The sequence below is a fragment of the Oncorhynchus mykiss genome, chromosome 4 (genome assembly GCF_013265735.2).
Source record: "Oncorhynchus mykiss isolate Arlee chromosome 4, USDA_OmykA_1.1, whole genome shotgun sequence".
Classification (NCBI taxonomy): domain Eukaryota; kingdom Metazoa; phylum Chordata; class Actinopteri; order Salmoniformes; family Salmonidae; genus Oncorhynchus; species Oncorhynchus mykiss.
In genome coordinates this window covers 38,807,262-38,950,893 of record NC_048568.1, presented here as the reverse complement: position 1 = coordinate 38,950,893, position 143,632 = coordinate 38,807,262, and the positions used below count along the sequence as shown (strand labels likewise).

Genomic DNA, 143,632 nt, shown 5'->3' with positions numbered 1-143,632 from the left:
TCTGCTACACTAACATAACAGATATATACTGACACTGTAACACACCTTGTCCCAACACACACCACCCCAACCATAATGACAACCTACTGGCCGTCACTACCAACTAGAGCTCTGCTACCCGAGCCAACAGGCCTCGGCATTATACAGTGCCTTGCGAAAGTATTCGGCCCCCTTGAACTTTGCGACCTTTTGCCACATTTCAGGCTTCAAACATAAAGATATAAAACTGTATTTTTTTGAGAAGAATCAACAACAAGTGGGACACAATCATGAAGTGGAACGACATTTATTGGATATTTCAAACTTTTTTAACAAATCAAAAACTGAAAAATTGGGCATGCAAAATTATTCAGCCCCTTTACTTTCAGTGCAGCAAACTCTCTCCAGAAGTTCAGTGAGGATCTCTGAATGATCCAATGTTGACCTAAATGACTAATGATGATAAATACAATCCACCTGTGTGTAATCAAGTCTCCGTATAAATGCACCTGCACTGTGATAGTCTCAGAGGTCCGTCAAAAGCGCAGAGAGCATCATGAAGAACAAGGAACACACCAGGCAGGTCCGAGATACTGTTGTGAAGAAGTTTAAAGCCGGATTTGGATACAAAAAGATTTCCCAAGCTTTAAACATCCCAAGGAGCACTGTGCAAGCGATAATATTGAAATGGAAGGAGTATCAGACCACTGCAAATCTACCAAGACCTGGCCGTCCCTCTAAACTTTCAGCTCATACAAGGAGAAGACTGATCAGAGATGCAGCCGAGAGGCCCATGATCACTCTGGATGAACTGCAGAGATCTACTGCTGAGGTGGGAGACTCTGTCCATAGGACAACAATCAGTCGTATATTGCACAAATCTGGCCTTTATGGAAGAGTGGCAAGAAGAAAGCCATTTCTTAAAGATATTCATAAAAAGTGTTGTTTAAAGTTTGCCACAAGCCACCTGGGAGACACACCAAACATGTGGAAGAAGGTGCTCTGGTCAGATGAAACCAAAATTGAACTTTTTGGCAACAATGCAAAACGTTATGTTTGGCGTAAAAGCAACACAGCTGAACACACCATCCCCACTGTCAAACATGGTGGTGGCAGCATCATGGTTTGGGCCTGCTTTTCTTCAGCAGGGACAGGGAAGATGGTTAAAATTGATGGGAAGATGGATGGAGCCAAATACAGGACCATTCTGGAAGAAAACCTGATTCCAACAAGACAATGATCCAAAACATAAAGCAAAATCTACAATGGAATGGTTCAAAAATAAACATATCCAGGTGTTAGAATAGCCAAGTCAAAGTCCAGACCTGAATCCAATCGAATCTGTGGAAAGACCTGAAAACTGCTGTTCACAAATGCTCTCCATCCAACCTCACTGAGCTCGAGCTGTTTTGCAAGGAGGAATGGGAAAAAGTTTCAGTCTCTCGATGTGCAAAACTGATAGAGACATACCCCAAGCGACTTACAGCTGTAATCGCAGCAAAAGGTGGCGCTACAAAGTATTAACTTAAGGGGGCTGAATAATTTTGCACGCCCAATTTTTCAGTTTTTGATTTGTTAAAAAAGTTTGAAATATCCAATAAATGTCGTTCCACTTCATGATTGTGTCCCACTTGTTGTTGATTCTTCACAAAAAAATACAGTTTTATATCTTTATGTTTGAAGCCTGAAATGTGTCAAAAGGTCGCAAAGTTCAAGGGGGCCGAATACTTTCGCAAGGCACTGTACCACAACGAGGTACAGTCACTTTCTGTTACCACAACGAGGTACAGTCACTTCTGTTACCACATCGAGGTACAGTCACTTTCTGTTACCACATCGAGGTACAGTCACTTTCTGTTACCACAACGAGGTACAGTCACTTCTGTTACCACAATGTACACAGGTAGGATGTGACGCCAGAGACAGGCAGTGGGGGGAGGGGCGTCGGAGACGAGCAGTTGGGGGCGGAGCGTCGGAGACAGGCAGTGGGGGGCGGGGCGTCGGAGACGGGCAGTGGGGGGCGGGGCGTCGGAGACGGGCAGTGGGGGGCGGGTCGTCGGAGACGGGCAGTGGGGGGAGGGGCGTCGGAGACGGGCAGTGGGGGGCGGGGCGTCGAAGACGGGCAGTGGGGGGCGGGGCGTCAGAGACGGACAGTGGGGAGCGGGGCGTCGGAGACGGGCAGTTGGGGGGCGGGGCGTCGGAGACGGGCAGTGGGGGGCGGGGCGTCGGGGACGGGCAGTGGGGGGCGGGGCGTCGGAGACGGGCAGTGGGGTGCGGGGCGTCGGAGACGGGCAGTGGGGGGCGGGGCGTCGGAGACGGGCAGTGGGGGGCGGGGCGTCGTAGACGGGCAGTGGGGGGCTGGGCGTCGGAGACAATGTAAAAAAACAATGTAAAAAAAAATATATATATAAAATTAAAACGTCCAAAAAGTTCTCACACCTAAATTAAAACCCCAAAGGAAGCCAAGATAGGAAATGTTTCCGATTATAGTACCGCCTACTGAACTAATCAACATGACCCAGGTGTAGCAGCAGCAGGTGTGATGTTGTTTTGAATCCTCCCAGGGAGAAGCTGCTCTCCTTCCTGTTCTCTGTGAAGCAGACAGATGGGTCCTTTGTGATACACGGAGGAGGAGAGGTGGACATCAGGTGAGACAGCTGAGCAGCCTTCTTTCCATCGCCATGGTTTCACTGTGACTGGAGCACTGCTGACACGTGATAACAACCAAACTTCCTCTTCTCTGCTGTCCTCTGTGTCCATTTTCTCTCTCTCTCACCACTGCTGTCCTCTGTGTCTGTTTCTCCCTCTCTCACCACTGTTGTCCTCTGTGTCTGTTTCTCCCTCTCTCACCACTGCTGTCCTCTGTGTCCATTTTGTCTCTCTCTCACCACTGCTGTCCTCTGTGTCCGTTTCTCCCTCTCTCACCACTGCTGTCCTCTGTGTCCATTTTGTCTCTCTCTCACCACTGCTGTCCTCTGTGTCCGTTTCTCCCTCTCTCACCACTGCTGTCCTCTGTGTCCATTTCTCTCTCTCTCACCACGGCTGTATTCTGTGTCCATTTCTCTCTCTCTCACCCCTGCTGTCCTCTCTGTCTCCCTGTCCATTTCTCTCTCTCACCCCTGCTGTCCTCTCTGTCTATGTCTCACTGTTTAACTCATTTGCTTTCTCTATCTTGGTAGCAGACAGAAATGTGGCAGTTCAGGCCACTCTCTCACCTAACCAACAGTCTACAACAGCCTGTTTAAGTTAAATCTGTCTCTCCTCTTCCTCTTCTTGTCTCTCTCTCTCTCTGGTGTATTGTGTGTTAACTCCTACCTCTCTGGTGTTGTAGGAGTGCGTACTGTGCTGCGTCAGTGGCGCCTCTCACCAACATCATGACACCCACACTGTTCCAGGACACACCTACAGTGGGGAGAACAAGTAGTTGATACACTGCCGATTTTGCAGGTTTTCCTACTTACAAAGCACGTAGAGGTCTGTAATTGTTATCATAGGTACACTTCAACTGTGAGAGACGGAATCTAAAACAAAAATCCAGAAAATCACATGGTATGATGTATGATCACATGGTATGATGTATGATCACATGGTATGATGTATGATCACATGGTATGATGTATGATCACATGGTATGATGCAAAATCGGCAGTGTATCAAATACTTGTTCTCCCCCCTGTACACGGATCGTCAGGTACTGCAGTATAGAGCTCACACGTGTCCCACACAACGTGTCCCACACAACGTGTCCCACACAACGTGTCCCACACAACGTGTCCCACACAGATACACCATTTAGTTAATTTGTGGCTTATTTAACTGGCTAGCGTTCCTAACGTCATTTTTATATTAAACCTTTAAATCACATTTATTTTTTTTAATTGTGTAGTCGTACTATCAGTGTAATTCTTTGTTGAATAGAATAATATCAAGGATTTGGGATCCTATGCTGTGTAGTGAGCATGTGTTTCCGTACTTCTATAGGAAGACAGTAAATGCTTACTCACTGTCCTTTCTGTCTCCCTCCAGCTGTCAGAACTGGGAGGGGGGTCTAGGGGGCGTCCCGGGGCTAGAGGCCCATGGAGGGTACACCTTCTGTGGGACGGCTGCCGTGGTCATCCTGGGGAAGGAGCACATGCTGGATCTCAAGACCCTGCTGGTGAGTCCTCTACAACGTGAGTTAGTTGATGGTAATAGACTCGTCCAGAACTACTGTTGTGTGTGTGTGTGTGTGTGTGTTTGTTTTAACACAGTTAAAAGGGGTTATTTGTGGTGGTAAGCCTAAATGCCGACAGTAGCTTTGTCCTCTGTAGCAGCCAGTTTAGCTTTGTCCTCTGTAGCAGCCAGTTTAGCTTTGTCCTCTGTAGCAGCCAGTTTAACTGTCCTCTGTAGCAGCCAGTTTAACGTTGTCCTCTGTAGCAGCCAGTTTAACTTTGTCCTCTGTAGCAGCCAGTTTAACTTTGTCCTCTGTAGCAGCCAGTTTAACTTTGTCCTCTGTAGCAGCCAGTTTAGCTTTGTCCTCTGTAGCAGCCAATTTAACTTTGTCCTCTGTAGCAGCCAGTTTAGCTTTGTCCTCTGTAGCAGCCAGTTTAACTTTGTCCTCTGTAGCAGCCAGTTTAACTTTGTCCTCTGTAGCAGCCAGTTTAACTTTGTCCTCTGTAGCAGCCAGTTTAACTTTGTCCTCTGTAGCAGCCAGTTTAACTTTGTCCTCTGTAGCAGCCAGTTTAACTTTGTCCTCTGTAGCAGCCAGTTTAGCTTTGTCCTCTGTAGCAGCCAGTTTAGCTTTGTCCTCTGTAGCAGCCAGTTTAGCTTTGTCCTCTGTAGCAGCCAGTTTAGCTTTGTCCTCTGTAGCAGCCAGTTTAACTGTCCTCTGTAGCAGCCAGTTTAACTTTGTCCTCTGTAGCAGCCAGTTTAACTTTGTCCTCTGTAGCAGCCAGTTTAACTTTGTCCTCTGTAACAGCCAGTTTAGCTTTGTCCTCTGTAGCAGCCAGTTTAACTTTGTCCTCTGTAACAGCCAGTTTAACTTTGTCCTCTGTAACAGCCAGTTTAGCTTTGTCCTCTGTAGCAGCCAGTTTAGCTTTGTCCTCTGTAGCAGCCAGTTTAACTTTGTCTTCTGTGGCAGCCAGTTTAACTTTGTCCTCTGTAGCAGCCAGTTTAGCTTTGTCCTCTGTAGCAGCCAGTTTAACTTTGTCCTCTGTAGCAGCCAGTTCCCTGCAAATGTCCAATGTCACTTGGTGTCCTCTGCAGGGGTATCCCATGTCACTACTTCCTGTCCCCAGATAATTCAGATGACTTTATCAATGGTAACCAGAGTAACCCCAGAGACCGTAAAGCATTTAGGAGATACACAGAGGCCCCTGTAGGTCGGAGGCCCCCTACCCCCTAAATAGTCCCCTACTTTTAAGCAAGGCCCATGGGGATCTGGTCAAAAGTAGTGCACTATAGAGGGAACAGGGTGCCATTTTGGTCCAGACCTCTTCAGCTCACACTGATATCAACCCACACTAATACCACCCCACACTGATATCAACCCACACTAATACCACCCCACACTGATATCAACCCACACTGATATCCACCCCACACTGATATCCACCCCACACTGATATCAACCCACACTAATACCACCTCACACTGATACCACCCCACACTGATACCACCCCACACTGATATCAACCCACACTAATACCACCTCACACTGATACCACCCCACACTGATACCACCCCACACTGATATCAACCCACATTGATATCCACCCACACTAATACCACCCCACACTGATACCACCCCACACTGATATCAACCCACCCTGATACCACCCCACACCGATACCACCCCACACTGATATCAACCCACACTAATACCACCCCACACTGATACCACCCCACACTGAAATCAACCCACACTGATATCAACCCACACTGATACCACCCCACACTGAAATCAACCCACACTGATATCAACACACACTAATACCACCCCACACTGATACCACCCCACACTGATATCAACCCACACTGATATCAACACACACTGATACCACCCCACACTGATACCACCCCACACTGATATCAACCCACACTAATACCACCCCACACTGATACCACCCCACACTGATACCACCCCACACTGATACCACCCCACTCTGATACCACCCCACACTGATACCACCCCACACTGATACCACCCCACACTGATACCACCCCATACTGAAATCAACCCACACTGATACCACCCCACACTGATACCACCCCACACTGATACCACCCCACTCTGCATCAGTCCAGACCTCTCCACCACACACTGATACCACCCCACACTTCTGCACCCCACACTGATACCACCCCACACTGATACCACCCCACACTGATACCACCCCACTCTGCATCAGTCCACACCACAAAATAAATGTAAAGTCATTTTCACTAGGCTATCTTCTCACGCCCAGGTCCCTAGGACAACAGACAGGATTGAGGATTCCAGCTGGTATTTACACCAATTCAATAAGGATCCAGTCCTCGTGTTTTAGAAGGACTCCAATTAGTGGTTGCTATAGCAACCGGGTCCACATTTCTCTGTTTGCAAATATCAATTCATATTATTAGCCCTTCTCTGATAGGAACCTTGTGGATTTCATCATCTGGCTGCTTTCAAACAGTATAAAGGGCTGGATGAAACTCAAACATCCCCTCACTGTGGACATTGAACCATAATAGGCTGGTTATACAAACCAAGCTATATTTACACTGTAAGGCTGGATAGAAAATGGCCTTGCTGGGACTGTTCGTAAAATGTTGTCAGTTTCTTCCATTGTGATAAGTGACAATAGCAACCACATTACTCTCTCTTTCTCTCTTTTTCTCACTCTTACTGCCTCTCGCTTTCTCCTCCCTCTCTCCTCCTCCCTCTCTCCTCCTTCTCCCTCTCTCTCCTCCTCCTCCCTCTCCCCTCTTCCTCCCTCTCTCTCCTCCTCCCTCCCTCTCTCTCCTCTCCTCTCCTCTCCCTCCTACTCCCTCTCTCTCCTCTTCCTCTCCTCTCCTCTCCTCCTACTCCCTCTCTCCACCTACTCCCTCTCTCCTCTTCCTCCCTCTCTCCTCCTCCTCCCTCTCTCTCCTCCTCCCTCTCTCCTCCTCCTCCCTCCCCTCTCCTCTCCTCTTCCTCCTACTCCCTCTCTCCTCTTCCTCCCTCTCTCCTCCTCCTCCCTGTCTCCATAGCAGTGGGTGGCCAGCAGACACATGAGGTTTGAGGGATGGTTCCAGGGTCGTTGTAACAAACTGGTGGACGGCTGCTACTCCTTCTGGCAGGCCGGGCTGCTCCCCCTTGCTACCCTCTTCAAAGAAGGTAAATCTACAGAAACGATCACAGTGCTGCCCTAAGTCAGTGGTTCCCAAACTGCGGGGTGCGCCCCTTAGTGGTCGGCAAGGGGGGGCGCGTAAATTCCCACCCCCAAAAAAATATACAGTACCAGTCAAAGGTTAGGACACACCTTGTCATTCAAGGTTTTTTCTTTATTTTTACTATTTTCTACATTGTAGAATAATAGTGAAGACATCAAAACTATGAAATAACACATATGGAATCATGTAGTAACCATAAGGGTTATAAAATATTATATTTTTTATAGATTTGTTTATTTCAGATTCTACAAAGTAGCCACCCTTTGCCTTGACAGTTTTAAACACTCTTGGCATTCTCTCAACCAGCATCACGAGGAATGCTTTCCAACAGTCTTGAAGGAGTTCACACATACAGTTGAAGTCGGGAAGTTTACATGCACTTAGGTTGGAGTCATTAAAACTCGTTTTTCAACCACTCCACAAATGTCTTGTTAACAAACTATAGTTTTGGCAAGTTGGTCAGGACATCTACTTTGTGCATGACACAAGTAGTCTTTCCAACAATTGTTTACAGACAGATTATTTAACTTGTAATTCACTGTATCACAATGCCAGAGATGTTTCAAGTTTTGAGGGAGCATGCAATTGGCATGCTGACTGCAGGAATGTCCATCAGAGCTGTTGCCAAATAGAGAAAGGATTGTTCAGTTATCATAAACTGCCTCCAATGTAATTTTTGAGAATCTGTCAGTACATCCAACCGGCCTCACAACCTCCAGACCACGTGAAACCCAGGACAGCCCAGGACCTCCACATCCAACTTCTTCATCTACGGGATCATCTGACTAGACACCCAGACATCCGATGAAATGGAGGAGTATTTCTGTCTGTAATAAAGCCCTTTTGAGAGGACAAACTCATTCTGATTGGCTGGGCCTCGCTCCCTAGAGGGTGGGCCTATGCCCTCCCATGTCTACTTCTCTGTCCAGTCATGTGAAACCCAAACATTACAGCCTAATTCATTTATTTCAATTGATCGATTTCTGCTCAGTAAAATTGTTGCACGTTGCATTTATATTTTAGTTCAGTTTATATTACAGTGGGGCAAAAAAGTATTTAGTCAGCCACCAATTGTGCAAGTTCTCCCACTTAAAAGGATGAGAGAGGCCTGTAATGTTCATCATAGGTACACTTCAACTATGACACGCCATGACTGACTTGTGATCATTCCCAGCCTTTACAGTCGTCCGTTTTCTTAGATATTGAATCATTTAAAACTGAAACGGTGCATCCCGAATGGGTTGTGGAAGGACACAATGTACCAGGCCAGCTGTGATTTGCAATTTTGTTTGACTCCAAAGAAAAATAGGTATTGGTGAATGATATCAATTATGCATTAAACTGGATCCATCTTCTGCCAACAATGCAACAAGTCGTTAAAAACACACAACTAAATGTCATCACAAATTTAACAAAATGGTCTTCAGATAAACTCCATAAATGCTCGGGATATATTGTCCACTTCACTGAGGGGATGTAACAAAATACAGAATTAACCACCAAACACTTTTTAAAGGATAAAATAGTTTTATTTATAGTCTCATAGTAAAGGTAGGCCTCAACTTGCAAGACAATTCTTGGCAGTATGTACAACATACTTGTAATTTCCATGGAATGGAATCAAAGATCTATCTAGTATACGCTAATCATACCCTAAAAAGGGGGGTGGGGGGGGAAAATAAATGGATTGGGGGGGGGGGGGGATATACACACACATTTCCTAGATGCAAAATGCTTCTTTTTTTAGTTGAGTCAGCGACATTTAAGATTTTACTGTGTAATTCACAACATATTGACTTAATTTTCTCCTCATATTGAAAAAAAAAAAAAAAAAATGGACTACCTTTTGACAATCCATATCTATTCCATACTTTGAAGGAAAACTACAAGTGACAAATTGGTATTTTTCAATGATTTTGTGAGAATACAAAATGCATCACATTTTTTTTTTTTTTTTAGAGAACTTGAAAACATCCAATCAATAACCATTTTTATTTTTATTTTTTTATTATCAAGATTCCTAACTTTTGCTCTGCCACCTAAATTCATTCACTATAGTTCAAGCTAGAGGACGAAATACAATACAAGTTTTGGAATCTTTTTTCATAACATCAATTATTTTCCACAAAGGGGGATGATATTTAATTTCTAAAACGTGTCAAAATGGAAAAGATCTGCAATCCTGTTGGCCTGAGGTTTGTTTATCACATCAAAAGTACTTTTTTTTTTTGTGTGTGCGGGGGGAAAAAAATGTTTTGAAGGTATGCCACTCCAACCGACAGGACGACTCTTCTAAGCGTGTGTATAAATTCTAAAAACAGGTTCTTAACAAGATAAATTGATGAAATAAACAAAAGTATTAGGTGTTCTCAGTGCTTGGAGTACGCCTCCCTCTCTTCTCTCCGTAGTTTTCAGCCGAGAGGAGAGAGTACGTAGTAGAGGGTACCGAAGCATCGAGTCCTTTAGGTAGTGAAGCTGCCTCATGTTGGGGTTTTGGATAGTTGCTGAGAGATACCAAAGCTGTGAAGTCAGAAAGAGAGAGAGGACAGAAAAGGAAGAAAGGAACCGACAGGGGGAAGAAAAACAGAAGCTTTGCACGTCCTATTCTAAAATCAGTCTACTTTTCTTCCTCCCAGCTGGCTTCCCTCCCTCCCAGCTGGCTTCCCTCCCTCCCCAGGGGATGGCGTGATGAAAGAACGTTAGGATAGACAGATCGGCAGGGACGGATGTCGCCTCCACTCTCCAGCGAGAGCACATTCAGCGATATGCAGGGAGGGAGGGAGGGAAGGAGGTGGTAGTGAGAAATAGAGGAGCAGCACCGACTACTGGACCAGTAACTGTGCATGCAGTACCCCTCCACGCCAGGCGTGGCGCTGTGGTCTAGCCCGTCGCTCTAGCTGGCCTCCACTCGGAGCTTCTTCCTGGGGGCGGGGGGTTCCTCTGGCTCGGACTCGGAGCTGGAGTCAGAGCCTCCGTCGAAAGCGGACACAGCGCTGCCTTTAGGGTTGGTGTACAGGCTGCTGTCTGAAGAACTGTAGCTGGCCTGGAGCTGGGTCGAACCCTTCACCTTCTCCAGGGCACGCACTGCAAGGGAGAGACAATAGAAAGAGGATGGAGAAGAGAGAGCGAGGGGGGGAGGAGGAGAGAGAGCGAGGGGAGGAGGAGAGAGAGCGAGGGGAGGAGGAGAGAGAGCGAGGGGAGGAGGAATAGAGAAAGGGGTGGGGGAAATGAAGAGGTCAACATTTGGCCCATAAGCAGACAAACACACAAGCTACAGGTAGATGGTCCGTAGGTACGGTAGATTCTCCATCATACTACAGGGAGAGATGGTCCGTAGGTACGGTGGATTCTCCATCATACTACAGGAAGAGATGGTCCGTAGGTACGGCAGATTCTCCATCATACTACAGGTAGATGGTCCGTAGGTGCGGTAGATTCTCCATCATACTACAGGGAGAGATGGTCCATAGGTACAGTAGATTCTCCATCATACTACAGGAAGAGATGGTCCGTAGGTACGGTAGATTCTCCATCATACTACAGGAAGAGATGGTCCGTAGGTACGGCAGATTCTCCATCATACTACAGGAAGAGATGGTCCGTAGGTACGGCAGATTCTCCATCATACTACAGGGAGAGATGGTCCGTAGGTACGGCGGATTCTCCATCATACTACAGGAAGAGATGGTCCGTAGGTACGGCAGATTCTCCATCATACTACAGGAAGAGATGGTCCGTAGGTACGGTAGATTCTCCATCATACTACAGGGAGAGATGGTCCGTAGGTACGGTAGATTCTCCATCATACTACAGGGAGAGATGGTCCGTAGGTACGGTAGATTCTCCATCATACTACAGGAAGAGATGGTCCGTAGGTACGGCAGATTCTCCATCATACTACAGGAAGAGATGGTCCGTAGGTACGGCAGATTCTCCATCATACTACAGGAAGAGATGGTCCGTAGGTACGGTAGATTCTCCATCATACTACAGGGAGAGATGGTCCGTAGGTACGGTAGATTCTCCATCATACTACAGGGAGAGATGGTCCGTAGGTACGGTAGATTCTCCATCATACTACAGGAAGAGATGGTCCGTAGGTACGGCAGATTCTCCATCATACTACAGGAAGAGATGGTCCGTAGGTACGGCAGATTCTCCATCATACTACAGGAAGAGATGGTCCGTAGGTACGGCAGATTCTCCATCATACTACAGGAAGAGATGGTCCGTAGGTACGGTAGATTCTCCATCATACTACAGGGAGAGATGGTCCGTAGGTACGGTAGATTCTCCATCATACTACAGGGAGAGATGGTCCGTAGGTACGGTAGATTCTCCATCATACTACAGGAAGAGATGGTCCGTAGGTACGGTAGATTCTCCATCATACTACAGGAAGAGATGGTCCGTAGGTACGGTAGATTCTCCATCATACTACAGGGAGAGATGGTCCGTAGGTACGGTAGATTCTCCATCATACTACAGGAAGAGATGGTCCGTAGGTACGGCAGATTCTCCATCATACTACAGGAAGAGATGGTCCGTAGGTACGGTAGATTCTCCATCATACTACAGGTAGATGGTACAGTAGATTCTCCATCATACTCACCTTGCTGCTCCAGCAGTGCGTTCTGCCTCTTCAGGTCGTCGATGTCCTGCTGGTGGGTGTGGTTTTTCCTCCTCATGTACTGGATATAGTCCGTGGCTTTGTCTAGGATCTGAGCTCGGGACGCCTGTTTGATAGATTGCTGTTGGAAACAAAGGAAAAACTCATTTGACACGAGGCAAGGGTTGCAGTGACATCACCGACTAACCCCTCCCACCCAGCTACTGTAATACCCCGACTAACCCCTCCCACCCAGCTACTGTAATACCCTGCCTAACCCCTCCCACCCAGCTACTGTAATACCCCGACTAACCCCTCCCACCCAGCTACTGTAATACCCCGACTAACCCCTCCCACCCAGCTACTGTAATACCCCGACTAACCCCTCCCACCCAGCTACTGTAATACCAACTAACCCCTCCCACCCAGCTACTGTAATACCCCGACTAACCCCTCCCACCCAGCTACTGTAATACCCCGACTAACCCCTCCCACCCAGCTACTGTAATACCCCGACTAACCCCTCCCACCCAGCTACTGTAATACCCCGACTAACCCCTCCCACCCAGCTACTGTAATACCCCGACTAACCCCTCCCACCCAGCTACTGTAATACCCCGACCAACCCCTCCCACGCAGCTACTGTAATACCCCGACTAACCCCTCCCACGCAGCTACTGTAATACCCCGACTAACCCCTCCCACCCAGCTACTGTAATACCCCGACTAACCCCTCCCACCCAGCTACTGTAATACCCCGACTAACCCCTCCCACCCAGCTACTGTAATACCCCGACTAACCCCTCCCACCCAGCTACTGTAATACCCCGACCAACCCCTCCCACACAGCTACTGTAATACCCCGACTAACCCCTCCCACCCAGCTACTGTAATACCCCGACTAACCCCTCCCACCCAGCTACTGTAATACCCCGACTAACCCCTCCCACCCAGCTACTGTAATACCCCGACTAACCCCTCCCACCCAGCTACTGTAATACCCCGACTAACCCCTCCCACGCAGCTACTGTAATACCCGGACTAACCCCTCCCATGCAGCTACTGTAATACCCCGACTAACCCCTCCCACCCAGCTACTGTAATAACCCGACTAACCCCTCCCACCCAGCTACTGTAATACCGACTAACCCCTCCCACCCAGCTACTGTAATACCCCGACTAACCCCTCCCACCCAGCTACTGTAATACCCTGACTAACCCCTCCCACCCAGCTACTGTAATACTCCGACTAACACTAGCCTGGTTAAACCAGACTGAATACTGAGTTCAGACACCCTATATATAATTCTATGGCTTCTCTCTCACAATAATGGCACAGTGTCTGCTTCAACCAGGCCACACTACCAGACCAGACCAGTTCTTTGGTTTGAAAAGTTAACAGGGTGCTGTGCCTGATCATAGCCTGGGCAGTTGGGCACGCTCCGATGCCCTCAATGTCAAGAGATGTCAAAACAGGAAGCAGCAACAGATTTAGTCATAACTTCCTGCCGCTAGCCTGTGTCTCTGTGTGTCTGTTTAGAACACATCTCTTCTCCTTCCCATCACTCCTCGCGCTTCCATGTCATAACTAGCTATCTATTGGATACACTGAAGGAAGTAGCTATGTTTTCTGTGGCATTATTTACAAATATTAATTACAGCAACACAAACCTACATATCTCAACATACAAGATATCATAACACATTGCAATTACATTCACTTTGTTTATCCATATTGCATTTGAACAATCCTAAGAATGATAAGTCCGTGACACACAGAGAGCCATGCATTTAGAGAGTGGGGACATTGAGGATTCTGCATTATGGTGATTTACATGACACTAGAAAAATAAATGACAGCCATGTTGACACCCCATCAACATTCCACGGCAGTCTTACGTCAGACAGCGCGACGATTCCGCCTGCACCGGTCCCTGTTGAGGGACGAGCGTCGCGTAGGACTGACGCCACCTGATGTAAGACAATGCATTACATGAGGGATAGAATGTTCAGAAGGAGAATTATGATGCATTTTACATGACACTACAACATTCTATGGCAGCCATGTTAGAACCCCATTAACGTTTACATGAGGAATATTTCAACAATGCTACGTAACGGAATGTCTAGAATTACAACACTCCAAATTCTATTTAAAAAAAAAAAAAAAGGTGTCCCAACTCTAAATACATTGCTCTGAACGAACACAACAAAAACAATCCTTCCCTCCCCAAAAGGATCCCGTCTCCCTAAAAGCGTTGGGTTTTTACCTCTCTACCAACCTTTTCCCCTTGCAAGGCGGGCACCGAGTCCCGCAGGCTGTGAAAGCTGTCTTTGATGTGATCCCTGCGCTTGCGCTCCAGTGCATTGTGGTGTGCTCGTTTGTCTGCCTGCAATGAGAGAAAGTCACAGGGGGGGGGGGGGGGGGTCCAGGGAGGTTAGGACTAGAGGTCGACCGATTAATCAGAACGGCCGATTAATTAAAGCCGATTACAGGTTTTCATAACAAATCGGTAATCGACATTTTTGGACACCGATTATGGCCAACTACATTGCACTCCACGAGGAGACTGCGTGGCAGGCTGACTACCTGTTATGCGAGTGTAGCAAGGAGCCAAGGTAAGGTGCTAGCTAGCATTAAACTTATCTTAGAAAAAAACAAGCAATCTTAACATAATCACTAGTTAAACTAGTAATATCATCAACCATGTGTCGTTATCTAGCTTGTCCTGCGTTGCATATAATCGATGCGGTGCCTGTTGATTCAATGATAAATCAGCCTACTTCGCCAAACGGGTGATGATTTAACAAACGCATTCGCGGAAAAAAGCACTGTCGTTGCACCAACGTGTACCTAACGATAAACATCAACGCCTTTAAAATCAATACACAAGTATATATTTTTAAACCTGCATATTTAGTTAATATTGCCTGCTAACATTAATTTATTTTAAATAGGGAAATTGTGTCTCTTCTCTTGCGTTCTGTGCAAGCAGAGTCAGGGTATATGCAGCAGTTTGGGCCGCCTGGCTCGTTGCTAACTGTGCTAACTTCCTAACAAAAACCTTAATTAATTTGCCACAATTGTACGTAATTATGACATAACATTGAAGGTTGTGTAATGTAACAGGAATATTTAGACTGATGGATGCCACCCGTTAGATAAAATACCGAATGGTTCTGTATTTCACTGAAAGAATAAACGTTTTGTTTTTGAAATTATAGTTTCCGGATTTGACCATATTAATGCCCTAAGGCCCGTATTTCTGTGTTTTTATTATATTATAATTAAGTCTATGATTTGATATTTGATAGAGCAGTCTGACTGAGCGGTGGTAGGCAGCAGCAGGCTCGTAAGCATTCATTCAAACAGCACTTTCCTGCGTTTGCCAGCAGCTCTTTGCTGTGCTTCAAGCATTGTGCTGTTTATGACTTCAAGCCTATCAACTCCCAAGATTAGGCTGGCAATACTAAAGTGCCTATAAGAACATCCAATAGTCAAAGGTATATGAAATACAAATGGTATAGAGAGAAATAGTCCTATAATAAGTACAACCTAAAACTTCTTACCTGGGAATATTGAAGACTCATGTTAAAAGGAACCACCAGCTTTCATATGTTCTCATGTTCTGAGCAAGGAACTGAAACGTTAGCTTTCTTACATGGCACATATTGCACTTTTACTTTCTTCTCCAACACTTTGTTTTTGCATTATTTAAACCAAATTGAACATGTTTCATTATTCCTTTTAGACTAAATAGATTTTATTGATGTATTATATTAAGTTAAAATAAGTGTTAATTCAGTATTGTTGTAATTGTCATTATTACACATACATTAAAAAAATGTATTAATAAAAATACAAAAAATAAATAAATAATACATCAAATTCGGCCTATTAAATCAGTATCAGCTTTTTTTGGGTCCTCCAATAAAATCGCTATCAGTGTTGGAAAAAAAATAAAACATAAATCGGTCGACCTCTAGTTCAGCGACAAACCGTCCCCATGAATCCCTACCAGCACCAGTTCAGAGTCGTGTGTGTGTGTGGCCCGTCCAAAACTGGGCAGGCAGTGAGTTGGCGAGGCAGCTAAGGAGTTGTTCACGGAGGAAACTGACTGCCACCATAGATCTAGAATATTCATTTATGATTATATTCTACATTCATTTCTATGGTTTTGTTTATTTCTACAAATTGGTATAGTAACACTGGCACCACCCCACGAGTGACTAGAACTGACCCCAGCGCAGCTGTGTTCTTCAGGGTTGCCTAGAACTGACCCCAGCGCAGCTGTGTTCTTCAGGGTTGACTAGAACTGACCCCAGCGCAGCTTTGTTCTTCAGGGTTGACTAGAACTGACCCCAGCGCAGCCGTGTTCTTCAGGGTTTGACTAGAACTGACCCCAGCGCAGCCGTGTTCTTCAGGGTTGACTAGAACTGACCCCAGCGCAGCCGTGTTCTTCAGGGTTTGACTAGAACTGACCCCAGCGCAGCCGTGTTCTTCAGGGTTTGACTAGAACTGACCCCAGCGCAGCCGTGTTCTTCAGGGTTTGACTAGAACTGACCCCAGCGCAGCCGTGTTCTTCAGGGTTTGACTAGAACTGACCCCAGCGCAGCCGTGTTCTTCAGGGTTTGACTAGAACTGACACCAGGGTGGAGAAAGACACTAAACCCATTCAGATGAGGTGAAAGGGTGGCATCGTGTTTTAGTGTTACAGTTTCTAATTCGCCAACACCTGACAACTAGGACTAAATGACAAATTATTAGGAGTTCTGTTCTGGGTTAGGACTGGTATTTAACAACTTGAGGATGTGTTATTTGGCACAGTAACATGGGGGATGACTCTGTATAGATGAATTTACTGATGCTGGTGTGTTCTTATACAGTGAAATGTGTCTTCAGATTATCTTTTTTTGTTATGTATTGTAAAGGCCTATTGTATTTGTTACAGAACATTTCATAAGATGTTTGTTTACGGCCTAACAGTGGGCACATTTTGTGGTTTAGGCGTATGGCTATATATAGCCGGTTGTTCTGAACACAAACCTCAATTATCCCTGTGATCTGCCGTCTAGTGAGGATCACCTTTAGTCTCTATAGAATACACACAGAACAGACATCTTGTTGGGATCGTCTACCCAACACGGAGACAGCCCTTCCTCAGCCACACCATACTGCTGCCAGGGCCTCATTTACCTAACAGGGAGACAGCCCTCCCTCAGCCACACCATAGGGCTGCCAGGGCCTCATCTACCTAACACGGAGACAGCCCTTCCTCAGCCACACCATACTGCTGCCAGGGCCTCATCTACCTAACACACATAGCTAGTGTCCCAAATGCCTCTCTATTCCCCATGTAGTACACTACTTTTGACCAGGACCAACAGGGTATAGGGTGCCATCTGGGACAGAAGCCATAGTTAGTCCATGTCTCTCTACACACTAGACTGAACAATAGAGGTTTGACAGGCTTCAGCCACCAAATAGATATACTGCACTGAGTGACTATCAGGCCCGTCAAACCCGCTCCGTCAGGCCCGTCAAACCCGCTCCGCCAGGCCCGTCAAACCCGCTCCGCCAGGCCCGTCAAACCCGCTCCGCCAGGCCCGTCAAACCCGCTCCGTCAGGCCTCAAAGCTAAATTGTTTATTTTATGCACATTCTCATCCACTAAAAAACACTCGTAGCCTTTAGATATTTACAAGATGTTACGTGACTAGGGCTAGGCCCAGAGCAACAGTAGCTCCCAAAAGGTCCTAGACTCTGACTCATAACCAATTATGTACTGTATATAAACCCTGGATTGCTGATGCTGCGTATTGGCCAGAGAGAGGCTGGTCATATTGGCACTCCCCAGAAGGAGCAATCCATAGGAATGAATGGAATTCTACAGTGTGTCAATCAAGCAAGTCTCTTCTTCTTGGTGTCCTTTAGTAGTGGTTTCTTTGCAGCAATTAGACCATGAAGTTCTGATTCACACACTCTCCTCTGAACAGTTGATGTTGAGATGTGTCTTTTACTTGAACTCTGAAGCATTTACTTGGGCTGCAATTTCTGATGTGCAGTTCAATGAATTTATCCTCTGCAGCTGAGGTAACTCTGGGTCTTCCTTTCCTGTGGCGGTCCTCATGAGAGACAGTTTCATCATAGCGCTCGATGGTTTTTGCAACTGCACTTGATGAAACTTTAAAAAGTTGACATTTTTCAGATTAAGACATGAAAGTCAGTCAAAGTAATGGACTGTCGTTTCTCTTTGCTTATTTGAGCTGTTCTTGCCATAATATGGATTTGGTATTTTACCAAATAGGGCTATCTTCTGTATACCACCCCTACCACGTCACAACACAACTGATTGTCTCAAACGCATTAAGGAAAGAAATTCCACAAATCAACTTTTAACAAGGCAATCCTGTTAATTGAAATGCATTCCAGATAACTACTTCATGAAGCTGGTTGAGAGAATCCCAAGAGTGTGCAAAGCTGTCGTCAAGGCAAAGGCAAAACTTTGAAGAATCTAAAATATATTTTGATTCCATGTTTGTTATTTCATAGTTTTGATGTCTTCACTATTATTCTAGAATGCAGAAACTAGTACAAACAAAGAAAAACCCCTTGAGTGGGTGTCCAACTTTTGACTGGTACTATGTGTGCCAGTTGCACTGGCAGTTGATAAGTAAGTATCAACGAGGTCCACAGTATGTGAACTTGTCCAAATTTCAGCAACACCGAGTCCAGGAAGACCCCTCTGGTTGTGTGTGTTGTTGCCACGACGTCGAACACGGCAAAGTGTACACAACGATGAGCGATGAGGCGGACGAAATACCGCTACCGATTAAGGGCTGGTTAGCGTGTGACGACGAAAGCACCTCGGGTAAGAAGGTTGGATACGGCCGAAGCAATGCCTTAGATCCATCTTCGGCTAAACTGAGGCATGAAGGATGGAATGTAAATTCTTCAAAACAGACTTGGTATTGACAGAGCTCACATAGCTCAAGTGAAGACAGGGCCTCAAAAATGGTGGGCTTATCAGTGATCATAGAACAACATCTAACTCCCGTGAAGGTACGGAAGGAGTTTTAAGGGAGCCGTAGCCTGCTGGCACCTTTCATGAACTATGATACTGGAGGGGCGTGTCCCTGGTTATGCAGCCACAATCTGCCACATACTTTCAATGTAGCTTGAGGGATGAGACCATAACAGGGCATAGTGTACGGACACTGTGTGTGTATCCGAGACTTGACCGTGTAGAATCGCTATCGTCTCTGCCCAATTCCTGCTATTTTGACTTCCTCCAGGAGGTTATGGCTGCAGCCATAACAGGGATAACCTCCTGGAGGAAGTCAAAATAGCAGGAATTGGGCAGAGACGATAGCGATTCTACACGGTGGACACACAACTTCCTGAACACAATCCAACAAGAAATACAGGGTTTACGAAGAAGATACAATTCAGGTGGGTATCAATTTACCAAGGAGGGAAAGGGCTGTACTCGAAGACAACGGTAGCTGTTTGTTTCGGTGTGTCTCGGTGTATGCGTCGATTGCCCTTTGGTATCGGCTTCGGATGCGTCGAGAGAAAGTTACTCCAAACGTCGTGCTTCGGGGTCGAGACTCCCGCTTAAATATGTATCAAGATCCGGGCTCGAACTCCCGCCGACATGAAGTCATCTGAACGGCACAATCAAGCATGAGCTATCAAGTCTCGGCGTTGGTGGACTCGGTCAAGCGAGGACCCGGAAGCCTACAGCGTCGCTGAGCTCCGTGATCACAGCTGAACTACAAGCGAGGACCCGGAAGCCTACAGCGTTGCTGAGCTCCGTGATCACAGCTGAACTACAAGCGAGGACCCGGAAGCCTACAGCATCGCTGAGCTCCGTGATCACAGCTGAACTACAAGCGAGGACCCGGAAGCCTACAGCGTCGCTGAGCTCCGTGATCACAGCTGAACTACAAGCGAGAGAGCTGGATCAAAGGGCTGGTGTGGCCACGTGTCAACAAGCAACAAAAAAAAAGGTACAACAGACAAGGATGGAAATGCGCGACAAAAAAACTAACAAAAATAAAGTTAGCTAATATGGTCAGGCACAATAACGTGAGTGGATTAGATTTAACTACTTAACTACTTCATTAAACTACTAACAGCACCAAAAATCAACTACTAACAGCACCAAAAATCAACTACTAACAGCACCAATTTGAGTCGTTGAAGAATCGCAATTCCGTAAGAAAGTAATCCAAAAAGGGATTAATAGCAATCTCATAATCCCAAAAACAAAACGTGAGAGTGAAGAAAATACAACGCCACATCACCTTTTTATAGTGACAGGTCACATGGGTACAGTAAGGGTGTGGCGTGACTATAAACATCTTTGATATTAAGCATCTCAAATCACATGGCGTGAAAGGGGAAGGAGGTTCCCATAGGTCGTTTAGCGACCAATTACAAAAACAGAAGAAAACCTCCAATTGTTGCTGAGTGGAGTAAGTGCTTGAATCCCAAATTGCGCACACTTTCCTTTGTAGTGCACTACTTTTGACGAGGGCCCATAGGACTCCAGCCAAAAGTAGTGCACTATACAGGGAACAGGGTGCCATGCGGGACAAATGAATAGTGAAGTAGACTAGAGTACAGTAGTATAGCAGAGTAACTGTTCTCCCAACTAAACCAGTGGCACCCTGCATTGTGCTGAAAGTCTTCAGAACTGTGTTGCATTGAGAGACAGCAGGTCACTTACTGCACTTCCAACATGGTCATTCTGACACTCAGAATAACGTGTCACTAAACAGCTAGATACTTCTGGTGCTGATACACACACACAGTGTCCGTACACTATGTCCTGTTATCGAGAGGTCTCATCCCTTATCAGTGTGTGTTCCACTTTATAACAATGTTCCTCGGGGACTGACTAGGTGGGTCCCAGTGGAAGCTATTGTCTTACAGGAGCCAGTATGTCTGGGTTAACTATGTAAAAACTAAAAAGATATATCTCAGATATGGGTCACATCACATCCCACGTTTGAGACGCATTAAAAACAGATTTATATGAGGAAATCGATTGGAACCGTCGACAACAAAGATTATTTTGTAGGTTACATGAAAGTGAGATGTGCAAAAACAGTCTAATTGTTCTCATAGTCCAATCCTCATCCAAATGGTCAACCATGATACATAATTGTTTTTTTGAATGTCATATTGTAAGTTGTACTATTTGTGGAGTTTGAAAAATACGACATAAAAGCCCTGCCTAGATGATTAGTGTTCACTGTGTATCGAGAACATTCGGCAGCTAAATGTTAAGTCGATGCGAATCAGTTTGATAAAGACTGGCCTAGCTGACAGGGGGAAAAACACGATGTGCTGGTATGCAAAAGTACTGTATGTCCTGCCACCAGCATGCGCGTTTTCTTCGCCGGTAGGCAACGTGGCCGCGTCATTCATTCAGCCTGCCAGCAGCCCAGTAAGTACACTGTGACCTGTCCAGTAAATATGGCACTAATCACTAGCTAGCTGAAACAAGCAGACAAGAATATAGCTGCGAGCAGCAATGAATGGGGTTCAGAAGATGAAAGGACAAGATCAGTTGGATAACAAAACAAGCACTATCTTTCCTGTATGTTCAATCAGTGACAGCATTACCATGTTTCTCTCTCTCAATACCACAAGGATGACGCAAGTGAAGTTTAATGCTGGAAGTTGGTCATCTTTGAATGCAGCTGGTAATTATACTTGAAGTCTAAAGTCATTAACATAGAGTTTATATAGCATACCAATTCAGAGGTCAATTTGACTAATGAGTGAAATATTTTCAGTGTTACTTTGAACAAAGCAGCTAATCATTATATTTATTAGAGGCTATATAGCAAATCTGCAGTCAATTTCACATAAGATTTTTTTTAACATTATTTTTAGCGTTAGCATATGTGCTAACATGCATCTATAGGTACAGTGCGACCATTGAAGACTGATGTAAGGTGTTTAAATACAAAAATCTGGAGTGAATCCGGCATATGGTTCATGAGGAGAAGACTATCGCAGATCATCTTAGGGACGTCCATGATGACGATGACAAGCTTTAAATCGATTGGCCACCGTGGAGTGGATTTAGTGGTTTAAATAAACACGTAAAAAAAATCTATATATAGGGTGGTAAGTAGGGTGGTTTTTCTGGGAAGTAAAGCCTTGGAATTTTGCTTAAATTCATCCAAAATGTTAGCTTATAACAGTAAACCTTTTTTGTGGGATACACATAAGGCAATTCTAGGTCTTGTGGCATATTTTGGTTAAACTATCCCCAATTAAATGGAATTGCAACCCTATGCAAGCACAGTGCATTTCTTCCATCACATGGGGCAGTGCATTCTTCCATCACATGGGGCAGTGCATTCTTCCATCACATGGGGCAGTGCATTCTTCCATCACATGGGGCAGTGCATTTCTTCCATCACATGGGGCAGTGCATTTCTTCCATCACATGGGGCAGTGCATTCTTCCATCACATGGGGCAGTGCATTCTTCCATCACATGGGGCAGTGCATTCTTCCATCACATGGGGCAGTGCATTCTTCCTTCACATGGGGCAGTGCATTCTTCCATCACATGGGGCAGTGCATTCTTCCATCACATGGGGCAGTGCATTCTTCCATCACATGGGGCAGTGCATTCTTCCATCACATGGGGCAGTGCATTCTTCCATCACATGGGGCAGTGCATTCTTCAATCACATGGGGCAGTGCATTCTTCCATCACATGGGGCAGTGCATTTCTTCCATCACATGCGGCAGTGCATTCTTCCATCACATGGGGCAGTGCATTCTTCCATCACATGGGGCAGTGCATTTCTTCCATCACATGGGGCAGTGCATTCTTCCATCACATGGGGCAGTGCATTCTTCCATCACATGCGGCAGTGCATTCTTCCATCACATGGGGCAGTGCATTCTTCCATCACATGGGGCAGTGCATTCTTCCATCACATGGGGCAGTGCATTCTTCCATCACATGGGGCAGTGCATTCTTCAATCACATGGGGCAGTGCATTCTTCCATCACATGGGGCAGTGCATTTCTTCCATCACATGCGGCAGTGCATTCTTCCATCACATGGGGCAGTGCATTCTTCCATCACATGGGGCAGTGCATTTCTTCCATCACATGGGGCAGTGCATTCTTCCATCACATGGGGCAGTGCATTCTTCCATCACATGCGGCAGTGCATTCTTCCATCACATGGGGCAGTGCATTCTTCCATCACATGGGGCAGTGCATTTCTTCCATCACATGGGGCAGTGCATTCTTCCATCACATGGGGCAGTGCATTCTTCCATCACATGCTGCAGTGCATTCTTCCATCACATGCGGCAGTGCATTCTTCCATCACATGGGGCAGTGCATTCCTTCCATCACATGGGGCAGTGCATTCCTTCCATCACATGGGGCAGTGCATTTCTTCCATCACATGGGGCAGTGCATTCCTTCCATCACATGTACAGCTGATTCTCAAGATCTTACACACTAACGAGATGCCATTGAGTCCACACTACCATACAGTCTGAGCCAAGGACTACATGCTCTCTGGTAAGTTGATTACAATACTGGGTGAATATATTTTACGTGACATATGTACATTGTATAAAATGTAATATATTTTGTCATTTTTTGTGAACTAGTAAATAGTAGCCTTTCAGCAAAGTGCGTTTAAATTAGAGGTCGACCGATTAAATCGGAATGGCCGATTAATCAGGGCCGATTTCAAGTTTTCATAACAATCGGAAATCTGTATTTTTGGGCGTCGATTTTTTTTTACAACTGACTTTCCTAGTTAAATAAAGATAAGAACACGTTCTTATTTTCAATGACGGCCTAGGAACGGTGGATTAACTGCCTTGTTCAGGGGCAGAACAACAGATTTTCACCTTGTCAGCTTGGGGGATTCAATCTTGCAACCTTACAGTTAACTAGTCCAACGCAATAACGACCTGCCTCTCTCTCGTTGCACTCCACAAGGAGACTGCCTGTTACGCGAATGCAGTAAGCCACGGTAAGTTGCTAGCTAGCATTAAACTTACCCTATAAAAAACAATAAATCATAATCACTAGTTAACTACACATGGTTGATGATATTACTAGATATTATCTAGCGTGTCCTGCGTTGCATATAATCTGACTGCGCATACAAGTATCTAAGTATCTGACTGAGCGGTGGTAGGCAGAAGCAGGCGCGTAAACATTCATTCAAACAGCACTTTCGTGCGTTTTGCCAGCAGCTCTTCGTTGTGCGTCAAGCATTGCGCTGTTTATGACTTCAAGCCTATCAACTCCTGAGATGAGGCCGGTGTATCCAAAGTGAAATGGCTAGCTAGTTAGTGCACGCTAATAGCGTTACGAACGTCACTCGCTCTGAGCCTTCTAGTAGTTGTTCCCCTTGCTCTGCATGGGTAACGCTGCTTCGATGGTGGCTGTTGTCGTTGTGTTGCTGGTTCGAGCCCAGGGAGGAGCGAGGAGAGGGACGGAAGCTATACTGTTACACTGGCAATGCTAAAGTGCCTATAAGAACATCCAATAGTCAAAAGTTAATGAAATACAAATGGTATAGAGGGAAATAGTCCTATAATAAACTACAATCTAAAACTTCTTACCTGGGAATATTGAAGACTCATGTTAAAAGGAACCACCAGCTTTCATATGTTCTCATGTTCTGAGCAAGGAACTGAAACGAAAGCTTTCTTACATGGCACATATTGTACTTTTACTTTCTTCTCCAACACGTTTTTGCATTATTTAAACCAAATTGAACGTGTCATTATTTACTTGAGGCTAAATTGATTTTATTGATGTATTATATTAATTAATTAGTCATTATTAGAAAAAAATAAAAATAGGCCGATTAATCGGTATCGGCTTTTTTGGTCCTCCAATAATCGGTATCGGCATTGAAAAATCATAATCGGTCGACCTCTAATTTAAATAATTTCTAACTTGTTAATTTCTGCTAGTTACTTTTTGCTACCATGTGGGTTTTAGCTTGCTTGAGCCTGCTAACTGAGGAGTGTTAATTCACCTGTTTCCATACACGTTTCTTTTTAAAACATTTATCTTACAAAGGAGTTGTTTAATCTAACTGATTAACTATTTATGTGTACATTGTATTTGGGTATTAAATTATTTTTTTCTAATCTTTACAGGAAATTGCCACAGGAACTCTGATGTGTGGAGACATTTCACTGTAGCTAATGTAGAAGAAAAAGCGGTGTACATTTACAAATACTGTGCCAAATCATATGTGAAGAACGCAACATAGATGCAGAATCATCTGGCCAAGTGCATAAAGTTCCCTCAGCGCTCACAACAGCGCAACCTCTGACAATAGTCCCACTACTTCTATTCGAGGTGAAAATGATGAATCAGACACCTCATTGATAGCAACAGCTCATGGTCCTCCTGGAATCAGAAGTTTTGACTCAATGGAGGAACAGAGTCAGAAATGCTGAGGAATGTCTTGCTCGAGCTGTGTATGCAACTGGTTCACCTCTGATGCTCACAGGCAATGTGTGTTGGAAGAGATTTCTGAATGTTCTTCGCCCAGCATGCACCCCTCCAACCAGACATGCTTTATCTACTAATTTGCTGGATGCAGAGTTCAACAGAGTTCAAGTGAAGGTCGAGCAAATCAGAGAAAGCAGACTGTATTGCAATCATCTCTGATGGATGGTTGAATGTTCGTAGGCAAGGAATAATTAACTACATCATCTCCACCCCTCAACCAGTATTCTACAAGAGCACAGACGGGGGACAACAGACACACTGGTCTCTACATTGCAGATGAGCTGAAGGCAGTCAATGTCCTTGGACCACAGAAGGTATTCGCACTGGTGACAGACAATGCTGTGAACATGAAGGCTGCTTAGTCTAAAGTGGAGGAGTCCAACCCTCACATCACACCTATTGGCTGTGCTGCTCATGCATTGAATCTGGTCCTCAAGGACAACATAGCACTGAAACAATGGATACACTCTACAAGAGAGCCAAGGAAATGGTTAGGTATGTGAAGGGTCATCAAGTTAAGGCAGCAATCTGGACCTTAAGTATGCTGGCAAGGCCTCCCGGGTGGCGCAGTGGTTAAGGGCGCTGTACTGCAGCGCCAGCTGTGCCATCAGAGTCCCTGGGTTCGCGCCCAGGCTCTGTCGTAACCGGCCGCGACCGGGAGGTCCGTGGGGCGACGCATAATTGGCCTAGCATCGTCCTGGTTAGGGAGAGATTGGTCGGTAGGGATCTCCTTGTCTCATCGCGCACCAGCGACTCCTGTGGCGGGCCGGGCGCAGTGCGCGCTAGCCAAGGTTGCCAGGTGCACGGTGTAGCCTCCGACACATTGGTGCGGCTGGCTTCCGGGTTGGATGCGCGCTGTGTTAAGAAGCAGTACGGCTGGTTGGGTTGTGTATCGGAGGACGCATGACATTCAGCCTTAGTCTCTCCCGAGCCCGTAAGGGAGTTGTAGCAATGAGACAAGATAGTAGCTACGACAACAATTGGATACCACGAAATTGGGGAGAAAAAGGGGTAAGAGCAGAGATCAACAACCGTGTCTCACCACCTTGGCCTGGATGAGGGCAAGGTTCTTGGCAGTCTGGCGAAGTACACTTCCAAGCAAGGGATGGAGATGCAATATGCCAGTCGTGCCAACATATCTCATCAGCCACTTTGTGGATCTGAGGCTCTTTCCCCTGTTGCCTCCATCATCCTCCAAATCCACCAACATCAGCCATCTCAGAGCGCAACTGGTCCTTGTTTGGGAACATACACATCAAAGCACGCAACAGGCTGACCAATACAAGGGTTGAAAAATTGGTGGCCATTTTGACAAATTTGAGGCTTTTTGAGCCTTTTTGAGCCAGAACGAGTCATCCTCAACAAGGTTGGAAAGTGACAGTGAAGAGGAAGCCTCAGAGTATGATGTTCAAAAGGTGGACATGGACAAAGGTGGACAAAGAAGCCTGAGCTTTAGTTTCTAGACTATCATTTTACAGATGTATGTTGAATGATCTCCATTGGGGATCATTCAATATTCCCTTTCTTTTGTTGTTCAGTGAAATCATGTGAAGAGTCAACTCATTTAATTAAAAGTTAAATTCGTAACTATATATATATATATATATATATATATATATATATATATATATATATATATATATATATATATATATATTTCTATTGGAAGGATTCAATCATTTGAAATTATGTCTACTTATGAGGTTAAAGGTTTATGTTTCTGTCTCCATATGATATGGTAAATATATCTAAAGCAAAAATCCAATTACATTTAAAATTGTATTAATATTAATGTGCATATTCTCATTAATTCCCATATATTCTCATTAATACCCATATATTCTCATTAATTCCCATATATTCTCATATTTCCCCATATATTTCCCATATATTTCCATTAATTCCCATGGATAATTTCCATCTCTGAATATTCCCCAAAATGTGCAACCTTAGTAGTGAGTACGGCCCAGTACATCACTGGGACCGAGCTCCCTGCCATCCAGGTCCTCTATACCTGGTGGTGTCAGAGGAAGGCCCCAAAAAATGGTCAAAGACTCTAGCCACCCAAGCCAGACTGTGCTCTCTGCTACCGCACATCAAGCTGTACAAGTGCAATGTCTGGAACCAACAGGACCCTAAACAGCTTCTACCCCCAAGCCATAAGACTGCTAAACAAGATTGTGTAAACATTTGATTAACTATTTAGCGAAACTCTTGCACCGACACCAACACCCATACTGACGCCATACACACTCACCACATACTCTGCTGCTACTGTCTATTATCTATCCCGTTGCCTAATCACTTTAACCCTACTTATATGTACATAGCTACCTCAATTACATAGTACATTGACTTGGTACTGGTACTCCCTGTATATAGCCATGTTATTGTTACACACTCTTTAATCCTTGTGTCACTATTTATACTTCTTGTTTTATCTTTAACTCTGCATTGTTAGGACCGGCCCTGTAAGTAAGCATTTCACTGTTGTGCTTCTTAAAAGAAAGGTGTAGACCGTGACAAATAAATACAATTTGATATCATTTTCACTCTGAATCCTCTAAAAACAAAACAGTGGCTCCGTGACTTCTCCTTTCCTTACTTGACGATGCAGTCATTTATTAACTAAACGGACACCGTTGTCACTAGCCAGCTATATATAGTAAATTCCCATTTCAAAAGTATCACATTGGCGATTTAATTGCCACTTCATGATTAAACAGATGACCTAGAAGTGTAATTTGGCAAAAGCGCATCTGGTCGTGAACAGCCTAGGAGAAGCTGGTTAGTATTTTTTGTACATATGCTTCGGCTTGCTGCCTTGTTTTTCAGGAATTGGATTTATTCTAAATATAGCATAAATTCCGTGTCTCCCCTTTAGCCGCATGTGGGATGAACATACACTTCAATATATGGATAAGATGATATGTGTGAAAGCAAAAACATTGGCTTGATGGATATATCCCAGGCATTATGTAAAAGCAAAATCATAGTTGCCACAGGACAAATTGCCAACTCCTGTCCAAACCCCCCAGTTTTCAGCTACCTCCTTGCATTCTGGCTACTAGTTACATCCTCCGTGTGTGTGTAGTGTGTAATGGTATATTCGGGGGAGGGGGGGGGGTATGTGGCTAGGTTTGCATGCTAGTTAACATGGTTGGTTGATTTATTCTCACTCACTAAAAATGCAGGACACCCTTTTATTCCGACACAGTATCCATTCCCACCATCACTTGCTAAGTTTACCGGGAATGTGTATCATCTAACGTTAGCTAGCAGGAGGAACACATATATATTATATATTTTAAAATATTTTGATATGATCACGGCATCATTTCAATACATTTGATAGAATTCCAATACATTTGGATATATTTAACATTACGCACCACATTGTGATATCTCGGTGAGTCTTCCTGTAAAAAGAAACAGAACAGAAAAGTACGATTGTAGGCCACAATTCCATGTAGCTTGATCTAGCTAACTAGCTAACTTAGTTAGCAATCAATTATACCCCCCCCCCCCCCCCTCATATAATTGCAGCAAACCTAATGCAAAGAATATCTGTAGCTCGCTGGTAAGTGAACATAATCCATTTGTGAGTCAGCACTGCTAGTGCTTGCTACTAGCTGAGCTAGCTAACCTTTTATGAGCTGTTGATGTGTTTGTGGATTAACGTTAGCTCGCTACCAGTTACTGTACTAGCCGGGTAGTTAGCAACTAGCTAGCAGCCACGGGTTCATCAATACTAGGCTTTTTTAAATGGCTCGTTACCGAGTCAACAAGCTATAGCAAAGTAACGAAATATATACATTTACTCACGTCACTATCGACTTCGATATCATCGTTATCACTCATTCTTCGGTGAAATGGTGAATTTAAAATGAAAGGATAGCTCACAACATGAAGCAAACACCTGACGATGAGGAAAATGCAGACAAGACAAGACCTCTTCTCCCTACAGTCAAGAACGAAAGAAATAAGACTAAACGAACACTATTTTACACGTGACTGCCTCAACACAGACAGCTACCGTTCCGCAATATGCCTGTAGGTGTATGGGATTTGTAGTTTTTTTGTACTATTATTACCAAATCCTCAAAACCATGATGTGGCTTGTCTATTAACTACATTACCCACAACTGAAACGAATGCAGTGCGTCAGAATAACGTCAAAAGCGTTCTATTTTTCCTCGCGATGAAGGCTGGGATGTGTAGTTTAGACAGGAGCTGCTTCAGTGGGGCAACGATTGAGACACGTGGATCGCTACAATAGCGATATCGGCCTCTTTATACTGTCAATGTTGAATACTATCTTCTTTATTTCTTTATTTTTCTATTTAGTAAACAATTGCGATATACATGTGTAATAGGCATGAACATTTATTTTACCACATTTGTCACATTTTACCACTTTGCTGTGTAAATCCTGCAACTGTGCTTTACATTGCATCTACTGATTGTAAAGTGTTTCCTTATTTGAAATGAACGTATTTTTCATCAAGGTCAACTATTAAGCTCCCCTACTAGCTCCCCTAATAAAATTTGATTTGATTTGATTTACTCTGCATAAAGATTGTGGGGGCAGCCCTGAGCGTATAGGGAATAATCTAGGCTTTTTTTCTCCACAAAATTGTACTCTATATAAGGAGCTTACAGAGTGGATTATTTGAGCTGCTCCATCAGCGGATCGGCAAATGTGTAAAAACACGCATAGTGAGGGTAGCATCCATTCCCCAACAGGTCAGGAGGGCACTGGCAGCTGCCAACGACACCCCCACCAACCACGTACACACTCGCAGTGACCCCCATCCATCCTCTCTCTCTTTCCCTCCCTTCATCCCTCATTCTATCCGCAGACTAGCTCTCTCCCTGTCTCTGACCAGATCCCCCCACCCACACAGATTCAGACCTTTCCTGCCATCCCTCTTTTTCCACCCCCTGTCTTTCCCTCCCTCCCTCCCTCCCCCCCTCCCTCCCTCTTTTGCCCTGTCCCACAGCAGCAGCAGTGTACATAAAGCTGTAGGCTAAACAGGGTCACCCAGTTAGAGGGCCGTAGCAGCATAACAGTCCGTTTAAAGGGATGACAACACAAAAGGCCAGGCTTTAATAATGCATTCAGGCAGCGCTGCGGAACCACTATGTTTGTCTCCCAAATGGAACCCTACTTCCTATATAGTGGACTACTTTTAACTATACAGGTCCCATAGGGCTCTGGTCAAAAGTAGTGCACTATGTAGGGAATTGAGTGTCATTTAGGACACAGTCAATTTTTTTTATTTAACCTTTATTCAACTAGGCAAGTCAGTTAAAAACAAATTCTTATTTACAATGACGGCCTGCTCTGGCCAAACCCTAACCCTGGGCCAATTGTGCACCGCCCTATGAGACTTCCAATCACAACCGGTTGTGATACAGCCTGGAATCAAACCAGGGTCTAGTACTGCGATGCAGTGCCTTAGACTGCCGCGCAACTCGGGAGCACTCCATCTAGCTCCCTCTGTTCTGCAAGTACCACAGGAGGGCTAGGAAGACGTCTGGATGGACGTGTGATTCTAGACAGGAGGAGCAAACGTGTGGTTGTTCAGCTATCGTGAAGAAAAAATAATGATCAACTAAAATGTCAAGAAAAATCCATTTTAATTTTCCTGAGTGTTGTTTCACTTCAAAATATATAAATATTGCAGAAAAAAAGCTGGGTTAAGTGTACAGTCATGTTTGCCGTGTGACATGGTTTTTGTATTTAACAATCACACTGGACTGAAAAAGGTACAGCAGTCACGCAGAACAACATTACATGATAATCCCGAGGGCAACAGAGGGTCTATGAGTTTTTACCGCCTTTGATGCCTCCATCCCCCATCACGTCTTATCACTCTGTCTGTCAGAAGTAGGCTGCAGAGGTCTATGAAAAACCCTGTCAGTGGCAACCATTGATTGGCCTGTAGTCTGACAGAGAGAGAGAGAATGTTTATTTCACCCTTGTTTATTATCCATCTCACATATGTAAAAAAATAAATAAATAAATAAAAAATCCAATGCCATTGAAGCCCTTTGAATTGAATTGAGAGACAGAGAGGCAGAGTGAGAGAGAGGCAGAGAGAAAGAGGGGCAGAGAGAGAGAGAGAGAGGGGGAGAGATAGAGAGAGAGGGGCAGAGAGAGAGAGAGGCAGAGAGAAAGAGGGGCAGAGAGAGAGAGAGAGAGGGGGAGAGAGAGAGGCAAAGAGAGAGAGGTAGAGAGAGAGAGGCAGAGAGAGAGAAAGAGAGAGAGGTAGAGAGAGAGAGAGGTAGAGAGGCAGAGAGAGAGGTAGAGAGAGAGAGAGAGGGGCAGAGAGAGAGAGGGGCAGAGAGAGAGAGAGAGAGAGAGAGAGAGAGGGGCAGAGAGAGAGGCAAAGAGAGAGAGGTAGAGAGAGAGAGGCAGAGAGAGAGAAAGAGAGAGGTAGAGAGTTAGAGGTAGAGAGACAGAGAGACAGAGAGGCAGAGAGAGAGAGAGGCAGAGAGAGAGAAAGAGAGAGAGGGGCAGAGAGAGAGAGAGAGGCAAAGAGAGAGAGGTAGAGAGAGAGAGAGGCAGAGAAAGAGTGAGCTCTGGCACATTTCACAATATTTGGAACCAAGGACTGATCACCACAATCCACAAAAGTGGAGACAAATTTAACCCCAAAACTACCGCGGGATATGCTTCAACAGCAACCTTGGGAAAATCCTCTGCGTTATCATTAACAGCAGACTCGTACATTTCCTCTTTGAAAACAATGTACTGAGTAAATGTCAAATTGGCTTTTTACCAAATTACCGCACGACAGACCACGTTTTCACCCTGCACACCCTAATTGACAACCAAACAAAACAAAGGCAAAGTCTTCTCATGCTTTGTTGATTTAAAAAAAAAGTGTTCGGCATGAGGGCCTGCTATACAAATTGATGGAAAGTGGTGTTGGGGGAAAAACATACGACATTATAAAATCCATGTACACAAACAACAAGTGTGCGGTTAAAATTGGCAAAAGGCACACATTTCTTTCCACAGGGCTATGGGGTGAGACAGGGATGCAGCTTAAGCTCCACCCTCTTCAACACATATATATCAATGAATTGGCGAGGGCACTAGAACAGTCTGCAGCACCTGGCCTCACACTACTAAAATCTGAAGTCAAATGTCTACTGTTTGCTGATGATCTGGTGCTTCTGTCACAAACCAAGGAGGGCCTACAGCAGCACCTAGATCTTATGCACAGATTCTGTCAGACCTGGGCCCTGACAGTAAATCTCAGTAAGACAAAAATAATGGTGTTGCAAAAAAGGTCCAGTCCCTAGGACCACGAATACAAATTCCATCTAGACACTGTCGCCCTAGAGCACACAAAAAACTATACATACCTCGGCCTAAACATCAGCGCCACAGGTAACTTCCACAAAACTGTAAACAATCTGAGAGACAAGGCAAGAAGGAACAAAATGTTTGACATATATATTAGGATCTGGCTAAAAAATACTTGAATCAGTTATAGAGCCCATTGCCCTTTATGGTTGTGAGGTCTGGGGTCTGCTCACCAACCAAGAATTCACAAAATGGGACAAACACCAAATTGAGACTCTGCATGCAGAAATCTGAAAAAATATTCTCCTTGTACAACGTAAAACACCAAATAATGCATGCAGAGCAGAATTAGGCCGATACCCACTAATTATTAAAATCCAGAAAAGAGCCGTTAAATTCTATAACCACCTAAAAGGAAGTGATTCACAAACCTTCCATAACAAAGCCATCACCTACAGAGAGATGAACCTGGAGAAGAGTCCCCTAAGCAAGCTGGTCCTGGGGCTCTGTTCACAAACACAAACACACCCTACAGAGCCCCAGGACAGAAACACAATTAGACCCAAACAAATCATGAGAAAACAAAAAGATAATTACTTGACACATTGGAAAGAATTTCCAAAAAAACTGAGCAAATATAATGTTATTTGGCCCTAAACAGAGAGTACACAGTGGCAGAATACCTGACCACTGTGACTGACCAAACATTAAGGAAATCTTTGACTCTGTACAGACTCAGTGAGCATAGCCTTGCTATTGAGAAAGGCCGCCGTAGGCAGACATGGCTCTCAAGAGAAGACAGGCTATGTGCACACTGCCCACAAAATGAGGTGGAAACTGAGCTGCACTTCCTAACCTCCTGCACAATGCATGACCATATTATAGACACATGATTCCCTGAGATTACACAGATCCACAAAGAATTTGAAAAACAAAATACCACAGTGAAATACCACAGTGAAATACCACAGTGAAATACCACAGTGAAATACCACAGTGAAATATCACAGTGAAATACCACAGTGAAATATCACAGTGAAATACCACAGTGAAATACCACAGTGAAATACCACAGTGAAATATCACAGTGAAATACCACAGTGAAATACCACAGTGAAATATCACAGTGAAATACCACAGTGAAATATCACAGTGAAATACCACAGTGAAATACCACAGTGAAATACCACAGTGAAATACCACAGTGAAATACCACAGTGAAATACCACAGTGAAATATCACAGTGAAATACCACAGTGAAATACCACAGTGAAATACCACAGTGAAATACCACAGTGAAATATCACAGTGAAATACCACAGTAAAATACCACAGTGAAATACCACAGTGAAATACCACAATGAAATACCATAGTGAAATACCACAGTGAAATACCACAGTGAAATACCACAGTGAAATACCACAGTGAAATACCACAGTGAAATACCACAGTGAAATATCACAGTGAAATACCACAGTGAAATATCACAGTGAAATACCACAGTGAAATACCACAGTGAAATACCACAGTGAAATATCACAGTGAAATACCACAGTGAAATACCACAGTGAAATATCACAGTGAAATACCACAGTGAAATATCACAGTGAAATACCACAGTGAAATACCACAGTGAAATACCACAGTGAAATACCACAGTGAAATACCACAGTGAAATACCACAGTGAAATATCACAGTGAAATACCACAGTGAAATACCACAGTGAAATACCACAGTGAAATACCACAGTGAAATATCACAGTGAAATACCACAGTAAAATACCACAGTGAAATACCACAGTGAAATACCACAATGAAATACCATAGTGAAATACCACAGTGAAATACCACAGTGAAATACCACAGTGAAATACCACAGTGAAATATCACAGTGAAATACCACAGTGAAATACCACAGTGAAATACCACAGTGAAATATCACAGTGAAATACCACAGTGAAATACCACAGTGAAATACCACAGTGAAATACCACAGTAAAATACCACAGTGAAATATCACAGTGAAATACCACAGTGAAATACCACAGTGAAATACCACAGTGAAATATCACAGTGAAATACCACAGTGAAATACCACAGTGAAATACCACAGTGAAATACCACAGTAAAATACCACAGTGAAATACCACAGTGAAATACCACAGTGAAATACCACAGTGAAATATCACAGTGAAATACCACAGTGAAATACCACAGTGAAATATCACAGTGAAATACCACAGTGAAATATCACAGTGAAATACCACAGTGAAATATCACAGTGAAATACCACAGTGAAATGCCACAGTGAAATATCACAGTGAAATACCACAGTGAAATACCACAGTGAAATACCACAGTGAAATGCCACAGTGAAATATCACAGTGAAATACCACAGTGAAATACCACAGTGAAATATCACAGTGAAATACCACAGTGAAATACCACAGTGAAATACCACAGTGAAATACCACAGTAAAATACCACAGTGAAATATCACAGTGAAATACCACAGTGAAATACCACAGTGAAATACCACAGTGAAATACCACAGTGAAATATCACAGTGAAATACCACAGTGAAATATCACAGTGAAATACCACAGTGAAATACCACAGTGAAATACCACAGTGAAATACCACAGTGAAATATCACAGTGAAATACCACAGTGAAATACCACAGTGAAATATCACAGTGAAATACCACAGTGAAATATCACAGTGAAATACCACAGTGAAATACCACAGTGAAATATCACAGTGAAATACCACAGTGAAATATCACAGTGAAATACAGTGAAATATCACAGTGAAATACCACAGTGAAATATCACAGTGAAATACCACAGTGAAATACCACAGTGAAATATCACAGTGAAATACCACAGTGAAATATCACAGTGAAATACAGTGAAATATCACAGTGAAATACCACAGTGAAATATCACAGTGAAATACCACAGTGAAATACCACAGTGAAATATCACAGTGAAATACCACAGTGAAATATCACAGTGAAATACAGTGAAATATCACAGTGAAATACCACAGTGAAATACCACAGTGTGCCATCATCACAGCAATATTTGGACCCTGTCGCAACAAGAAAATCAAATCAAAGTTTATTTGGTGTGTGTGTGTGTGTGTGTGTGTGTCCTCTGTGTGTGTGTGTGTGTGTGTGTTCTCTGTGTGTGTGTGTGTGTGTGTGTGTGTTCTCTCTCTCTCTGTGTGTGTGTGTGTGTGTGTGTGTGTGTGTGTGTGTGTGTGTGTGTGTGTGTGTGTGTGTGTGTGTGTGTGTGTGTGTGTGTGTGTGTAGGTAAGCAAAGAAATAAAAACAACAAAATAACAGTAGCAAGGCTTTATGCAGACACCTGTTAGTCAGGCTTATTGAGGTAGTATGTACATGTAGATATGGTTAAAGTGACTATGCATAGATGATGAACAGAGAGTAGCAGCAGCGTAAAAGAGGGGTTGGGGGGCTACAGTGAAGAACAAACACCATTGTAAATACAACCCATATTAATTTATTTTCCCTTTTGTACTTTAACTATTTGCACATCATTACAACACTGTATATAGACGTAATATGACATTTTAAATGTCTTTATTCTTTTGGAACTTGTGTGAGTGTAATATTTACTGTTCACTTTTTATTGTTTATTTTACTTTTGTTTATCCATTTCACTTGCTTTGGCAATGTAAACATACATTTCCCATAACAATAAAGCCCCTTGAATTTAAAGAAATAGAGAGAGAGAAAGAAAGAATTAGAGAGAAAGAAATAAATAGAGAGAGAGAAAGAAAGAAATAGATTGAGAGAGAGAGAAAGAAAGAAAGAAATAGAGAGAGATAAAGGCAGAGGGAGAGAGAGAGAGGCAGGCAGAGGGAGGGAGAGAAAGAGAGAGATGGAGGTAGAGATACAGAGAGGGAGAAAGAGAGAACGAGAGAGAGAGAGACAGAGAGGAAGAGAGAAAGAGAGAGGCAGAGAGAGAGAAAGTGAGGGATCGAGAGAGAGAGAGAGAGATAGAGAGAGAGAGAGAGAGAGAGAGAGGCAGAAAGATAGTGGTGGAGAGAGAGGGAGAGGAGAGAGAAAAAGAGAGAAAGAGAGAGACAAAAGGAGAAGACGACCCCTCCAAGTTCTTAAAGCTGCGCCGTCTCTCCAAGACTCTCCTCCATGGCAGGAAGCTTAGCCCCCATGATGCACTGGGCCATACGCACTACCTTCTGTACAGCATTGCGGTCGGAGGCAGAGCAGTTGTGTTAGATGAACTTAGTTCTTATGTGTTCATTAACCAATTCAATTAAAACACTCTGTCCGTTTCTAAGAATTTGTAAGGTTCTTATTTGCATAAAATAGACAGAGACCAGTCAACCAAAATTAGCCAATAGTGTTTATTCTAGAGAGCTCTGGTCATAATACCATGTACATTGGTTTATATACCTCACATTTTGTCATAAATGTCCCTCCTCCTCTCAGATACAATGGCAATATAGTTCACAAGCCTTCTCACATTGTCTGCCACCTGTTAAACAATCTACCACAAGCTCAAGGTCTCTCCCCTCCCTGGGTAGGGACAGAATGTCCTGTAAGGAACACAAGCCTTCCCACATTGTCTGCCAGCTGTTAAACAATCTACTACTAGCCCAAGGTCTCTCCCCTCCCTGGGTAGGGACAGAATGTCCTGTAAGGAACACAGTATTCCAGCCTGTCTGACGATAGCTCCATTCGTTTCTAACAAGGAACAGAAAGTCCTTGTTCTAATTCTTGACTAAAACTACACGCATTATATTCAGTATTATGATTATAATAAGATTCATACATTCATACAGTAACAGAGTAGTATTCTGTTTAGTTATAGTTCTAAGCTAAATGTATACATAATTTAGTCATTATTCATAAAAATCCCATAACAAGTTGCCATACCAGGCAATGATGCAACAAGTCAGGTTGCTCTCGATGGTGCAGCTGTATAACCTTTTACGGATCTGAGGACCAATGCCAAATACTTTCGGTCTTATGAGGGGGAATAGACATTGTCGTGCCCTCTTCATGACTGTCTTGGTGGGTTTGGACTAGAGGTCGACTAATTCAAGTTTTCATAACAATCTACTGATCTGCCTTTTTGGATGCCGATTATGGGCGATTACATTGCAATACACGAGGAAACGGCGTGGCTGCGTGGCACAAGGTCACAAGGTCAAGGTCACATTGCAATACACGAGGAAACGGCGTGGCTGCGTGGCACAAGGTCCTTTTGATGGAGCCAAAGTAAAAAAAAATAATAATTACCCCCTTTTTATGGTTTCCAATTGGTAGTTACAGGCTTGTCTCATCGCTGCAACTCCCGTACGGACTCAGGAGAGGCGAAGATCGAGAGCCATGCGTCCTCCGAAACACAATTCAACCTAGCCGCACTGCTTCTTGACACAATGCGCATCCGACCCGGAAGCCAGCTGCACCAATGTGTCGGAGGAAACACCGTACACCTGGCAACCTGGTCAGCATGTAACCCTCCCTAAACCGGAAGACGCTGGGCCAATTGTGCATCGCCCCATGGGCCTCCCGGTCGTAGCCGGCTGTGACAGAGCCTGGGCTACTTGTCTCTGGTGGCACAGCTAGCACTGCGATGCAATGTACAATGTAACAGCAATATTTAGACTTAGGGATGCCATCCGTTTCATAAAATACGGAACAGTTCCGTATTTCACTGAAAGAATAAACAGGAATTCTTATAAGCGTCCGGGTTTGAGTCCCGCTCCTTGAAAGCGGCAGCTTTACCCTTTGTTGCCTTTAATCCAAAGCTTCTGGTTGAGATACGTACGTACTGTCACTGTGGGAACAACTTCATCGATGCACTTTTTGATGAAGCCTGTGACTGATGTGGAATACCCCTCAATGCCATCGGATGAGTCCCGGAACATATTCCAGTCTGTGCTAGCAAAACAGTCCTGTAGCTTAGCATCTGGCGTGGCGGAGGTCTTTGTGGGCTATACTCAGCCTTGTCTCAGGATGGTAAGTTGGTGGTTGAAGATATCCCTCTAGTGGTGTGGGGGCTGTGCTTTGGCAAAGTGGGTGGGGTTATATCCTTCCTGTTTGGCCCTGTCCGGGGGTGTCCTCGGAGTGGGCCACAGTGTCTCCTGACCCCTCCTGTCTCAGCCTCCAGTATTTATGCTGCAGTAGTTTATGTGTCGGGGGGCTAGGGTCAGTTTGTTATATCTGGAGTACTTCTCCTGTCCTATTCGGTGTCCTGTGTGAATCTAAGTGTGCGTTCTCTAATTCTCTCCTTCTCTCTTTCTCTCTCTCGGAGGACCTGAGCCCTAGGACCATGCCCCAGGACTACCTGACATGATGACTCCTTGCTGTCCCCAGTCCACCTGGCTGTGCTGCTGCTCCAGTTTCAACTGTTCTGCCTTATTATTATTCGACCATGCTGGTCATTTATGAACATTTGAACATCTTGGCCATGTTCTGTTATAATCTCCACCCGGCACAGCCAGAAGAGGACTGGCCATCCCACATAGGCTCTCTGTAATTCTCTCTTTCTTTCTCTCTCTCGGAGGACCTGAGCCCTAGGACCATGCCCCAGGAATACCTGACATGATGACTCCTTGCTGTCCCCAGTCCACCTGACTGTGCTGCTGCTCCAGTTTCAACTATTCTGCCTTATTATTATTCGACCATGCTGGTCATTTATGAACATTTGAACATCTTGACCATGTTTTGTTATAATCTCCACCCGGCACAGCCAGAAGAGGACTGGCCACCCCACATAGCCTGGTTCCTCTCTAGGTTTCTTCCTAGGTTTTGGCCTTTCTAGGGAGTTTTTCCTAGCCACCGTGCTTCTACACCTGCATTGCTTGCTGTTTGGGGTTTTAGGCTGGGTTTCTGTACAGCACTTTGAGATATCAGCTGATGTACGAAGGGCTATATAAATAAATACATTTGATTTGATTTGATCTGCGTCATCTGACCACTTCCATATTGAGCGAGTCACTGGTACTTCCTGCTTTAGTTTTATTTGTAAGCAAGAATCAGTAGGATATAATTATGGTCAGATTTGCCAAATGGAGGGCGAGAGAGTTTTGTACTCATCTCTGTGTGTGGAGTAAAGGTGGTCTAGAGTTTGTGCAATCTACTATCTACTTATTAGGGCTGTCAGAGTTCATTAGTGCAATCTACTATCTACTTATTAGGGCTGTCAGAGTTCATCAGTGCAATCTACTATCTACTTATTAGGGCTGTCAGAGTTCATTAGTGCAATCTACTATCTACTTACTAGGGCTGTCAGAGTTCATTAGCGCAATCTACTATCTACTTATTAGGGCTGTCAGAGTTCATCAGTGCAATCTACTATCTACTTATTAGGGCTGTCAGAGTTCATTAGTGCAATCTACTATCTACTTATTAGGGCTGTCAGAGTTCATCAGTGCAATCTACTATCTACTTATTAGGGCTGTCAGAGTTCATTAGTGCAATCTACTATCTACTTACTAGGGCTGTCAGAGTTCATTAGCGCAATCTACTATCTACTTACTAGGGCTGTCAGAGTTCATTAGTGCAATCTACTATCTACTTACTAGGGCTGTCAGAGTTCATCAGTGCAATCTACTATCTACTTATTAGGGCTGTCAGAGTTCATCAGTGCAATCTACTATCTACTTATTAGGGTTGTCAGAGTTCATCAGTGCAATCTACTATCTACTTACTAGGGCTGTCAGAGTTCATCAGTGCAATCTACTATCTACTTACTAGGGCTGTCAGAGTTCATCAGTGCAATCTACTATCTACTTATTAGGGTTGTCAGAGTTCATCAGTGCAATCTACTATCTACTTATTAGGGCTGTCAGAGTTCATCAGTGCAATCTACTATCTACTTATTAGGGTTGTCAGAGTTCATCAGTGCAATCTACTATCTACTTATTAGGGCTGTCAGAGTTCATCAGTGCAATCTACTATCTACTTATTAGGGCTGTCAGAGTTCATCAGTGCAATCTACTATCTACTTATTAGGGCTGTCAGAGTTCATCAGTGCAATCTACTATCTACTTATTAGGGCTGTCAGAGTTCATCAGTGCAATCTACTATCTACTTATTAGGGCTGTCAGAGTTCATCAGTGCAATCTACTATCTACTTACTAGGGCTGTCAGAGTTCATCAGTGCAATCTACTATCTACTTATTAGGGCTGTCAGAGTTCATCAGTGCAATCTACTATCTACTTATTAGGGCTGTCAGAGTTCATCAGTGCAATCTACTATCTACTTATTAGGGCTGTCAGAGTTCATCAGTACAATCTACTATCTACTTATTAGGGCTGTCAGAGTTCATCAGTGCAATCTACTATCTACTTATTAGGGCTGTCAGAGTTAGTTAACTGTTTGTAATTTTAGTGCACTTTTATTTTTATTTTAATTTTGATTAATCTCATTTTCTGAAAGCGTGTAAAATACAGTACACTGAAAACATCCCAAATACATCGGCTATACAGCCAGAAACAACAATGAGATGTCAAATACATCGGCTATACAGCCAGAAACAACAATGAGATGTCAAATACATCGGCTACACAGCCAGAAACAACAATGAGATGTCAAATACATCGGCTATACAGCCAGAAACAACAATGAGATGTCAAATACATCGGCTATACAGCCAGAAACAACAATGAGATGTCAAATACATCGGCCATACAGCCAGAAACAACAATGAGATGTCAAATACATCGGCTACACAGCCAGAAACAACAATGAGATGTCAAATACATCGGCTACACAGCCAGAAACAACAATGAGATGTCAAAACAAGTCGACATTGAGGTCAAAAGAAGGTTGGCTTTATCAATGTACAACATTTTTTTGCTTTTCATTACTTTGGACAAAATTAAGAGGTCAATATTCTCGTAAGGATTTTTGAATAAAAAATCATTTAAATCACATCAACTCCTGTGATTAACTCAATAAAAAAAAAACTTGTTTGAGAACCCTAGTTGTATATGTTTTAAAAGGTGTCATTGAATAAAAAATTGCGTTCCAGCGCTGAATTAATGACGTATTACTGTTTTCACCTCTTTTGTCGTCTTCAATCCGGGTACTTCAAGGAAACACTAGATGGCGCTAATGGACACTGCAGCTCAGAGGCATTAATGTCGTTTTTTCTGCTTCTGGTTTATTACCGTGCATAAGACAACACGTCCTAACACTGGACAGTAATTATACATGAATACAGAGTCAATGGTTACGTTGTCTACGGTGACCTAGTAGTACATACTGACATAACACAGCACTTCAGGGTTTTTGTATGGCAGATCTCATTGCTTTGTATACAGCTGCAATAAGGTCACACACACACACACACACACACACACATACACACACACACACACACACACACACACACACACACACACACACACACACACACACACACACACACACACACACACACACACACACACACACATACACACACACACACACACACACACACACACACACACACACACACACACACACACACACACACACACACACACAGACCACATCACACAAGGACTTCATTTGACAACACCGACCGAACGCAGGCAGTGTGAAGGGAAGAGGGACATACACCTAGAAGGTAAGAACCTAAATGTTGGTTCTGAGGGTGAAAAATGCTTTATTAGTTGACTCACACTCTCACTTCAGCTCGTAGTTTCACTCCATTTTCAGAGGAGAAAGCAGTCAGGGTTTAGTGTCATGTCTGACGCTGTTGGATGTTTCTGGATAATCCACTGGCAGAACTGTAAAGAGACTCATACAACGTGACAGGTGCCCTAGGCTGTATCCCAAATAGCAACCTGTTCTTTATTTAGTGCACTGATTTTTATTAGGGTAGTGCACTTTTTAGGAATAGGAGGCCATTTGGATCCTACATCTATTCTCAACTTTTGCACACTCTCAGTAAAAATGAGGGTTTGACATTTCTTTGACAATGTTTTATTTATTTATTTTTTTACCTTTATTGAACAAGGCAAGTCAGTTAAAGAACTAATCCTTATTTACAACGATGGTCTACTTTTAATTAAGGGATTACAATATGGTAGTTCCCACGCGTTCAAGAAGAAGACAGCTCCTACCGACTGCTCCCTTGTAAAGAAAGACCTTCTTCCTTTACCGGTTGAATAATGTTTGACACTTCAACACAAGATGTTGTGTGTGTGCATTCCTTTTTTTAATTTTATTATTTTATTTTTTTACAGTTTTCCATAGTATTCAAATACCAATTCTACATGAAGATTCTCGTGGACTACTAGTAGTAGAGGTAGGAGAGTTGTGGTATGTAGTTATTGTGTGTTTAAACAGTAGGTGAACACAGTCTACAGGCAGCATACTAAAAACAACATCCCTCACAGCAGTGGAAGGGAGGATGTGGCTATAGAGATATAGAGAGTAGGGAGGGATGAGGTGAGCAGCTTGGCATCAAAGCCGAAGGGGCGTAATGCTTTGAGGTGGGAAAGCAAAGGCAAAAGGCGGTACTGTCTCTGAATGTCACAGAGATTTAACCTGAAGACATGAAACTGACTGCATAACTCATGCAGATTCAACAAACAGCATTCAAAAACAGATCATTAACTAGGAGATAGTGAGATACAGAATGTGAGTATTACCTGCTGTAAATCTTTCATTTTATATTTACAAGACAGGCTAGACTAGTATGCTGCAAGCAATGGTTTAGGCAATAGTATTTTAAGGACAAATGACTGGAATTTGAAGGATTTTTGCCAAATAGAATGAACCCCCCCCTTCTCTCTCTGTCAAAGGCTCCAACCAGAAAAGAAGATACAAATGGAAGATACCATTGACACCGCCATGGGGGTGTTCTCTTATCAGTACCTGGCGTCCAATGACAGTTTACTTTTCAACATCACACCAACCCACTTCCCCCCCCTGCCACCCATAATAGACCAGACCATCAGCTTCACCATCATAGTGGTCCTCTTCATCACCATGGTTTCACTGGGCTGTACCATGGAGGTGTCCAAGATCAAGGTGATTCTCATGATGGTGTTCATATCTAGTTTCTGGTTGTTTCAGACTTTTTGTGGTTAATTTCATTTTCTTTCTTTTATGTTTTTTTTGTGATTAAAGCAGTTTTAAGGTTTATGAAATGTATACAAATTAAATATTATATTCATAACATTTAATATTGTTATTAATCTATTTCTATAGACCCACATCCTGAAACCTAAAGGAGTAGCCATCGCAGTGGTGGCACAGTTCGGAGTAATGCCCCTCACTGCCTTTTCATTGGCTAAGGTTAGTTTTTCTCATTGGATAAGGTTAGCATTTCTCATTGGCTACGGTTAGCATTTCTCATTGGCTCAGGCTAGTATTTCTCATTGGCTCAGGCTAGTATTTCTCATTGGCTCAGGTTAGTATTTCTCATTGGCTCAGGCTAGTATTTCTCATTGGCTCAGGCTAGTATTTCTCATTGGCTTAGGTTAGCATTTCTCATTGGCTACGGTTAGCATTTCTCATTGGCTCAGGCTAGTATTTCTCATTGGCTCAGGCTAGTATTTCTCATTGGCTCAGGTTAGTATTTCTCATTGGCTCAGGCTAGTATTTCTCATTGGCACAGGCTAGTATTTCTCATTGGCTCAGGCTAGTATTTCTCATTGGCTTAGGTTAGCATTTCTCATTGGCTACGGTTAGCATTTCTCATTGGCTCAGGCTAGTATTTCTCATTGGCTCAGGCTAGTATTTCTCATTGGCTTAGGTTAGCATTTCTCATTGGCTACGGTTAGCATTTCTCATTGGCTCAGGCTAGTATTTCTCATTGGCTCAGGCTAGTATTTCTCATTGGCTCAGGCTAGTATTTCTCATTGGCTCAGGTTAGTATTTCTCATTGGCTCAGGTTAGTATTTCTCATTGGCTCAGGCTAGTATTTCTCATTGGCTCAGGTTAGTATTTCTCATTGGCTCAGGTTAGTATTTCTCATTGGCTCAGGCTAGTATTACTCATTGGCTCAGGCTAGTATTTCTCATTGGCTCAGGCTAGTATTTCTCATTGGCTAAGGCTAGTATTTCTCATTGGCTCAGGCTAGTATTTCTCATTGGCTCAGGTTATTAGTTTCCATAGCTGTCTTGGCGTTTTACAGTCTGGCTCCCAGGCCTTCAGGAATGACAGGACAGGACTATGCCAAGCTGTTCAGTGTAGCCTCAGGTGTGCGTCCTGTCCTGTGTCTTCAGGTGTTACAGCTGGGGCCGATGGAGGCTGTAGCGTTGCTGATCTGTGGATGCTGTCCAGGGGGAAACATCTCCAATATACTGGCCCTGGCACTGAAGGGAGACGTGAACCTCAGGTAGACAACATTCTTAACTATTCACATGGAACCTCTATGAATTTTGATTTATTCTCTCCCAAATGTTCCCGTTATCACAGTGTGGCATTAACGTTCAGGTGAAAATCATCTTGTTTCTGACTGGGTCTCCACCCTAAAGACTGGTCTCATTAGTCACTGACTGTTCCCCAAATTTGACATATTCCTGGTAACTACATCTCATTTTACTACCATTCAAACGTTTGGGGTCACTTAGAAATGTCCTTGTTTTTGAAAGAAAAGCAACATTTTTTGTCCATTAAAATAACATCAAATTGATCAGAAATACAGTGTAGACATTGTTAATGTTGTAAATGACTATTGTAGCTGGAAACAGCAGATTTGTTATGGAATATCTACATAGGCGTACAGAGGCCCATTATCAGCAACCATCACTCCTGTGTTCCAATGGCACGTTGTGTTAGCTAATCCAAGTTTATCATTTTAAAAGGATAATTGATCATCAGAAAACCCTTGGTAATCACCCTGTTTTCAGACCTACATTCATGCCTTGGTAATTAGCCTGTTCTCAGACCTACATTCATGCCTTGGTAATCACCCTGTTCTCAGACGTACATTCATGCCTTGGTAATCACCCTGTTCTCAGACCTACATTCATGCCTTGGTAATTAGTCTGTTCTCAGACCTACATTCATGCCTTGGTAATTAGTATGTTCTCAGACCTACATTCATGCCTTGGTAATTAGCCTGTTCCCAGATCTATATTCATGCCTTGGTAATTAGTCTGTTCTCAGATCTACATTCATGACTTGGTAATTACTGGCTTACATTGACCTAGATCAAGGTCCCTTAATTGGCGGCCTATGGGCCAAATTTGTCTCATGACCTTTTTTATGCATCCCCAGTAATTATACTGTATATACAGTACCAGTCAAAGGTTTAGACACACCTACTCATTCAAGAGTTTTTCTTTATTGTAGAATAATAGTGAAGACATTTGAACAACAAAATAACACATATGGAATCATGTAGTAACCAAGAAAAGTGTTAAACAAATCAAAATATATTTATATTTGAGATTCTTCGAAATAGCCACCCTTTGCCTTGATGACAGCTTTGCACACTCTTGGCATTCTCTCAACCAGCTTCATGAGGAATGCTTTTCCAACAGTCTTGAAGGAGTTCCCACATATGCTGAGCACTTATTGGCTGCTTTTCCTTCACTCTGCGGTTCAACTCATCCCAAACTATCTCAAATGGATTGAGTTTGGGTGATTGTGGAGGCCAGGTCATCTGATGCAGCACTCCATCACTCTCCTTCTTGATCAAATAGCCCTTACACAGCCTGGAGGTGTGTTGGGTCATTGTCCTGTTGAAAAACAAATGATAAGTGCAAACCAGATGGGATGGCGTATCGCTGCAGAATGCTGTGGTAGCCATGCTGACAGTGTCACAAGCAAAGCACTCCCACACCATCACACCTCCTCCTCCGTGCTTCACAGTGGGAACCACATATGCAGAGATCATCCGTTCACCTACTCTGCGTCTCACAAAGACACAGAGGTTGGAATCAAAAATCTCAAATTTGGACTCATCAGACCAAAGGACAGATTTCTACCGGTCTAATGTCCATTGTTTGTGATTCTTGGCCCAAGTCTCTTCTTCTTATTGGTGTGTTACTATACACTCCGGCCTCCTGACTGTTTGCTTAAGAAAAAATACCCCGTGGCTGAATCTAGTTGATGATCCCTGACCCAGATCATAAAACTATTATATGAATGAATTCCACCATCAGACACCCCATCCATCCCATGAATGAATTCTACCATCAGACACCCCATCCATCCCATGAATGAATTCTACCATCAGACACCCCATCCATCCCATGAATGAATTCCATCCCATGTTTTAGTTTGAACCGGCAGATCCCCAACTCCTCTATTGGCCACTACCCGTCCAAGACCTTAACATACAGTGCCTTGCGAAAGTATTCGGCCCCCTTGAACTTTGCGACCTTTTGCCACATTTCAGGCTTTAAACATAAAGATATAAAATTGTATTTTTTTGTGAAGAATCAACAACAAGTGGGACACAATCATGAAGTGGAACGACATTTATTGGATATTTCAAACTTTTTTAACAATTCAAAGACTGAAAAATTGGGCGTGCAAAATTATTCAGCCCCTTTACTTTCAGTGCAGCAAACTCTCTCCAGAAGTTCAGTGAGGATCTCTGAATGATCCAATGTTGACCTAAATAACTAATGATGATAACTACAATCCACCTGTGTGTAATCAAGTCTCTGTATAAATGCACCTGCACTGTGATAGTCTCAGAGGTCCGTTAAAAGCGCAGAGAGCATCATGAAGAACAAGGAACACACCAGGCAGGTCCGAGATACTGTTGTGAAGAAGTTTAAAGCCGGATTTGGATACAAAAATATTTCCCAAGCTTTAAACATCCCAAGGAGCACTGTGCAAGCGATAATATTGAAATGGAAGGAGTATCAGACCACTGCAAATCTACCAAGACCTGGCCGTCCCTCTAAACTTTCAGCTCACACAAGGAGAAGACTGATCAGAGATGCAGCCAAGAGGCCCATGATCACTCTGGATGAACTGCAGAGATCTACAGCTGAGGTGGGAGACTCTGTCCATAGGACAACAATCAGTCGTATATTGCACAAATCTGGCCTTTATGGAAGAGTGGCAAGAAGAAAGCCATTTCTTAAAGATATCCATAAAAAGTGTCGTTTAAAGTTTGCCACAAGCCACCTGGGAGACACACCAAACATGTGGAAGAAGGTGCTCTGGTCAGATGAAACCAAAATTGAACTTTTTGGCAACAATGCAAAACGTTATGTTTGGCGGAAAAGCAACACAGCTGAACACACCATCCCCACTGTCAAACATGGTGGTGGCAGCATCATGGTTTGGGCCTGCTTTTCTTCAGCAGGGACAGGGAAGATGGTTAAAATTGATGGGAAGATGGATGGAGCCAAATACAGGACCATTCTGGAAGAAAACCTGATGGAGTCTGCAAAAGACCTGAGACTGGGACGGAGATTTGTCTTCCAACAAGACAATGATCCAAAACATAAAGCAAAATCTACAATGGAATGGTTCAAAAATAAACATATCCAGGTGTTAGAATAGCCAAGTCAAAGTCCAGACCTGAATCCAATCGAGAATCTGTGGAAAGAACTGAAAACTGCTGTTCACAAATGCTCTCCATCCAACCTCACTGAGCTCGAGCTGTTTTGCAAGGAGGAATGGGAAAACATTTCAGTCTCTCGATGTGCAAAACTGATAGAGACATACCCCAAGCGACTTACAGCTGTAATCACAGCAAAAGGTGGCGCTACAAAGTATTAACTTAAGGGGGCTGAATAATTTTGCGTGCCCAATTTTTCAGTTTTTGATTTGTTAAAAAAGTTTGAAATATCCAATAAATGTCGTTCCACTTCATGATTGTGTCCCACTTGTTGTTGATTCTTCACAAAAAAAATACAGTTTTATATCTTTATGTTTGAAGCCTGAAATGTGGCAAAAGGTCGCAAAGTTCAAGGGGGCCGAATACTTTCGCAAGGCACTGTAATTATCATAGATATTAAACAACGTCATCAGTTACCGCGTCACACCTTTCACCCTCGTTTTAACCACCTAGTCAGTCATTAACCCCAGAACGTACCTGGAAACCTCCATTAGGACACGATACCTAGAGATGCAGAGGAGATTTTACTCCTCTTACCCCCCCTGTAGGTATCATCTGAATGAACACTGTCTCTGACTGTCTCAAGGACTTGCCTACTGTTAATTATTAATAATGGCAACTGCCAAATATTTTACTCACACTAGTCTCTTGTTTATGTGTGCAGAGATGACATGTACACGAGTGCTGTCTGTCAGGATATAGGACAAATAGATTCAGATATTTTTCTTACTGTTTGTTTTTTTAAGTATAACATTATCCACAGAAAAAGACAAACTAGATAACAGAACAACCGGAATGACACTATAGTTGGTTGTTTAGCAACAAAACAGATGCTTGCAGAAGTATAGGACAAAACAGCTGGGGTTTTTGCTTAGATTGCTGACTTTAGTTAGTCTCCAAATGTTTATTGAAAACATAACTACACTTGCACAATGAGTCTCAGAAAAAACATGGTTACAGTTGTTTGGTTAGCTAACTAGCGAATGTATTACCATATTAGGATTAGATATGCCATTATTCAAAACAACTCAAAACAAGACATGGTATCAAGATACAAGGAGCTGAAGCGTCATTGTTGCTAGGTCTCTGGCCATCCAGAATCACAACACATGGACTTCTGACCCTTTGAAACTTGCACTTTGTTTTCCCGACATTGTCAACTAACCCTTCTATTGAGATGACTGCCCCCTTGGCATTCACCCAATAGAGAAATGTCCGAGTTGTGATTTCAAGGTCACAGCTATGTGTTGTTCCACGTTCCGTCAATGTGGATATCGAGCGTAACCATAACATCACGTTCGCCAGGTTAGGAAGAATGGAAATACACACATATGTAAGTAACCCTGCTATTTATACACGACTATCTCTCTCTCTCCCCCCTCTCTTTCTATCTCTCCCTCTCTCTTTCTATCCCTCTCCCTCTCTCTTTCTATCCCTCTCCCTCTCCCCCTCTCTTTCTATCTCTCTCTCTCCCCCTTTCCCTCCTCCTCTCTCTCCTTCCCACACATATGTAACTAACCCTGCTGTTTATACACGACCATCTCTTTCTCTCCCCCTCTCTTTCTATCTCTCCCTCTCTCTCTCCTCCCTCTCTCTTTCTCTCCCCCTCTCTTTCTATCTCTCCCTCTCTCTCCTCCCTCTCTCTTTCTATCCCTCTCCCTCTCTCTTTCTATCTCTCTCTCTCCCCCTTTCCCTCCTCCTCTCTCTCCTTCCCACACATATGTAACTAACCCTGCTGTTTATACACGACTATCTCTCTCTCTCCCCCCTCTCTTTCTATCTCTCCCTCTCTCTTTCTATCCCTCTCCCCCTCTCTTTCTATCTCTCTCTCTCCCCCTTTCCCTCCTCCTCTCTCCTTCCCACACATATGTAACTAACCCTGCTGTTTATACACGACTATCTCTCCCTCTCTTTCTATCCCTCTCTCCCCCTTTCCCGCCTCCTCTCTCTCTCCTTCCCTTTCTCTATCCCCCCCACTCTGTCTCTCTCTCCGTCCCTCCTTCTCTCTCCCTCTCTTCCTCCTCAGTATTGTGATGACTACCTGCTCTACATTCCTAGCCCTGGGTATGATGCCACTGCTCCTCTACCTATACTGCCAGGGCTTCTCCAACCTGGAGAGTGCTGTCCCCTACGCTGGCATCACTCTGGCCCTGGTCATGACTCTGTTCCCTTGTGGCATCGGCATCCTCATCAACTACTACAGGCCGCAGTACTCCAAGACCATTACCAAGGTATGACAGATAATGGTCTGCGTTTTGGGTAGTCTCACGTTGCCATACCTCCAAAATCATGTCGTTGTCATGCCTTCCTTGGAGGAGTTTTAGGGAAACTCCCTTCCTGTTTTAGGGAAGCCTGGAGGGCTTCGAGGCTAGCTTTTGAGTAATATCTTCAACTGGGTAGTTAGGTTTACAGTTAGATTTTACAATCTTGTTGAAAAACACAAATCTGGTAAAGGGCCTCATTTTAAAAGTTCAAAACATTGAAAACATACAGGTTGTTTTAGACAGCCCAGCATAAATTGATAATAATATACAGTTTGTGGCTGAATGTCCTCCTGCTCTTCAGATCGGTCTGTCCCTCCTGTTGATATCCATGGTAGTGATCGGCCTATTGGCCAGCGTGACCAGAGGAAGAATGAATGTGATGCTGACCGTCCTGTCCCCTCAACTAATGGCCACTGCTGCCCTCATGCCCCTCATTGGCTACACTTTAGGATACGTCCTTTCATACCTGTTCAGAGTCAACAGATCGTAAGTCATGGTGATGAGGATGATGTTGAAGGTAAACTGTAAATTGATGAAGATTAGGATTACCATGATGGTGAAGATCAAGATTATAATTATGTTGATAGATTGCATGTGAAGTTTTTCTATAAGAAAAAAAAACAACGTATCTTCCTATTCCTCTAGTAAAAGTATATTCCAGCTCAGTAGATTTCTAATGCTAAATGCTTGGAGGAAAGAAACTCATTTACCTCAGTTAGAATTCAATGTCAAGCAATCAAATCCTTATTTGGACATCCTTCCTTCTTTCCTCAGGGGGCAGAGGACCATCGCCATGGAGACGGGATGTCAGAACATCCAGCTGTGTTCCGCCATTTTGAAGGTGGCGTTCCCTCCCGATGTGATTGGTCCGCTCTACCTCTTCCCTATAGTCTACATAGTGTTCCAAGTGGGAGAGGCCTTACTGCTCATCGTCCTCTTCTGGGTTCACCAGAGGTTCTTTAAAACAACAAAGAAAGGTGGGCTTGACTGACCCTTGTCTTTGAATGATATACAGTTAAAAAAAAGCATCTAGTCTGAGACCTGGACATCAGGTCCCTTATGATTACATCAGTTTTGTCATCACAAAGTGTCTCAGAGGAGGAGTACTGATCTAAGATCAGGTATCCCCGGTCTTATTCTTTATTTTGTTAGAAGGCCAAACTGATCCTAGATCAGCACTCTGAGATGTTTTATGATTTTTTTTTTATGTATTTATTTTATTTCACCTTTATTTAACCAGGTAGGCCAGTTGAGAACAAGTTCTCATTTGCAACTGCGACCTGGCCAAGATAAAGCATAGCAGTTCGACAGATACAACGACACAGAGTTACACATGGAGTAAAACAAACATACAGTCAATAATACAATGTGAGCAAATGAGGTGAGATAAGGGAGGTAAAGGCAAAAAAAAGCCCATGGTGGCAAAGTAAATACAATATAGCAAGTAAAACACTGGAATAGTAGATTTGCAGTGGGAGAATGTGCAAAGTAGAGATAGAAATAATGGGGTGCAAAGAAGCAAAATAAATATGTGTGACCTCAGGCCTGGAGGGAAGCAAAAGTCATTCCGCTACCTAACCTTGGTTAGCGCGCACTGCGCCCGGCCCGCCACAGGTGCGCGATGAGACAAGGATATCCCTACCGGCCAAACCCTCCCTAACCCGGACGATGACAATTGTGTTGTTAGACTTCAGTGCGGCTTTTGACATTATCGACCATAGTCTGCTACTGGAAAAACTTGTATTATGGCTTTACACCCCCTGCTATATTGTGGATAAAGAGTTACCTGTCTAACAGAACACAGAGGGTGTTCTTTAACGGAAGCTTCTCCAACATAATCCAGGTAAAATCAGGAATTCCCCAGGGCAGCTGTCTAGGCCCCTTACTTTTAAAATTCTTTAACGACATGCCACTAGTTTTGAGTAAAGCCAGTGTGTTTATGTATGCAGACGATGCAGACACTACACACGTCAGCTACTACAGCGACTGAAATTACTAACAGTCAACAAAGAGCTGCAGTTAGTTTCGGAGTGAGTGGCAAGGAATAAGTTAAGTCATGAATATTTCCTAAACTAAAACCATTGTGTTTGGGACAAATCATTCACTAAACCTTAAACCTCAACTATATCTTGTAATAAATCATGTGGAAATTGAGCAAGTTGAGGTGACTTAACTGTCTGGAGTAACCCTGGTTGTTGGTAAACTGTCATGGTCAAAACATATTGATACAACAGTAGTTAAGTTGGTGAGAAGTCTGTCCATAATAAAGCGCTGTTCTGCCTTCTTAACAACACTATCAACAAGGCAGGTCCTACAGGCCCTAGTTTTGTCACACCTGGACTACTGTTCAGTCGTGTGGTCATGTGCCACAAAAGGGACTTAGACCATTGTAATTTTTCTCAGAACAGGGCAGCACGGCTGGCCCTTATATGTACACGGAGAGATAACAATAATATGCAATGTCAATCTCTCATGGTTCAAAGTGGAGCAGAGACTTCGTGACTACTTGTTTTTGTAAGAAGTGTTGACAAGCTGAATGCACTGAGATCCAAGGTACTATTCATATAGTTACTTAAAATGCCTTTATTTGAATGGCATGATCAGTGGAAACAAAGACTGAAAAACTTGACACAATTTGGCTGCATGGCCTTCGTCAGGGAGTACAAAGATATGCATTATCCTCTTTTGAACAGCTTTTCTCAATCAACCCTGATTTGAAGCCGGAGTGATTACAGGAATTCATTGGACAACACCTAGTATGTAACACTATACACATTAAAAGGTGAAAGACTGTAGATATGGTATCAAGAGTGAAAAATCAAGGCTAGAAGTTGTCTGTCTAAACTACTGGCACACGGCTCTGACACCCATACATACCCCACAAGACATGCCACCAGAGGTCTCTTCACAGTCCCCAAGTCCAGAACAGACTATGGGAGGTGCACAGTCCTACATAGAGCCATGACTACATGGAACTCTATTCCACATCAGGTAACTGATGCAAACAGTAAAATTAGATTTAAAAACAGATAAAAATACATCTTGTAGAACAGCGGGGACTGTGAAGAGACACACACAAAGGTACAGACACAAGCACACACACACACACATTGTAATATTGTTGTACAATGCAGAATGTAACTATGATGTACTGTTTTATCATGCAAGTCATTTTTGTAGCCCAGGCAGAGTGGCTGCTGCATCGGCTGAACTGACAGGGATCCCTAACGGTCACAGAATGTTCCGGAAGCTCCAAATGATCAGTATCTCTCTCCGAATGATCAGTATTTCTCTCGAGCATCCAGAAACAATCACATCAGTCTGATGATTTACCATGAACCATTACGATAAGTACAGTCGACTTGAAAACACCCCCCAGTAACTGCATTTACAAATCGGTGTCTCGCATTGATGGTGAGGCACGGCTACTGTCGTTTTGAACAGGTGGAGCGATTGCGCCAATTGACTACCGTATGACACATTTCCGGAATGAAATTGGTAATTATAAGTACGTACTGTCTGTACTACACGTGTATTTATGATCAAGGCAAGCTAGTGCAGTAGGTCTGTGTGTACAAGCTATAGAAAACATTGTAATAAGTGACGTTTTAATACTGAATGTTTCAAACAATAAAATCTAAATCTAAATCCACGACTAAGAACATTTTTACAAACAGTGGCAAACAACTCTTTGTGGAAGTTTCACTTTATTCTCAAGTTCTGACATACAAAATGCCCTGGGCGCTTTATTTAAAACTGTTTTCATTTGTCGTTTGCTGTGTCTTGTTCTTTTTTCAATTAAGTACAAATTACAACCCTCATATTGAACACGGAGAGAGAAAAAAAAACAAAAACAAACAAAAACGACTTCATTTAGCATTAAAAATTGTTACTTTCCAAACTATTCTCTAGGTTGTGTCGACGCTTCATTACAATACCTTGTGAAAGGAAACGTGTATAATGCTTTATAGAAACAAAAGAGTACAGACACAGACAACCACTCCGGTAAAACGGTCAAAACAAAACGGGTGAAATAATAACGCAGCCTGCCACAATGTTTTCACCAGACGTCTTAAAACGAGGACCTTTATTGCCGCCACAAAAAAAAACTGATCACAATCTGATACACCCCCCCCCAAAAAAACAGATCACAATCTGATACACCCCCCAAAAAAAGAAGAATGGCGTTCAATCAAATAAATCACAGCATAAAACTAATCAAATCCCCCCCAAAAAAAGAACCCTACACTGAGATCAGAATGGTTCGACCCAAAACCTTAGCCAATCACATTCATAGCCATCATGGAACGGGACTTGAATTCTCAACAGCTCATGATATCAGAGCTGACAAACAAAAGCCGGTAGAGGGGGGGGGGGGGGGGGGGGGGGGGGGGGGGGGGGGGGGGGTCCACCACACGAGTGTTGAATGATAAAAAATAAAAAAAATGTAATACCTTACCAAGAATTACATCCATTATTACAAATAAAAATACTAACCAAAACCCCCAGAAGGTTTTAGACTTGATGCTCAAATTGAAAACGAAGCCCTCGTTGTGTTCACAGCAAGAGCCACGCTTTTACTGAGAACACTGACCATACAAAAGTAGGTCAAAGATCAGCTATGTCAGAAGAGAAGAGCGGAGGGAGGAAACGGAGGGGGAAATACAGGGACACCAGGCAAGAACCGCTGGGTAAAACAGTTCCTGCCCTGTCCTGTTTTGTCTGAATGTGAGTATTTATGTACGAGGTGTGTGTTTATTTTAAAACGTGTATACTCCTGCGCTAGGTGTTCTCAGTGGCGGCTGTCCGTAGACGGGGAGCGAGAGCCACGAGACCTGGAAGGAGACCTGGAAGGTGCACGCTGTGCAGGGGGAGTGGAGTTGGGGGAGGCAGACTTGCTGGGCTTAGAGGGTCGTTTAGAGGAGGAGGAAGAGGTCTCTTTGGCCCTCGGGGGTGGGGAGCCAGGGGCAGCAGCACGGGGCGCTGGGGAGCCGCTGTGGGAACGAGAACGAGAGCGTTTGTAGTCCCTCTTGGGGGAGCGGGCTTTGGGGGAGTGGGACCTGGAACGACGAGGGGTCCTGGAGCGGGACGGGGAACGGTTACGAGAACGGGAGCGAGAACGAGAAGAGCTCTCAGAGCGGGAACGACTCCTTGAACCCCTGGAGGAGAAAGAGGGGAAAAGGTGAAACCAACCGCATCATCACTTTACTGACACTGCCGTCCTCAGTTCCTTAGAGGAAACACTAGTAGAAACATCTAGAAGGGCTTATTCTCCAGACCAACTCACCTCTTCTTAGCTGCCTCGATCAGTTTGATTTTCCTTCCATTGATCTCCTTGCCAGACAGCTTCTCAAGGGCGTTTTTCAGGTCGCTGTAAGAAGCGAACTCAACCACTCTGAAGACCGACACGACAAAACAACAGGTCAGTGGAATACAACTGACAAGGAGGGTTGAATGTAAAACGTTTTAGGAGTAGGTGGATGTTGGAGAGTTTACACGTAGTTTACACGTAGTTTACAGGTCTAGAAAGAAGGGGTAGTTTACAGGTCTAGAAAGAAGGGGTAGTTTACAGGTCTAGAAAGAAGAGTATTTTATTATTCTTACCCTTCGTTGAGCTTGGGGCGGTGTGCGTCTGCAAAGGTGACTTCCCCAGCCTGTCTCATGAAATCCTTCAGGTCCTACACAACGACAGGCCAAGTTAGGACCAGACCAGGACAACACGGTCAACATAATGTATCATCATTCACCAACGAGAGAAAAAAAGGTTAGATATCATAGGAGGAACTACAGAGACTAACAGAGACGACGAGAGGGGTCCAAGAACCTCAGAGATCACAGCAGAATTACTAGTACTAATTACTGGTCCAGCAACAAAGTCATTGTGTTAAAGTAGTTGTTCCATTTACCAGTTAGGTGTCTGTGTGCATGTTGATGTACGGGACAAGCCAAATGGACAGGAAACGGTTTGGAAAATGTCACACACTTCCTTAAGAAACTCCTTTGTGAAAAGAGCTTGGCAAAAGAAAACGTGAATAAAAATCTTCCCGGAAGTACATAAAAAAACGTACTCTCTAAATTAGGTCTGTAAAATGGAGGAAGATTTTTTTTAAAGACAAAAAGAACTAAAAAAAAAAATATATAATCTTTTGAATTAAAAGTATATTCTTGGACCCCACTCACTGTAAACAACTACATAGAACAGTTCATATAGAACATACTGAATGAGCAGTAGAGGAGCTGTGTTGAGCAGCATGTTGAATAAGGTTGTCTCTTGCTAGCTAGGAGCCGAGGGCACAGGGCTCCCTGCCCCCTAACGCCTGGGACGGGTACCATGTCTAGGGCTCGGCACCCCTCCCCCCACCCCTCTCAGGCTCAGTACAGAGGAAGAGAGGAAACCAATACCTGAGACCCCCCTTGGAGCGGGCCGCAGCAGACTCTCCTAGTCCACCATACCATCATAACCACCTTGATCGCACCTCGTCATCCAACCTTGACCTCTCGTGACCTCGCTCAGCAGATTTTATCCACCTCTGGGCACCGCTCACGATGTGCGGACGGAATCACAGCACACGGGGGGGAGGGGAGGGGGGTGAGGGGAGGGGGGGTTGCATGGATCGATTGAAGCCTCTCAAATTTACGAACCACCATCGATCAGGCCAACACGCCAGCCACCATCAACACCACCATCGACTCTCTTTCTGCCCATCTGCCTCTCTGTTTGCGATTTCTCCCTCTCTGTCAGCACAGCGCTCCCGCCGTTGAGGGGGGGGGCAGCGAGTGCGAGCGAAGTGGTCGCCGGCCACGCCAGTGCTTCTAGAGCAGAGTGGGTAGTGGGACCCAGGGGGGGGGGGTGGGACCTCACCCCCAACCAAGCGAGGAAGGGAGCACTCATACGACCAGCAGGAGGATACCAATTAGGAGTAGGCCGACAGGCACTCTGGCTGGCACGACATGGCTCAACCCAGAGAGAGGGACCCTGATTGGGTTAACTCCACCATAAGAAGCGCTCTCGTCCATACGACACAACAGTCAGGCTGGTAAATAAAGGGGTGAAGAATTGGTTAAAATAAAATAAATAAACAAGACAAATTAGTTTTGTTTTTTCCTCTCTTTTGTATCTTATCAAACTGTATTCTTTAGATGCAGTAAATATCTATGGCTGGTTATTTTCACTGGAAGCTCTCAGGAGAGAGCTAGATGGGCTCTCAGCACATATAGCCTCTTATAGTTCAAAATCACTTGTAAGGAGAAATGAGACCCAACAACACATTTGGCTAGTGCTGCTGATTTTCATATGCATGTGCTCTCAGCCCATTAAAATATTATTACATTCTCTCCAATAAACGTAAGGAAAAAAAACATGACTGAATTTCTTTACCTGGAGTGAACCAGGCAGTTGCCTTGAGATCATTACTAGTGAAGATAAGGTATAAAAGCTGAGCATTGTCACTCTCTCCCTCTGATTACTCAGCACCTGGTGTTGTTACTAACAGGCAGGTACGGTAGATGAGCAGACACGCCCAGGTAAGGAACTCACCTGCCAGCTGACGCGAGATGACAGGTTCTCCACGATGAGACGGTTCTCCGTGCGCATCGGTGGGGGGTTCCTACTGTGGCGGGAGAGAGAGAAAAGTATGAAAACCTTGCAGATAATCTAGAACCGTGGTTCCATAACAGTGGGCTAAAACCCATTGGTGAGTCATCCACAGCTAGTTCCTTCCTTCTAGCTGAAGCTTGGAGTTCATCCTGACTAGTAGCCTATTACATTTTGTTGTAGTGGGAGAGAGAGAACACAAGCACCTCAAGGGCTGATCTAGGATCAGTTTCCCATTGTCCATTCATTATAGTTTAACATCCTTAACAGACCCTAGATCGACACGCCTATTCAGATTTTCTATATTCAGACCCATGATTCTGACTAGAAATATCAAATAGTACCACCGGGATTAGAGTCAATGACAAAGAACAGTGTTGCCCCTCCCACTGAGCTGATAGTTTGCTGACCTCCTAGATTACGTTGATTTATATCCATTGCACATTTCCGAAAGGTGCCTCGTGTAGACAGAATGTTGAATAAACTGTCCTTTGAACTTACTCTGCCGGTGGTCCACTTGGTTGGTTGGTCCTTATGGAAATTTGAGACAAAATATTCCACAGGAAAGTATTATTAAAACATACTTTTTATTTTAAAATTCTGGTACCGGCGTCGATATTTCTATCACCTGATATATGCATGCCCCGTATGTATGCGTTCCTCAGGGGATGAACAAAAAAACCATGAAAGCCAAACACACAAAGCAGAGTTTTGAAGTTGGTTGGATAATATATATATTTTTTCTCCTTGGGGATATTTTGTCTAAAATTTCCTCTTGTAAAAAAGGGACTGTACAGTCTTCTGAGATCTATTTGTTTAGCGACTAGTGTGGGTAGTCCACACTGAGACTTGTAAGAGCTAGCCAATAATATTTAAGTCCAAGTACCTCCGACTATCCTGGGAGCCACGGCCATAGCGATCTGGGAAGCGGCCTCCTCCTCCTCCTCCTCCTCCTCCCCCTCTGTCACCACCACGTCCTCGCCCACCACGCAGGCGCACACGAGCATGCTCAATGGTCACCCTGAGAGAGAGAGAGAGAGAAAAAAAAGAAGAGGCCTTAAGACACAGAACAGGTTATGGAATGCTGTTATAATAACCCAGGACTATTTATTGATATGTGCGCCAACGTGATGATGTGCAAATGTCCATCATGAACAGAGATGCTGCTTTACCTCTCATTGCAGAGCTCCTTGCCGTCCAACTCATAAACTGCATCCTCAGCATCCCTAGGATCATCAAACTCCTGGAGAACAGATTACAACATTCAGACGATCTATTCTAGACCTCCTGTCTACAAGGTTTTCTACTAAACCATGTAACTAGCCTATGGTAGCAATTATCTAGTAAGTAGAGGTCGTAATTGAGGGTTCAGATATGTGCCTCTTGCCTCAGTGTGTATACTGACCCCCAAAAACTAAAACCTGTATGCGAGTCCACACTGCACTTAGCCAAGACTGAACTGCCTCCTTAACCTGGGGCTAAGAACAACGCAGTGTGAAATGACATGGTGTAGGTGTGTGTGTGTACTTTACCACAAAACCAAAGCCCCTCTTGAGGTCGATGTCTCGGATGCGGCCGTATCCTTTGAAGAATCTCTCCACGTCCTTCTCTCTGGCGGACGGGTTCAACCGGCCCACAAATATGCGGCAGCCACTCATTCTGCCTGTAAAATATGTCTATCCGAAAACAGAGTAAATCAAATGTATCATTTTAAAATAATTCCCTAAAATGACACATTTTGAAACTAAAAAAAAGAAACCCCACCCACTATGTGGAAGGAATGTTGTAAGAAACTCAAACGACACCATTCATCTTTTCTGCGTAGTTAAATGCTACACCCACAACATTAGCAATTTTAGCTAACTAGAATTATATATAGTACACAAATTGGGAGTATTAAAAAAAAATATATATACACTATTTTAGATGCCTAAAACGTGATAAACCGCGTATACTCATCCCGGAGAGGTTTTAAAACCGAGCGTTTATCGTGACCTTAACGTGAGCTGCGACACAGACATTGTGCATTTTTTAGGGGGGGGGGCCTTGTGATTGCATTTTGCAAACGCAAGATAAACAAACCTAACTAGCTTGTTAAAAACATTGTTTCCCCACTGGCAATACTAGTGCAATAATGCTGTTAAAATGAGTTTTTGTCCATTTAAAAATTGTACAAATGTTAATATACCTTTTGTGTTGGGTTTTTTCCTTCCTTCGGAGGGATTGTCTTGCTGCTTTTACTGCGAGGAGGACACAAAATGGAGCCCGTTTTCTCTCGGCTTTTCAATGACACGCTGCAGTACCGTGTCTCTGCCGCTAGATGTCACCCAGTCACACGGTTCACCATCTACATCAAAACAATGGTTTGGTGTTTGTTCGTCACAGGACAGGGTGCAAAAATGGCATTGGCTCTTTACTGACTGTTCGTAAGATGCGCAACTAGGTGGGTGCAGTAGCATGATAATATGACTGACGGACAGAGACACACATTCGCCCTGTACACTCAGGTGTGGTTGTCCTGGAGTGTCCTTGAGGTAACAGTGGGTAGGCCTTTTAAGGATCTGTTCTCTACAGGCGTTTCACTCATATGTTTACTACACATGGGTACATCAATCTTTTAGTCTGCTTACTTTTTTACTACATTACTATTATTATGTCAGTCTTTGGGCCGTCGAATAAAAAAACATTTAAAACACAGTTTTGACCTATTTTAGGCTTCCATTCAGCTGTTCTTAAACCGTGTATTCTTCTCTGCTTCCTGACTAAGTTGGGCGGCAGGGTAGCCTAGTGGTTAGAGCGTTGGGCCAGTAACTGAAAAGGTTGCTGGCTCGAATCCCTGGGCCGACAAGGTACAAATCTGTCGTTCTGCCTCTGAACAAGGCAGTTAACCCACTTGTTCGTAGGTCATCATTGAAAGTAAGAATTTGTCCTTAACCGACTTGCCTGGTTAAATAATACAAATAGAAAACTACAGAAGGTGAAAATCCTCTTATAAAAGTAGAGATCCAACCGTTCAGTTTTGCCAAATCAATAAAATAAAAAAAAAAGGCCGACAACATTCACCTATTTTTTGTTCTACAACATTTTTGAGTAACGAAATACAACGTATGGCTGGAACTATCTGGGTGAATTGAACACAAATACCAAGTTACATTATATTTGGCCATGCAGTGTTAGCGGAAACGATGTTCAGCTGAATTCTCATTTGTAGTGGAATAACCCTGACCTGCATTCTTTTTCAGTATAGAAATGTCAATATTGCTTGCCTCCTAAATTGCTCTATATTCCCCTACAGTGCACTACTTTTGACCAGGATCAATAGGGCTCAGGCCAAAGTAGTGCACTATATAGGGAATAGGGCTCTGGTCTAAAGTAGTGCACTATATAGGGAATAGGGCTCTGGTCAATAGTAGTGCACTATATAGGGAATAGGGCTCTGGTCTATAGTAGTGCACTTTATAGGGAATAGGGCTCTGGTCAATAGTAGTGCACTATATAGGGAATAGGGCTCTGGTCTATAGTAGTGCACTATATAGGGAATAGGGTGCCATTTTGGATACACACAATATGATTTTCAATGTAAAAAACCCCAACTAAATCAGGTCTCACACATTTCAAAAGAAAGCTTTAATAAGAAATAGTTATGTACACATGGTAGAATTAAATTAAACTTTATACAAATATTAAAATACTATCTTCACGCCCATTGCAATGTACAGAGGAAAACCAAAACATGAAATCATTGAAATGCAGAATCAAGAGATGGACATTATTTTCTTTTGTCCTTTTCTAGGAAACAACACCGTAGAACAGTGGTCTGGACGCCAGAAAAACGCTTTAAAACTTTCTTTCTTTTTTTTTACACTTCAATGCAACATTTACAATTTCTTAAGACAGGAAAAAAAGAAACAAGTATTTGTTTTAGATGCTTAGCCTTTTGAATATCACCGTTGCTGAAGAAGCCTTGGGGAGGACAGAGAGAGAAGAGGATGGACTTTATTTAAAATCCCATCCAAAAACAAAAAACACAGTTGTATGACTAGTAAGGCAACTGGGGAAACACTGAAGACGTTTCAACATCGTAAAGCAGGTAAATATGGAGGAAAAACATTTTAAAAACAAATGTGGAAAAAGGAGTTCAAAACAACGACTCAACTCAGACCCTGTCTGGAACTAATGGACTCGGGTGGTGACCTCATCTCCCAAGACGCACATGACCTGCTTTCCTCACACACCAGAGATACATTAAAGCTGTGCTCATTCAAATTTGAACTGAACATTTAAAAACAAACATTTAATTAAAACAAAAGAAAAATGGTCGTTTACAATGCGCTGTTTTTTTCAGCTTTTTAAAGACTCAGATTCACAAGGTCACTAACAGTTTTGAAGCAACTCTGCAGAAAATGAGCCGATATTCCATCCTTGTAAACCCAACCTGGCCACACACACACACCACACACACACACATAATAAATAGATTGGAAAAACAAATATATATTACCCAATGTGCAGTCACCAAACACACAAATCAACATGGTTTTCATCATGAAAAAAAAATAAACTCCCCTGCTTTGAACAGAACAAGGCCTTAGTTAATTTAACATTACAGCGTAACACTCTTCATTCATGAAACAGTCATGATGTGTTGTTCAGTTCCACGGCCAAATACACACAGAGAGAGAGAGGAGAGAGGAGAGGAGAGAGGAGAGGAGAGGAGAGGAGAGGAGAGGAGAGAGAGACACACACACACAGGTGCCTAGAAGATACTGTAGCCACTAAGACACCCCAGATAGCCACATCAACAAGGGAGCAGAACACATAACAGGTATCGGTTGTTGTGACGAACAGAAAAAAAAGGCAAGCGTGTCGTTGATCTTCTTTTTTTCATGACACAGATCTGTCCGTTTATAACCCTGCCGCTGGCTCTGGTGACGTGCTCAATCCATCCCATGGTGCATTGTCTTCTGACAGGTGGCCTCACTCCTAGGAAACACTAGACAAAAGTGTCGCTGTCTGACCCAAGACAATGCCCTACTTGGAGATGCCAGAGTGGCAGCAGAGTTGGAGAGGGAATTCATGCTTAGCTTAGCAGGATGTTTCAGAAAGAAAGAGAGAGAGAGACAGAGAGAGAGAGAGAGACAGAGAGAGAGAGAGAGAGAGAGACAGAGAGAGAGAGAGAGACACAGAGAGAGAGAGAGACAGAGAGAGAGAGAGAGACAGAGAGAGAGAGAGAGAGACAGAGAGACAGAGAGAGAGAGAGAGAGAGAGACACAGAGAGAGAGAGAGAGAGAGAGAGAGACACAGAGAGAGAGAGATAGACAGAGAGAGAGAGAGACAGAGAGAGAGAGAGAGACAGAGAGAGAGAGACAGAGAGAGAGAGAGACAGAGAGAGAGAACATGCAGCATATGCCAGCGAACAAAGCCCAGGCCCAAACCAAGACAGTCCTCACTGAAGAGAGATACTCTTTATCTCCACTAGAGAGGCACAAGTTCAAGTCTGTATCCACAGTCATCATCACCATCAGCAGCCGTGGTAAAAACATCAGTATGTTTTCCACTAACCTTGCAGTTGGACATGAAGCCTTTGGGAGTGTGGTTGATCAGGTGCAGGCCTAGAGAGACGTGTGTTCTGTGTAACAGGGCTATCCATAAATGACTGCTGTGTACATAGTAACACATACAGACAGTACCAAACCTGGACTATGCTGTGTACATAGTGAGACAGACAGACAGACAGTACCAAACCTGGACTCTGCTGTGTACATAGTGAGACAGACAGTACCAAACCTGGACTCTGCTGTGTACATACTAACACATACAGACAGTACCAAACCTGGACTCTGCTGTGTACATAGTGAGACAGACAGTACCAAACCTGGACTCTGCTGTGTACATAGTGAGACAGACAGACAGACAGTACCAAACCTGGACTCTGAGATTGTATGCTTTTATACATATGTATCTATATTCAGCTGAAACCACTTGATGCCTGCCTGCCTGCCTGCCTGCCTGCCTGCCTGCCTGCCTGCCTGCCTGCCTGCCTGCCTGCCTGCCTGCCTGCCTGCCTGCCTGCCTGCCTGCCTGCCTGCCTGCCTGCCTGCCTGCCTGCCTGCCTGCCTGCCTGCCTGCCTGCCTGCCTGCCTGCCTGCCTGCCTGCCTGCCTGCCTGCCTGCCTGCCTGCCTGCCTGCCTGCCTGCCTGCCTGCCTGCCTGCCTGCCTGCCTGCCTGCCTGCCTGCCTGCCTGCCTGCCTGCCTGCCTGCCTGCCTGCCTGCCTGCCTGCCTGCCTGCCTGCCTGCCTGCCTGCCTGCCTGCCTGCCTGCCTGCCTGCCTGCCTGCCTGCCTGCCTGCCTGCCTGCCTGCCTGCCTGCCTGCCTGCCTGCCTGCCTGCCTGCCTGCCTGCCTGCCTGCCTGCCTGCCTGCCTGCCTGCCTGCCTGCCTGCCTGCCTGCCTGCCTGCCTGCCTGCCTGCCTGCCTGCCTGCCTGCCTGCCTGCCTGCCTGCCTGCCTGCCTGCCTGCCTGCCTGCCTGCCTGCCTGCCTGCCTGCCTGCCTGCCTGCCTGCCTGCCTGCCTGCCTGCCTGCCTGCCTGCCTGCCTGCCTGCCTGCCTGCCTGCCTGCCTGCCTGCCTGCCTGCCTGCCTGCCTGCCTGCCTGCCTGCCTGCCTGCCTGCCTGCCTGCCTGCCTGCCTGCCTGCCTGCCTGCCTGCCTGCCTGCCTGCCTGCCTGCCTGCCTGCCTGCCTGCCTGCCTGCCTGCCTGCCTGCCTGCCTGCCTGCCTGCCTGCCTGCCTGCCTGCCTGCGTTGAGGTCCATTCTGAAGCTGAGGGGGGAAGTAGGCATTAAGGGCTCGTTAGTTCCCAGTAAGAGAGAGAGGGAGCAGTCTTGTATTTTCTGTACATGGGTGGTAGTTTAGAGATCAGAAGGGTTAGTTTAGAGATCATTGCAGAAGGGGTAGCCAGGACGTGGGGAGAGGATACTGGTGGTGGAAATAGTTATGTCTAATTTCACGGTTGGTAATAGTTGGGGGTGAAGTTGGACTCTGCTCTTGTCTTTGAGCCGTGTGAGAAGTTGCAGACGTGGAGGGAGGTTGAGTTTCTTTGACATGATTCCTGTTTTTGGTACGCTGGGTCATTTTGTAGTTCTGTGGTTCAGAGCTGTAGGGTAGAGTGGTATAATTCAGGTAGAAGGCCCCAGTAGAAGCCTCAGTGTTTCCTGGTCAGCTCTAGGGTAGGGTGGTATAATTCAGGTAGAAGGCCCCCAGTAGAAGCCTCAGTGTTTCCTGGTCAGCTGTAGGGTAGGGTGGTATAGTTCAGGTAGAAGGCCCCAGTAGAAGCCTCAGTGTTTCCTGGTCAGCTCTAGGGTAGGGTGGTATAGTTCAGGTAGAAGGCCCCAGTAGAAGCCTCAGTGTTTCCTGGTCAGCTGTAGGGTAGGGTGGTATAATTCAGGTAGAAGGCCCCAGTAGAAGCCTCAGTGTTTCCTGGTCAGCTGTAAGGGGGAGTGGTCCTGCTGCAGGGGCATCAGGCTTCCTTTAACAGGGGGATATCTAGAGAGATAGAGATCATAGCATCAGGCTACAGTATAAACGCAGGTAGGAGTGAAGATGGGATGTTAAACGGCCAACGCTAAGCCTTCGACAGTTGAGGACATGCATTTGTACACAAACACGGCACCACCTACCATCAGAGAAGTCGTCTACGGAGGTGGCAGAAAGCAGGCTGTGCTGGTCGCTGCTCTCGGAGTCTCTACGTCTGGCCAGAGTGACCAGGGGTGGGACACCACCACACGCACCTCCTCCGTGCTCCGTAACCCACGACGACGAAGAGGAGGAGGAGGAGGGGGCCTGGTGGACTAGTACTGTCTCTGCGCGACGGGAGGATGAAGAAGAGGAGGAGGACGTGGAGGGGAGGCACAGCTCTGTATCTCTGTGATGGTGGGACTGAGACCTACTGCTGGGCCCCTCGGCCCCCTGGGGCCCCTCAGACAGGACGATCTGGACCCGGGACTCTGGAGGCGGTGGGAGGGAGGCACCTCCGCTACCGTAAACCGCCTCCTCATAGGAGGGGAGGGCCACCTGGAGCCCCTCCACCACCATGGAGGCTGGCTGGCCTGACACACCCTGCTCACGCCTGGAGAGAGAGAGAGAGAGAGAGAGAGAGAGAGAGAGGGGGGGGAATAAAATATAAGAGAAAGAATGAGTGTACGAGAGAGGGAGGAGAGAGATCTTTAGGTTATTGCATGCCATCCAGTATTTCTGGTGGTGTGGTGCTGTGTGATGTTCCTGTCCTAGACTAGAGGTGGTTGTGGAACTCATCATAGATGGCGCCAGGCCTCACGGCCCCCCAGACAGGCCCCCCAGACAGGCCCCCCACGGCCCCCCACGGCCTCACAGCCCCCCAGACCGGACAACACAATCAACAGAGCTGCCTACTAAGATTAGATCTAATGAGAGCTCACTGTTAAAATCACAGAACCAGAGACAACTGCTCGGCAAAGTGCTACAGAGGGTAATGCGTACAGCCCAGTACATCATTGGGGCCAAGCTAATTGCCATCCAGGACCTCTATACTAGGCGGTGTCAGAGGAAGGCCCTGAAAATTGTCAGAGACTCCAGTCACCCAAGTCATAGACTGTTCTCTCTGCTACCTCACGACAAGCGGTACCGGAGCTCCAAGTCTAGGTCCAAAAGGCTCCTTAACAGCTTCTACCCCCCCAGCCATAAGACTGCTGAAGAACTAATCAAATCACCACCATACTATTTACATTGACCCCCCCCCCTTTGTTTTGTACACTGCTGCTACTCGCGGTTCATTATCTATACATAGTCACTTCACCCCCACCTACATGTACACAGTACCTCAACTAACTATCCCCCCACACTGACTTGGTACCGGTACCCACCCCCACACACTGACTCGGTACCGGTACCCCCCCCCACACTGACTCGGTACCGGTACCCCCCCCCCCACACACTGACTTGGTACCGGTACCCACCCCCACACACTGACTCGGTACCGGTACCCCCCCCCCCCCCACACTGACTCGGTACCGGTACCCCCCCCACACTGACTCGGTACCGGTACCCACCCCACACTGACTCGGTACTGGTACCCCCCCCCCCACACTGACTCGGTACCGGTACCCCCCCCCACACTGACTCGGTACCGGTACCCCCCCCCCCCACACTGACTCGGTACCGGTACCGGTACCCCCCCCCCCCCCCACACTGACTCGGTACCGGTACCCCCCCCCACACTGACTTGGTACCGGTACCCCCCCCACACTGACTTGGTACCGGTACCCCCCCCCCCCCCCACACACTGACTTGGTACCGGTACCCCCCCACACTGACTTGGTACCGGTACCCCCCCCCCCACACTGACTTGGTACCGGTACCGGTACCCCCCCCCACACTGACTCGGTACCGGTACCCCCCCCACACTGACTCGGTACCGGTACCCCCCCACACTGACTTGGTACCCCCCCCCCCCCCCACACACTGACTTGGTACCGGTACCCCCCCACACTGACTTGGTACCGGTACCCCCCCCCACACTGACTTGGTACCGGTACCCCCCCCCCACACTGACTCGGTACCGGTACCCCCCCGCCACACTGACTCGGTACCGGTACCCACCCCACACTGACTCGGTACCGGTACCCCCCCCACACACTGACTCGGTACCGGTACCCCCCCCCCCCCCACACACTGACTCGGTACCGGTACCCCCCCACACTGACTCGGTACCGGTACCCACCCCACACTGACTTGGTACCGGTACCCCCCCCCCCCCCCCCCCCCCCCCCCCCCACACTGACTTGGTACCGGTACCCCCCCCCCACACTGACTCGGTACCGGTACCCCCCCCCCCCCCCCCACACTGACTTGGTACCGGTACCCACCCCACACTGACTCGGTACCCCCCCCCCCCACACTGACTCGGTACCGGTACCCCCCCCCCACACTGACTTGGTACCCCCCCCCCCCACACTGACTCGGTACCGGTACCCACCCCACACTGACTTGGTACCGGTACCCCCCCCCCCACACTGACTTGGTACCGGTACCCCCCCCCCCACACTGACTTGGTACCGGTAACCCCCCCCCCCCCCACACACTGACTCGGTACCGGTACCCCCCCCACACTGACTTGGTACCGGTACCCCCCCCCCCCCACACTGACTCGGTACCGGTACCCCCCCCCACACTGACTCGGTACCGGTACCCCCCCCACACTGACTCGGTACCGGTACCCCTGTATAGAGCCTTGTTATTGTTATTTTATTGTGTTACTTTTCATCATTTAATTCCGCGTGTGTGACTAATAAAGTTTGATTTGATTTGAGTATGGCGGTTAACTGTTGAACCATTTCTCCTGCAGCTTTCAGTGTTTTCATTTGCTTGGCCTGTTAACTCTTAGAGCTCTAGGGGCGCTATTTCATTTTTGGATAAAAAACGTTCCCGTTTTAAGCGCGATATTTTGTCACGAAAAGATGCTCGACTATGCATATTCTTGACAGTTTTGGAAAGAAAACACTCTGAAGTTTCAGAATCTGCAAAGATTTTGTCTGTAAGTGCCCCAGAACTCATTCTACAGGCGAAACCAAGATGATGCATCACCCAGGAATTAGCAGAATTTCTGAAGCTCTGTTTTCCATTCTCTCCTTATATGGCTGTGATTGCGCAAGGAATGAGCCTACACTTTCTGTCGTTCGCCCAAGGTCTTAGCAGCATTGTGACGTATTTGTAGGCATATCATTGGAAGATTGACCATAAGAGACTACATTTTCCAAGTGTCCGCCTGGTGTCCTGCGTCGAATTCGGTGCGCAATTGCCAGCTGCTTCCACTTTACCATTTGATTCAGGGGAGAAAGCATGTGTCCAAGAACGATGTATCAATGAAGAGATATGTGAAAAACACCTTGATGATTGATTCTAAACAACGTTTGCCATGTTTTCAGTCGATATTATGGAGTTAATTTGGAAAAAAGTTTGCGTTTTGAGGACTGAATTTATGGATTTTTTTTGGTAGCCAAATGTGATGTATAAAACGGAGCTATTTCTAATACACAAGGAATCTTTTTGGAAAAACTGAGCATCTGCTATCTAACTGAGAGTATCCTCATTGAAAACATCAGAAGTTCTTCAAAGGTAAATGATTTTATTTGAAGGCTTTTATGTTTTTGTTAATGTTGCGTGCTGGATGCTAACGCTAATGCTAACGCTAAATGCTAACGCGAAATGCTAACTCTAGCTAGCTACTTTTACACAAATGATTGTTTTCCTATGGTTGAGAAGCATATTTTGAAAATCTGAGATGACAGTGTTGTTTACAAAAGGCTAAGCTTGAGAGATGGCATATTTATTTCATTTCATTTGCGATTTTCATAAATAGTTAACGTTGTGTTATGCTAATGAGCTTGCTGATAGATTTACACAATCCTGGATACAGGGGTTTTTTCATAGCTAAACGTGACGCAGAAAACGGAGCGATTTGTCCTAAACAAATAATCTTTCAGGAAAAACTGAACATTTGCTATCTGAGAGTCTCCTCATTGAAAACATCTGAAGTTCTTCAAAGGTAAATGATTTTTTTGAATGCTTTTCTGTTTTTTTGTGTAAATGTTGCCAGCTGAATGCTAATGCTAAATGCTACGTTAGCCATCAATACTGTTACACAAATGCTTGTTTTGCAATGGTTGAGAAGCATATTTTGAAAATCTGAGATGACAGTGTTGTTAACAAAAGGCTAAGCTTGAGAGCTAGCATATTTATTTCATTTCATTTGCGATTTTCATGAATAGTTAACGTTGCGTTATGGTAATGAGCTTGAGTCTGTATTCACGAACCCGGATCCGGGATGGGGAGATCAGAAAGGTTAACCTGTAAAACCAGGTACATTTTTATCTGACTGGCCCAAAAGGGCAGCAAAACACACATGCAGAGGTAAAAGGTGTGTGTGTGTGTGTGTGTGTGTGTGTGTGTGTGTGTGTGTGTCTGTGTGTGGGTGTCTGTGTGTGTTTCTCTGTGTGTGTTTGTGTGTGTGTCTGTCTGTGTGTGTTTCTGTGTGTGTGTGTGTGTCTCTGTGGGTGTGTGTCTCTGTGGGTGTGTGTCTCTGTGGGTGTGTGTCTCTGTGGGTGTGTGTCTCTGTGGGTGTGTGTCTCTGTGGGTGTGTGTCTCTGTGGGTGTGTGTCTCTGTGGGTGTGTGTCTCTGTGGGTGTGTGTCTCTGTGGGTGTGTGTCTCTGTGGGTGTGTGTCTCTGTGGGTGTGTGTCTCTGTGGGTGTGTGTGTAACCTGCTGTGGTGGAAGGACTTGAGTTTGGGCTGCAGCAGAACAAACAGCACCACCAGCAGCAGCAGGAGGGCCACAGAGGAGGCTGTGGACGCTACGATGGACAGCGCTGGCATCGCCAACGGAGACCGCAGCTCCTTATCTGAGACACAGACAGAGAGAGAGAGAGAGACAGAGAGAGAGACAGACAGAGAGAGACCGAGAGAGAGAGAGACAGAGACCGAGAGACAGAGAGCGAGAGAGAGAAAGATGGAGAGGAGAGGTTTAGGATTGTTGCTTTGGCAGAACAAATATCTACTTCTGTCATGCAATAGAGCACTGTGAAATTGAATTTCAGAGAGGGAGACAGGAGACAGTCAGGAGACAGTCAGGAGACAGCCAGGAGACAGTCAGGAGACAGTCAGGAGACAGCCAGGAGACAGCATGCGCTGGACGATACTTTTTTGTTACAAAATGTGTAAAAAGTGAGTTTGATATTTCCTGAGCATTTGGATAGAATCAACGGAAGGGTTTCTCAACGTTCTGAGACAACGAGCTCTTAGTCTGACTCAGACAACTAAATATGGATGCTGGTCTACTACACTACATACAGTAGGATGTGAGGGGGGTGAGGGGTGTATGAGGGGTGAGTGGTGTGAGGTATGAGGTGAGGGGTATGAGGGGTGAGTGGTGTGAGGTGAGGGGTATGAGGGGTGAGTGGTGTGAGGTATGAGGGGTGAGTGGTGTGAGGTATGAGGTGAGTGGTGTGAGGTATGAGGTGAGGGGTATGAGGGGTGATTGGTGTGAGGTATGAGGTGAGGGGTATGAGGGGTGAGTGGTGTGAGGTATGAGGTGATGAGTATGAGGGGTGAGTGGTGTGAGGTATGAGGTGAGGGGTATGAGGTGAGGCGTATGAGGGGTGAGTGGTATGAGGTGAGGCGTATGAGGGGTGATTGGTATGAGGTGAGGCGTATGAGGGGTGATTGGTATGAGGTGAGGCGCATGAGGTGATGGGTATGAGGGGTGAGTGGTGTGAGGTATGAGGTGATGGGTATGAGGGGTGAGGGGTATGAGGGGTGATGGGTATGAGGTGAAGGGTATGAGGTGAGGTGTATGAGGTGAGGGGTATGAGGGGTGAGGGGTATGAGGGGTGATGGGTATGAGGTGTATGAGGGGTATGAGGTGAGGGGTATGAGGTGAGGGGTATGAGGTGTATGAGGCGTATGAGGTGAGGCGTATGGGGGTGAGGGGTATGAGGGGTGAGTGGTGTGAGGTGAGGGGTGAGTGGTGTGAGGGGTGTGAGGTTGAGGGGTATGAGGGGTGAGTGGTGTGAGGTATGAGGGGTGAGTGGTGTGAGGTATGAGGTGAGTGGTGTGAGGTATGAGGTGAGGGGTATGAGGGGTGAGTGGTGTGAGGTATGAGGTGAGGGGTATGAGGGGTGAGTGGTGTGACGTATGAGGTGATGAGTATGAGGGGTGAGTGGTGTGAGGTATGAGGTGAGGGGTATGAGGGGTGAGTGGTGTGAGGTATGAGGGGTGAGTGGTGTGAGGTATGAGGTGAGGGGTGTGAGGTATGGTATGAGGGGTGAGTGGTGTGAGGTATGAGGTGATGAGTGGTGTGAGGTATGAGGTGAGGGGTATGAGGTGAGGCGTATGAGGGGTGAGTGGTATGAGGTGAGGCGTATGAGGGGTGATTGGTATGAGGTGAGGCGTATGAGGGGTGATTGGTATGAGGTGAGGCGCATGAGGTGAGGGGTATGAGGGGTGAGTGGTGTGAGGTATGAGGTGATGGGTATGAGGGGTGATGGGTATGAGGTGAAGGGTATGAGGTGAGGGGTATGAGGAGTGAGGGGTATGAGGTGTATGAGGTGAGGGGTATGAGGGGTGAGGGGTATGAGGGGTGAGGGGTATGAGGGGTGATGGTATAAGGGGTGATGGGTATGAGGTGTATGAGGGGTATGAGGTGAGGGGTATGAGGTGAGGGGTATGAGGTGAGGGGTGAGGGGTATGAGGTGTATGAGGTGTATGAGGTGAGGCGTATGGGGGTGAGGGGTATGAGGGGTGAGGGGTATGAGGTGAGGGGTGAGGGGTATGAGGGGTATGAGGTGAGGGGTATGAGGTGAGGGGTATGAGGGGTATGAGATGTATGAGGGGTATGAGGTGAGGGGTACAAGGTGAGGCGTATGAGGGGTGAGGGGTATGAGGTGAGGGGTATGAGATGAGGGGTATGAGGTGTGAGGGGTATGAGGTGTGAGGGGTGAGGGGTATGAGGTGAGGCGTATGAGGGGTGAGGGGTATGAGGGGTATGAGGTGAGGGGTATGAGTAGAGATGATATTACCTGGGCTGAGGCGGCAGGTGATCTGCATGGGTGCGTCCCACTCCCCATTCTGACAGGTGAGGAACTTGTAGTCCCCCTTCAGAGCGTAGCCCTCGTCACAGAAGTACTCTATCACGGTCTTCTGGGTGAGGCGGTGGCAGGGGGACGGGTGGCACCTGTACCCTCCGTTCTCTGGCTCCGTGGGAGGGGGGCACACTGGGGGGAGAGAGGAGAGGTAAAGATGGAGGCAGAGACAGCAGTAGAGAGAGACAGCAGTAGAAGGAGAGAGAGACAGCAGTAGAGAGAGAGAGAGAGACAGCAGTAGAGAGAGAGGTAGAGAGAGAGGAAGAGAGAGAGGGAGAGAGAGGTAGAGAGAGAGAGACAGCAGTAGAGAGAGACAGCAGTAGCGAGAGAGAGAGACAGCAGTAGAGAGAGAGAGAGAGAGACAGCAGTAGCGAGAGAGAGAGAGAGAGAGACAGCAGTAGCGAGAGAGAGAGAGAGAGAGAGAGAGAGCAGTAGCGAGAGAGAGAGAGAGAGCAGTAGCGAGAGAGAGAGAGAGCAGTAGCGAGAGAGAGAGAGAGAGAGACAGCAGTAGCGAGAGAGAGAGAGACAGCAGTAGCGAGAGAGAGAGAGACAGCAGTAGCGAGAGAGAGAGAGAGACAGCAGTAGCGAGAGAGAGAGAGACAGCAGTAGCGAGAGAGAGAGACAGCAGTAGCGAGAGAGAGAGAGAGACAGCGGTAGAGAGAGAGACAGCGGTAGAGAGAGAGACAGCGGTAGAGCGAGAGAGACAGCGGTAGAGCGAGAGAGACAGCAGTAGAGCGAGAGAGACAGCAGTAGAGCGAGAGAGACAGCAGTAGAGCGAGAGAGACAGCAGTAGAGCGAGAGAGACAGCAGTAGAGAGAGGTAGAGAGAGAGGTAGAGAGAGAGGTAGAGAGAGAGGTAGAGAGAGAGAGACAGCAGTAGCGAGAGAGAGAGACAGCAGTAGAGAGCGAGAGAGAGAGACAGCAGTAGAGAGCGAGAGAGACAGCGGTAGAGAGCGAGAGAGACAGCAGTAGAGAACGAGAGAGAGACAGCGGTAGAGAGCGAGAGAGACAGCGGTAGAGAGCGAGAGAGACAGCGGTAGAGAGCGAGAGAGAGACAGCAGTAGAGAGCGAGAGAGAGACAGCAGTAGAGAGCGAGAGAGAGACAGCAGTAGAGAGCGAGAGAGAGACAGCAGTAGAGAGCGAAAGAGAGACAGCAGTAGAGAGCGAGAGAGAGACAGCAGTAGAGAGCGAGAGAGACACAGCGGTAGAGAGCGAGAGAGACAGCGGTAGAGAGCGAGAGAGACAGCGGTAGAGAGCGAGAGAGAGAGCGGTAGAGAGCGAGAGAGACAGCGGTAGAGAGCGAGAGAAAGACAGCGGTAGAGAGCGAGAGAGAGACAGCGGTAGAGAGCGAGAGAGAGACAGCGGTAGAGAGCGAGAGAGAGACAGCGGTAGAGAGCGAGAGAGAGACAGCGGTAGAGAGCGAGAGAGAGACAGCGGTAGAGAGCGAGAGAGAGACAGCGGTAGAGAGCGAGAGAGAGACAGCGGTAGAGAGCGAGAGAGAGACAGCGGTAGAGAGCGAGAGAGAGACAGCGGTAGAGAGCGAGAGAGAGACAGCGGTAGAGAGCGAGAGAGAGACAGCAGTAGAGAGCGAGAGAGAGACAGCGGTAGAGAGCGAGAGAGAGACAGCGGTAGAGAGCGAGAGAGAGACAGGGGTAGAGAGCGGTAGAGAGAGAGAGACAGCGGTAGAGAGAGCGGTAGAGAGAGAGCGAGCACGTCCCCATAAACACCTACCAGGAAGCAACAACCTTTCCCTCCCCACAGACCCCCCCAGAAACAACTATGACAAAAACAGAGTATAGCTCGTGAAGCTCTGTGGAACACTGGGTCTGTACATAGTCAATGGTAGGCTGAGAGGGGGACTCTTTTGGTAGGTACACCTACAGCTCTGTCGAACACTGGGTCTGTACATAGTCAATGGTAGGCTGAGAGGGGACTCTTTTGGTAGGTACACCTACAGCTCTGTGGAACACTGGGTCTGTACATAGTCAATGGTAGGCTGAGAGGGGACTCTTTTGGTAGGTACACCTACAGCTCTGTGGAACACTGGGTCTGTACATAGTCAATGGTAGGCTGAGAGGGGACTCTTTTGGTAGGTACACCTACAGCTCTGTGGAACACTGGGTCTGTACATAGTCAATGGTAGGCTGAGAGGGGACTCTTTTGGTAGGTACACCTACAGCTCTGTGGAACACTGGGTCTGTACATAGTCAATGGTAGGCTGAGAGGGGACTCTTTTGGTAGGTACACCTACAGCTCTGTGGAACACTGGGTCTGTACATAGTCAATGGTAGGCTGAGAGGGGACTCTTTTGGTAGGTACACCTACAGCTCTGTGGAACACTGGGTCTGTACATAGTCAATGGTAGGCTGAGAGGGGACTCTTTTGGTAGGTACACCTACAGCTCTGTGGAACACTGGGTCTGTACATAGTCAATGGTAGGCTGAGAGGGGACTCTTTTGGTAGGTACACCTACAGCTCTGTGGAACACTGGGTCTGTACATAGTCAATGGTAGGCTGAGAGGGGACTCTTTTGGTAGGTACACCTACAGCTCTGTGGAACACTGGGTCTGTACATAGTCAATGGTAGGCTGAGAGGGGACTCTTTTGGTAGGTACACCTACAGCTCTGTGGAACACTGGGTCTGTACATAGTCAATGGTAGGCTGAGAGGGGACTCTTTTGGTAGGTACACCTACAGCTCATCCCTTGGCAGCAGCACTGTAGACTACTTCCTCACCGACCAAAACCCAGAGTCTCTCAGAGCCTTCACAGTCTGCCAACTAACACCTCTCTCAGACCACAGTAAAATCACAGTGTATCTGAGAAGAGCGGAACCCAACCATGAAGCATCACGGACCAATAAATTACATGGTACAAAACAGGCCTATAGATGGAGTGAAAACACTACAGACATCTACCAAAAAGCAATTAGTAGCCCAAAAACTTTTTAGCCTTAACAATGTAAATTTGGCAGTTTGGAACATAAACTTTAGATTTGACAAATTAACCTCGTTGGCTAATCTAAAAAAACAAGATCAAACCAGAAATAACAGAAAATGTAAAATAGTTTGCAAAACGATTGCAAAAATCTAAGAAAGTAATTGAGAAATATATCTAATCAAAAACACAGAGAACCAGGCAACAAAAATATACACCTTCAATATGGAGAAACACTGAAGCAATACAGACACACCCTGAGAACAAAAAAGGAAAACTACAGAAGAAGAATTGTCGGAAAAACGACTCTCCAACCCAAAAAGGCCTGTGGTGCTGATGGTATTATAAATGAAATGATCAAATATACAGACCACAAATTCAAATTGGCTATACTCAAACTCTTCAACATTATCCTCACTGCAGGTATTTTTCCCTGATATTGGGAACCAGGGATTGATCACACCAATTTCTCGGCAGTATCTTCTTCTCTCAGGGACGGGGAGTGAAACAGGGCTGCTCAATAAGTCCAACACTATTTAACATCTACATTAATGAATTAACAACAAGCCAACAGACTTCTTCTCTCAGGGATGGGGAGTGAAACAGGGCTGCCCAATAAGTCCAACACTATTTAACATCTACATTAATGAATTAACAACAAGCCAACAGACTTCTTCTCTCAGGGACGGGGAGTGAAACAGGGCTGCCCAATAAGTCCAACACTATTTAACATCTACATTAATGAATTAACAACAAGCCAACAGACTTCTTCTCTCAGGGATGGGGAGTGAAACAGGGCTGCCCAATAAGTCCAACACTATTCAACATCTACATTAATGAATTGGTAAAAACATTATTAGAATCGGAAGCACCTGGTATCACCCGACACAACACTGAAATCAAGTGTCTGCTGTACGCAGATGACCTGGTGCTGCTGTCTCCCACTAAGGAGGAATTACAGCAGCACCTAGATCGTCTTCACAGGTTCTGTCAGACCTGGGCTCTGACCGTTAACCACAGGTTCTGTCAGACCTGGGCTCTGACCGTTAACCACAGGTTCTGTCAGACCTGGGCTCTGACCGTTAACCCCAGGTTCTGTCAGACCTGGGCTCTGACCGTTAACCCCAGGTTCTGTCAGACTTGGGCTCTGACCGTTAACCACAGGTTCTGTCAGACCTGGGCTCTGACCGTTAACCCCAGGTTCTGTCAGACCTGGGCTCTGACCGTTAACCCCAGGTTCTGTCAGACCTGGGCTCTGACCGTTAACCCCAGGTTCTGTCAGACCTGGGCTCTGACCGTTAACCCCAGGTTCTGTCAGACCTGGGCTCTGACCGTTAACCCCAGGTTCTGTCAGACCTGGGCTCTGACCGTTAACCACAGGTTCTGTCAGACCTGGGCTCTGACCGTTAACCCCAGGTTCTGTCAGACCTGGGCTCTGACCGTTAACCACAGGTTCTGTCAGACCTGGGCTCTGACCGTTAACCCCAGGTTCTGTCAGACCTGGGCTCTGACCGTTAACCACAGGTTCTGTCAGACCTGGGCTCTGACCGTTAACCCCAGGTTCTGTCAGACCTGGGCTCTGACCGTTAACCCCAGGTTCTGTCAGACCTGGGCTCTGACCGTTAACCCCAGGTTCTGTCAGACCTGGGCTCTGACCGTTAACCACAGGTTCTGTCAGACCTGGGCTCTGACCGTTAACCCCAGGTTCTGTCAGACCTGGGCTCTGACCGTTAACCACAGGTTCTGTCAGACCTGGGCTCTGACCGTTAACCACAGGTTCTGTCAGACCTGGGCTCTGACCGTTAACCACAGGTTCTGTCAGACCTGGGCTCTGACCGTTAACCACAGGTTCTGTCAGACCTGGGCTCTGACCGTTAACCACAGGTTCTGCCAGACCTGGGCTCTGACCGTTAACCACAGGTTCTGCCAGACCTGGGCTCTGACCGTTAACCACGGGTTCTGTCTGGGCTCTGACCGTTAACCACGGGTTCTGTCTGGGCTCTGACCGTTAACCACAGGTTCTGTCTGGGCTCTGACCGTTAACCACAGGTTCTGTCTGGGCTCTGACCGTTAACCACAGGTTCTGTCTGGGCTCTGACCGTTAACCACAGGTTCTGTCTGGGCTCTGACCGTTAACCACAGGTTCTGTCAGACCTGGGCTCTGACCGTTAACCACAGGTTCTGTCAGACCTGGGCTCTGACCGTTAACCACAGGTTCTGTCAGACCTGGGCTCTGACCGTTAACCACAGGTTCTGTCAGACCTGGGCTCTGACCGTTAACCACAGGTTCTGCCAGACCTGGGCTCTGACCGTTAACCACAGGTTCTGTCTGGGCTCTGACCGTTAACCACGGGTTCTGTCTGGGCTCTGACCGTTAACCACGGGTTCTGTCAGACCTGGGCTCTGACCGTTAACCACAGGTTCTGTCAGACCTGGGCTCTGACCGTTAACCCCAGGTTCTGTCTGGGCTCTGACCGTTAACCCCAGGTTCTGTCTGGGCTCTGACCGTTAACCCCAGGTTCTGTCTGGGCTCTGACCGTTAACCCCAGGTTCTGTCTGGGCTCTGACCGTTAACCCCAGGTTCTGTCTGGGCTCTGACCGTTAACCCCAGGTTCTGTCTGGGCTCTGACCGTTAACCACAGGTTCTGTCAGACCTGGGCTCTGACCGTTAACCCCAGGTTCTGTCTGGGCTCTGACCGTTAACCCCAGGTTCTGTCTGGGCTCTGACCGTTAACCCCAGGTTCTGTCTGGGCTCTGACCGTTAACCCCAGGTTCTGTCTGGGCTCTGACCGTTAACCCCAGGTTCTGTCTGGGCTCTGACCGTTAACCCCAGGTTCTGTCTGGGCTCTGACCGTTAACCCCAGGTTCTGTCTGGGCTCTGACCGTTAACCTAAAAAATAAACAAATATAATGACACTCCAAAAAAGGTCCGGAAATAAGGATGACAAATATAAATTCTATTTGGACACAGTTCTATTAGAACACACCAAAAACTACACATATCTAGGACTAAATATCAGCAACACAGGTAGCTTTCACACGGCTGTGAATGAGCTGAGAGAGCTGAGAGACAAAGCAAGAAGAGCATTCTATGCCATTAAAAGGAATATTAACATAGAAATTCCAATTAGAATCTGGCTCAAAATGTTCCAATCAGTTATAGAACCAATTGCTCTATATGGCAGTGAAGTATGGGGTCCAATCTCTAATAATTAATTAACCAAATGGGACAAACATCCAATTGAAATACTGCATGCAGAGTTTTGCCAGACTGTATTGCAAGTGCAAATAAAAACTCAAAATAACGCACGTAGAGCAGAATTGGGCCAATACCCCCTCCTCATTCAAATAGAGAAAAGAGCCATCACATTTTCCAACCATCTAAAAACAAGTGACCCCAAAACATTCCATCACACAGCTCTACAATGTCAAGAGATGAAACCAGAGAAGAGTCCCCTCAGCCAGCTGGTTCTGAGGCTCAGTTCACCAACCCAAAACATTCCATCACACAGCTCTACAATGTCAAGAGATGAAACAAGAGAAGAGTCCCCTCAGCCAGCTGGTTCTGAGGCTCAGTTCACTAACCCAAAACATTCCATCACACAGCTCTACAATGTCAAGAGATGAAACAAGAGAAGAGTCCCCTCAGCCAGCTGGTTCTGAGGCTCAGTTCACTAACCCAAAACATTCCATCACACAGCTCTACAATGTCAGGAGATGAAACAAGAGAAGAGTCCCCTCAGCCAGCTGGTTCTGAGGCTCAGTTCACTAACCCAAAACATTCCATCACACAGCTCTACAATGTCAAGAGATGAAACAAGAGAAGAGTCCCCTCAGCCAGCTGGTTCTGAGGCTCAGTTTACAAACCCAAACCAACCCCATAGAGCCTCAGGACAGCAGTCAGCCAGCTGGTTCTGAGGCTCAGTTCACTAACCCAAACCAACCCCATAGAGCCTCAGGACAGCACTCAGAAAATCTGGCCCAACCAAATCATCACAAAACAAAAAGAAATCACCTATTGGAAAGACACCACAAACAAGTTAAACTTCAATGCTATTTGTCTCTAAACAGACAGTACATGGTGGCAGACTATCTGACCACTGTGACTGATAGAAAACCGAGGAAAACATTGACTAGGTACAGACTCAGTGAGCACAGTCTGGCTATAGAGACCGGTCGTCACAGACCAACCTGGCTGCCCAGTGAGCACAGTCTGGCTATAGAGACCGGTCGTCACAGACAAACCTGGCTGCCCAGAGAGGACAGTCTGGCTATAGAGACCGGTTGTCACAGACCAACCTGGCTGCCCAGAGAGGACAGTCTGGCTATAGAGACCGGTTGTCACAGACCAACCTGGCTGCCCAGAGAGGACAGTCTGGCTATAGAGACCGGTCGTCACAGACAAACCTGGCTGCCCAGAGAGGACAGTCTGGCTATAGAGACCGGTCGTCACAGACAAACCTGGCTGCCCAGAGAGGACAGTCTGGCTATAGAGACCGGTCGTCACAGACAAACCTGGCTGCCCAGAGAGGAAAGTCTGGCTATAGAGACCGGTCGTCACAGACAAACCTGGCTGCCCAGAGAGGACAGTCTGGCTATAGAGACCGGTCGTCACAGACAAAACTGGCTGCCTAGAGAGGACAGTCTGGCTATAGAGACCGGTCGTCACAGACAAACCTGGCTGCCCAGAGAGGACAGTCTGGCTATAGAGACCGGTCTTCACAGACAAACCTGGCTGCCCAGAGAGGACAGTCTGGCTATAGAGACCGGTCGTCACAGACAAACCTGGCTGCCCAGAGAGGACAGTCTGGCTATAGAGACCGGTCGTCACAGACCAACCTGGCTGCCCAGAGAGGACAGTCTGGCTATAGAGACCGGTCTTCACAGACAAACCTGGCTGCCCAGAGAGGACAGTCTGGCTATAGAGACCGGTCGTCACAGACAAACCTGGCTGCCCAGAGAGGACAGTCTGGCTATAGAGACAGGTCGTCACAGACAAACCTGGCTGCCCAGAGAGGACAGTCTGGCTATAGAGACCAGTCGTCACAGATAAACCTGGCTACCCAGAGAGGACAGTCTGGCTATAGAGACCGGTTGCCACAGACAAACCTGGCTACCCAGAGAGGACAGTCTGGCTATAGAGACCGGTCGTCACAGACAAACCTGGCTGCCCAGAGAGGACAGTCTGGCTATAGAGACCAGTCGTCACAGATAAACCTGGCTACCCAGAGAGGACAGGCTGTGCTCACTCTGCTCCAGGGGAGAGGTAGAGACAGAGCTGCATTTCCTATTACACTGTGACAAATACTCAGCCCTAAGAGAATATTTATTTCCCAAAATTATAATTCAATACAAAGAATATGAACCTATAAAATATTTATTGGGTGAAAAGCCAAAATGTGCAGTTTTGGTAGCCAAATATGTCTTTCATACCAGGTCATGTGTCTTCTCAGTCATGTTGACACTGGTCTACTACCAGGTCATGTGTCTTCTCAGTCATGTTGACACTGGTCTACTACCAGGTCATGTGTCTTCTCAGTCATGTTGACACTGGTCTACTACCATTGCTTTAATGTATTGTTATTCTCATTAATATTGTTGTTGTAGTTGTTGTTAATGGTAATCCCATGTCCACTACTACTATTATTATTGCTGTTGATCCCACCATTTATTTATATATAAAAATATTTATTTTTTATTTTTCTAGATGTATACTTTGACAATGTGAGTAATAATGAAAGGAGAGAGTGAGAGGAAAGAGAGAGAGAGGAAAGAGAGAGAGAGAGAGAGAGAGGAAAGAGAGAAAGAGAAAAGAGAGGAAAGAGAGAGAGAGGAAAGAGAGAGGGGAAAGAGAGAGAGGGGAAAGAGAGAGAGAGAGGAAAGAGGGAGAGAGAGAGGAGAGAGAGAGAGAGGAAAGAGAGAGAGAGAGGAAAGAGAAAGAGAAAAGAGAGAGAGGAAAGAGAGAGAGAGAGGAAAGAAAAAGGAGAGAGAGGAAAGAGAGAGGGAAGAGAGAGGAAAGAGAAAAGAGAGAGGAAAGAGAGAGAGAGAGGGAAGAGAGGAAAGAGAAAAGAGAGAGAGGAAAGAGAGAGAGAGGGAAGAGAGAGGAAAGAGAAAGATAAAATAGAGAGAGGAAAGAGAGAGAGAGGGAAGAGAGAGGAAAGAGAAAGAGAAAATAGAGAGAGAGGGAAGAGAGAGGAAAGAGAAAAGAGAGAGAGGAAAGAGAGAGAGAGGGAAGAGAGAGAGAGAGAGGGAAGAGAGAGGAAAGAGAAGAGAGAGAGAGGAAAGAGAGAGAGAGGGAAGAGAGAGGAAAGAGAAAGAGAAAATAGAGAGAGGGAAGAGAGAGAGAGAGGGAAGAGAGAGGAAAGAGAAAAGAGAGAGAGGAAAGAGAGAGAGAGGGAAGAGAGAGGAAAGAGAAAAGAGAGAGAGGAAAGAGAGAGAGAGGGAAGAGAGAGGAAAGAGAAAAGAGAGAGAGGAAAGAGAGAGAGAGAGGGAAGAGAGAGGAAAGAGAAAGAGAAAATAGAGAGAGGAAAGAGAGAGAGAGAGGGAAGAGAGAGGAAAGAGAAAAGAGAGAGAGGAAAGAGAGAGAGAGGGAAGAGAGAGGAAAGAGAAAAGAGAGAGAGGAAAGAGAGAGAGAGGGAAGAGAGAGGAAAGAGAAAGAGAAAATAGAAAGAGGAAAGAGAGAGAGAGGGAAGAGAGAGGAAAGAGAAAAGAGAGAGAGAGGAAAGAGAGAGGAAAGAGAAAAGAGAGAGAAAGAGGTAAAGAGAGCGAGAAGTCAGATAACTATTCTAATCAATGCAGAAAGCCAGTAAGATGCTTCAGAACAAGTACTGGTGTGTGTGTGTCCATCTACTAACCGCCAGCGTGTATGACAGTGTGTGTGTGTGTGTTGCTAACCATTAGTGCTGATGCAGCGTAGAGGCAGGCGGGACCATGTCCCAGCGGTGGTACAGGTGATGGTGGTGGGTCCATCGGGGGCGTAGCCCGGCTCACAGCCATAGGACAGCAGGGTACCAGGAGGGAAGGAGCCTCGGTTCGCCTCCGTCTGGTTCACCAGCTCCCCATGCTGTACAGCCAGAGGCTGAGGGCATCCTAAAGGAGAGGGGGAGGGGTTACTTTCATATTAGCGGTTTAGATTTGAGAGGCGAGAGGATAAGCGTCTCTGCGGAGGGAAGACCACCGGTGACGAGACATCTCATGGATCGGAAGGATTTATATTTCTGTGCTTTTTTCACAGTCTCAGCGGAAATATGTTGAGACTGCGGCATTCACACCAGAAACAGGGATTAGGTTAGTCTGAACGTCTGCTGTCACCTAAAATGTCTGCGAGGACTCCTTCTCTCCTGGTTAATATCTCTATAGTCTTGGTCGCAACAAAAAGGACTGGTGGCTCACTGAAGAAGAGAGGAAGGGGGACTGAACGGAGTTACAGCACTATAAGCCACTCAAAGACGTGTGTGTGTGTGTGACTGAGACCGAGAGACAAAGAGAGAGAGGTAGAGTTTCCACTTCCCAGCACAGTAAAAGGAAGGGAACATTACTTCTCTGAATGTGTGCCAGTACCTTCCCACTGCGCCGACCACACACACCTGCCCGACCTGCCGACCACACACACCTGCCTACCCCACACACACCTGCCTACCCCACACACACCTGCCTACCCCACACACACCTGCCTAACCCACACACACACGTCGACCCCACACACACCTGTCGACCCCACACACACCTGCCTACCCCACACACACCTGCCTACCCCACACACACACCTGCCGACCACACACACACCTGCCGACCACACACACACCTGCCGACCACACACACCTGCCGACCACACACACACCTGCCGGACCACACACACACCTGCCGGACCACACACACACACCTGCCGACCCCACACACACACACCTGCCGACCCCACACACACCTGCCGACCCCACACACACCTGCCGACCCCACACACACCTGCCGACCCCACACACACCTGCCGACCCCACACACACCTACCTACCCCACACACACCTGCCTACCCCACACACACCTGCCTACCCCACACACACCTGCCGACCCCACACACACCTGCCGACCCCACACACACACCTGCCTACCCCACACACACCTGTCGACCCCACACACACCTGTCGACCCCACACACACCTGCCTACCCCACACACACACCTGCCTACCCCACACACACACCTGCCGACCACACACACACCTGCCGACCACACACACCTGCCGACCACACACACCTGCCTCACTAGAACACGGTGAGAAAAGTGATATTCTACCACCTACCATTCCAACGGTAAACTAGCATCCCAGACACTGACCCTGTTCATCTTCAGGACTAACAACAGCGTGGTCTCAGTGATTTGACGGACTGTATGTGGCAGGATAAGCATTTAGGACATTTACACAGTTTAAATCAGGGAGACGGACATTGTGTCAAGTACAGCCGCAGGCACCTCTTTGAAGTCAATATAGAATATATTGTCTAAACAACATTCCTTCCAGAATGACTATCTTCAGTCGGAGAGAGAGAGAGGGACACTTTTGTTCCCATTCTGTCTGAGGCCGAGCTGTTTAGGTATCTTTCTGCCCTGGCTGGCACAAATAGACGGTGTGTGTGTGTGTGTGTGTGTGTGTGTGTGTTGCTCCGCCATGGTCCATCTTCCTCTCTTAACTCCAGGGGGAGGTGCCTTGCTCAAAGGGCACAGTCTTTTCACCTAGTCGGCTTAGGGATTCGAACCGGTGACCATTCGGTGACTGGCCCAACGTTCTTAAAAACGCTCGGCTACCTGCCGCCTGTCTCCTTCCTCTTGTGACAATTGACTGATTAATCGTCCAATCTTTAAGAGAGTCTTCATAATGTGGTCTTGGTGGATGATTAGCCGATGACCAAATGCCGCAGGCCAGCGGGACACAAACAGCCAGAGGACTGCGTGTCTGTGCTCGACTGCGTGTGAGAGGTCAACAGAGGACAACCAGCACAACAAGAAGCTGCAGCGATAAATCCCATATTAGTTGAAGAAGCCAGGGAAGAAGCCAGGGAAGAAGCCATGGAAGAAGCCAGCCTGGCTTCGATTTGGCAGCTACAGCTTTACTACATAACCTCACACCATCAAATTATTTTCTCACTTAAAACTTGACGTGTTGCCAAGGGGACTGACTGTAACGAATAACAATTCCAGTCTGCCAAACGGGATGATGATGATTTTACTACAGGTAACAAACAACCTTGAGAAGTCACAGGCAGATGATTTTTGAAAAAGCATGTGACACGAGGAGTAGTGTTATCCTTGCTAGTAGAGAACTCTACTATTGTCCTCGTTGCTTTAACAAGGTGTTGAAAGACATACATCTAATAGACATACATCTGCTAGAACGTCACGAGTATGAAACAAACTAGTACATTATCACCACTGGCTGGCTATGATTAATTAAGTCTATTGTCTCTAGTACATCATCAAATCAAATGTATTTATAAAGCCCTTCTTACATCAGCTGATATCTCAAAGTGCTGTACAGAAACTCAGCCTAAAACTCCAAACAGCAAGCAATGCAGGTGTAGAAGCACGGTGGCTAGGAAAAACTCCCTAGAAAGGCCAGAACCTAGGAAGAAACCTAGAGAGGAACCAGGTTATGAGGGGTGGCCAGTCCTCTTCTGGCTGTGCCGGGTGGAGATTATAACAGAACATGGCCAAGATGTTCAAATGTTCATAAATGACCAGCATGGTCCAATAATAATAATCACAGTAGTTGTCGAGGGTGCAACAGGTCAGCACCTCAGGAGTAAATGTCAGTTGGCTTTTCATAGCCGATCATTCAGAGTATCTCTACCGCTCCTGCTGTCTCTAGAGAGTTGAAAACAGCAGGTCTGGGACAGGTAGCACGTCCGGTGAACACTGGCTGGCTATAATTCATTAAGTCTCTAGTACAAGCACATTTAGATAGCCTAATCATTCTAAAAGTCACTGAATAGAGAGAAGAGAAGAGAGTGAGGAAAGACGTGAAAGAGAGGAGAGACGTGAGAGCCCCCGCACCTCTCTCCCCTCCTCCTCTATCCCCCATCCCTCCACCTCCCTCCCACCCTCCATTTCCCTCTCTCCCCACCTCCATCCCTCTCCCACCTCTATCCCTCTGCCTCCCTCTCCCCCATCCCTCCCTCCCCCGCCTCCCCCTCTTCTCCCACAATCACCCCCCACCTCCATCCCTCTCCCATCTCTATCCCCCCCGCCTCCCTCTCCCATCCCCCGCTTCCCTCTCTGCTCCTCCCACTCACCCCCCCACCTCCACCCCTCTCCCCTCTACCCCCCACCTTCTCCATCCCTCCGCTTCCCTCCTCCTCTATACCCCACCTCCCTATAGGTATGAACGTTAGCCTGCTTAGCTGATAATCAGGGTAAATAGTGTAGGTAGGAATGTTAGCCTGCTTAGCTGATAAATCAGGGTAAATAGTGTAGGTAGGAACGTTAGCCTGCTTAGCTGATAATCAGGGTAAATAGTGTAGGTAGGAACGTTAGCCTGCTTAGCTGATAATCAGGGTAAATAGTGTAGGTAGGAACGTTAGCCTGCTTAGCTGATAATCAGGGTAAATAGTGTAGGTAGGAACGTTAGCCTGCTTAGCTGATAATCAGGGTAAATAGTGTAGGTAGGAACGTTAGCCTGCTTAGCTGTTCCATGTTGCTTTAGCTCATTTAAAGCAGTCGCTACATCCATTTTGGACTTAATGATATGTATCCAGTGACTCTTAAAGAATATAACTTATAAATGCCCCGTGAGCTTAGTTCAACTGTCAGAACCCAAAATATAAGCTTGTTTTACTCCAATGTTTGCAAACAATGTCAATGTAAAAACACACACTATAAAGTCTGAAATCATGGTTAAAACTACACCTGTTTAATATAATGGATGGTCAGTCCTTGTATCCATAGCTCTGTCTATCTACGCATTTGAGAGTGGTTTGATTTCTCGAGCCCCATCCCTCAGCCTTTTACTGAAACGGGGCCGGGAGCACACTTTCTTATTGTTTCAACCTCCCCTTTAAGAATCACTCGGTCCATTGTGAGAGTCTAATACCCTAGTGTCTGATGGGACTTCAAAATAAAAGCACACTTTGTTATTGTTTCAACCGCCCCTTTAAGAATCACTCGGTCCATTGTGAGAGTCTAATACCCTAGTGTCTGATGGGACTTCAAAATAAAAGCACACTTTGTTATTGTTTCAACCTCCCCTTTAAGAATCACTCGGTCCATTGTGAGAGTCTAATACCCTAGTGTCTGATGGGACTGTATCATTCATTTAGTGGGTTCCAACGGGTCCTATGGAGAGAGAGAGAGAGAGAGAGAGAGAGAGAGAGAGAGAGAGAGAGAGAGAGAGGCGGGGGAGGGTGTTAAAATCCTCTCTCCACCCATCTGTCACCAATAACAATGAGCTGAAAAAGAGAGAAAGAGAGAGAGAGAGAGAGAAGACCGAGAGAGGAAGGGACTGGGAGGGTCTTAGTCGGCTCTGGTAAATTGAAATTCTAATTATCCTTCATTACAAGCTGCTGGGGGCCAACTCAGATCACATTATTATAGCAATGCAGCTGCTGAGAGGCTACGGCAGGACAATAGACACCCAGAGAGAGAGATGGGGGGGGGGGGGGGGGGGGGTGGAGTGAGAGAGAGATGGGGGGGGGGGGGGGGGGGGGGTGGAGTGAGAGAGAGATGGGGGTGGGATGGAGAGAGAGAAATAGAGAGAAAAATATAGAGAGAGAAATGTAGAGAGAGAGAGAGAGAGAGAGAGAAATGTAGAGAGAGAGAAATAGAGAGAGAGAGAGAGAGAGAGAAATGTAGAGAGAGAGAAATAGAGAGAGAGAGAGAGAGAGAGAAATGTAGAGAGAGAGAAAGAGCGAGAGCGAGAGAGAGAGAGAAAGAAATAGAGAGAGAGGATTAGACTAAAGACTGGGAGGTGGATAACTCCTCTCCCTGGGTTGGTAAATATGTTTTGGTTGCTTTGTTAGTCTTTTGTTGTTGTTAGGTTGGAGTGGGTGGATGGTGTTTTGTTGTGTTCCCATGCCTCCCTTTATCTCTCTCTAATCCAGGGATTTGAGTCAAACCGGCATTATCAGAGCGCTAAACTCATTACACGAGACTGCTGGAAAGGAACAGAAGCTGAGGGGGCTGGCTCTATTGACAGTAGACTAGAGGGGTTGGCTCTATTGACAGTAGACTAGAGGGGTTGGCTCTATTGACAGTAGACTAGAGAGGTTGGCTCTATTGACAGTAGACTAGAGAGGTTGGCTCTATTGACAGTAGACTAGAGAGGTTGGCTCTATTGACAGTAGACTAGAGGGGTTGGCTCTATTGACAGTAGACTAGAGGGGTTGGCTCTATTGACAGTAGACTAGAGGGGTTGGCTCTATTGAAAGTAGACTAGAGAGGTTGGCTCTATTGACAGTAGACTAGAGGGGTTGGCTCTATTGACAGTAGACTAGAGAGGTAGGCTCTATTGACAGTAGACTAGAGGGGTTGGCTCTATTGACAGTAGACTAGAGAGGTTGGCTCTATTGACAGTAGTCTAGAGGGGTTGGCTCTATTGACAGTAGACTAGAGGCTGAGGGGGTTGGCTCTATTGACAGTAGACTAGAGGCTGAGGGGATTGGCTCTATTGACAGTAGACTAGAGGCTGAGGGGGTTGGCTCTATTGACAGTAGACTAGAGGCTGAGGGGGTTGGCTCTATTGACAGTAGACTAGAGGCTGAGGGGGTTGGCTCTATTGACAGTAGACTAGAGGCTGAGGGGGTTGGCTCTATTGACAGTAGACTAGAGGCTGAGGGGGTTGGCTCTATTGACAGTAGACTAGAGGCTGAGGGGGTTGGCTCTATTGACAGTAGACTAGAGGCTGAGGGGGTTGGCTCTATTGACAGTAGACTAGAGGCTGAGGGGGTTGGCTCTATAGACAGTAGACTAGAGGCTGAGGGGGTTGGCTCTATTGACAGTAGACTAGAGGCTGAGGGGATTGGCTCTATAGACAGTAGACTAGAGGCTTAAAAAGATAAGAGGAAGATGAAAGGGTATATAACAAAGTATTGAGATGAACTTTTGTTATTGACCAAATACTTATTTTCCACCATAATTCCTTAAAAATCCTACAATGAGATTTTCTGGAATTTTTTCCCCTCATTTTGTCTGTCACAGTTGAAGTGTACCTATGATGAAAATTACAGGCCTCTCTCATCTTTTTAAGTGGGAGAACTTGCACAATTGGTGGCTGACTAAATATTTTTTTGCCCCACTGTACATGCATCATGATCTGTACGTCATTGTGTCAGTCTGGGGGAAACACTGCATGAAACCTTTCCTCTTCAGTACCTCACATCTCTCTCTCTCCCCTCCTCTCCCTCCCAGGAAGAGATGTGTGATATAGTTTAGACATCTGGTCTCTAATTATTAGTTATCAAACTAATAATTACAGACCCGGGATTAGTTTCAAATGGTTTGTCAAATTATATCAAATGCCACATGAAGTAAAAAATAATTTTAAAAACAATAAAAACAACAACATTTGAACTAGAGACGAGCAGTTTTCTTCGCTGTAAAGCTACAAGCATACCTGTCGCAAAGCTGTTCTTCCCCTCCCAGAGGCTGCGTGACAGAGAACTTGCAAAGCCTACTCAGACAGGCCTGTGCTTCTGGTTCAACCAGGCGAGGAAATGATACAACTTTCCCCTCGCTGCTCCAACGTATAACATGTACAAATGTAACAACTGGAGACTCATCAGGGTCTGCATCCCCGCTCGCCACCACGGCTAAATTCTATTTTAAAAACTGACGGGAGGAATAGATGAGTGAGGGCTGAGTGAGGACTGAGTGAGGACTGAGTGAGGGCTGAGTGAGGGCTGAGTGAGGGCTGAGTGAGGGCTGAGTGAGGGCTGAGTGAGGGCTGAGTGGGGGCTGAGTGGGGGCTGAGTGAGGGCTGAGTGAGGGCTGAGTGAGGGCTGAGTGAGGGCTGAGTGAGGGCTGAGTGAGGGCTGAGTGAGGACTGAGTGAGGGCTGAGTGAGGACTGAGTGAGGACTGAGTGAGGACTGAGTGAGGGCTGAGTGAGGGCTGAGTGGGGGCTGAGTGGGGGCTGAGTGGGGGCTGAGTGAGGGCTGAGTGAGGGCTGAGTGAGGGCTGAGTGGGGGCTGAGTGGGGGCTGAGTGGGGGCTGAGTGGGGGCTGAGTGGGGGCTGAGTGGGGACTGAGTGGGGGCTGAGTGGGGACTGAGTGGGGACTGAGTGAGGACTGAGTGAGGGCTGAGCTACCCTACTAGATTCAGCCGCGGGACATTTTTTTTCTTCTTGAGTGGCTGGTCAGGGGGCCGGGAACATAATTACAACTAATTTTGTTGCCTGCAAACTGACCACAAGAAGCACAAACAGATATAACGTTTGACTAAAACGTACTCATTTCAAACCTCAGACTGCCGTCAGACAGCAGCTGGGGCCTGAGTCATGAGTCTGAAGGGGGTCTGTAGCTGAGAGACAGAGACAGAGACAGGGGGGGAGGGAGGGAAGCGGACAGACAGACAGGGAGGGAGGGAGGGAGGGAGGGAAGCGGACAGACAGGGAGGGAGGGGGGGAGGGAGGGAAGCGGACAGACAGACAGACAGGGAGGGAGGGAAGCGGACAGACAGACAGGGAGGGAGGGAGGGAGGGAGGGAAGCGGACAGACAGGGAGGGAGGGGGGGAGGGAGGGAAGCGGACAGACAGACAGACAGGGAGGGAGGGAAGCGGACAGACAGGGAGGGAGGGGGGGAGGGAGGGAAGCGGACAGACAGACAGACAGGGAGGGAGGGGGGGAGGGAGGGAAGCGGACAGACAGGGAGGGAGGGAAGCGGACAGACAGGGAGGGAGGGGGGGAGGGAGGGAGGGAAGCGGACAGACAGACAGACAGGGAGGGAGGGAAGCGGACAGACAGACAGGGAGGGGGGAGGGAGGGAAGCGGACAGACAGGGAGGGAGGGAGGGAGGGAGGGAAGCGGACAGACAGGGAGGGAGGGAGGGAGGGAAGCGGACAGACAGACAGGGAGGGGGGGAGGGAGGGAAGCGGACAGACAGGGAGGGAGGGGGGGAGGGAGGGAAGCGGACAGACAGGGAGGGAGGGAAGCGGACAGACAGACAGGGAGGGGGGGGAGGGAAGCGGACAGACAGGGAGGGAGGGGGGGAGGGAGGGAAGCGGACAGACAGACAGGGAGGGGGGGAGGGAGGGAAGCGGACAGACAGACAGGGAGGGGGGGGAGGGAGGGAAGCGGACAGACAGACAGGGAGGGGGGGAGGGAGGGAAGCGGACAGACAGGGAGGGGGGGGAGGGAGGGAAGCGGACAGACAGGGAGGGAGGGGGGGAGGGAGGGAAGCGGACAGACAGGGAGGGAGGGAGAGAAGCGGACAGACAGGGAGGGAAGCAGACAGATAGAAGGAGAGCTGGTGGCTTAATATGCTCTAGAAAGGCAGAGAAAGGTATGAAGGGAGAGAGAAAGAGAGCGAGAGATTGAGCAATTGAAAAAGGAACATGCTGTGGGGTGAAAGTCATGCTCCTTACAGACAGGCCGATGTATCCCTAGGGAGAGAGGAGTCAGTGAGGGATTATGGGGGAGAAGGCAGCACGTCTGAGCACACTGATACAGACCAGTCAGTCTGGCTGCCAGACAAGGAAGGGTGGTGTGTGTGTGAAACCTAGTCGGTGTGTGTTACGTTGAGCTCTGTGTGTGTGTGTGTGTGTGTGTGTGTGTTAGGTTGAGCTCTGTGTGTGTTAGGTTGAGCTCTGTGTGTGTTAGGTTGAGCTCTGTCTGTGTGTGTGTGTGTGTGTGTGTGTGTGTGTGTGTGTGTGTGTGTGTGTGTGTGTGTGTGTGTGTGTGTGTGTGTGTACACTAGGGATCTGACTATGGAAAAACAATACAATTTGTTTTCCGTTAAAACTATACTAGAAAAATGACTAAAATTCCAGATGAATTCACAGTGCAGCTGCACTGCTACCAGAGACGGTTTGGGTCTCACCTTACGTCCCCTTTCAGATGTACCTTCACTACAATTACTGTCTCCTCAATTCACCTCCCAGTGGGCATTTCCTTCTCATTTAACTTCTCAAAGTATTACAGGACTTCGCTGCTGTCGCTGGCCTCTCTCTTGACATTTTTACCCAATGTTAACGACGATGACGTAGTGGTGGGAGAGTCAACTGCCAAAATAATTGATCACCTGACTCCTTGCACTTGGCCAAAGCAATTCCTGTAATTCATGAAATGATGATACATTAAGTCTAACAAGTCGCGACACATACTTTAAGAAAGGCTGGGCTAGGATATTCTACACGCAACAGACTTGAACACACACTTGCATCATTAGTGAAGAGAAAGAGCAAGCGAGCTAGCGTGAGGGAGAGAGCGGAGGGCGCAGGCAGAAGGAACCGTGAGCATATGTCTTGGTAATCTGTGTGTATGTGGACGTTAGGGGGTTTAAACGTTAAAAAGAAACTAGGATCCTTAACCGTAAAAAAAAATAAAATAATGTTTGCATGCCTCGCAAATGACCCCCAAATAGCCTAAAGTAAAGCCTCTTCCTCTCTGGTTTAATTTAAATGACAACTTTCCCCAGGCCTTTATAGCATATCGTCTAGTTCGACTTTAAACGCAGAACATAATGTTTTGTGACAACGGCATTGCGATTTAAAATTTGGTGGGAAAATATCGTTTTTCAGTTAGGGATTTTTCTTACAGTTAAGGATCCCAATTTTGTTGAATGTTTAAACATTCCCCCACATACACAAACATAGACACACAATCTTCCTTCCCCTGTTAGTCTAGTCATTGTTTGACCTCCCAACAACAGCTGTTTGTCAGAACCACAGTTGAAAAGGGAACAAGGCTATATAAAGTCATTGAGCTGTAGGATTCTGGGATTGTTCTACGGAAGTAAGAACATGTTCCAGAGAATTCTAATTTCCACTGTCAGCTCTCTCCCGCCCTTCCGTCACACACACACACACACACACACTCCAGCCCTGCTCATCACACACACACACTCCCGCCCTTCCGTCACACACACACACTCCAGCCCTGCTCATCACACACACACACACTCCCGCCCTTCCATCACACACACACACACTCCAGCCCTGCTCATCACACACACACACACACACACACACACAGCTCATCAAACACACACTAGAGGTCTAAGCAGGACGGATTTATTCATCCCGCTGTCGCCTTTCATACCACTGGCTGTCACCTGGTCCCGACCCAACCGCAGTCCTGCCATGTTATTTCAGGTATATATATGTGACACAGCTCACCTGCCAGGCATGGGCCTAGCACTTTTACACCCTATTGGCAATATGCACAAAAACAACCTAAGAACTAGGTTAAATTACTAGAGAATCTCACCGTGGGCCATTATATTAGGCTATCGGTATTCCTGGGCTATATCAGCAGATAGGACACAGCCTACCTTTTAGGAGGACGATTTGAGGACAGAGACAAAAAATAAAAAAATAAAAATTGTATTTGAAATGAAAAAAAGATAACTGCCACGTGATTCGCCGCCCGTGCATAGGCTGCCTACTCGGTTTCATTGAGGCCACACAAATACGAGATCTCACAGGCCCTCCCTTTATAACGCTGAAATGAACAATGCGTTTTAACTAGGAGGCCAGCCACCTGTCTGTACTGCAGTCTATTGTCTCCTTTCACTACAGAAGATCACTGAGCAGGCTGACGCTGAATAGGAGAGACGACTGAACTCTCTATCTACCGAGGTCGATTATGGATGAGAGGTCAAGGGCTTCCCTATAGTCGGGCTGACCCGCTATCTAAAAACACACAGGCACACACACTTCCTAGGAGCAGATGGGCATGGTACGTTTGGGTAGTGGGGAAGAGAAAGAACAGGGAAAGCCCCCCCCCCCACCCGGCCAGCTGGAAGGCAGACATTTCTTACGCTCAGCTCCAAACAAAGAGAGCAGCCTATGTCATACCAGACCCCTCCCCCCAACACAGAGACCAGAGCGTGACAGACCCCTCCCCCCAACACAGAGACCAGAGCGTGACAGACCCCTCCCCCCAGCACAGAGACCAGAGCGTGACAGACCCCTTCACAAATGACACCTCTGCTGTTCAGTTTCAGCTGTTTTGTTCATTACACTGCATGTGTTCTGTTCAAAACACCCACAACTGTCTGTTCGAGAGTTACCAGGCGCCTGTTCGCGAGTTACCGGGCGCCTGTTCACGAGTTACCGGGCGCCTGTTCGAGAGTTACCGGGCGCCTGTTCGAGAGTTACCGGGCGCCTGTTCGAGAGTTACCGGGCGGCTGTTCGAGAGTTACCGGGCGGCTGTTCGAGAGTTACCGGGCGGCTGTTCGAGAGTTACCGGGCGGCTGTTCGAGTGTTACCGGGCGGCTGTTCGAGTGTTACCAGGCGGCTGTTCGAGAGTTACCAGGCGGCTGTTCGAGAGTTACCAGGCGGCTGTTCGAGAGTTACCAGGCGGCTGTTCGAGACTTACCAGGCGGCTGTTCGCGATTTACCAGGCGGCTGTTCGAGTGTTACCAGGCGGCTGTTCGAGTGTTACCAGGCGGCTGTTCGAGTGTTACCAGGCGGCTGTTCGAGAGTTACCAGGCGGCTGTTCGAGAGTTACCAGGCAGCTGAACAGTTCAACAGTTCAACATATCACGTGCTAGATTAATAGGTCAGCTAAGCGAAGCTTAATCATTTATTCGGGTGTTATTCTGAACAGCATGTGAGGCTGTGTAGGGTCGTTTAGTGGCAGTATCTGCCTGGGGGGCCAGAGTAGGTTCTGACGTCTCTGCGTAGGGTCGTTTAGTGGCAGTATCTGCCTGGGGGGCCAGAGTAGGTTCTGACGTCTCTGCGTAGGGTCGTTTAGAGGCAGTATCTGCCTGGGGGGCCAGAGTAGGTTCTGACGTCTCTGCGTAGGGTCGTTTAGTGGCAGTATCTGCCTGGGGGGCCAGAGTAGGTTCTGACGTCCCTGCGTAGGGTTGTTTAGTGGCAGTATCTGCCTGGGGGGCCAGAGTAGGTTCTGACGTCTCTGCGTAGGGTCGTTTAGTGGCAGTATCTGCCTGGGGGGCCAGAGTAGGTTCTGACGTCTCTGCGTAGGGTCGTTTAGAGGCAGTATCTGCCTGGGGGGCCAGAGTAGGTTCTGACGTCTCTGCGTAGGGTCGTTTACTGGCAGTATCTGCCTGGGGGGCCAGAGTAGGTTCTGACGTCTCTGCGTAGGGTTGTTTAGTGGCAGTATCTGTCTGGGGGGGGGGGGCAGGGGAGAATGTCCCTGGGGAGCTCAAAAGGGGTTGACAGTGACACACGATCTGCTATCTACAAGCTGGCCTCACACTGCAACAGTTGGTGTGTGTTTCTGTGTGCGTGTCTGTGTGTGTGTGTGTGTGTTTCTGTGTGCGTGTGTGCGTTGCTGTGTGTGTTTCTGTGTGTGTTTCTGTGTGCGTGTCTGCGTGCGTGTCTGCGTGCGTGTCTGCGTGCGTGTCTGTGTGTGTGTGTCTGTGTGTGTGTGTGTGTCTGTGTGTGTGTCTGCGTGCGTGTCTGCGTGCGTGTTTGCGTGTGTGTGTGTGTGTCTGTGCGTGTCTGTGTGTGTGTGTGTGTGTGTGCGTGTCTGCGTGCGTGTCTGCGTGCGTGTTTGCGTGTGTGTGTGTGTCTGTGTCTGTGTGTCAGTGACAGGTTAACTAACAACACTGCTTCAGTGTGGTTGTAAACAGTGGACCTTAGACCTTCCTCTTTCCTAGCTGTAGAAAGTGAAGAGAGAGAAGTTAAACACACTCTGGAGGGGCTGTGCCTGGAGGGGCTGAGCCTGGAGGGGCTGTGCCTGGAGGGGCTGTGCCTGGAGGGGCTGAGCCTGGAGGGGCTGAGCCTGGAGGGGCTGAGCCTGGAGGGGCTGAGCCTGGATGGGCTGACTAACAGGTCTTTAGGGGGATGCCTTGGAAGGAACATGCAAAACACCACCTGGTTTACAGAACAGAAGACAAAGGCCATTGTTTCCAGCAGGCTTTGTTTACTAGATAGGCTGGTGGTTTCGGGTTAGACAACTTCCTGTATGAGGCTGAGAAAGAGAACAGAAAACTGAACAGACTGAGCCAGAACAACACTGTGGTTTTTATATGATCCCACCTGCCTGCCTCTGTAGTTATCGTGAGAACGACGTTTAGAAGAACACATTCGGGGACCACACACACACACACACACACACACACACACACACACACACACACACACACACACACACACACACAAAATGTCATGTTGACGCAGGATTCTGTTTTTCACACAGAAAAGGAAAGACAAAAATCTGTACTTGCAGATGTAGAATGAGTCTTATTGTAAATTCGTCTCGGCTTTAGTCAGGTTTCGCGCTAAATATCAGGAATAAAAAAAAAGGGCAAATTTTGCCCTTCTCCACTCAGATAACATAACCCTTGTTCTCATCTTGACCAATTAAATTCCACCATTCAGAAACATTTCTCCCATGTTGTTTTTCATCCAGACTAACTTCAAATCAAAACAGTAGTCAAATGGAGCTTGCTGAATTCGTTCTACGATAAACAGTAGTCAAATGGAGCTTGCTGAATTCGTTCTACGATAAACAGTAGAAAATATAATGGCCACGCATAGTTTCTGCACAAAAAATACCTAGCTTTTTCCATGAGCAGCTACACTAATTCACTTCTCGGCCGATGGGGTTGCATAAATGTATTTTGTGTGGAGAAAAACTATAGTTTCTTGCCCTTGAGTACTCGATTGAAGCAACAATAACAACAACAAAAATAACTTTTGACTTTCAATATCACACACAGTTGAAAGTAGAAAAAAAAGCTGATTTGTTGATGTCTGCATTTTGAAAATGCAGATTTCTGAAGGCTAAGGCACGCGCAAACACAAATGTACCGTTTGTAAATGTAGCCCCATGGCTCTCCGCAAATGCTGCCGTCTGCTTTGCTTAATTTAAGGAATTAGTAAAGATTTATACTTTTATTTTTGATACTTAAGTATTATTTAGAACCAAATAATTTCAGACTTTTACTCCAGTTGTATTTTACTGGCTGACTTTCACTTTTACTTGAGTAACTTTCTATTAAGGTATCTATACTTTTACTCAACTATGACAATTGGGTACTTTTCCCACCACTACTTATGGGATATGTGTTTTGTCAGATTCCACAAGGATTCTTCAGTTGTGGACACTACATCCCCACACTCCCTCAAGTCACCTTGATGTAGCACCTGTGTGTGTTTTTATCAGTTTCTTTATAAAAAATATTTAGTTGAACTCCATGACAGTAGCTAAAACAAGGGGCTGTAGCAGCACACAAGTAGACTACAAATGCATGCTGGGGAGAAATTGGAGCGGGCGAGGAGGTCGTGGCCCCAGCATTTAGGAAACTCGCTCTGCACTCTGCACCAATACGCTGACACACACTCCCAGATATCTAGGGCATGGCTGGTCTTGACATTTTCCTCTGCCGTGTGGTCAGGGCCAGGCAGCCATCATGACGTATAACCTAGCATTCACTCTCTAATTATCAAAGTTCCTAGACTTGCCCTAACTTCTCTTTTTCACAATAATCATTTCACAACTGAACTGAAGACAAAACGTCTTATTCAGGAGTTATTCACACAAAGAGAAACCAAAGTGTTTCCAAAACCAACGCCAGCAGCCTGTTCAGTCTGAGATAGCCGCCTGTTCGGTCCGAGACAGCAGCCTGTTCAGTCCGAGATAACAGCCGGTTCAGTCCGAGATAACAGCCGGTTCAGTCCGAGATAGCAGCCGGTTCAGTCCGAGATAGCAGCCGGTTCAGTCCGAGATAGCAGCCGGTTCAGTCCGAGATAGCAGCCGGTTCAGTCCGAGATAGCAGCCGGTTCAGTCCGGGATAGCAGCCGGTTCAGTCCGAGATAGCAGCCGGTTCAGTCCGAGATAGCAGCCGGTTCAGTCCGAGATAGCAGCCGGTTCAGTCCGAGATAGCAGCCGGTTCAGTCCGAGATAGCAGCCTGTTCAGTCCGAGATAGCAGCCTGTTCAGTCCGAGATAGCAGCCTGTTCAGTCCGAGATAGCAGCCTGTTCAGTCCGAGATAGCAGCCTGTTCAGTCCGAGATAGCAGCCTGTTCAGTCCGAGATAGCAGCCTGTTCAGTCTGAGATAGCAGCCTGTTCAATCTGAGATAGTCCTCAGCAGCAGAAGTGAGAGCTCATCAGTGAGAGATCATCGGTGGTAGACAAAGGAGCTGTGAGATTTGTACGAAGCCAAGAGAAATGGAAAACAATCCGATTCCAAACAAGAACATGCTTTTGAGACAGAGGTGTGAGATCAGTTATGGGAATAAACCATCCACTGTCCTCCTCCACATCCCAGTTCATCCCTAACATCATGTCCACTGTCCTCCTCCACATCCCAGTACATCCCTAACCCTAGCATCATGTCCACTGTCCTCCTCCACATCCCAGTTCATCCCTAACCCTAGCATCATATCCACTGTTCTCCTCCATATCCCAGTACATCCCTAACCCTAACATCATATCCACTGTCCTCCTCCACATCCCTAGCATCATGTCCACTGTCCTCCTCCTCCACATCCCTAACCCTAACATCATGTCCACTGTCCTCCTCCTCCACATCCCTAACCCTAACATCATATCCACTGTCCTCCTCCACATCCCTAACATCATATCCACTGTCCTCCTCCACATCCCTAACCCTAGCATCATATCCACTGTCCTCCTCCACATCCCTAACATCATATCCACTGTCCTCCTCCACATCCCTAACCCTAGCATCATATCCACTGTCCTCCTCCACATCCCTAACATCATATCCACTGTCCTCCTCCACATCCCTAACCCTAGCATCATATCCACTGTCCTCCTCCACATCCCTAACATCATATCCACTGTCCTCCTCCACATCCCTAACCCTAGCATCATATCCACTGTCCTCCTCCACATCCCTAACCCTAGCATCATATCCACTGTCCTCCTCCACATCCCTAACATCATATCCACTGTCCTCCACATCCCTAACCCTAACATCATATCCACTGTCCTCCACATCCCTAACCCTAACATCATATCCACTGTCCTCCACATCCGTAACCCTAGCATCATGTCCACTGTTCTCCTCCACATCCCTAACCCTAGCATCATGTCCACTGTTCTCCTCCACATCCCTAACATCATATCCACTGTCCTCCACATCCCTAACCCTAACATCATATCCACTGTCCTCCACATCCCTAACCTCATATCCACTGTCCTCCTCCACATCCCTAACCCTAGCATCATATCCACTGTCCTCCTCCACATCCCTAACCCTAACATCATATCCACTGTTCTCCTCCACATCCCTAACATCATATCCACTGTCCTCCTCCACATCCCTAACCCTAGCATCATATCCACTGTCCTCCTCCACATCCCTAACCCTAGCATCATATCCACTGTCCTCCTCCACATCCCTAACCCTAGCATCATGTCCACTGTTCTCCTCCACATCCCTAACATCATATCCACTGTCCTCCACATCCCTAACCCTAGCATCATATCCACTGTCCTCCTCCACATCCCTAGCATCATATCCACTGTCCTCCTCCACATCCCTAACCCTAACATCATATCCACTGTTCTCCTCCACATCCCTAGCATCATATCCACTGTCCTCCTCCACATCCCTAACCCTAGCATCATATCCACTGTCCTCCTCCACATCCCTAACCCTAACATCATATCCACTGTCCTCCTCCACATCCCTAACCCTAGCATCATATCCACTGTCCTCCTCCACAACCCTAACATCATATCCACTGTCCTCCTCCACATCCCTAACCCTAACATCATATCCACTGTCCTCCTCCACATCCCTAACATCATATCCACTGTTCTCCTCCACATCCGTAACCCTAACATCATGTCCACTGTCCTCCTCCACATCCCTAACCCTAGCATCATGTCCACTGTTCTCCTCCACATCCCTAACCCTAGCATCATGTCCACCGTCGTCCTCCTCCACATCCCTAGCATCATATCCACTGTCGTCCTCCTCCACATCCCTAACCCTAGCATCATATCCACTGTCGTCCTCCTCCACATCCCTAACCCTAGCATCATATTCACTGTCCTCCTCCACATCCCTAGCATCATATCCACTGTCCTCCTCCACATCCCTAACCCTAGCATCATATCCACTGTCCTCCTCCACATCCCTAGCATCATATCCACTGTCCTCCTCCACATCCCTAACCCTAACATCATGTCCACTGTCCTCCTCCACATCCCTAACCCTAGCATCATGTCCACCGTCGTCCTCCACATCCCTAACCCTAGCATCATGTCCACTGTTCTCCTCCACATCCCTAACCCTAACATCATGTCCACCGCCGTCCTCCACATCCCTAACCCTAGCATCATGTCCACTGTCCTCCTCCACATCCCTAACCCTAGCATCATGTCCACTGTCCTCCTCCACATCCCTAACCCTAGCATAATGTCCACTGTCCTCTTCCACATCCCTAACCCTAGCATCATGTCCACTGTTCTCCTACACATCCCTAACCCTAGCATCATATCCACTGTTCTCCTCCACATCCCTAGCATCATATCCACTGTCCTCCTCCACATCCCTAACATCATATCCACTGTCCTCCACATCCCTAACCCTAGCATCATGTCCACTGTCCTCTTCCACATCCCTAACCCTAGCATCATGTCCACTGTCCTCCTCCACATCCCTAACATCATGTCCACTGTCCTCCTCCACATCCCTAACCCTAGCATCATATCCACTGTTCTCCTCCACATCCCTAGCATCATATCCACTGTCCTCCTCCACATCCCTAACCCTAGCATCATGTTCAATGTCCTCCTCCACATCCCTAACCCTAGCATCATATCCACTGTTCTCCTCCACATCCCTAACATCATATCCACTGTCCTCCACTCCTCTATTCCCTTTAGTTTGTTCTGGACCAGAGGTGAGCCATTTCCCCTTCCTCACAGAACACACACACACACACACACACACACACACACACACACACACACACACACTTTCCCAAAAGCATCATGCAAAGATCCTCTTGGAACAATAGGATCCTGTGGTTCTAGTGATTAACTTAGCCGTATCTTTCTTTTGGGAAACCGGGACCTGGTCTGTGTGAGAGAGTGACTTTTAGCCCCCGCTGTTCACTTCCTGCCCAGCCTTTCCTCGGAATCAGTGAGAGATTTAGTCCTAACCATCTGGTAAATGCTATACTACTAGAAAAGTCAAGAGACTGAATCAGAGCAGAGATGTAGATGTGTCCAGAGGGAGAGAGAGAGAGTGAGAGCTTATCGTAACTGACTACAATGAACTAACAACTTAGAATTTATTCCCCATATTGACCGTCTCTCTGAGATCACATTCTCTGGAACTACACAGCTGTCTAGAGACAGTTGCTTCCCCTTGGTGTGTGTTACAGAATAACATACTGTAGCGTAGAGGCATGCGAGTTCAACCTCTCTACACTAAAGGTCGACCGATTAATCAATATGGCCGATTAATTAGGTCCGATTTCAAGTTTTCATAACAATCGTAAATCGGTATTTTTTGGGCGTCGATTTGCCGATTTTTATTTTATTTTAAGCTTTATTTAACGAGGCAAGTCAGATAAGAACACATTCTTATTTTCAATGACGGCCTAGGAACGGAACGGTGGGTTAACTTGCCTCGTTCAGGGGCAGAACAACAGATTTTCACCTTGTCAGCTCGGGGGATCCAATCTTGCAACCTTACAGTTAACTAGACATGCCTCTCTCTCGTTGCACTCCACAAGGAGACTGCCTGTTACGCGAATGCAGTAAGCCAAGGTAAGTTGCTAGCTAGCATTAAACTTATCTTACAAAAAACAATCAATCATAATCACTAGTTAACTACACATGGTTGATGATATTACTAGATATTATCTAGCGTGTCCTGCGTTGCGTATAATCTGACTGAGCATACAAGTATCTAAGTATCTGAATGAGCGGTGGTAGGCAGAAGCAGGCGCGTAAACCTTCATTCAAACAGCACTTTCGTGCGGTTTGACAGCAGCTCTTCGTTGTGCATCAAGCATTGCGCGGTTTATGACTTCAAGCCTATCAACTCCCGAGATGAGGTTGGTGTAACCGAAGTGAAATGGCTAGCTCGTTAGCGCGCGCTAATTGTCGTTGTGTTGCTGGTTCGAGCCCAGGGAGGAGCGAGGAGAGGGACGGAAGCTATACTGTTACACTGGCAATACTAAAGTGCCTATAAGAACATCCAATAGTCAAAGGTTAATGAAATACAAATGGTATAGAGGGAAATACTCCTATAATTTCAATAATAACTACAATCTAAAACTTCTTACCTGGGAATATTTTAAGCCTTATGTTAAAAGGAACCACCAGCTTTCATATGTTCTCATGTTCTGAGCAAGGAACTGAAACGTTAGCTTTCTTACATGGCACATATTGCACTTTTACTTTCTTCTCCAACACTTTGTTTTTGCATTATTTAAACCAAATTGAACATGTTTCATTATTTACTTGAGGTTAAATTGATTTTATTGATGTATTATATTAAGTTAAAATAAGTGTTCAATCAGTATTGTTGTAATGGTCATTATCAGAAATAAATAAATAAATAAATAAAAACAAACCGATTAATCGGTATCGGCTTTTTTTGGTCCTCCAATAATCGTTATCGTTGTTGAAAAATCATAAAATCGGTCGACCTCTACTCTATACAGCCGTTTTCACATCCTGTGTCTTCAATGTTCCGGTGAAGCCTGTTTGGCAAGTTTCTTTGAAGCCTGTTTGACACAACAAGTCTTAATATGCCCGACGAATAGGTCTACATTTTTGCTCACTATTCATCTCTATTCTCCTGCCGTGACTTTGTTTTTTCCTGTGGCTGGAATAAGCCTGTCAAGAGTAATGGAATTTGATATTCATGAAACCCTCCACCAGACTAATCCTCCGGCTCCTGTATGTGATGTGTCCTGTGGGAATAAGGTGTTATGATGGGGGGGGTACATGGTGAGATGGCTAGAGGGGAGGAAGTGAAGGCTTGGGACGTTTCTAAACATCAAATCCTTGCTACCTTCGTACTGGTTTCCTCAGTTCCTCCCAAAGCTCATTGGAGGAGGAATGATCTAAGGTACCTCCCACTGACCTCCTCTTCCAATGAGCTTTGAGAGGAATTAAATAGGAAACAAGGACAGAGGAAAATAATTCAGACAAAGTCACAGACTAAAATGGTAAATGAGACCAATCCAGCCCTAGACCAGAGGATGAGAGATATCAAATAAACATGGGCCAGTAAAGCTGATAACAATAATAAACAACAACAACACCAATAATAATAATAATAATAATGTTTCTGCCAGGTATGCCATCTCTGTGATCTGTTTATCTGGTGGGAATATATGGGCCGTGACATTGGCAGAGGCACACACAGTTAGGAGAATGGGGTCCCAGACATTTGACCAGCAGCATTTTAAATTTACCGGACATTTACCGGGCCCATATGCATTGGGTTCCTAACCTGATTAGGACGTCCAGCCACGATGTTCAGAATGACAGAAATCACATTATGGTAATGAATCTTAACAGAACATGCAAGTCGAGGATGGAATGATGTGAGATCCCCTTCTTACTGAATTCCAATGTGTCATTTGAAGACGTTAGAACGACTGTCCAACACTTACTTTTCATCAGCCAACAAGACGAGTAACCAACAGCAACATCGCCAGCCAACAAGACGAGTAACCAACAGCAACATCGCCAGCCAACAAGACGAGTAACCAACAGCAACATCGTCAGCCAACAAGACGAGTAACCAACAGCAACATCGCCAGCCAACAAGACGAGTAACCAACAGCAACATCGCCAGCCAACAAGACGAGTAACCAACAGCAACATCACCAGCCAACAAGACAAGTAAACAACATCACTAGCCAACAAGACAAGTAAACAACATCACTAGCCAACAAGACAAGTAAACAACATCAACATCACTAGCCAACAAGACAAGTAAACAACATCAACATCACTAGCCAACAAGACAAGTAAACAACATTAACATCACTAGCCAACAAGACAAGTAAACAACATTAACATCACTAGCCAACAAGACAAGTAAACAACATTGACATCACTAGCCAACAAGACAAGTAAACAACATCAACATCACTAGCCAACAAGACAAGTAAACAACATTAACATCACTAGCCAACAAGACAAGTAACCAACATTAACATCACTAGCCAACAAGACGAGTAAACAACATTAACATCACTAGCCAACAAGACAAGTAAACAACATTGACATCACTAGCCAACAAGACAAGTAACAACATTAACATCACTAGCCAACAAGACAAGTAAACAACATTGACATCACTAGCCAACAAGACAAGTAACAACATTAACATCACTAGCCAACAAGACGAGTAAACAACATTAACATCACTAGCCAACAAGACAAGTAAACAACATCAACATCACTAGCCAACAAGACAAGTAAACAACATTAACATCACTAGCCAACAAGACAAGTAACAACATCACTAGCCAACAAGACAAGTAACAACATTAACATCACTAGCCAACAAGACAAGTAACAACATCACTAGCCAACAAGACAAGTAACAACATCACTAGCCAACAAGACAAGTAAACAACATCAACATCACTAGCCAACAAGACAAGTAACAACATCACTAGCCAACAAGACAAGTAACAACATCACTAGCCAACAAGACAAGTAAAACAACATTAACATCACTAGCCAACAAGACAAGTAACAACATCACTAGCCAACAAGACAAGTAAACAACATCAACATCACTAGCCAACAAGACAAGTAACAACATCACTAGCCAACAAGACAAGTAACCAACATTAACATCACTAGCCAACAAGACAAGTAAACAACATTAACATCACTAGCCAACAAGACAAGTAAACAACATTAACATCACTAGCCAACAAGACAAGTAACAACATCACAAGCCAACAAGACAAGTAACCAACATTAACATCACTAGCCAACAAGACAAGTAACCAACATTAACATCACTAGCCAACAAGACAAGTAACCAACATTAACATCACTAGCCAACAAGACGAGTAAACAACATTAACATCACTAGCCTATGTCAATCTACTGTCCCCCACCGATGACTCTGTTGCTACAACACCTTGCTTGTTTCATCACGTTGTTAAGAATTTATCATGACGGTCTTCATCCATAACCGTCTGGAACATGATTATAATTGTGCCAGCCCTAACTAACTAACACACACACACACACACACACACACACACACACACACACACACACACACACAGAGGGGTAGGAGGGGAACTATTTTCAGATGTCACATTAAAAAGGGAAATCAATTAGAGCTCTGAAAAAAAACATCCCTGGGGCCACTGCATCACACCACACCCCTCTACACACAGACATCTGCCTGCTTCGGTAAGGACATCTAGCAAGGCTCTCAAGCAATCTGTGTGGAGTGTGTTTTTGTGCAGGGTGAGGAGCAACGCAGCAACGACCTTCTGGAGCAACGAAGACGAGATAAAGGAAAAACTGAGGGAGGGGTACAAAGACTCCACGCATTAATGGGTATGCTGCGTCTGTGTGTCTTTGCTGCGCCAGCGTGTGTGTCTGTGCTGCGCCAGAGTGTCTGTGTGTCTGTGCTGCGCCAGAGTGTCTGTGCTGCGCCAGCGTGTCTGTGCTGCGCCAGAGTGTCTGTGTTGCGCCAGAGTGTCTGGGCTGCGCCAGCGTGTCTGTGTGCCTGTGCTGCGCCAGAGTGTCTGTGCTGCGCCAGCGTGTCTGTGTGTCTGTGCTGCGCCAGAGTGTCTGTGCTGCGCCAGCGTGTCTGTGCTGCGCCAGCGTGTCTGTGCTGCGCCAGAGTGTCTGTGTTGCGCCAGAGTGTCTGTGCTGCGCCAGCGTGTCTGTGCTGCGCCAGCGTGTCTGTGTGTCTGTGCTGCGCCGGTGTGTCTGTGTGTCTGTGTTGCGCCAGAGTGTCTGTGTGTCTGTGCTGCGCCGGTGTGTCTGTGTGTCTGTGTTGCGCCAGAGTGTCTGTGTGTCTGTGCTGCGCCGGTGTGTCTGTGTGTCTGTGTTGCGCCAGAGTGTCTGTGTGTCTGTGTTGCGCCAGAGTGTCTGTGTGTCTGTGCTGCGCCGGCGTGTCTGTGCTGCGCCGGCGTGTCTGTGCTGCGCCGGCGTGTCTGTGCTGCGCCGGCGTGTCTGTGCTGCGCCAGAGTGTCTGTGCTGCGCCAGAGTGTCTGTGCTGCGCCAGAGTGTCTGTGCTGCGCCAGAGTGTCTGTGTTGCGCCAGAGTGTCTGTGTTGCGCCAGAGTGTCTGTGTGTCTGTGCTGCGCCGGCGTGTCTGTGTGTCTGCGCTGCGCCGGTGTGTCTGTGCTGCGTCGGTGTGGGTATTTCTTTGGGTGGCGCTGTCTCTTACCTGATGCGTGTCCGTGGGGGAGCAGGGAGAGGAGGAGGAAGAGGATTGCAGATGTAGCCAGCCTGTGGACTAGAGAGGAAGAGGAGGCCAGGGCTCTCGTCTCACACAATACCATTCCATCACTCATCTTTTCCCCTGGAAACTCTACAGTCCTCTAAGCCTTAACCTGCAGGGCAGCGTGGGGGGGGGGGGGGGGGGGACAAATAGTACAGTATCAACATACAGCAACGATTACATAACAGCGAGAGAACGTGAGAGAAACAGAGGCAGAGAGAGAACTCTCCGCAACACATTTCAGTTGGATTACTAATCCAGAGGATGGCAGATTGACCGTGTGTGTGTGTAGCGCGCTGATCTCCTCAGGAGGAGAGAGAGAGATGCCAAGAGGTGACCATAGAGACGAGTCCCCTCAGCCAGCTGGTCCCGAGGCTCAATTCACTAACTTCTACCACCCAACCAAGACTGTGTCTAGATTTGACAGTTCATGCAGCTTTATTAGTCTGAACATAGGGCGCTCTGAACATAGGGCGCTCTGAACATAGGGCGCTCTGAACATAGGGCGCTCTGAACATAGGGCGCTCTGAACGGGTCATGCATCTACACTTAAAAATGTATTTTATTTATCTAAGTCAGTTAAGAACAAATTCTTATTTACAATGACGGCCTACCCCGGCCAAACCCGGACGACGCTGGGACAATTGTGCGCCGCCCTATTGGACTCCCAAATAATGAAACATGTTCAATTTGGTTTAAATAATGCAAAAACAAAGTGTTGGAGAAGAACGTAAAAGTGCAATATGTGCCATTTAAGAAAGCTAACGTTTCAGTTCCTTGCTCAGAACATGAGAACATATGAAAGCTGGTGGTTCCTTTTAACATGAGTCTTCAATATTCCCAGGTAAGCAGTATTAGGTTGTAGTTATTATAGGAATTATAGGACTATTTCTCTCTATACCATTTGTCATAAACAGCGCAATGCTTGAAGCACAGCGAAGAGCTGCTGGCAAAACGCACGAAAGTGCTGATTAAATGAGGCTTACGAACCTGCTGGTGCCTACCACCGCTCAGTCAGACTGCTCTATCAAATCATAGACTTAGTTATAACATAATAACACACAGAAATACGAGCCTTAGGTCATTAATATGGTAGAATCCGGAAACTATCATTTAGAAAACAAAACGTTTATTCTTTCAGTGAAATACAGAACCGTTACGTATTTTATCTAACGGGTGGCATCCATGAGTCTAAATATTCCTGTTACATTGTACAACCTTCAATGTTATGTCCTAATTACGTAAAATTCTGGAAAATTAGTTTGCAACGAGCCAGGCGGCCCAAACTGCTGAATATACCCTGACTCTGCGTGCAATGAACGCAAGAGAAATGACACAATTTCCCTAGTTTAATATTGCCTTCTAACCTGGATTTCTTCTGGCTAAATATGCAGGTTTATAAATATATAATTCTGTGTATTGATTTTAAGAAAGGCATTGGTGTTTATGGTTAGGTACAGTCGTCCAACGATTGTGCTTTTTTCGCAAATGCGCTTTTGTTAAATCATCTCCCAGCGTTGCATCGATTATATGCAACACAGGACACGCTAGATAAACTTGTAATATCATCAACCATGTGTAGTTATAACTAGTGATTATGATTGATTGATTGTTTTTTATAAGATATGTTTAATGCTAGCTAGCAACTTACCTTGGCTTCTTACTGCATTCGCGTAACAGGCAGGCTCCTCGTGAGGCAAGTGGTTAGAGCGTTAGACTAGTTAACTGTAAGGTTGCAAGATTGACTCCCCGAGCGGATAAGGTGAAAATCTGTTGTTCTGCCCCTGAACAAGGCAGTTAACCCACTGTTCCCCGGTAGGCCGTCATTGAAAATAAGAACGTGTTCTTAACGGACTTGCCGAGTTAAATAAAGGTTGTAGTTGTTTTTTTAATTAAAAATACAGATTTCCGATTGTTGTGAAAACTTGAAAATCGGCCCCAATTAAATCGGCCATTCCGATTAATCGGCCGACCTCTAGTCTAGACCCTTCTTTTCAATGCATTCTTCGTATTCTGATAGCAGAAGCCACATGTGAGTGTGAAGTCCTGAGGCTTTGGTCCTGTCTACACAACTCAGAAAAATCTGGTCAAATTATCACTAAGCAAAAAAAAAAAAAAAAAAATCTGAAATATATCACCTATTAGAATGAAACCATGACAACTAAGAATACATGCTATTTGGCTCTAAAACAGAGTGTACAAGGAGCTAGACTATCTGACCACTATGACTGATAGAAAACTACTATGTACAGGCTCCCTGAGCACAGTCTGGCCATAGAGACTGGTCCTTACAGGCAAACCTGGCAGCCCAGAGATGGCAGCCCAGAGATGGCAGCCTGTGGTCATTATGCCCCCAGGAAGAGATCTATTTGACAGAAAATGCTCCTAAAAATTTAAAAAATAAAACATTAAAGAATTATAAAGCCTAAATGATGAAAATAAACTTAGATACATAGTTGGTGAAAGTGTTGATTATTCATATTAGCATATTCTGTGTTGTAATTATTGTTAATACGAGTACCTTCATCACTGTTATCGCTTCATTACAAACAGTCTGGTATATTCCTGTCTTTGGCCATCGTTCTTATATATGTTTACTTTGAAAGGAAAACACTTCCATTGTCAATGTCAATAAAGTAAACTGAATTGAGAGAGTCAGAGAGAGCGAGAGAGTCCTGTTTACACTCTGACAGTATCAGAGACAGACAGAGGGTTCAGACAGAGGCCTACGTATCGTTACATTAGCTCTCCCATTACAGAACACATCAGTTTCCATCACCATTCGCTTGAAAACTTCCTCTGATCTCTGCTGTGGTCTGCTCACACTGCTGCTGTCACACTAAAAACAGACTGAACTGTGGAGGACTACACTGGGAAATATAATATGCCAGCTATATTAATATGCTAGCTAATCTACTGGGATGGACGAGAAATATGTCAAGAATAAAAGAAAGGGGGGAAAGAGAGAGAGACTCGACAGTAAAACAAGAACACAGACATTGGAGCTGAGGGTACGGGGGGGACGAGGAAAGAGAGAGAGACAGCGAGAGAGCGACAGCGGGACAGAGAGAGAGACACAGAGAGAGAGACACAGCGGGACAGAGAGAGAGACAGAGAGAGACAGAGAGAGACAGCGAGAGAGAAAGAGAGAGACACAGCGGGACAGAGAGAGAGGGAGCAGTAGTGACTTCCAGTTTTCAGAGCAGAAGCGGAAATCCCGCCCCCCCAATCCACCAGCCCCCCAGTCCAGAACCCAGAGGCGTTGGGTTCCAAGAAACAGCTGGGGACGAAGAGAAGAAAGGAGCAAAGTCAGCAAAGAGAGATGTTTTACAGTTAAACCTCTTTAAACCAGCAGGGCCTGAGTGAGCTCTCCCAGAGAAACAACCCGTAACACTAGCGCTCTAGGGGTGAAAACAAAAACGGACAAATCAAATCCACATCCAGGAATCAAGATCATTAAAACACAAATGAGATCCAGGTGCAGAAGCTTGATTGCTAGACTAGGGAGCGATAGCCTAGCGCTAGGCTGCTTTAGTCATTAGTCAGCAGGCAGTGGCGGAAGCCTGGCAGGCAGCGTACCTCAGGAGAGAGAGGGCAGCGGGTCCATTAGCTCAGAGACAGCCAGTAGTCACAGCCAGCCTGCTGATCTGGTAGCTATTGATAGCCATAAGCTAATAGCATGGTTACTGAACATAACAGTAGCAAGCTATCCCGACAGGCCAGGCAGCATGCCTTAGGAGAGTAGCGGGCAGCCTGCTGAGCGCCTTGTAGTTGCTAGCTAATATCATGGAGCTGCTAGATAATAGCATGGCGCTGCTAGCTAGCTAACAGCATGGCGCTGCTAGCTAGCTAACAGCATGGAGCTGCTAGCTAGCTAGCAGCATGGAGCTGCTAGCATGGAGCTAACAGCATGGAGGAGCTAACAGCATGGAGCTGCTAGCATGGAGCTAACAGCATGGAGCCGCTGAGCTGAATAGAACAGAGGAGGGAAATGTGATTGGCTCCTGTTTTTGCTTGCATTAGAATGGAGGCCTGGTAGGTAACGACACAAGACTGGCACAGACCTAGTGGCAAGACACACACACACGCCTGATGGCGACGCTCAGAAAAATGGCTGGTGGAAGGTGGCAGAGAGTGACGCATGGGCCTTTGGCAAGGACTACGTTGGCACAGTGGCACTGCATCATGCCAAGAGGCCAGTCTGAACAGAACAGCAACCCGCCTGGCTAGAAGTACGGCCAACAGATAGAAAAACAGTCAAATGTTGGGTGTTATCGTTATCAGTGCATTGGTTGCACTTGTAATGCACTCCAGGATATAATGAAAAGCTTTGTTGACGCAGATGGGACTCTGTATGGACAAGATGGCTCCGCCTCTCTAATCGACAACAAACAAACACAAAAGCTACATCAACTGTTATATTGTGTTAGTTCAAAGGAGCTCTTCAGATGTAGCCTAGCTGGTTGTACGACTGTTTGACAGTGTGTTTGCAAAGCAGTGATGCTGCTATAGCAGAGACTGTGATCTGTGAAGGGAAGCCCAAAGCAGCGATGCTGCTATAGCAGAGACTGTGATCTGTGAAGGGAAGCCCAAAGCAGTGATGCTGCTATAGCAGAGACTGTGATCTGTGAAGGGAAGCCCAAAGCAGTGATGCTGCTATAGCAGAGACTGTGATCTGTGAAGGGAAGCCCAAAGCAGCGATGCTGCTATAGCAGAGACTGTGATCTGTGAAGGGAAGCCCAAAGCAGTGATGCTGCTATAGCAGAGACTGTGATCTGTGAAGGGAAGCCCAAAGCAGCGATGCTGCTATAGCAGAGACTGATCTGTGAAGGGAAGCCCAAAGCAGTGATGCTGCTATAGCAGAGACTGTGATCTGTGAAGGGAAGCCCAAAGCAGCGATGCTGCTATAGCAGAGACTGTGATCTGTGAAGGGAAGCCCAAAGCAGTGATGCTGCTATAGCAGAGACTGTGATCTGTGAAGGGAAGCCCAAAGCAGTGATGCTGCTATAGCAGAGACTGTGATCTGTGAAGGGAAGCCCAAAGCAGCGATGCTGCTATAGCAGAGACTGTGATCTGTGAAGGGAAGCCCAAAGCAGTGATGCTGCTATAGCAGAGACTGTGATCTGTGAAGGGAAGCTCAAAGCAGTGATGCTGCTATAGCAGAGACTGTGATCTGTGAAGGGAAGCCCAAAGCAGCGATGCTGCTATAGCAGAGACTGTGATCTGTGAAGGGAAGCCCAAAGCAGTGATGCTGCTATAGCAGAGACTGTGATCTGTGAAGGGAAGCCCAAAGCAGCGATGCTGCTATAGCAGAGACTGTGATCTGTGAAGGGAAGCCCAAAGCAGTGATGCTGCTATAGCAGAGACTGTGATCTGTGAAGGGAAGCCCAAAGCAGTGATGCTGCTATAGCAGAGACTGTGATCTGTGAAGGGAAGCCCAAAGCAGCGATGCTGCTATAGCAGAGACTGATCTGTGAAGGGAAGCCCAAAGCAGTGATGCTGCTATAGCAGAGACTGTGATCTGTGAAGGGAAACTCAAAGCAGTGATGCTGCGATGCTGCTATAGCAGAGACTGTGATCTGTGAAGGGAAGCCCAAAGCAGCGATGCTGCTATAGCAGAGACTGTGATCTGTGAAGGGAAGCCCAAAGCAGCGATGCTGCTTTAGCAGAGACTGTGATCTGTGAAGGGAAGCCCAAAGCAGCGATGCTGCTATAGCAGAGACTGTGATCTGTGAAGGGAAACTCAAAGCAGTGATGCTGCGATGCTGCTATAGCAGAGACTGTGATCTGTGAAGGGAAGCCCAAAGCAGCGATGCTGCTATAGCAGAGACTGTGATCTGTGAAGGGAAGCCCAAAGCAGCGATGCTGCTATAGCAGAGACTGTGATCTGTGAAGGGAAGCCCAAAGCAGCGATGCTGCTATAGCAGAGACTGTGATCTGTGAAGGGAAGCCCAAAGCAGCGATGCTGCTATAGCAGAGACTGTGATCTGTGAAGGGAAGCCCAAAGCAGCGATGCTGCTATAGCAGAGACTGTGATCTGTGAAGGGAAGCCCAAAGCAGCGATGCTGCTATAGCAGAGACTGTGATCTGTGAAGGGAAGCCCAAAGCAGTGATGCTGCTATAGCAGAGACTGATCTGTGAAGGGAAGCCCAAAGCAGCGATGCTGCTATAGCAGAGACTGTGATCTGTGAAGGGAAGCCCAAAGCAGCGATGCTGCTATAGCAGAGACTGTGATCTGTGAAGGGAAGCCCAAAGCAGTGATGCTGCTATAGCAGAGACTGTGATCTGTGAAGGGAAGCCCAAAGCAGCGATGCTGCTATAGCAGAGACTGTGATCTGTGAAGGGAAGCCCAAAGCAGCGATGCTGCTATAGCAGAGACTGTGATCTGTGAAGGGAAGCCCAAAGCAGTGATGCTGCTATAGCAGAGACTGTGATCTGTGAAGGGAAGCCCAAAGCAGTGATGCTGCTATAGCAGAGACTGTGATCTGTGAAGGGAAGCTCAAAGCAGAATGAGTTTGATTACTTTCTCAAGTCTAAGGATGCGGAAAAGTAAATCCAAACCTATTAAATCCAAGGTTGTGAAATCCTTCCAACACAAAGCAGCCCGATTAGCCTGTAGCCTAACTACATTAAGATTGCCAGGAGAACCTCTTGTACTTCTTTCTCTTGTGTTGTGCAAAATCAATTGTTCTCCTTTATATTCCTAAAATCATCTGACCTCATGTGTCTCCTCCATAGTCTTCTTGTCCTCTGCAGAGGCACGTAACCAAAGGTTACCAGGAGGCATGGACGCGCGCTGCGTGATCGATTCACTCTAGGATGATGGTGTCGCCACACCTGCTACTTTAGATTGGATTACACTGATTGGTGTTAATGATAATAACTGTGTAATAAGAGTTTTTTTTGTAATAAACACATTAAAAGTTGCAATAACCTTAATATTACTCTGCTTCTATTGGCCCAACCTTTCCGTTGAGCTCTCAGCTGGCCCGTCATCAAAGCATTCTAAGAATAGTTCTGGTCTCTGTCATCCAGTTTCTCTTTACACACAATGACAATAGAAATGAATGTTTCCTGGTTTGATACGGCCAGGAATAGACCCATCTTCACAGTTTGAACAAACCAGTCCGTCAACAGAAACAAACTTCCTTATAAAAAACAAAACACTCTGGCCCACACAATACAGCCACTGCTGAAAACAGATATCTGACTGGGAATTAATTGGTAGAAAAACAACAAAACCGATAGCATCAAAACAAATGATCAAAATAAATCAATTTAGGCTGAATTGGCGCCCGCGACAGATGTTACTCTGGATGTCGTGTAGTAAGCTAGTTAATTAACTTACAACCCATGTAGTCTTGTGACAGACGAAACAGAGTATCTATGTTAACCAATGTTACATGTGCAGCTGGCTAGCCCAACACGAGCAGGCTAGCCCAACACGAGCAGGCTAGCCCACATGAGCAGGCTAGCACAACACGAGCAGGCTAGCCCAACACGAGCAGGCTAGCCCAACACGAGCAGGCTAGCACAACACGAGCAGGCTAGCACAACACGAGCAGGCTAGCACAACATGAGCAGGCTAGCACAACACGAGCAGGCTAGCCCAACACGAGCAGGCTAGCCCAACACGAGCAGGCTAGCACAACACGAGCAGGCTAGCACAACACGAGCAGGCTAGCACAACACGAGCAGGCTAGCCCAACACTAGCTAGCACCCATCTTCTAATTCTAAATTAAATTTCACCAACCGTGCCATTTGTGGCGGTAACATGCCATCCTCTCTGGCACAATTCCACATCCTGTCTCATCTCGTATGTCTCACAGCCTCTGTGGTGTGAGAAGGGATCTGCTGGATCCAGACTATTAAAATCTGATCTTGGGCCTGTCCCAAATGGCACCCTATTCCCTGTATAGTCTAATGCACTAATTTTGACCATGGCCCATAGGGTTCCGGTCAAAAGTAGTGCACTATATATGAAAAGTAGTGCACTATATATGAAAAGTAGTGCACTTTATAGGGAGCCATTTGGACTCAGCCTTCTGTCTGGTTAAGAGGGAATAACTCCCAGAACTACTCTACTGTAATCAGATTGCTGCTGTAAATCAGATTACAAACTCAGCAAAACCTGGGTGGAAAATTGTGTCTAAATCTTGAAAAGTGGACAATTCTTACTGTGCTGTTCTACTCTTATTTCATTTAGTCCTCCGTGTTGGAGCGTGAAGCCTAAGATTTTCACTGTACCCTGCAATCACACCTGCAACCCTGTACATGTGACCATTAAACACTGTGAATCTGACCAACTCTGCCCTCAGAAGTAGGCCTTGTGTTGTCGGTCAACAAGAAGAGTGAAAACAGTCTAGTCCTCCTGGTCATGAGGTCTCTAACTATCATGTTCTTCTTGACTAGTCATGTCAGCCTAATGTACACTACTGTTCAAACGTCTGGGAACACAGAGAGCAGGGGAGAGAAGGCATGTGTCTGGGAACACAGAGAGCAGGGGAGAGAAGGCATGTGTCTAGGAAACACAGAGAGCAGGGGAGAGAAGGCATGTGTCTAGGAAACAGAGCACTCAGTGTGCCAGAGAACTGCAGTGAAGAGATTGCCATCTGATAGGCCTGACTAATGCCTTGAATTCAGCCCTCTGCTCTGATGGAGCTGATGGAGCCAGGCTGTGGCTGAGGGAAAAGGGAGAGAGAGCCCAGAGAAAGAGTGATGGATGGAGAGATAGCTCACGACTCTGATCCGATTTTTTGTTAAGAGCCCCAATGCTTGGTCTGAACATCAACACACATTTCTAGCGGTACGGCTTTGAAAGCATAAGGACCTTATCTTTCATATCAGCAAGATTTAAAACTAAATAAATAAATAACATCACATTGATAAACACTGTTATATGGGGTTAGTGTTCCCACATGGCCATATCTCCATGTTTACAGCACTGGTAGACGGAAGACAGCTAATTAACACGTGGTCTCTCTATCTAGCATGCTCCGAAAACCTGTGTGGAATGGAGGAAAACCAAAGGCTTCTGTCAGCTGCAACTGTGATAAAGCTGGTTAAATCTGTGTACAGTAAGTGTGTATTTTGCAAGTGAGAAATTATTTTGATTTAAAATTGGCTTTATGTTTCCAGAACCATACTGCAAATTGAGAATCCATTCACGTTTACATGGAGTATTTGACGGTTTTGGCTGGCCAGGTCTACCTCTGAAAATAACATATACACTACATGACCAAAAGTGTGTGGACACCCACTCGTCGAACATCTCATTGGGCCCCCCCTCCCCCCTTTGATGCTACAACAACCTCCAGTCTTCTGGGAAGGCTTTCCACTAGATGTTGGAACATTGCTGCTATAACAGCCTCCAATCTTCTGGGAAGGCTTTCCACTAGATGTTGGAACATTGCTGCTATAACAGCCTCCAATCTTCTGGGAAGGCTTTCCACTAGATGTTGGAACATTGCTGCTATAACAGCCTCCACTCTTCTGGGAAGGCTTTTCACTAGATGTTGGAACATTGCTGCTATAACAGCCTCCACTCTTCTGGGAAGGCTTTCCACTAGATGTTGGAACATTGCTGCTATAACAGACTCCACTCTTCTGGGAAGGCTTTCCACTAGATGTTGGAACATTGCAACGGGGACTTGCTTCCATTCAGCCACAAGAGCATTAGTGACGTCGGACACTGATGATGGGCAATTAGGCCTGGCTCGCAGTCGGCATTCCAATTCATCCCAAAGGTGTTCGATGGGGTTGAGGTCAGGGCTCAGTGCAGGCCAGTCAAGTTCTCACACACCGATCTTGACAAACCATTTCTGTATGGACCTCGCTTTGTGCAAAGGGTCATTGTCTTGCTGAAACAGCAAAAAGGGCCTTCCCCAAACTGTTGCCACAAAGTTGGAAGCACAGAATCGTCTAGAATGTAATTGTAGGCTGTAGCGTTAAGGATTTCCCTTCCCTGAAACAAAGAGGCCTAGCACAAACAATGAAAAACAGCCCCAGACCATTATTCCTCCTCCACCAAACTTTATAGTTGGCACTATGCATTCGGGCATGGTGATCTTAGGCTTGTGTGCAGCTGCTCAGCCATGGAAACCCATTTCAGGAAGCTCCCGACAAACATTTATTGTGCTGATGACGTTACTTCCAGAGGCAGTTTGGAACTCAGAAGTGAGTGTTACAACTGAGGACAGATTTTGTACGCGCTACACGCTTCCGCACTCGGCGGTCCCCATTCTGTGACCTTAAAAAGTTTCTACTTCACAATAAAAGCACTTACAGTTGACCGGGGCGGCTCTAGCAGGGCAGAAATTTGACTAACTGACTCGTAGGCATGCTTTGAAAGTCACGGAGCTCTTCAGTAAGGCCATTCTACTACCCGTGTTTGTCTATGGAGATTGCATGGCTATGCTGGATTTATACACCGGTCATCAATGGGTGTGGCTGAAATAGCTGAATCCACTAATTTGAAGGGGTGTCCACAAAGTGTGTGTGTGTATATATATATATATATATATATATATTGTAAAAGTATGTTATTCTCTAACCTCAGTAATGTCCTGGGTAGTAGTACGTTATTCTCTATCCACTAATTTAAAGGGGTGTCCACATACTGGTGTATATATAGTGTATGAGGCCGCTGGACCTTAAAGGAGTAACACTCCTTAAAAGCATTAAATACACCAAGAATCTCACTGCCGATAGGAACTTATCACAGTGGGTGAGACAGGTACGCCCGATGGCGACACTCACAGAAATAGACCATAGAGTAAGTATACACATAGGCCTATTCCTGGGAGAAACACACACACACAAACTTGGCGGCCCTTGATAATCAGGTCCGGTACCCTCCTGTCATCACCTTTCCTTTCTGATCCCCAGTGGAGAGGCAACAGAGTCACCTGCATGCAGGCTGGTGGGAGGTGGCAGAGAGTGACGCATGAGCCTTTGGCAAGGACTACGTTGGCACATTGGCACTGCATCATGCCAAGAGGCCAGTCTGAACAGAACAGCAACCCGTCTGGCTAGAAGTACGGCCTTATCACAGTGGGCGGCGTACCTGCTGTGTGCCGATTCTACCGGTTCTACTTGTTGAATCAAAATGTTTGTCAGTGGCCAACAACTTGACTTCGAAGCCAATCAGAGAACACAAACCCCCATGTGCAGGAACAAAATAAATTAATATATAAATATATTTTTTAGAGTGGGCATTTTCTTCGTACGTTCACAGATGAGCTAGTCACACTTCATATGCAATGTAGGCTATGAGATGTTAGCTAGCTAAGTGCACAGACGCAATGGACACAACACTAACTACTTCCTGCTAGCTAGCTAACCCCTGTAGCTAGTATTGACATTCTAATAAAATCACAATGGATTAGCTAGTATCCATTAAAACAGGTGCCCATGTTAGCTAGCTAGCTAAGCACACTGCACTACGATGTGCTAGCTAGTGAATATGCTAACATAAGCTAGCTAAACACTTGGCTATGGGCTGGCAACTGGCAGTATGTGATTATGGAGAGTGAATTTTATTGCTTCTTTGTCGTCTTGCTAGGTATTTATCTAGTATTTATCTGTGGCCATCTGGCTAGTATCATCAAGGGCATTCTACAACATAGCAACATTAGAGCAGATAGCTTGGAATCTAGACCAATAACCCCCCACCCAACAAATAGAATACCTGTTAGGCAACTGTATAAACACACGTGGTCAACCCTCAGTCAGAGTTACTGGGTGTGCAGGCTTTTGATCAAGCCCTGCTCAAACACTTAGTTTATCAAGGTCCGGTTGAGCAGCTGATCTCTAAAATGTGGTTTGTTAGAGCAATCCCGGAGGATGGTTGACCCCCCCCATGAGTTCTCCCGGGGGATGGTTGACCCCCCCCCATGAGTTCTCCCGGGGGATGGTTGACCCCCCCCACCCCCCCCATGAGCTCTCCCGGAGGATGGTTGACCCCCCCATGAGTTCTCCCGGAGGATGGTTGACCCCCCCGCCCATGAGCTCTCCCGGAGGATGGTTGACCCCCCCCATGAGCTCTCCCGGAGGATGGTTGACCCCCCCATGAGCTCTCCCGTAGGATGGTTGACCCCCTCCCCCCCATGAGCTCTCCCGGAGGATGGTTGACCCCCTCCCCCCCATGAGCTCTCCCGGAGGATGGTTCACCCCCTCCCCCCCATGAGCTCTCCCGGAGGATGGTTGACCCCCCGCCCATGAGCTCTCCCGGAGGATGGTTGACCCCCCCCATGAGCTCTCCCGGAGGATGGTTGACCCCCTCCCCCCCATGAGCTCTCCCGGAGGATGGTTGACCCCCTCCCCCCCATGAGCTCTCCCGGAGGATGGCCTAAAATTGACTTTTTGGTCCACCAGCCACTCAGATTGTTTTCACCAGCCACTCAGATTGGTTTCACCAGCCACTCAGATTGGTTTCACCAGCCACTCAGATTGGTTTCACCAGCCAAAATATCTTTTTGGGCCATAATTACATCGAAGAAACTAAAAACATATGACCATGTTTTGTAATGTTTCTAAAACAAGAAAGGTATTAGTAACAAGTAAATGTGGTAATATTGCTCAATTTCTTTACCTTTTTTTGTGGCCCGAGTCTTTAAACCAAAATATCAGATGAGACAAAATGTTCAGCTGCCTCTTTAAGGGCGGGAGGTTACTGTGGTAACGGGGCCACTTGAGGTTTGTCAGGTGTGTGTGTGTGAGATGTGGGATCTGACTTGGGCGTCTCTTCGCTATCAGTTGAAGCAGCAGACTCAAACTACGTTGAAAGACAACCCAGCTTATGATTAACACGATGTAGATAACCAAGAAACACGAGGACAAAGTCTCACTTTGGAGACTTCCTAGAGTTAATTAGACAAACTTATATCCCTGTGCGCAGCGCCTCCAAAAATGAATCTATCAGCATTTCACTCAGAGCATACAGCTCTCCTACCAGGCATTGTTGCTACCTCAGGTGGTATATAGGATTCGTATTTTTTTTGTGGGATTAGCAACTATGAAACAAAACAGCTACTGCATGTGCTCATACTTGACTATTTTTATTCACAAATCTAATGCTCGCACTGCAGAGATCTACAAATTGACCACACGCCAACATGGCTGGTAAAATATAGATTCTTACCCGCAAATACCTAAATCTACCTGCATTTGGCGGGTGACGGGGGTTCATTTTATGCCCCGTTTAGAAGCGTTTACTTTGCAGTCTGAGTATCATTTACTGAAGCCACATAATTCAAAAAGAAAGGCTACATCTAATATTTCTGCCTAGAATGAATGTTCACCATTCACTAATTATTTGGATTGACATGAATTTGATTCTTTGGGATTGAACCGAATCTCAACTAATACAAACGAAGAAGTGAATTGTGATTTAGTCAGAAATTATAGTTTAAAATGAATCATGTGAATTGTTTAAAAAAAGTAAATCAACTTATTCGCCAGTGTCTTTTTGGGGGGGGGGGGGGGGGGGGGGCATGACAAACAGTTAACTAGAGGGTACAAAATATGTTTTGAATTGGCTACCTAATGAATCTGTTCTCTATCCTATTTTATAGGCCTGCCTGCTGCTGTAACGTCCGACTGTCACTCAATCCTTGAGCAATGGCCCCCTTGCCTCGCACTATGTAGGTTAAGCGCGCAAACACAGATGTGCTAGAGTCATTCCGATCCTGGTCGAAATGATGATTTAAAAATAAATAAAAAACTGTGCCTAAATACAATGTAAATAAAATAATGTATTAAATTAATTTCCATGACTTTCTTAAAAATTTTCAGATTTTATTATTTTCCAAAACTTTCCCAGGCCTGGAAAACACCATTTTAAAATCTCATGACTTCTCCAGGATTTTCAAGAATGTAAGAACTCTGGATAATAGAAGACGAGAATGTAAGAACTCTGGATAATAGAAGACGAGAATGTAAGAACTCTGGATAATAGAAGACAGACTCTATATACAGAAATGTAATGAAAAAGGAACCGCACTTCAGAAATCAGCTCAATGTAACTGAAGAATCCATAGCATATAACCACTTCTGGGAAAATTGTAACACACTAAACAAACATAAATAGGTATTGATTCAAAACAGGGATGTTCTCCAATCGTTTTGGCTCTATAACAAAGAACAAACAGCATAAACATATACATGATCAATTACAAATCTTACAAATCAGCTGTTAAAGACTACCAGAACCTACTGGATTTTCCATTTACGTTGAATGAACTACAGGACAAAATACCAAACCAAAAGGCCTGTGGAGTCGATGGTATACTAAATGAAATGACAAAATATACAGATCACAAATTGGCTATACTTTAATAAAATAATCCTCGGCTCTGGCATCTTCCTCAATATTTGGAACCAAGGACTGATCACACCAATCCACAAAAGTGAAGACAAATTTGACCCCAATAACTACCGTGGGATATGCATCAACAGCAACCTTAGGGAAATCCTCTGTGTTATCATTAATAGCAGACTCCTATAATTTCCTCAGTGAAAACAATGTACTGAACAAATGTCAAATTGGCTTTATACCAAATGACCATACGAGAGACCGCATATTTCACCCTGCACATCCTAATTAACAAACAATCAAACCAAAACAATGGCAAAGTCTTCTCATGCCGTGTTGACTCCAAAAACGCGTTTGACTCAATTTGGCACGAGGGTCTGCTATACAAACTGATGGAAAGTAGTGTTGGGGGAGAAACATACTATAAAAACAATATACACAAACAAGTGTGCAACTAAAATTGGCAAAAAAAATAAATTTCTTTCCACAGGGCCGTGGGTTGAGACAGGGATGCAGCTTAAGTCCCACCCTCTTCAACATGTACAGTTACAGTCTGAAGTTTACATACACCTTAGCCAAATACATTTAAACTCAGTTTTTTTACAATTACTGACATTTGATCTTAGTAAAAAAGTCCATGTCTTAGGATCACCACTTTATTTTAAGAATGTGAAATGTCAGAATAATATTATTCATTTCAGCTATTATCTCTTGCATCACATTCCCAGTGGGTCAGAAGTTTACATACACTCAATTAGTATTTGGTAGCATTGCCTTTAAGAAGTTTAACTTGGGTCAAATGTTTAGGGTAGCCTTCCCCAACCTTCCCACAATAAGGTGGGTGATTTTTGGCCCATTCCTCCTCACAGAGCTGGTGTAACTGAGTCAGGTTTGTAGGCCTCCTTGCTCACACACGCTTTTTCCGTTCTGCCCGCAAATTTTCTATAGGATTGAGGTCAGGGCTTTGTGATCGCCACTCCAATACCTTGACTTTGTTGTCCTTAAGCCATTTTGCCACAACCTTGGAAGTATGCTTGGGGTCATTGTCCATTTGGAAGACCCATTTGCGACCAAGCTTTATCTTCCTGACTGATTTCTTGAGATGTTGCTTCAATATATCCACATAATTTTCCTTCTACATGATGCCATCTATTTTGTGAAGTGCACCAGTCCCTCCTGCAGTAAAGCACTCCCACAACATGATGCTGCAACCCACGTACTTCACGGTTGGGATGGGGTTCTTCAGCTTGCAAGCCTCCCCCTTATTCCTCCAAACATAACGATGGTCATTATGGCCAAACAGTTCTATTTTTGTTTCATCAGACCAGAGGAAATTTCTCCAAATAGTACAATCTTTGTTCCCATGCACAGTTGCAAACCGTAGTCTGGCTTTTTTATGGCGGTTTTGGAGCAGTGTCTTCTTCCTTGCTGAGGGACCTTTCAGGTTATGCCGATATAGGACTCGTTTTACTGTGGAAATAGATACCTTTGTACCTGTTTCCTCCAGCATCTTCACAAGGTCCTTTGCTGTTGTTCTGGGATTGATTTGCACTTCTCGCACCAAGTACGTTCATCTCTAGGAGACAGAACGCATCTCCTTCCTGAGTGGTATGACGACTGCGTGGTTCCATGATGTTTATACTTGTGTACTATTGTTTGTACAGATGAATGTGGTACCTTCAGGCGTTTGGAAATTGCTCCCAAGGATGAACCAGACTTGTGGAGGTCTACAATTTTTTTCTGGGGTCTTGGCTGATTTCTTTTGATTTTCCCATGATGTCCAGCAAAGAAGCACTACATTTGAAGGTAGGCCGTGAAATACATCCAAAGGTACACCTCCAATTGACTCAAATGATATCAATTAGCCTACCAGAAGCTTCTAAAGCCATGAAAGGCCGCCATAGACAGACCTGGCTTAAGAGAAGACAGGCTATGTGCACACTGCCCACAAAATGAGGTGGAAACTGAGCTGTGCTTCCTAACAATGCATGACCATAGAGACTCATATTTCCCTCAGATTACACAGACCAACAAAGAATTTTAAAACAAACCCAATTTTGATAAACTCCCATATCTATTCGGTGAAATTCCAGTGTGCCATCACAGAAGCAACATTTGTTGTCACCTGTTGCCACAAGAAAAGGGCAACCAGTGAAAAACAAACACAATTGTAAAAACAACCCATATTTATGTTTATTTATGCCCCCCTTTGTACTTTAACAATGTGCACATCATTACAACACGGTACATAATGACATTTAAAAATGTTTTTATTCCTTTGAAAGTCTTGTGAGTTGTAATGTTTACTGTTCATTTCTGTTTATTTCACTTTTGTTTATTATCTATTATACATGATTTGTAAACATATGTATGTTTCCCATGCCAATAAAGCCCTTTGAATTGAATAAGTGAAGGAGAAAGATAGCGAGTAGAAGATAGGGACTCGGGCATGGAGAGCATGAGAAATCGAGGGAGAGAGAGAGTAGCATGGAAGCAGAGAAAGAAAGCCTTTGCCATGGAGGCCATTATGTAGTGTAAACCCCATGCAGGAGCATCCCTATGTGCTACTGCACGAGAGAGCGCGAGAAGGGACATTTATTTACCTTTTCATTTCTGAGATTTCAAAACGTTTTGGGGATCAAGTAGTAATCAAATTGTACTTATTGCTTATTTTGTTGTCATTATTGCTTTGTAATGAGCCATTATGTTAATCGGGCTATGATATGACCACAATGCTTAAGCTTTAGCATTTACACTTTGGGGAGGGGGGGGGGGGGGGGGGTAGAAAAATATGTTTTATTTTATTTATTTAACTGCGCCTAGTAAACTTGGCCAAATTGAATTAGAAAATGCCCTCATAGTACAGCGGATGCTTCAATGGCCCGAGTCACACGCACCGACACGTGCAACTGTACTGATTGCAGTGCGCCGGACCGACTGTATGTCCGCATTCGCTGCTCCTGGATAAAACACCGAGCAGAAACGACACTGTAATCTATGCCAAAATGTCACATATCCAAGGATCGTCAAACAAGTCTACATTTTGATATATTGCAACATTGTTTCACAAAACAGTAGCAGTGTAGCAGATCTAGCAGGTGAGAACAATGTAGTACACACTATATAGGGTGACATGCATTGTTAGGCATCTGCTTGCATGTCGGGAGGACACAAGGTTATAAAGTTGGGAAATATGATTAATGATAGCCAATTTTACAGCACTAACGTAACCACTATCACGATGTACCACCGTAACTAATAAGTTAGCTACTGTACAAAGCTGATGATCTGATTTATTAGACAAAGGTTAGAGACAAAGGGTTATTGTAACAAAATAGTCCCAAGTCTGTTGTAGAACCACCTATTTAAAGGGATGGGCAGCTCTATACTGTAATAACGCTGTTTGTATGCATTTTATCCACTGCTTCTCGTTAGGTTTTTATGGTATTACTATACTGGTAGTGAGGTATTATGGTAGCTATCGTTATCTATTTTACTTGGGCATCGTCATCCACAACGGGTTTTCTTCCTCGTTGCAGTGGCCCGTCCTCTCTCCTCCCTCTACCTCACTGACAGACATGTATGTCATTGTTGGTTTACAAACACTTTTGACGGTTCAAATAGCCTTTGAAGGCTCAGAGTCTATGAAATGAGATTCATTAGCTAGTAGATAATAGCTCTAGCTAGCCTTATCCTAGACCTAGGACATTGTTGATCGTACACGGGTAGAAGGCAGCTAATAAGACAGATGTTATCGTAAATGACAATAGTATTAGCTACACAGTAGTTAGTAACATTGGTTTCTGTTTTTCCACAGGTTCAGAACATAGACAATTAGGGCTAAGCCAAAGAGGCCGATATCGAAAGCAGTATACTGTCAGAAGAAGAACATAGATACCAGCGGCACAAGCCAGAGTGATCCCGTACGCTTAGCTAGCTACTGTACAGCTAGCTTGAGGGAGAAAAAAACATAAGATTGAAAACACTTACCAACGTAAAGGCTACCTTCAAGCCCTCCTCTCCGTTCTCACTGTCTGGTCATGGACTCAAATAGCCAGACAGACTATCCTCCAATTGATTTGTTATTTAATCACGAATAGTCTTTTCCTGCGGTGTTGTCGCTTCTTCCGCTTCGTCACAAACAGCCAGACCGTTTCTTTCACTGCGAGAAGAGGGGAAGCGGAAACACGTCAGCAGCCTCGCTTTCGTGCACGGTTTCCTTGGGTAGTAGAAGACTGTGGTCAGGATATCTTTATTATGCTACTGTAGAATGAAGACGGGCATTAATGTATTAAGCGTCAAATTGACTTTATCCGTTATAACTAATGTACCACAGTAATTGTTTTTACTCGGTGAAGCCCAGGCCAGCAGGTCTACTGAAAATCATTGGGACCAGACCAATTTTGTTAGCCCGGTGACTTGGCCCGAGCGGATAGTTTGACTGCGAGAGGGGCGGGCAGGTCCACAATGTACTGTGTGAACCAATTATTTATTTTGATAGACCTTGGATTGTAGATAATATGGGTGCGTTTGTAAATTCACTCTGGCTATCAACGCGTGTTTAGCAGATATTATTGCGAGTGAAGCGAAATGCTTGTAATATGTCCGGTGTCGGTAAACGTCGGCAAAGAAGCGTAATTAAATTGTTGCCAGCAGCACAGTTACAGTCACCAACGCCTTAGATAACATGAAAACATCCTAACCACCTCTGCTAGGTTAAGTAAAATGGTCAAAGGTGTTCCCTTGTTGTGTTGCTCATTTGCGTCTGGAAATAGCTTGTCAACTTTAGCCAGTTAACTTAAGTACTTCACTGCCATTGTAAGGTCAGAACACTCAGATCAACCCTACTCCTCTGTAAGAGCGTCCAGTGTGCGCTCTGATTTGACGAACTATCCGAAGCGCACTCTGACAAACTGGAGGCAATTTACGAACGCACCCTATGAGAACACAGATAAAACAAACAGATAGACATTTCACTGGATTTTTAAAATGTGAAGCATCCGCTTACTGTTTCCATCCACTACCAAATATGGTAGTGAGAGGAAGCCCACTGGAGCACAGTGGGAGAAGATGGAACGAGATGGATTTTAGCCGATATTATGCACATTTTCTTATCGATTAAACATTTAATCTCAATATAGTTGTCTGTTTCCAAAACTAGAATCTGTTATGAACAGAGTGGGCTAAGGTTTGTAAACTTTAACCTTTGCAAAACTTTTAAAGATCGCGTTGTTTATGAGTACAAAGGCGAATTGTTACTGCACACGCGCACTTCACAGGGTAGACGTTCCCTATAACGAAAAACATACAGATGATGCTAGAACGCACCAATAGGATCTCGCTTTCTTGTGCTTGGCTCTGCCCACTATGACTCATTTGTTCCCATTGGAAACGACAGGCGGTGGTATATCAATTCGCTTCAATTCAATTCGCTTTATTGGCATGACGTAACAATGTAAATATTGCCAAAGCTCATTTGGGATATTTACAATATAAAAAATAAATAAGAATGAAAATCTAAATTGTCAACGGGACAACAGTAACAACAATAACCAAGGGTCAAAATAACCATACATTCAACAATAACAATACGTATACAGTAGAGTACATGTGCAGGTTGATTGGTCTGTCAGCCACTGTCCCTCAACTTATGGCAGGCAGCAATATAGTGCGCTGACAACCCACAGCTCTGCGTCCTCCCCCAACAAGACGGGTAGCCTATCCTCATCAGAGAGGTCTTTGAGAGGTCTATATCTTGGTTTAGTCACAAAAATCTTTGAGGAGAAGCTTTGATCCCACTGGTAAGCCATATTGACACTCCTTAGAAAAGCCGCTTTCCATGGGAATGGATGGAATCTTTCGGTATTTCATTTAAATGGTTCTTGGACAAAATTAAATATATTTATGTATTTTTTTGTTGTTGTAGTGGGAAGAGTAATATTAGTACTTTCAAAAAATTATACTTTAAGGAAAATGGTTTTATATATTTTATTTGTATGTTTAGTTCACATATCATTTTAAAGTATGCATTAAGGTGTCTAATATAATAAACGTGGCTAAAACAAATGTAGACGTTAGTAAATGCATATCTATAGCTTCCAAAATATGTTTTGCAATTGTAGGGGAGTGCCAAGATGGAGACGCGAGGGTTTCAAAACAGCACACTAGATGACGTAAAAGGGGGTATCTATAAATCATTGATGTGAACCTTTGGTGTGTTAGTAAATTCACTCTGGAGTGCATGCTCTTAAATTCAGAGCGTTGTCAGATTGTCCTCTTAAATTCAGAGCATTTCTCTTTCGGAGGACACACTGGACGCTGTGGCCGAGGAGTAGAGTTGATCCGAGCGTTCTCTGACCTCAACGGCAGTCAAGCACCCAGGCTAAAAAAAAGAGACAACTGATAGACAACAAAAAAAGAGAGAACACCTCACTCTGACCATTTTACTCTCATTAGCAGAACTGGTTAGGCTGTTTTCATGTTATCCAGAGCGTTGGTAACTGTGATGTTGGCAACAATGTAACTATGCTTTTTTTTTTTGCTGACGTTTAGTGGCACCGGTCATATTCAACGGGTGTTGAGCGTTAGTAAATTCATCAATTATTCTGCGCTCTGCACACTCAGTTGAGTGTGCTCTGAAATCGGAGTAGGTAGCCAGAGTGAATTTACGAACGCGCCCTTTTGTACTTATTTTCAACTAGGAAAATATTACGGCGACGAGCCATACCAGAACGTAGTTACCAAAAACCCAAATATAGGAACCCCGCCTACTCGACCAATTGGATGAACTAGTGTAACGACGCGTATTCCTGTTATCGGGAAACGCCTCATTTTCAAAACGGCATATCTCGAGTTCAAGATTGAGGACTAAATACGTTCGGGAACAAGAGTCACAAATTCATAACTTTTAGAAAATGACAAGTTTTGGGCAAAAAAAAGAGTTGTCTTTTCTCGTTTAGATAACGAATAGCTTACTTTAGCTACTCTTACCTAAAATGAGCTAGCGAGCATAAAGGATTCCATCAAAGATTTTTGTAACTTAACCAAGATAGACCACAGCCTGTCATTTCAAATGAACAGAGCCAAGTACGAGCTAGCGAGATCCTATTGGCTTCGTTCTAACATCATCTGCATGTTTTCGTTAGGGAACGCATACTCTGTGACGCGTGTGTGCAATAACTCAATTCACCTTTGCATTTCCTAAAAGCTTTTGCAAAGGTTAACGTTAACAAACCTTGGTCCACTGTTCGTAACAGATTCTAGTTTTGGAAACAGAAAACTCTATTGAGATCAAATGTTTCATCGATGAGAAAATTTACAGAATGTCTGCCAAAAATCCATCTCGTTCAATCTTCTCCCACTGTCCACAAGTAGGCTTCCCCTCACTACCAAATATTATGTGGAAACACCAAAGTGGCTGCTTCACATTTTAAAATGTGATTCCATTCCTCTTAAAAACACAGAGGAGTTACTCTACTTGATAGAGCAACGTTATATGTTTCCCTATATGCCTTTCATTCTACTAGTAGTAGGTCATATGCTTTACCATCAACAAAAACACAGCCTTTGGTAGGGGAAATAAACAAAATAAGTTGGGAGAGTAAAATTCTCCTATTCAATAGTGTTCTTTTCAAGTTGTGGGCACAAACAAAACATGAATGCTACCAGGGGAAAAACGGACAAACAAAAAGTCTTAAGAGAAATATGCTACTGAAAGGAACAAGAAGGAAGGCAGTAAGTTAAAAGACAGATCACTGTCATTTAAACCATACACTTTTACAACATTTAATTGTAATACTACTGAAGTACTAACAATGGAATGTTCTTCCCCCCAAAAAATTAAGATGGGTTTTTAAACAGGTGTGTTTTCTGTGGTTACTATGGAAACTTATTTCAAAAGTACAATGCCTTCAGAAGGTATTCAATCCCCTTGACTTTTTACACATTTTGTTGTTACAGCCTAAATTCAAAGTGGATGAAATAAATATTTTTTTTCTCTTACCCATCTACACACAATACCCTCTAGTGACAAAGTGAAAACATATTTTTTAGAAATCAACGAACTTGCGCCACTGGGAAGGGGGATACCTAGTCAGTTGTACAACTGAATGCATTCAACTGAAATGTGTCTTCTGCATTTAACCCAACCCCTCTGAATCAGAGAGGTGCAGAGGGCTGCCTTAATCAACATCCACGTCATCGGAGCCCAGGGAACAGTGGGTTAACTGTCTTGTTCAGGGGAACAGTGGGTTAACTGCCTTGTTCATGGGAACAGTGGGTTAACTGCCTTGTTCAGGGGAACAGTGGGTTAACTGCCTTGCTCAGGGGAACAGTGGGTTAACTGCCTTGCTCAGGGGAACAGTGGGTTAACTGCCTTGCTCAGGGGAACAGTGGGTTAACTGCCTTGCTCAGGGGAACAGTGGGTTAACTGCCTTGTTCAGGGGAACAGTGGGTTAACTGCCTTGCTCATGTAAGCTCGGGGACCCGAGTCAAAACATACAGTAGCCTACACCAAAGTCAGATTTTTTTTTTTGCGGTGTCTGTACTTTATTTATACTTTTTGCAACTTTTACTTCACTGCATTCCTAAAGAAAATAATGTACTTTTTACTCCATACAATTTCCCTGATACCCAAAAGTACTCATTACATTTTGAATGCTTAGCAGGACAGGAAAATGGTCAAATTCACACACTTGTCAAGACAACATGCCTGGTCATTCCAAATGCCTGGTCATTCCAAATGCCTGGTCATTCCAAATGCCTCTGATCTGGCGGATTCACTGAACACGATTACTTTGTTTGTAAATGATGTTTAATCAGGCAAGAAAATGGCCCTGCCGAAATACTCCCACCCCTCGTAATTTTTAATCAAATACTTTCTATAGAACAAACATCACGTCAGGCAACCAAAGTTAATAATTCATGTATGTGTGTTATATTCAGGGATGGAAAGAGTACTTTAAAATCCTACTCAAGTTGAAGTACTGTTACTTTAATGAAATTGTAAATCAAGTAGAAGTAAAAGTACTGGTGTAAAAAAAAAAAAAAGTTTAAAAAAAAGTAGAATGTAGCAGATTTAAAAAGTACTCAGAGTAAAAGTTACATCTAAAATAATTTGCTATTTCAAATTTGGATGGTTATTTTGTATTATCCTTTTACAAGAATGGAAGTTCATGTGAAAAGGGTATGGCAACTGAATGCAAGCTTCACAAACAAATTAATAATTGTAAAAATAAAGTACTTTTCTATATACTGCTGTATATGTAATATTGTTAACATGTAACAATATATGCCCTGACCTTAGAGACGTTTTATTCCTCCATTTGGTTTGGTCAGGGTGTGATGTGGGGTGGGCATTCTATGTTTTCTGTTTCTATGTTTTAGCCGGGTATGGTTCTCAATCAGGGACAGCTGTCTATCGTTGTCTCTGATTGGGAATCTTACTTGGGCAGCCTTTTTTTTTTTTTTTTTTTACTTTTACACCTTAGTTGTGGGTAGTTGTCTTCGTTTGATGCAGGTATATCCTCACGGAGCTTCACGGTCATTGTTGTTGTTTTGTTGGCTCCATTTTAAAGAAATAAAGAGAAAATGTAAGCTCACCCCGTTGCACCCTGGTCCGGTCATTTCCCTGACGACGTTCGTGACAACACCAGAAAATAACGAAAACAAGATAAGATCCACCACAGCTGATTTTAATATTAAATCTTCAACTTCACATATACAAAATGTTCAAAAGCCATATTATTTGTGGAACAACCTATCGAACACTTAACTCACATCACTTCTCTCTGAATGGCTCTGATAAGTGGTAGGCACATTTGGCAAGATGCTTCCCGACCTCTTGAAGTTTTGATTTTAGTAAGCGGATCACTGGTAGCAGCCACCCCATATGCATGTTGGTCTCAGACTGTAAAATGTTCAAAGCTGAGACCAAAGGCTTCATCACTTTGCAGTACTCATTCAAGAAGGACATTTCTGCCGGGCTCATCCCTGAAAGACAAGGTGAATGTAATACCTCTTAGAATTCTAACATTTCATTGACAATATAATACTGTAATAGGAAAATATTTACGTTGATTCAAAGAATTGCTACTCACATTTTCAGTTAATTCTTGTCACACCTTTCTTATGGTATCCTCCCCCTTCTCTTGTATGATATGTGTGATCCTCTCCACAGTCAGGTAAGTTGAGTTCCAACTTGTTTAGATTTGGACGGATCAACTGCAGTTTGCACTCATTCTCTACAACTTCAGCAGCTAAGGTTGACCGTCCTGTTTTACTCCACATGGCATTTGGCAAAAGATGCTCTGGACAACCTTTTGTAGCCATCACTGTGTTTCTGCCAGCGCAGAATCTGTTGCAATTAGCTTCAGCAGGTGACATGCACACCGTTGATGCTGAGGGAGTTGATTATTCTAGGCCACTGTCATTTTCCAGGATGGAATAGGTGTCTTAGCATTCAACCTGCTCTGCTGGCTCTTCAGCATCTGTGTCTCGGTCTGCTGACTCGACTGCCTGGCTCTGCTCACCCAAAAAAAACATTGAATGCTTTGATGAAGTTTGATCCACTGTCTGTTGTGGTTCTTACTACTTTTCCCCTGATCCTGTATGCATAATGGATGTCGTCGAGGACACCTGCAAGCACATCACCTGTGTGGGAACCTCTCAATCTCCTGCAAGCGAGTGCAGCAGAACGTCAGTTTCTTAATCTATCAAGTGACCCCTATGTAACTCCTTTGATGAGCTGTCCAATCAGTGGTGGTGGCAACATAATGTACCCTAACGGTCTTCTTCGTGTGATTGGCTGCTTCATTTATTCTTGAACGAACAGTAGGTCTGGAGATTACTTTGCATTGAGGATGCAGGGTGGTTACCAACTCTTTAAAAGCTGGTTGTTTGACCGCAGAGAACGGCTGTTGGCCCTCACAGATCAAATCAATGACAAGCTTGTCAACGGTTGCTTGTGAGACGCACCTGGCTCCTCCCACTGCCATTTCAGATATCTTTGCAAGTTGAAGAGGTGTTTGATAGTTCCTTGGTTCTTTTGTTTGTGGTTGCAAAGGTGAGCATATTGTAGTTTGTCATCTTTAATGGATGTTTCCTCTGTGGACAAAATTACTGCATCAGTCTGGGCAAAATGTATATTGCCTGACTAGTTTGTATAAAACCAAACTTAACTTAAAACCGCATCAAATCTACAATCTAAGTATTTGGGCAATGACACTTTGTTTTGGCTCTGTAGTCCAGCACATTTGGATTTTAAAAGATCCAATGACAATGGGGTTAAAGTGCAGACTGTCAGCTATAAGATGTTTTTTATTCATATCAAATGAACCATTTAGAAATTACAGCATGTTTTGAATAATGTCACTGTCCAAATACTTATGGATGTTGGGGAATATTGTTATTTTCCCCAGTTATAAGAACTAACGTTATAGTTTTACCAAACATTGTTTTGGGATATTATTGGAAACTCAGTGATCCAACCAGATATAGCTAGGTAATAAACAAATAAGATAATGCACTTACCTAAAAATCCCAGGTCTCAAAATTATTTATTTTATCTAAACAAGTTCCTTAATTTCACTTTTAGCTATCCCCAACAATTTAAATTATGGGGATGGCTAACTACTAGCCACCATAATGTCAATGAGGTAGTAGCCCGCACTACAGGCAAAAGTTCCTTCAGCTGTGTTAAGACATTGGTCAGGGTTAGCGTCTAACTAGCTAGCAACAGGATGAGCTAGCTAACGTTAGCATTACGCTACAGATTGAATGAAACTGGCTACATAGCCTACACAACAAACGCCATTCATGGCAATAAAATACATTTACAACTTTACTTTAAAAAATATATACATATTTACACATTTACTTTTTGTACCATTACATGTTTCCTAAAATTTGAAGCAGAGTTTTTGTAGGCAGCCACCTCCACCATCTTTACATTCCATAGTTACTGTCTCCTCCTCTCTGCTTGAAGCGGAAGTGTTCTTTGAGATGCGGCCAGGCATTTCCTTCCTCGTGATCTTCAGAAGACCCGGCCACTGGCTCTGTCTATTGTCTCCTGAACCTTCTCAATCTCGTTAGGCTCCATTTATTTTTTCAAGTTGATTAGGAAACATTTTTTTCTTCTATTTTTTACTGTTTAAAAAAACTGTTTACCGATCAGTTGGTTTGCATACACAGCTGTGATTGGGCCGTTTTGGCGCGATTGAAATGTAAATGCATTGGTCCGTCTGGTCATGTCCTGGCTTACATTCAGGGCGGGATGTAAATGTAAAATGTTCTCTGTCTAAAATAAATCACTGCACAAAAATCACTGCATTTGACTAACCCAGTCAGTCACTTACTCACCTTGTCCACTGTGTGTGTGTGCCTCTCTGTGACATAAGCTAGACATCTAGCTGGCTAGCTCATCATGTCTCAGTCTAAACTGTACACTCTCAAATACAGAAAGGAGTGGGAATCAAACCCTGAATTCAAAGGCTGGTTGAAGCCGTTTATTGGAGACGATACACAGGCATACTGCCTGTATTGTAAGGCTGATTTCCACACCAAACTTTGATGTAAAAAAAAAAACATGACAACTCAAAAACATACTCAAAAGGCAAAGCCCGATAACAGTTCCACCCAAAACAAGCTGCCATTTATGGTTAATGCCACCATGGCATTAGCTATCGCTGAACACTGTTCCATGCTGGCATATGATCACATTGGAGAAGCATGTAGAGCTGCTTTCTCAGACTCGACTGCTGCTACCCACTTCAAAATGCACAGGACAACCTGCACATGTGGGATTCTGTGTTTTTACATTATAGCCATTGCCATATAAATATTATTAAATATTATCTGGTGTTGGCTGTGTGAGGTATCTGCATTTGTGCACTTGAGCATTATCATGAGATTAAACAACTGCTTGCTACATCTACTTGCCTGTTTGTGTGTGTGACAAGAGCTGAGTAACATGGTGTGACCTGCATGTTGCAAAACTGTAGATAACAGCCCAGCAGATGCTTTGTCCTTGTGTTTGTATGTGAGAATATTGAGCACATGGTGTGACTTGCTGTATCTTACAAAGTTGCAAGTCTAAACCACGCTCAGCCTCTACTGTGATAGGCCAACAGACGGGTTGGAACTATGTCCATCACAGTATAAGAACACTGTTTACATACATCCTGTCAGTTCCCTGTTTTGCCCTGCGTGGTATTACAGTGAGCCCGTATATACGAAAGTTGCATTTGCCATTTATTACTTAGCTAATAAAAAATACATAGTATACAATCGGTAACTCATTGTCATATTTTTCCTGATACCAGATTCGAATTTACGCAACTCTAACACACAAATTATTAATGGTGTTCTAGCACCAACATACTTTCTGAAAAAGTTGGTCGCAGATGTAAGTGTTTCTAAGTACCTGGGGGTTGTGATAAGGTACTTTAGTGACACCAAGCAGACAATTATCAACATTTCTGGGACTTGTTGAGTTGGAGGGAGGAGATGCCAAATCTATAGCCCGTGCTGTTGTGGCTTTCCTCGAGAAGTGTTGTCTTAAAGAGAAACTCCTGGGGATAGGGATTGACAATGCCTCTTATGAAGGGATTAACAATGGGGTCCATAAAGTGATGGAAGAGGAGTATGGCCTCAAATCTGATTCGTATTCGCTTTGTGTGCCACTCTCTGCAGCTTGCTCATTTGTAGTTCTAAACATAAAGTGAGTAAGAAACACCCTGTCTCTCCCACAACGTTATTCCTCGCTTCTACAGCGTCCATCACAATTACATGCAGATGGCAAAATTATGCAAATTAGGCGATGATGTCATTTAGTGACTTTTAGGAAAGCCAATAGCTACTTTCCTTACTGAGGAGTTGGCAACACTGCATGTTACTTGTCACTGACAAACATGTGAACAGTTCTAGCTACTACTAACACGGAACCCAAACCGTCTGAGCGCCATCGTGCATACATTTATTTTGTCCCCCTGCACCAAACGTGATCACGATACGCAGGTTAAAATATCAAAACAAACTCTGAACCAATGACATTCATTTGGGGACAGGTCAAAAAGCATTAAACATGTATGTTAGCTTGCTGTTGCTAGCTAATTTGCCCTGGGATATAAACATTGAGTTGTTATTTTACCTGAAATGCACAAGGTCCTCTACTCCGACAATTAATCCACACATAAAATGGCCAACCGAATCATTTCTAGTCATCTCTCTGTTTGAATGCTAAATGACGAGACAGAGGCATTGATGCGAGTAACCAGTCTTGTTCAGTACATCACAACACATCCGGGTATCTCAAGCACCCCGGTAAAACACAAGAGTTGCAGTAATGAACATTTACCAACAGATGGCATCACTGTGCCATCTTACACCCATAACACTCTCCTCCTTCCAGGCCTTTTCATCTTTGAACTTATATGGTGATCGCATCTAAACTTTCATAGTATTACCACGACCACCGGCAAAACAGTTAGTCTTTCAATCACCCACGTGGGTATAACCAATGAGGAGATGGCACGTGGGTACCTGCTTCTATAAACCAATGAGGAGATGGGAGAGGCACGACTTTCAGCACGATATGCGTCTATTTTAGCCCTTGGCATCGCAGACCCTCGTTGGCGCCCGTGAGCAGTGTGGGTGAATAATTGAATAACGTGGATTTCAACATTTATTTTGCGACGCTCGCGCACGCGACCTGTCCGGTCTGGTCAGCATGTAAAGGCGAAAACTTTATGTGCTTGCCATGATGATGTGCATCCCTTTTCTAGATTGTACTCTAAGTACATTTTGAATTAGGTAAAGTAGTTAAGTACTTAAGTACAGCCTTTTGAAAAATACTAAATGTACAAGTACACAGAAAAGCTACTCAATTACAGGAACATGAGTAGTTGTAATTCGTTACTTCCACCCCTGGTTATATTAAACACAGAGGAAGGAGTAAAATGTAGGCAAGCAATAAACAGTTCAGAACAACTACTAGTCGAATACGACATGGGAGAGATGCCGAATTATGGCAAAGTTATTTATAGACAAATACACCTTAAAACAAATAGCTAAACCAAAAACTGCAGACATTACTAGTGCCTACCCTGCGATCAAACCGCCATAAAAAATGAAACCGAACGTGATCATTGACAGCTGCCTTGAAGGAACACAGAGCAGAAATCTTGAACTAGCAGTTGCAGAATTGAAGTTTGAATGTGTGCGCGTTCACGCGAAGGGGAAGGGCGATTTTATGTCGGCTCGGGCGCAAAGTAGACTCATTACGAAATAACAAGACGCCATCGTCATGCGCGACCATTTATTATGTTGGAAACAACGGCTGGCCATATTGGAGGCTGTGTCTGGGACATATTATAGCTCAAAGTAAATATTATAGTTTAAAGTAAGAGGCGTCCGTCTCGTAAAAATACCTACAAACGTGCAGCGGCAGTAGTAGTTGCTGTTATTATTTTGGAAATAAGATTAAAATAGTTTAGTCATGTTGGCCCAATTGGTGTACAAGGAATTTCTCTCAAAACCATGGTTTCTATGGTTATACACATCATTGCGGTCGAATTCGCAACAGGTTCGCGTCCGTCTTCTCCCCAATCCTCGCTGTTTCTTCGACGAACCGGTGCACGTCAAGGTAGATGGACTTTCTCCGCACCAGAAAGTGGAATTGAGGTCCAAACTCAGGGACGATAAAGGGATCATCTTCAAAGCTTCCGCTCTGTACTCCGCAGATTCTACAGGACAGGTAGACCTGTGCCTCTCCCCCTCTCTGGGTGGAAGTTATACAGGAGTTGAACCCATGGGCTTGTTTTGGGCAATGACGCCCGAGACTCCACACCACAAACTATTGAAAAAGAATTTGTTGAGTTCAATGATGGTTGATATAGACGCGCTGCACGAGGACACAGGTGAGATCTTGGCAACAGAGACTATCGAGAGGCAGTTCATGACGGAAGGGCTGAGGAGGATACCGTTGGGCATGAAAAATGGGAGAATTCGGGGGACCCTCTTTCTACCACCAGGTTAGTTGTGTAGGCTTGGCCTATCCGTTAATTTGATGAATAGTAAAAAAATATCTCTGTATATATTTCCATTGTCGTTGTCCCCTGTTTCGTCATGCCTTTCTGAAGTGTATGTAGTTTCACATTTCTCTCCTATCACATCGTCCTCTTGTCTGTCATCTATCGTTTACTTTGCACATATGCTTGAAAGTGTTCTTAAAGTGTCGTGAGATCTCCTCAGAAAAACACAAATTACACTTGTAGGATAATAGGCCTTTGTATTAGGCTACACAACTTTGCATCATAGACTCATAAAACAGAATGTGTATGTGTTTGAAGGAAACCGTTACAGAACAGCCTTGAGATTATATGTCGCTATCTCTCGGCAAGCGAGCGGCAGGTAGCCAAGTGGGCCAGTAACCGGAAGGTCACTGGTTGCCCTTGAACAAGGCAGTAAACCCCCCAACAACTTCTCCCCATGACGTTGATGTCGATTAAAAATATCCCCCGGACCTCTGATTCAAAGGGGCTGGGCTAAATGCGTTTCAGTTGTGCAACTGACAACAACGGTTGCCCAACAACCTTTTCCTATTGCCCCATCCTCAGGGCCAGGTCCATTTCCTGGTGTCCTGGATATGTATATTCTGGGTGGAGGTGTATCTGAAGTCCGGGCCAGTCTGCTGGCTAACAAAGGCTTTGTGGTTCTGGCGCTGGGCTACTCTGGCTTCCAGGACCTGCCCAAAACCTTACCCAAATACTTTGACCTGGAGTACTTTGAAGAGGCCATCACATTCCTGAGGAGACAGCCTCAGGTTAGTTGCGGAAGAAGAGCAAGGCCCTGTATTTATGAAACATCTCATAGTAAGAGTGCTGATCTAGGATTTACCCTCCTCTATAGAATGTCGAGCACTCTTACTATGAGATGCATTGTGAATATGGGCCATTTCTTCCATCCATGAGAGGTAAATGCCACCTTGAGGTTCCTTTCACTGGACTTCAATATTTTGTTAACTGTGTAACTGCTGCCACCTAGTGGCTGTTTCTCTACACATCATATCAACTAAACAGTCACACTCATAACAATGACAACATAACAACAATGCTTTTTTATGTGTTCAGTTTAACCATGCTATTTATTGGTTTGTCAAAACCAGGTTACTTTGATTGTCTGTAATGATTTTTAGTCTCTTGGCAAACCATTGTCTCTTTCTCTAGGTCCAGGGTCCAGGAATAGGAATCCTGTCCATCTCTAAGAGTGGCGAACTGGCTCTGTCCATGGCCTCTTTTCTCTCTGGCATCTCAGCCACAGTCTGGATCAACGGCTGCAACGCTAATGTCGTGACACCACTGCACTACAGAGACCTCGTCATCCCTCCCCTCGTGCCTAGCCTAGAGAACATCACCCTCACACCGTCCGGCCTTCTCGATATCCGAGACACCTTACCAGATCCGATAGCAGAAAGGAACCGCGGTTCCGTGATCCCGATAGAACGATCCGGTTCTAGGTTCCTTTTTGTTGTCTCCGAGGACGACAGGAACTGGAACAGCTGTCTCTTTGCCCAGCAGGCCGCCGCCCAGCTGAGGCATCATGGGAAAGATAACTTTGAGGTGGTGACTTACCCCAGGGCGGGTCATTTCCTGGAGGTGCCCTACATGCCCCACTGCCCGTCTGGCTTCCACTCTGCGGTGGGTAAAGTGGTGGTGTTTGGGGGGGAAGCTAAAGCCCACCATGAGGCTCAGCTGGACCTGTGGAGGAGGGTCCCGGAGTTCTTCAGGACACACCTGAAGCACAACAGCAACACTGTCCAGAAAGCCAGGCTGTAACACTAAGAGAATGGCTGCTTTCCTGGTTGACTATTTTGCAGACTCCTGCCAGATCTCAATGTGTGGATAGGTGTTTAACATATCAGCCTACCACATCATATGATATAGTAATCTGATGTCTTACAGTGCAGTCAATGAAGTGGCACATAACCATTGCTGAATGCAATGCAATGCCTGCAATGTAGTCAGCCTGGAACGCAACTAAATTATCCAATTGGAGACGAGTATCATGAATAAGCCTGTGAATGTGCTGCTGTACTTTATTTAACTGGATTCTGTTAACAATAACTTTGATATATTATATACAGTACCAATCATCTGTTTGTACACACCAACTCATTCAAGGGTTTTTCTTTATTTGTACTATTTTCTACATTGTAGAATAATAGTGAAGACGACATCAAAACTATGAAATAACACATATGGAATCATGTAGTAAACCAAATCAAAATACACTGCTCAAAAAAATAAAGGGAACACTAAAATAACACATCCTAGATCTGAATGAATGAAATATTCTTATTGAATACGTTTGTCATTACATAGTTAAATGTGCTGACAACAAAATCACACAAAAATTATCAATGGAAATCAAATGTATCAACCCATGGAGGTCTGGATTTAGAGTCACACTCAAAATTAAAGTGGAAAACCACACTACAGGCTGATCCAACTTTGATGTAATGTCCTTAAAACAAGTCAAAATGAGGCTCAGTAGTGTGTGTATGACCTCCCTACAGCGCCTGGGCATGCTCCTGACGAGGTGGCGGATGGTCTCCTGAGGGATCTCCTCCCAGACCTGGACTAAAGCATGATGTCCCAGATGTGCTCAATTGGATTCAGGTCTGGGGAACGGGCGGGCCAGTCCATAGCATCAATGCCTTCCTCTTGCAGGAACTGCTGACACACTCCAGCCACATGAGGTCTAGCATTGTCTTGCATTAGGAGGAACCCAGGGCCAACCGCACCAGAATATGGTCTCACAAGGGGTCTGAGGATCTCATCTCGGTACCTAATGGCAGTCAGGCTACCTCTGGCGAGCACATGGAGGGCTGTGCGGCCCCCCAAAGAGGGCTGTGCGGCCCCCCTGTAAGCACAACCCCCACCTGTGGACGTCGGGCCCACATACCACCCTCATGGAGTCTGTTTCTGACCGTTTGAGCAGACACATGCACATTTGTGGCCTGCTGAAGGTCATTTTGCAGGGCTCTGGCAGTGCTCCTCTTTGCACAAAGGCGGAGGTAGCGGTCCTGCTGCTGGGTTGTTGCCCTCCTATGGCCTCCTCCACATCTCCTGATGTACTGGCCTGTCTCCTGGTAGCGCCTCCATGCTCTGGACACTACGCTGACAGACACAGCAAACCTTCTTGCCACAGCTCACATTGATGTGCCATCCTGGATGAGCTGCACTACCTGAGCCACTTGTGTGGGTTGTAGACTCAGTCTCATGCTACCACTAGAGTGAAAGCACCGCCAGCATTCAAAAGTGACCAAAACATCAGCCAGGAAGCTTAAGAACTGTGAAGTGGTCTGTGGTCCCCACCTGCAGAACCACTCCTTTATTGGGGGTGTCTTGCTATTTGCCTATAATTTCCACCTGATGTCTATTCCATTTGCACAACAGCATGTGAAATGTATTGTCAATCAGTGTTGCTTCCTAAGTGGACAGTTTGATTTCACAGAAGTGTGATTGACTTGGAGTTACATTGTGTTGTTTAAGTGTTCCCTTTATTTTTTTGAGCAGTGTATATTTGCCTTTGCCTTGATGAGAGCTTTGCATGCTCTTGGCATTCTGTCAGCCAGCTTCCTGAGGTAGTTACCTGGAATGCATTTCAATTAACAGGTGTGCCTTGTTAAAAGTTAATTTGTGGAATTTCTTTCCTTAATACGTTTGAGCCAATCAGTTGTGTTGTGACAAGGTAGGGGTGGTATATAGAAGATAGCCCTATTTGGTAAAATACCAAGTCCATATTATGGCAAGAACAGCTCAAATAAGCAAAGAGAAATTACACTCCATCATTACTTTCAAGAACCATCAAGCGCTATGGTGAAACTGGCTCTCATGAGGACTGCCACAGGAAAGGAAGACCTAGAATTACCTCTGCTGCAGAGGATAAGGTCATTAGAGTTGACTGCACCTCAGAAATTGCAGCCCAAATAATAATTGCAGCCCAAATAAATGCTTCACAGAGTTCAAGTAACAGACACATTTCAAAATCAGCTTTTCAGAGTAGACTGTGTGAATCAATCGAATTGCTGCAAAGAAACCACTACTAAAGGACAGAAGAAGAGCAATGGACTTTAGACTGTTGAAAATCTATCCTTTGGTCTGATGAGTCCAAATTTGAGATTTTTGGTTCCAACTGCTGGGTCTTTGTAAGACGCAGAGTAGGTCGACGGATGATCTCCGCATGTGTAGTTCCCACCGTGAAGCATGGAGGTGTGATGGTGTGTGAGGGTGCTTTGCTGGTGACACTGTGATTTATTTAGAATTCAAGGCATACTTAAACAGCATGGCTACCACAGCATTCTGCAGCGATACGTCATCGTATCTGGTTTGTGCTTAGAGGGACTATATTTGTTTTTCAACAGGACAATGACCCAACACACCTCCAGGCTGGGTAAGGGCTATTTGACCAAAAAGGAGAGTGATGGAGTGCTGCATCCGATGACCTGGCCTCCACAATCACCCGACCTCAACCTAATGAGTCAGGCTGCAGAGTAAAGGAAAAGCAGCCAGCAAGTGCTCAGCATATGTGGGAACTCTTTCAAGACTGTTGGAAAAGCATTCCAGGTGATGCTGGTTGAGAGAATGCCTAGAGTGTGCAAAGCTGTCATCAAGGCTAAGGGTGGCTATTTGAAGAATCTCAAATATACTATTTATTTTGATTGGGTTAACACTGTTTTTTTTGGTTACTACATGATTCTATAAGTGTTATTTCATAGTGTTGATGTCTTCACTATTATTCTACAATGTAGAAAATAGTAAAAATAAAGAAAAACCCTTGAATGAGTAGGTGTTCTAATACCTTTTGACTGGCAGTGTATATCCAGTGGCGATTTTAGCATGTAACTCTTGGTGGGGCAAAAAAAAAAGAAGTGGGATGCATGCCAGCAAAGCCACAATACATTAATTGCACTGTAACGGTGACAAACGGTGTCCACAAACTGTTAGGGCCAACAGCAGAGTCCCAGCACCTTCAGAATGGCCATGTCTGGCAGTGAAACAGTTCATTCAGCCTCATTTCCTGCCTTAAAAAACAAACAAACAGCTGAAATGGCTGACTTGCTTAAATAAATGTGGTTTCTACTGACAAGTGAGATGTACAAACTATGGCATAAGGGGACGCAGTTAAACTGAGTTTAACTGTATTTGGCTAAGGTGTATGTAAAATACTTATTTTCCACCATAATTTGCAAATAAATTAATAAAAAATCCTACAATGTGAGTTTCTGGATTTTTTCCCCTCATTTTGTCTGTCATAGTTGAAGTGTACCTATGATGAAAATTACAGGCCTCTCTCATCTTTTTAAGTGGGAGAACTTGCACAATTGGTGGCTGACTAAATACTTTTTTGCCCCACTATACATATGAGATGAGTAATGACAGATATGTAAACATTATAGTGAGCCATTTATTGAAGTGGCCAATGATTTCAAGCCTGTATGTAGGCAGCAGCATCACTGTGTTGTTGCTGTTTAACAGTCTGATGGCTTTGAGATAGAAGCTGTTTTTCAGTCTCTCGGTCCCAGCTTTGATGCACCTGTACTGACCTCGCTTTCTGGATGATAGCGGGGTGAACAGGCAGTGGCTCGGGTGGTTGTTGTCCTTGATGATCTTTATGGCCTTCCTTTGACATTGGGTGGTGTAGGTGTCCTGGAGGGCAGGTAGTTTGCCCCCGGTGATGCGTTGTGCAGACCTCACTACCCTCTGGAGAGCCTTGCGGTGCAGTTGCCATACCAGGCGGTGATACAGCCCGACAGGATGCTCTCAATTGTGCATCTCATAAACGTGAGGGTTTTAGGTGACAAGCCACATTTCTTCAGCCTCCTGAGGTTGAAGAGGTTCTGTTGCACCTTCTTCACCACACTGTCTGTGTGGGTGGTCTCCACTGCTGTCTCATTGATGTGGATAGGTAGGTGCTCCCTCTGCTGTTTCCTGAAGTCCACGATAATCTCCTTTGTTTTGTTGATGTTGACTGAGAGTTTGTTTTCCTGATACCGAGTGCCCTCCCCTCCTCCCTGTAGGCTGTCTCGCCCATCATTCTTAAATGGAAGAAGTTTGGAACAACCAAGACTCTTCCTAGAGCTGGCCACCCAGCCAAACTGAGCAGTCTGGGCAGAAGAGCCTTGGTCAGAGAGGTGAGAGTCTGCCAGACTGTGAGGAGAGACAAATAAACTGATATACACATTATCAGTGATTCAGCCTCAGGTGATGAGTTATATCTGCATGTAGCTAAAGTGTGTTGCTTATATGTGGGGCGGCAGGGTAGCCTAGTGTTGGACTAGTAACCGAGTGTTGGACTAGTAACCGGAAGGTTGCAAGTTCAAACCCCCGAGCTGATACGGTACAAATCTGTCGTTCTGCCCCTGAACACCCACTGTTCCTAGGCCGTCATTGAAAATAAGAATTTGTTCTTAACTGACTTGCCAAGTTAAATAAAGGTCAAATGTAATGAAACATATACATACTGTTGATTTAGTAGAGCTACATCGAAAGGTGATAAACAGATGATTAGCTGACAATAAATACATAAATGATCTTTGTCTCTATGGAATGGAAAACATGTCTTTATAACGTTGTATGCGAGACAGGGTTGCAGGTCTGGTCCCAATGTCTCCTATTTGGGTGTTCCTGGGAGAGAATTCGGCTAACTTTAAGAGGAATTTCCCAACTGAGTAACGTTGTATGTGAGACAGGGTTGCAGGTCTGGTCCCAACGTCTCCTATTTGGGTGTTCCTGGGAGAGAATTCGGCTAACCTTAAGAGGAATTTCCCAACTGAGTAACGTTGTAGCAACATAACAATACAGAGTTGTCGTTTTTGGCCTCTGGATTTCCTTCTAGACCACTGGGACATGTGCCACGTTTTAGTACAACGATCA

The 143,632-nt window shown here is 45.5% G+C and overlaps 5 protein-coding genes and 3 long non-coding RNA genes across 22 annotated transcripts; 3 read left to right on the top strand and 5 right to left on the bottom strand.

Moving 5' to 3' along the window:
• Positions 1-8,881: 8,881 nt before the first annotated feature.
• LOC110522592 (protein max) lies at positions 8,882-29,556 on the bottom strand. 8 transcript variants are annotated; one of them, XM_021601044.2, is made up of 6 exons: positions 29,350-29,556; positions 28,917-28,943; positions 14,254-14,373; positions 13,883-13,954; positions 11,987-12,125; positions 8,882-10,458 (listed from the first exon to the last, which is right to left on the bottom strand). In XM_021601044.2, exons 1-6 carry the CDS (start codon positions 29,383-29,385, stop codon positions 10,268-10,270), a joined length of 585 nt encoding a protein of 194 aa, XP_021456719.1. In that variant the 5' UTR covers positions 29,386-29,556; the 3' UTR covers positions 8,882-10,267. The 8 variants fall into 8 exon arrangements, with proteins under 8 accessions (XP_021456719.1, XP_021456720.1, XP_021456723.1 ...); XM_021601045.2 differs by having other exon boundaries at positions 14,266-14,373; XM_021601048.2 differs by lacking the exon at positions 13,883-13,954.
• A 12,853-nt stretch (positions 29,557-42,409) lies between these two features.
• On the top strand, positions 42,410-44,145 carry LOC110522594. The gene is made up of 3 exons (XR_002473346.2): positions 42,410-42,464; positions 43,648-43,876; positions 44,057-44,145. It is a non-coding gene; the product is annotated as an uncharacterized LOC110522594 (long non-coding RNA).
• Positions 44,146-44,771: 626 nt separating this feature from the next.
• LOC110521103 (sodium/bile acid cotransporter-like) lies at positions 44,772-51,755 on the top strand. Its single transcript, XM_036976241.1, has 4 exons — positions 44,772-45,188; positions 50,407-50,611; positions 50,946-51,130; positions 51,419-51,755. The coding sequence occupies exons 1-4, from the start codon at positions 45,007-45,009 to the stop codon at positions 51,633-51,635; spliced, it is 789 nt and encodes a 262-aa protein (XP_036832136.1). The 5' UTR covers positions 44,772-45,006; the 3' UTR covers positions 51,636-51,755.
• On the bottom strand, positions 51,018-51,490 carry LOC118964476. The gene is made up of 2 exons (XR_005051533.1): positions 51,355-51,490; positions 51,018-51,110 (listed from the first exon to the last, which is right to left on the bottom strand). It is a non-coding gene; the product is annotated as an uncharacterized LOC118964476 (long non-coding RNA).
• Positions 51,756-53,212: 1,457 nt separating the features above from the next.
• On the bottom strand, positions 53,213-60,580 carry LOC110522591 (serine/arginine-rich splicing factor 5). Of its 6 annotated transcripts, XM_036976235.1 has the most exons (11): positions 60,427-60,580; positions 59,771-59,914; positions 59,411-59,481; positions 59,125-59,259; positions 58,740-58,769; positions 58,182-58,254; positions 56,249-56,322; positions 55,932-56,039; positions 55,052-55,803; positions 54,790-55,019; positions 53,213-54,753 (listed from the first exon to the last, which is right to left on the bottom strand). In XM_036976235.1, exons 2-9 carry the CDS (start codon positions 59,894-59,896, stop codon positions 55,437-55,439), a joined length of 984 nt encoding a protein of 327 aa, XP_036832130.1. In that variant the 5' UTR covers positions 59,897-59,914; positions 60,427-60,580; the 3' UTR covers positions 53,213-54,753; positions 54,790-55,019; positions 55,052-55,436. The 6 variants fall into 6 exon arrangements, with proteins under 6 accessions (XP_036832130.1, XP_036832129.1, XP_036832131.1 ...); XM_036976234.1 differs by having other exon boundaries at positions 53,213-55,019; XM_036976236.1 differs by lacking the exon at positions 60,427-60,580 and adding an exon at positions 60,155-60,297 and having other exon boundaries at positions 53,213-55,019.
• A 4,541-nt stretch (positions 60,581-65,121) lies between these two features.
• On the bottom strand, positions 65,122-125,111 carry LOC118964474 (sushi domain-containing protein 6-like). 2 transcript variants are annotated; one of them, XR_005051532.1, is made up of 8 exons: positions 124,689-125,111; positions 106,330-106,495; positions 82,733-82,927; positions 72,841-73,035; positions 70,527-70,665; positions 65,912-66,360; positions 65,701-65,777; positions 65,122-65,634 (listed from the first exon to the last, which is right to left on the bottom strand). XR_005051532.1 is itself a non-coding variant. In XM_036976233.1 (7 exons), the coding sequence occupies exons 2-7, from the start codon at positions 106,454-106,456 to the stop codon at positions 65,752-65,754; spliced, it is 1,131 nt and encodes a 376-aa protein (XP_036832128.1). In that variant the 5' UTR covers positions 106,457-106,495; positions 124,689-125,105; the 3' UTR covers positions 65,122-65,751. The 2 variants fall into 2 exon arrangements, 1 of the variants encoding a protein (XP_036832128.1); XM_036976233.1 differs by having other exon boundaries at positions 65,122-65,777; positions 124,689-125,105.
• A 5,258-nt stretch (positions 125,112-130,369) lies between these two features.
• On the bottom strand, positions 130,370-132,994 carry LOC110522590. Its single transcript, XR_002473345.2, has 3 exons — positions 132,228-132,994; positions 130,796-131,801; positions 130,370-130,688 (listed from the first exon to the last, which is right to left on the bottom strand). It is a non-coding gene; the product is annotated as an uncharacterized LOC110522590 (long non-coding RNA).
• Positions 132,995-135,952: 2,958 nt separating this feature from the next.
• Positions 135,953-141,181, top strand: LOC110522589 (acyl-coenzyme A thioesterase 1). Of its 2 annotated transcripts, XM_036976232.1 has the most exons (4): positions 135,953-136,726; positions 137,312-137,517; positions 137,921-138,391; positions 141,121-141,181. In XM_036976232.1, the coding sequence occupies exons 1-4, from the start codon at positions 136,192-136,194 to the stop codon at positions 141,151-141,153; spliced, it is 1,245 nt and encodes a 414-aa protein (XP_036832127.1). In that variant the 5' UTR covers positions 135,953-136,191; the 3' UTR covers positions 141,154-141,181. The 2 variants fall into 2 exon arrangements, with proteins under 2 accessions (XP_036832127.1, XP_021456716.2); XM_021601041.2 differs by lacking the exon at positions 141,121-141,181 and having other exon boundaries at positions 137,921-139,204.
• The last annotated feature ends 2,451 nt before the right edge of the window (positions 141,182-143,632 follow it).

What these genes read in the sequence shown, in the direction of transcription:
- LOC110522592 (XM_021601044.2), bottom strand. Translation starts at nt 29,385, where the DNA reads ATGAGTGATAACGATGATATCGAAGTCGATAGTGAC. An exon ending in CACCGAGATATCACAATGTG is followed by an intron (nt 14,374 to 28,916) that starts GTGCGTAATGTT and finishes CTCTCATTGCAG; the next exon opens with GCAGACAAACGAGCACACCA. An exon ending in GGGAAAAGGTTGGTAGAGAG is followed by an intron (nt 13,955 to 14,253) that starts GTAAAAACCCAA and finishes GTCTTACATCAG; the next exon opens with GTGGCGTCAGTCCTACGCGA.
- LOC110521103 (XM_036976241.1), top strand. Translation starts at nt 45,007, where the DNA reads ATGACAGGACAGGACTATGCCAAGCTGTTCAGTGTAGCCTCAGGTGTG. An exon ending in ACTCCAAGACCATTACCAAG is followed by an intron (nt 50,612 to 50,945) that starts GTATGACAGATA and finishes CCTGCTCTTCAG; the next exon opens with ATCGGTCTGTCCCTCCTGTT. An exon ending in CTGTTCAGAGTCAACAGATC is followed by an intron (nt 51,131 to 51,418) that starts GTAAGTCATGGT and finishes TTCTTTCCTCAG; the next exon opens with GGGGCAGAGGACCATCGCCA.
- LOC110522591 (XM_036976234.1), bottom strand. Translation starts at nt 59,896, where the DNA reads ATGAGTGGCTGCCGCATATTTGTGGGCCGGTTGAACCCGTCCGCCAGA. An exon ending in AGAGGGGCTTTGGTTTTGTG is followed by an intron (nt 59,482 to 59,770) that starts GTAAAGTACACA and finishes TCTGTTCTCCAG; the next exon opens with GAGTTTGATGATCCTAGGGA. An exon ending in GGCTCCCAGGATAGTCGGAG is followed by an intron (nt 58,770 to 59,124) that starts GTACTTGGACTT and finishes AATTTCCATAAG; the next exon opens with GACCAACCAACCAAGTGGAC.
- LOC118964474 (XM_036976233.1), bottom strand. Translation starts at nt 106,456, where the DNA reads ATGAGTGATGGAATGGTATTGTGTGAGACGAGAGCCCTGGCCTCCTCT. An exon ending in ACGCTGCATCAGCACTAATG is followed by an intron (nt 73,036 to 82,732) that starts GTTAGCAACACA and finishes CTCTCCCCCCAG; the next exon opens with TGTGCCCCCCTCCCACGGAG. An exon ending in CACCTGCCGCCTCAGCCCAG is followed by an intron (nt 70,666 to 72,840) that starts GTAATATCATCT and finishes TCTGTGTCTCAG; the next exon opens with ATAAGGAGCTGCGGTCTCCG.
- LOC110522589 (XM_021601041.2), top strand. Translation starts at nt 136,192, where the DNA reads ATGTTGGCCCAATTGGTGTACAAGGAATTTCTCTCAAAACCATGGTTT. An exon ending in GACCCTCTTTCTACCACCAG is followed by an intron (nt 136,727 to 137,311) that starts GTTAGTTGTGTA and finishes CCCCATCCTCAG; the next exon opens with GGCCAGGTCCATTTCCTGGT. An exon ending in TCCTGAGGAGACAGCCTCAG is followed by an intron (nt 137,518 to 137,920) that starts GTTAGTTGCGGA and finishes CTCTTTCTCTAG; the next exon opens with GTCCAGGGTCCAGGAATAGG.